The following is a 134934-nucleotide window of genomic DNA, read 5'->3' as shown; positions in this document are numbered from 1 at the left end:
CAAAAGTTATGCGAAAATACCATAAGGTGGAAGAGAACAAGGACGAACTTCAAAAACAACACTGGCTCCATAAACCAGACTGAAATTTACTAACCAGACCTGCCCTGACACAAGTAAAATCTCAATACTGAGGCTGGCTGCTCCCTCCAGCAAGAAGCATATTTAGACCAGTGCAAAAAGAACCAGGTTTATAGGAAGAAGCAATTATCTTTGAATTAACCATTGCTACAGAGCTAGAACAGGCAGACAAGCTTTTGTTCATTCAAGCACTTCTTGAGTACTTCAAGCTAATTAAACAGGCAAAAAGAATTAATCAAGAGAAATTAAAAACAAGAACAACCTCCAAACAACAAAGCAAGAACAACAACAACAACAAGCACACATTTGACATGAGGCAAATACTCCCTGTGGCCCAATTCTAAGACAATGCCTGAGGGCAGCATTCTCCAGAGAAACCTCTGCTTCCTGCCCAGGAAGGAGAAGTTGCTCACACACACTTCTGCATCATGCCAGGCCATGTGTTTTAGTGAGACAAGCCTGCAGCATCACAGATAGCAGAGCCCAGGTGCCACCTGCCCCCCATTCCTTGTGCTCACAGGACTCCTGCACAGCACAGTGAGCTGCTCACACCATGCCAAGGGAGAGCCTGAACCTTACCTGGTGGGACTGCAGGCCAATGATGGAGGAATACACCTGGATGGTGACAAAGATTTCTGGCTGGTAGATAATGTCTGAACCAGGGATACGAAAGGGTCTTAACAAGCCCACCAAGCATCGGGAAAGGGCATGAAACACTTCATCAAAAATTATCTCCCCCGTTGAGTCATCCTATAGAAACAGAGAAAGGGAACAGCTTTTTCATCTCCTAGGACCTTCAACCTCATTGCTGGTTGTCCCACTGCACAGAGCCAATATTCAGAAGCAAATATCCTACTGCAATGGCACCTGGATTAAAGTGACAACTCCTGTAAACAGAAATCACACATTAAGCATCCAATGCAGAACAGGATTTGCCATTAAGTTCCCAGACAGGGGCACAGCATGGCTCCCTCCCAGGAAAACCAAGAACATTTTGCAAAAGTTCAGACTGACACTGAGAGCAATAAACCTTCTCTCAGCAAACAGAAACATGTTTCTGTTTTAACGCAGAACCCCAGCGAGAGGCAGTTTCTGCTCTTACCACAATCCCCGTGGAAGGGCTCAGGTCAAGCTCAATCACAAATCGGTACTGCCGGGCCAGGAAGGTGACCCGTGTGGAGGGGACGAGGAGGTAGGGCCTGGGCTGGACCGGCTCGTCTGGCTGCCACCCATTAGGCAGGATGCTGAGAACATCAAGCTCATTTTCTGACTTTACCTGCCCGAACAAGCAAACGGCACATGAGAAAACACCAAGCCACACCAAAGGAAGGATCCAAGAAAGGAATGGGGCTCGGTGCTCCGCAGGGTGCAGGTGCTGCCGAGGGTGCAGCACCAGCCGCGGTGACACCATCCAGCCCTGAGCACCGACTCACCAGCTCGGGCTCGGGCACGGCCCGGATGACCTGGTGCAGGCGGCTGAGGACCCAGGCGAGCCGCACGTTGCGGGAGATGCGATAGTCCTTCTTCATGAGGAGGAACACGTGCCCCGCCTCCTCCACCTGCGGCGGGAGCACAGCGGCCCAGGTCACCCCGGAGCAGCCCCGGACAGCGCCCGCGCCGCCGCTCACCCCGGGCTGCTCCGGCCCCGCAATGCCGGCCCCACTGCTCCCCACGGCGGCCGCGTTCCCTGCGCCCGCCTCTCCCCCCGGCCCGGCTCAACCCCGCTCCCCCGGCCCGCTCCCACCTCCCCGTCGGGCCGCTCGGCCGCCGCCATGTCCGCGCGGCCCCGCCCCGGAAGTGCCGCTCTCCCGGGACAACGGGGCGGGGCCGCCGCCGCCATCGCCGCCGCCATCGCCGCCATGCAGGTGAGGGCCGGGGGCAGCGGGGCCGGGCGGCTCCGCGGGGCCCAGCGCGTCAGCGAGCAGCTCCTGGTTGGGGGGCACGGAGCACAACGATGCCCTGCTGTGCAGCAGCCCCGTGTTGAGGGGCACGGAGCACAGCGATGCTCTGCTGTGCAGCAGCCCCGTGTTGAGGGGCACGGAGCACAGCCATGCTCTGATGTTCAGCAGCCCCGTGTTGAGGGGCACGGAGCACAGCGATGCTCTGATGTTCAGCAGCCCCTTGCTGAGGGGCACGGAGCACAGCCATGCTCTGATGTGCAGCAGCCCCTTGTTGAAGGGTACAGAGCACAGCCATGCTCTGATGTTCAGCAGCCCCTTGCTGCTGCACCGCTGTGGGGTGAGTGTGTGTGCGGCTGAGAGCCCCAGTCCCACTTGAATGAAATGTCGTTAATGTGACAAGAACCTAATTACTTTATTAAGTGCTATGAATTTGTAGCATCTGTGGTGTCCAAAGAAAAGACCATTAATGACATCTGTAAAGATCCAGCTCCTTTGGTTTGTTTGAAAGCGCAGCCAGCTGGCCTCAGATCTCCTGGTTGTCCTGCTGGAAAAGAAAGTGAAAATGGATTGTCCTGCTATGCCTCATTTATAGGGTTTGTTTCATTGTCTCTCCTTGTTTCAGCCACTTACTCATACCAGTCTTTACTGTCACTGGGTTGTTTGGTTTTGTTGTTGTTGTTGTTGTTGTTGTTGTTTGTGGGGTTTTTTTGGAACTATGAATATTCTTCATCATCCTCGTTGCCTTTATTAGCACATATTCCTACTCTATCCCTTTTCAGTTAGGGGGACGAGAGTGACACATAATATTCAAGATGCAAAGGAGACATGCATTATGTGGTGACATAATGATGCTTCGTTTCTGCTGCTTTCCTAATTTATTTCCTTGACTGCTTTTCCAGCATTGGGCAGATGTTTTCACAGGTTATCCTCAGATAATCCTGAGATCTTGTTGTGAGTCACAACGTTATCGGTTCAGATACTGTCACTGTGTACAGAAAGTCATGAGGTCTTTTCCTCCTTTGTTTTGCCAGTCAGGATTTATTTTCCCCCTTTGTTTCATGGCCTGCATTTACCTACTCTGAATTTCTCCTTTACCTCTCAGTTGCTCTGTATCAGGAGGTCCTTCAGAACCGCTACCACAAGCCCTATCTTTACTCCCTCGGGCCAATTTAACATTGCTAACAAACTCCTCAGAGTGTCCTCTTGGAGAGGCACAGCATTCCTTGGAGTCACTGGTCCGTCCTATTGTATGCTTATTGCACTGCTTGCATCTGCTTCCAGCTCCTGATGGCTTTGGGAAGAGCCATGGGCAGGAGGGTTGGAGTGCACTGCTGCCATGAGAGTGCTCCTTGTGCAATGGGGTTTCATTCATTCTCTTGAAGGCTTGGATAAGCGTAGGCAGGGGGCCAGGGGAATTGCTGTGGGTGCATATGCCTGGCACCTCTGCACTAAAACACTGCCTACCAGCCCAGCTTGTAACACAGGCAGTCTTCCTTGCACAAACACAGTGCACACAAACTGTTGCAGGCACATTTCTTAATTGGACAGGAACTGACTAGTCCCATCACAAGATGAAGGAAAGTGCTTTTGTCTCTAGGTGGCACAGCCAGCAGCAATCTGTTCCATAAATCCACTCCATGGACTGGGGATCAAATTTTAATAAGGTTGACTCAGCTGTTTATTCTAAGGTGGTTAAATTGAAATGAAGTCCCATCAGTGATTACCAACTTGTCAGAGTACAAATAAAATAAAATAATGTTGTGTTCTCATGAACATGGAAGGTGCCTGATAATCTCACCATGAAGCTTACACTGGGCCAGTGTATTTGAACAGAGCAACAGCAAACCCAATAGCAAGCATGCCAACAGCATGAGTCACTCTATCTGCTTTCCCAATCGGTATTCCCTTTCTATTATTTGATTGCTTTGTCCCACCCTCCTCATGGATTATTATTGTACAGTTCTCAACTTACACGAGCAGTTCCTTAGGGCTGGGACTTTAATTACATTTTGTGCAATACTGTAGCATGAGTAAGTTGGAGTAGATAAGAGTTTAGAAGGTTTTTGCAAGAGTCAAGGACATGCCTTGATGTCTTTGGCAACACATCCCCAGTCCTTACACTTTGTCTGTCACCATCCTCCCTCACCCGGAAGGGGATGTCAGTGGGGAAGATTTCTCAAACAATGTAATCCCAGCAAAAGGCAGGAGGTGAGGTGTGTGTGTGGATAGGGCACCAGACTGTGTCAGGGCAGGGCCTCCTGCAGCCCATGGGGCACAAGACCAGAAGGAGCTGCCAGTTCCCTTGGCTTCTGGAAGTGTCACATGGGCAGAAAGAAAGTAAAGAATGAGGTGAAGGGCACCTGGACTCTTTATTCCTTGGTCCTGGTACTCATTTTGCAAAGACTTTTTTGGATGAAGACATCACAGCGCCCACAGCTGCAGTCAGAAAAGGCTGAGAGAATGCTAATCTTTCATCTGAGTTAGTTTAAGTAGCTTGCAAATGTGGTGTGAGCTAACTTTGGTGACTTTGCCAGATGTGGTAAAAGGCAGAGGTAAGTGATGATGTTTTCACTACACTCATCTAGATCTTTAACAGGACAACTGGCCAAGTTTGTCTCAGGCACAAGTCTCTTGCCTAAGTAGTCTGACCCAAGGGAAAGGGGTCAGTGTGACATAAAAGGATTTTTATCTCCAATGATTCTGCTTCCTCAGAAAAGGAGGCTGTTTGTAGGACAGATTGGATCATGGATGCATGGGTGTGGATTCACAACTTTTGTCTTCCTACCTTGTCTGTCTTGCCTTTTTTTAGAGAGAAGAGAAGCAGCTGGAGGTGACCCTGGAGGCACTCATCAGTCAGGTGGCTGACCTGAAGAACTCTTTGGTCAGTTTTATCTACAAGCTGGAGAACGAGTATGACCGGCTCACATGGTAAGGTACCTCGCTGTTGATCACTGCCAGAACTCTTCAGACTTGGTTCAAAGGATTAATTAAAAAACATTAGCTTCTTTCCAATAGGTTTAAATTTCTTTTTACATTTGTGCTGGAGGAACCACTACACATCTTTCACAAGATGAAATCCATTGGCTTCATGCTGTAGAGTAATAAGTCATGCTAACACCTTTTAACCCAGACATTTCATGGGAACTAGACTTGCATCTGCAGTAAGCAGAAGTTCTCCGATGAGAGATCTTAGAGACCTAAATACACTGTAAAATAAAGAATGGTTCTTTCTGTATTTCTTGACCTTTTCTGGCTTTTTATGGCTCTGATATAAACTGAGCTTTTGTGTTTTGCTGATTCTGCTTTACCACAAAGTTTGAGAGTCTTGCAAGATGGCATTCTCTCCCTGGAGAATATGGAGCATAAAGATGTTATAGCTGCAGCTTAATAAACTGTATGGTACCTTAGTGTCTGCCACTGCAGCAAGGCTTCACAGACAAGCTAACATTTGTAGTTAATGTTGCAGAAGGCAGGAGAGCTGATGAATCCCACACAGAAACCAAGCTGAAGAGGGCCTCCTTGAAAAGATTATCAGTTATTTAGCTTCATTGTTTCTTAGTCTGGATAACCAAGCTATTAATATTTTCTCTCCTGGCTGTACTGCTTTGGGATAAAATTATTTCTTAGACCTTGCTCCAGAGTTTCACTGGGAGAGGTAGTGACAAGGAAAGAAGTGCTTCTGTGTGTGTTACTGAAATCCCAAATAATTGCTATTTTCAGTGGTACTGCTTGTAATGTCCCTGAGATATTTGCTGCATTTAAGCCATTTCCAGTAAGGACTGGGATTTGTCCACACCTGCACATTCAGCCCTAGGTTTTACTACTTACTGTCTGGAGTAGACTGATTTGAAGACTGGTGGTGTTGTTTCCTCACTCATTAGTCATTCGAGTGAAGAAGAGAGAAAAGCTCTGTGTGGCATCCCCTTTTCATGTTCTCTCTTCTTTATTTGCTTTTCCAGGCCTTCAGTTCTGGACAGCTTTGCATTGCTGTCGGGGCAGCTGAACACCTTGAATAAAGTGCTAAAGCATGAGAAGACCCCGCTACTGCGGAACCAGGTGATCATCCCCCTAGTGCTGTCTCCAGACCGTGATGAGGAGATCATGGTAAGACATGTCCCTTGAGTGCCTGAGTATTTAGCTGGGCATTCCTCAGTTCTGGGTGTAAAGGAAGAAAGGGCAACAAGTACTTCTGTCTGGAAGCTGCTTTGCTGTGGGGTTTTCACCTACAAACATTTGCTCAGGATACACTTTACAGAAGGTGTTCCTGTTAATAAATATTTACTAAACAAGCACAGTGCAAATTTCTAGGCAAGTTGTTGAAACTTCCTAATGCTCCCCAGATCAAGTTTCCCCTGTAGCCTTATTCAGCACCATGGCCTGGTCTGGAGCTGCCAGAGTGCTGGAGGAAGAGGCTCTGAGGGAGGCTTGTGCCACTGTTGCAGCGGCAGACAGAGGGGCGTGTGCCAGTGTTCAGCCATGAAGTAGTGCCTGACCATCTTCGAACTAAGCCTGACCCTGAGGTGGAGGAGCAGGAGAAGCAGCTGATCACAGATGCAGCTCGAATTAGCCCTGATGCAGCACAGGTAGGTAAAGAAGAGTTTAATACTTCTGCCTCTTATCCCTAGGGCACAAGATGTTCTTTAACTGCTTCTTCCACCCCTCCATTTGACAGTTTTCTTTTTCTTCCTTGTCCTTTCCTGTCTGAGATTTCTCCAGCTGACCCTAGGTGAGGTTTCCTCCACAGTTTCACAAGAATATCCACTCTCTGACTGTTCACAGGGGTGCCATCCAACCAGTCAGAGGCAAAGGCTATCCCATGCCCATAGTCCCTCCTGCGTGCATTGGCACTGGACACCCTTGACTCAGCTACCAAAACACTTAAATTTGGTTATGCAGATCCTGGGAAGGGAAAAATTGTTCATTTATCTTGCTGATTTGTACTGAGATGTAAGTATCCTGGCAGTTTCTGACAGTTTTCATTTTGCAGAAACAGATTCAAAGTCTGAATAAAATGTGCTCAAATTTGCTGGAGAAAATCAATAAGGAGGAGCGTGAGTCTGAAAGTGGAGGTATGTCACTGAGGTGGAAGTGGGTACAGGGTTCAAGCAGCAGACTTGAAAGAGTACAGCCAAATAGGCATATTGGAGAGCCTGAAGTAGGGGAAACACAGTTGAGCAGAATAAATGAAAAAATTCCAGAAGATGGAAGATTTGCTATCCTGGAGCCCCCTAGTTTGAGAAAGGAGCCTGTGGGTGCAATGTATCTTTCTTGTGTGACCTGTGCATGGTGGGAAGGTCACTCCAACTCTTTGATATATCCGCCTTTGAGGAGGTGATAAGTATCTGCCAAGAAAACTTCCCAAACAACTTTAATTAATGAAAAAAGCTGTGAAAATGCAGCAGCAGTGAATGAGAAACCCTGAAAGAGTCTGCATGTTGGCAGGCTCTTGTGTGATCCTGTCTAGATTATGGGTGCTTCAGGCTTATGGCCAACGTTTTCTGGTTGTGATATTCACTATTCCTGGGAGTGCCACACACTACTCATAAAGGCAGTGGCATTGTTTTTGCTGTCATCTTTGACACAGGACCTGAGCACAGGTTCTGTCTAGTATCTGGGATTAACATAACTGGGCACATGTGTGGTAAAAAAACTTGCAGACACCATGTTGCTTATGAGCCTCCAAAAGAGGATGTTGCTATTGGTTGTCTAAATCACAGTGCTTGTTACCTGCCATAGGATACAGCATGTAATAGCCTTTAGTGGGAGCTTCTTATGGGTGTGGAGGAGTTACCTCATTCTATCCTCCTTCCATGAGCAGATCATGCCCTGCTCTCAGTGAAAAAGCTCTTGCATCACCAGTGTCCATTGATTTTGCAGCTTCTTTGACCTTGCTGAGCCTCTTGTAGGACAGCCTGTAAGAAACTCATCTCTATTGCATGCACTAAAGTAGCTGAAAAGTCAATTCAGGAGCAGCTATGCTACTTTTAGACCTGATTGCCAAGTCTAAAAATAGCTTCCAAAATAACTTCTTCTTTTTCAGGTTTACGACAGAACAAGCAAACCTTCAACCCTGCAGACACCAATGCACTGGTAGCAGCTGTGGCCTTTGGGAAAGGGCTCTCCAACCGGAGACCCCCAGGCTCTGGGGCATCTGTCCAGTCGGGCCAGCCAGGAGCTGGTGCCATCATTGCAGGTGCTTCAGGCATGCAGCAGGTTCCAATGACAGGTGCACCAGCTCAGCAGCAGCCAATGCTGGCAGGAGTGCAAATGGCACCAGCAGGACAGCCAGGTAAAGTTCCATATCTGAGGTCAATTGAAATCCAGAGACCAGGAAAGACAAATGCAGATGTAGAGATTCTTCCCCAGTCATCTTTTAGATGTAACTAAGTATGAGGTTCCTTTTTGGCCTTAATAACATGAGTCAGGTTATAATAGAGGAGTAATACCTGTTTGAAATTGGCTCAGAGGGTGAGGTGGATCCCAGCCAACCAGTTTCAACTTCTTAACTCCCACTGCAATACTATTTTGATAATAGACTTAGTGAACATAGGAATCAATATGGAGGGAGATCACAGTGTAGTTTTCAGGGATCTGTACTGGGGGTTTTCCTGTGAAATTTAAGTTGTGGAAAGTGGAAAAGTTTGATGATAATGAGTTATTTAAGGTAAGGGGAAAAAAAAAGCTTCCTGTAAAATGTTAGAGGGATTTCCTATACAAAATGACTTTGCTTAACAGCAGTAGATGACATTTATAAATAAGATGACATTTATTTATAAAGTATAGTATAGGCATAGAAAGTATATGAAGCATAGTATAATATAGCCATAGAAATTTGACTGTACACATCCAACACCTGGACTCTAATCTAGTTACTTGTATCTGGTAAAAACACCTATGATAGAAGAGTTCTGTAAAGACAATAATTGAGCGTTCAGTTGGGGCAGAAATGCAAACCAAATGCTAGGAATTTCTAGAAAAGGAACAGAGAAACAGAGAGTATCTTTAGGCCATTCTATAAATACATTGGGCACCCACACCTGCAATATTATGGGCGGTTCTGATATCTTCTCTGCTAGCGGACATAGCTTTGGGCTAGGGAGAAGAGACTGGAAGCCTATAAAATCCCAAATTATATACAACAGACAAATGAGGAATGATTGTTCATTGTCTCCCATGATACAGAAAGGTTGGTGAGAGTGCACCAATCAAAATGTGGGCTTGTAGATTTAGAACAAAAGGGAGATACTTTTCTGAATACTATATAATTACACTGTAGAGCACATTGCCTAGTGTCTGATAGGCAGATAATGTTTATATAAGATGGAAAAATAAGTAAGTACATAGACTTCTGGATGAAAAATCAGTAAACATCTAATCATGAGGATACCAGCTCTGATTCCATGACCCTGAGCCGCAGTATATTAGAAGCAGAATAGGTATTCTGCAGGGATATCACTACACTGTTCTGGTATTCCTCCTTCAAAATCCTCTGCTGTCAGGAATGGGTTTGGCCTGGGGGACCTGCAGGCTAGCCCTATATGGTCAGAATGTTTATGTTAATTGCAATTTAGGATATCCGATATCCTAATTGGTGTTTTCTTGCCTGTATATAATGACTGTTGTTCAGATGTGTACTTGAGCAACAGTATTGATCCTAAGGTAAATATGTATTTATGTAAGAGTTAGAAAGTAATTTCCACTGTAATTTGGTAACAAAGACGACCTCCTGTGATTCCTGGCTGAATACTCAGAGACACTGTATCCAGGGTGAGGAAACTTTTTTTAACTTTCAAAAGTTATCCTTTTTTTTTCCTGTTTCAATCTAAAGACACTGAAGGAGTGTTTTTTTTAATATCCCTCTGTGCTGCTCTTTAATCACTGCTTATTTTTCAGATCATCTTAGTTTTGTCTAGCACTCTACACTTGCTGTAAGCTGCTAGTAAGATGTCTTTGAACACAGTCCCATGTGAGATTGGTATCAGCAGAGAGTAATAATGCCCAAGAGGTGGATGTGGTTACAAGAAATTAAGAAATCTGAGAGAGGCTTAGTAATTTAAATATACACCCTGACTGTAAATAATGCTACAGCAAAGGGATACAGACTCTCTGAAATGGAAGTGGACACAGTCTGGGTTCTTCTGTGTGTGCTGCTGCCAGCAACTTCTGTGAGACTGACACTCCTATAGGAGCCTCCTGACAGAGAAAGGCTTGCTGAGGTTGAAAAAAGAATAGAGTTGAAGGGGATAGCAGGGACACAGGAATTGTCAAGGAGATTTGTCAGCAGAGAAAGATGCCAATTTGTGTAAGAGATTGATCATGTAGGTCAGAAGCTGGAAGGTGCTGTAGCAAATGAGCCTGGAATGGAACTGGAAAAGCCCAGACAGCGTTGCTGTGAGTCTTGCATGCTCCTGAGCAAATGTCCTCTCATGTTGCTGATTTTGCACTGCTTTTTCTTTTTTCTCTCACCAGGAAAAATGCCGAGTGGCATAAAAACAAATATAAAATCTGCCTCAATGCATCCTTATCAGAGATGAGCTGAGATGAACCAGACCTGGGGAACAGCAGCATTTGTACTGCTGCAGGCACTCCACCTGGATTCCTTCTAGGACTTCCAAGTCCCTTCACATACCCACACACCATATCCAGGAAGATAGGGTTTATAAGGCCCTTTTCTGGATTTTGTTTAGTGCTAGGTGGCTTGTGTGGAGCTGCTGCTGGCCCTGTCTCTTGGACAGAAATACTTCTTGTGTACTACTACAGCCAGAGCAGAGGACTTTGCTTCTGGTATTGATGCCATTTCTCCAGGCCTGCCTGGAGGATAACTACCCTTTGCTGATGCAGAACCTGGAGAGCTGCACAGAGCTCCTTGTTTGTGCTTGTTGACTTGGTATGTTATTTCTTTACTTCATCTTGTGTAATAAAGATCTTGTTATGATCACTGTGAGAAACTGGTGTCCATCTCTCAGGTCATAAGGACTCTTATTTTCCTTTGGGTAAGGTTACAGAGCAGCTCCAACCTAAACCACACTGGAAATGTTGGAGGCCAAGTGCTGGAGCTGCAAGTTTATGTGTAAAGGGGTGTAGTACAGTGAGTCATCAGGGTACAAACATAAGCAGCAAACATCTTGTGCATTAAAAACCAATTATGGCCATACCCCACAAAGCAAAATACTGGGAAGGACTATTTCAAGGCCCCCAGCAAGAAGGCAGCACTTGAGAAACAGAAGTACAGAGCTTTTGTATTCTGATGCTGCTGGGTCCCAGCTGGATCTGATTTCATCTCCATGCTTCTCTGCTTCTGTTTTCTGTAAAGTTTCTTAGCTGCTTCAGGATTAATTTATCACTTCAGAAAGGTATTTCAATGTGCCCAGGGCTGTGACCCTTGTGGATGGGCCAGATTGTGAAGTCTAGGCCGTTTCTCTTGGGAACTGGGCACTGTGAAGCTATCCCTGTTCCACTTTCTGCCCTTGAGCTGTAACATATAATCTGCCTAATGAGAGATTCCTGTGAGACAAAAGGGTGGGGGCACATGCCTATGGAGCTGTCAGTACATACAGCACTATCCTAAAGGACAAATGTCCTGCCTCTGGTTGCCCTTGCACGGACTTCATTTTGACTTGTGTTGAAAGCCAGCAGTGTGTTTTACTCAATAGCATCTGTCAGCAATCTTTGGGTGAGGAAATCTCCACTCAGCAGATACAGCCTGCAGCTGCTCCTGCACTGCTTGCCTCTGAGCTAATCAGATCCAGCTTATTTGGGAGGCTGTGAGCTGGTCTTCAAAAAAAGAAAAAGAAAAATCCACAAAGCTGTGACTAGGGCAGTTATTGACCCATTTTGACGTGCTGGCCCTTGCAAAGCACTGAGCTGGGAAGTAGAAAGTTGAGCTGGAAGCACAAACAGCTTACAGCAAAGCTGCTCCACTACAACTGAGTCCAGTGACGTGTCTGCAGTGGCACCATCCCAGCCAGACTGGTGCAATTGCTTTTTGCTCCTAATGAATGCAGAGGTCCTTCCTTCCTGGGATGCCACTGACTGCAGCAGGGAACTGGTGTGAAGGCAGTGGAGGCATGTTACTGGTTCCAGTGTGAGTGGTTTGTACAAAAACAAGCCAGGGAGTTAAAGCCTGCAGATTATTCCTGTGATGCACTGAGAGCCACGGGAATGGCTGTTCCCTGCTCTGTCTGACGTTCCTGCTTTGCTTGGAAAGGAAGGCAGAATACTGTATATGTCACATCCTTGGCACTCGTCATTCACGCAGCCTCAGCTCTCGGGTGCTGCCTCACTCCGTCCCCCCAGCCTGGCTTCCTTATAAAGCTAAAATGCCTCAGGGCCGGAGCTCGGGGCTGCAGCGATTCGGGCAGCCTGGGACACGGGCGGGGCACGGCTGCCTGCTACCCACGCTAACCTGAGTGAAACGCCTCCCAAAAACGCCTCCAGTGGGGCAGGCCAGACCTTTCACACACTTGGACTGGAAGAAGGGAAACACAGGCTGGGGTTTTTTTCCGTAGATTATTAAGCAGGGAGGCTGGCCAGGCTCACCAGCGTAACTTCCTGCATGACACAGGCTGCCGCGAATTAGTTCTTGTGTAAATTAGAGCACCGTTGTTAGGAAAACAGTTGATTTTAAACTGATGTGTCCCTGCTACAGTGGCTGGTAGGCTGTTACAGAAACTATTTTCCCTTGCTGCACCTTAGATTGAAGTTGCATTTATTTAATTCCCTTCAAGTCAGTGGATCTTAGGAGGGAACTGAGCCTCTGAGTTGTTATTACCGAAGGAGTCAGATATTATAATCAAGCTTTCCTGATCCTTTTTTATGACAGACTGAACTGATGAAAGTCCCTTTTGCTTTAAGGCATATTTTCCATTTCTTGACTCATATCCAAATCTCCTTATGCATCTGTGTCCTTTGGGACACTGGACCAGGACACACTATTCTAATTGTGAGAATGGGAATTCCAGATGCAGGACGACTTTAACCTCTTATCCGGTTGCTGCCAGTGCTTGAATGTTTAAACAGGGAATGGGAACAAGCCTTTTACCCATAAATTCACTGTGGAATTCATGGTCCACTGCTTGCCACTGTGATCTGCAAGTCCAACAGGGATTCACTATTCCTGGTGCACTGTGTCAGAATAAAAGTACTTTGCCCTGCTGGGTCTGGGCAAAGGCTCAGGCTGTGTCCTGCTTTGGCAGGGGCCAAGTGGGTGATTGGGAAGCACACTTCCTGTGAGCATAGGATGTGCTGCCATTCTGAGCCCTTGTGGTTTTTTCCCTGCCTTATCCAATCTCTTTTGAACTCATCTCTTCCAAGTAGGATAATTTTGGCTGGGAGAAGGCACAGCCCTGGCATGGCAGGTGCTGCTGGGCTGTCTGGGCTCCAGTTCAGGTGCAGGAGAGTGATGGAGAAGGGCACTGGTTTGTTCTGGCTCCCCACATCTCCCCTCAGTACGTGTCAGGCTCTGGTGCAGACAAAGGGATCTTTCATCGCATGGCCCAGGGATGCTGAGGGCTCCCAGGACAGCAGGCTGTGCCATCATTACTTTATGTTTTCCCAGGTAACCAGCTTTACACTATTTAGCACTATTTAGCACTATTTATTTATGCTGCAAATAAATACATGCTCAGAACCAGCTCCACAGGGAGCAGCTCCTCTCCTGCCTTGCACTTGGCCAGGCTGCCCATGAGCTCGTTCCTTGATCACACACGCTGCTGTACCAGCTCTCTGATAGATAGAAACATACAGTGCCAAAAAATTTATCATGGTAGTCTGACAGACTTATTGTCTGTAATCCTTGTTGATTGGTATTTATATTTCTCTGCTTTAAGTCTTTATCAGTATGATCACATATTTTTTGGTCATTATTTTGCATGTGATGTCTGTCGAATAGACACACCTGTTTACAAGGCCATCCTGTTTACTTTTTTAATATGTTGGCATAACATCAACTTGATTGCTCTCTGGAGCTTCTCCAGGTTTCCTTGTGTTGCTGGATCTCAGCATTAATAGTTTGGACTTTTAAAATGGTTAGTTATTTTTTTAGATGCAGGATACCCAGACTGTTCAGTTTTCAACATTTGCCTTATGCAACTGTGGTTTAACATCCTCCTGAGCTACTGTTAGAGGGGAAAGTGTTTCATCCTCGTGACAGGAATGCTTCATCTGGCTTCCTCCCAAATGCAGGAGAGAGATATTTATTGCCTTTCCTTCCTGCCCAGCTACCCACAGACCCACTGTTCCCAGTCTGTATCGCACATGCAGCCGTGCTGGGTCGTGCCCACAGCCTGTCCTGCTGCCGCCCTGGGCTACATCATCTCTGGGAGCCATGAAGCTCAGTGTGGTGCCACCACTTCACTGCTTCTCTCTGCATCCAGGGATCAGCATGACAAACACCTGCTGCTTGTTTGCTCTCTTGTCCCAGCCCCAAGCAGATATGTGCACACAGATGTCTGCTTTTGTTTAAACAAGAAAAACATAACACTTTTGTTTGTTTTTTTAACCTACAGGTCTTTAAGTGGGTGTCATGAAGCCTTTATAGTGGAAGTGAAGTACAAGAGGTGTGAGGGAAGAGGTGGCTGAAAAGACAGAGGACAGAAGAGTGAGGGGAATCTCTTCAGTTCTCCACACTCCACACCACAGGTAAGGCAGGGTTTCGGGGTGGGCTGTGGGGTTGGTTTCCATCCTCCTGCAAGGATAGGATCTTTCTGCCAGAAACATCTGGGACCAAAGGAGTAGTCTTGTGGTTGGGTTGAGAAAGCCAGAGCACTTTTTTATGCTAAGAAGCAAGATAATGGTGTGAGTGCTGCCAAAGGGTGTTCAGCCAAGTTTTTAATCTGCATTGTTTCCAAAGCAGCTTCACCTGCAGCTCACAGAGGAGAGACAAATACATGGAAACAGCAGCAAAAGGTGCATCTTAACTGACCTCTGAAAAGCTCAGAGAAGTCAAAGGCACAAAGGGTAAGTGGTCAAGTGGTGGAAGCAGCTCCCCAGACTGGGTCTGTGCTTTTCCCCAGGCTCCCTGCATGAGCTTGGTGGCCCCAGCAGAGGCAGAGCCTGTCTCTGTGACAGCTGGTGCCTACAAATGAATACACAGGTGGTTTCAAAAAAAATCCTATGGATCTCCTTCCACCCAAGTGCAATAAATCCTCAACTATCTTAGACATAAAATGTTACCACTTTATACCTCACAGAGAGGCTGTGGCGATAAAATGCTCAAGAAATGGGATGTTTGGATGTATTTGTAATACATGCCATAAAAATAGTTCAAGCTGATGTGATTGCACAGTTTATTTATTGTCTCTATGATACTACAGCTCTCTGGCTGGATCCAGAAACATTGCCTTGGTGGAAACCTGCATTTAGAAATTAATGCAAACCTTCTGCAATTTCCTTAGGGGTAACCCTGTACATGAGAGTAATGCAAAGTATGCTGTCTGGCTCCTCTGAAGGGAAAGACTTTATCCTTTTTTATTTTTTTGGTGTGTGTTTTTTAAAGAAAGGAAATTACTGCATGTATATTTCTGACTGAGATGCATATTTTCCAAAGCCAGAGGTTCGAAAGCTGTAGCTCCTGCAAGAGCTATCTTATCACTGCTGCTTAGATTCTGTCACTGATTTACCTGCTTGTTGCAAGGCTTCTCTCTTTGCTTCCATCATGTCCAAGCAGTTTCTGCACTGAAATAGCAGTGGGTGCTATGTCCTGCCTGGTGTGTCAGCTCCTTTCCTCTGAGTAAAGACTGTGCTGCAGAGTACTTTTGTGTTAAGTTTTTTATTTGCTGGCCATACATCGGAGTAAAGGCCATTCTTTGGGGCATTGCTGTCTATGGGTGTTATTTCAAACCTGCAGCATTTCCCAGGATGTTCCTCTTTTGAACACAAACCTCTCCCCTCTACACCTGTTGCAAGGTGGCTTTGGTGGGACATGTCTGTCTTCCACTGCCATGTGACAGTCTTGGGCTCTGCCCACCTTGGCATGCAGCACAGAGGTGTGCTGCTCCCATGGGAATTTCGCTTTGAAACGTGCAGCGGATGTTTACGTGGAGTTTATTTTTGGTACTGATGCAGTACTGAAGTCAGGATCCTGCTGTGTGATATGAGAGAGATGGCTCTTGTCTCCTGCTCTGCTGCAGCTTCAAAGCATTGCCCTAAGAGCTCAAGGCAGTAGCTAATACAGGAACAGTTTGCATCCCCCTGAGAACCATGTTCTGCGTAAGTGGGGCTGTGGAACAAATTTTGGCTGTCTTGCTTTTGTGTATTTAGGTTCTCATGGGCACCACAGCAGTAGAAACAGTGTCAATCATCATCATCGTCGTCGTCGACATCATGGCACAGCCTGTTTTGCTCCAGTCAGCAGAAAAATGCATCAGGTTGTGACTTGATTGCACATGGGACTGTGCAGGAGCTCCCACATGTGCAGAGCGCGGGCTGGGCAGGGAGCAGGGCAGAGCTGGACTGCGGGCAGGAGGAGCTGGGCAGTGCTGGGATACAGGCAGGAGGAGCAGGGCAGAGCTGGACTGCGGGCAGGAGGAGCTGGGCAGAGCTGGACTGCGGGCAGGAGGAGCTGGACAGAGCTAGGATACAGGCAGGAGGAGCTGGGCAGAGCTGGACTGTGGGCAGGAGGAGCTGGGCAGAGCTGGGATACAGGCAGGAGGAGCTGGGCAGAGCTAGGATACAGGCAGGAGGAGCTGGGCAGAGCTGAACTGCGGGCAGGGAGCTGGGTAGAGCTGGGCTGTGGGCAGGAGGAGCTGGGCAGAGCTGGGATACAGGCAGGAGGAGCTGGGCAGAGCTGGGGCTGTGGGCAGGGAGCTGGGCAGTGCTGGGATACAGGCAGGAGGAGCTGGGCAGTGCTGGGATACAGGCAGGAGGAGCTGGGCAGTGTTGGGATACAGGCAGGAGGAGCTGGGCAGTGTTGGGATTCGGGCAGGAGGAGCTGGGCAGAGCTGGGATACAGGCAGGAGGAGCTGGGCAGTGTTGGGATTCGGGCAGGAGGAGCTGGGCAGTGTTGGGATACAGGCAGGAGGAGCTGGGCAGAGCTGGGGCTGTGGGCAGGGAGCTGGGCAGTGCTGGGATACAGGCAGGAGGAGCTGGGCAGAGCTGGGGCTGTGGGCAGGGGGAGCTGGGCAACACTGGGCTGCGGGCAGGAGGAGAGACAGTGCAGCCCTTCACTGTGGATGCTGTTCCACTTCTGCTCTCCCCTTCCCCTGCACCCCTTGGACCTGCCAGGCAGGTGCAGAAGGCCATGGCAGACCTGCCACAAGCTTTCTTATCCCTCAATTTCCTTTTTCTCCCTACTCACCATGGGTCTCAGGGCACGTGCCTGTGCTGCTGACTGTGCCAGTGGACAACCTCAGAAGCAGAGAAGATGGCAGGCAGGCCAGGGAGGACAGTATCCCCTGCTAGCCTGCAGCTCAGACAGGCTGGCAAAGCCCAGCCCTGGCTGGAGCTAAACATGGCCTCGTTTCATGGCAAAACAATTCCTCTTTGTGCAGCCTGTTCTCCCAGAACAATCCTCTGCTCTGACAATATCCTTTCTATGGCTTAGTCCCTGTGGAGTGGCCAGCAGTGTGCTCAGCCTGATGCCTGGCAGCTCACACCCCACTGCCCAGTGGCCAAGGTGCAGCACCTGGACCCCTGCCCTGGGCAGCTTCTGCTGAGGACTCTGTGGCCACTTCAGGTCAAGGCAAAGTCTTCTCAGGAAAGTCCCCAGCACAGCCTGGAGCACTTAGGAGGTTTTTTTTCTACCTTTGCTCACTCCATGGAGCTGCATGGCAGCAGGAGGACAGCCCTGGAACACCGTTGTGGAGCCTGACCTATGGGTCTCAAGTCACCAATTCCGACTGTAATCCCAACTGTCTGAGTGAAGAAGTCACCCAGTGTTGCCAAGCTGCTCTCTTAGGCTCCAGGCAGTCCAAGACAGATTGCCAGAGATGGTTAACTTCTGTAGGCTTTACATCACAGAGGTAAAATGAAATTACTTTCTCATCACCTGCATTTTCTCTCTTCAGGAGCACATGCCCATGAGACAGCCTTGAAAGGTCCCTGAGAAGGGGCAGTTTTCAAGTCCCTACAAGAGACAGAGCTCCCAGAGCTTCTCTGTTCTTCTGCCAAGGTGTGCTGCATGTGGCCAATCACCAATACTTGTACAGTAACCAAGGACTCCTGTTGAGCTGCATGTGCTGAAACCTTCAGACCTCCTGACCCTTTCCAGCCTCCTGCCAGCCCATGCTAGACCTTGAGGTGGTCCTGCCATGCCTGCTGCCGTGCAGAGACACTGAATAATGGGCTTCTCTAGGCTTTTAGTATCCTCAGACACCTTGCTGTAGCTATGGGTCTGCTTCTCCCCCTCCCCCTGCCCCACGATTTGACAGATTTGAAATAAGCTCCATTATTCCATAAGACTCTCCTGTAGGCCACAGGAACAAATAAGGATGCTTCAACAGGTCCAGAGTGGGCTGAGACTTCTGGCACGTTCTGTGGAACCCCAGGGTGTCCTGTATTGCTGGGTTGATGGTGCCAGCCCATGGAGGTGTCAGGGCTCATGCTGGAGAGGCTGCTACGCAGCTGACAAAGAATGCTTGTCCCAGCAGGAAACAACAGTCATGTGTGCTGCCCACCCCGGCTGGTAGGCAAAGTCCAGCAATTAAACGCACCGGGGTGAAAGTCTGCCGTGCAAGCTGCAGTGCACCACCGCGGTGCCGGCGGGTGATGCTTCCAGCGCCCCTTTCATCTCAAGGAATGCCTTTTCGCAGGTGATGCTTCGATGGGAACTGCAGTGTCATGTTACAACAGGGCTGTCAGCGGGGTCGTTTCATGCCTGCTGGCCACAGAAATGTTGTGGGTTGTTTACTGGTAGCTTGAGGGACTTACAGGGACCTCAGATTCCAAGAATGAAAGCATTTCTTTTTGCTTAAGGGGAGAGGGCAACAGTGAAGGGGTAATTGGCCTTTACTGCCTCTACAATGTAATCAGCACAAATAACACACAAAATTTTGCACAAGGTGAGTCACTTAATCTTGATATCAGTCGTGGAAGGACGCATCACATCAGCCTGAACAACACACATGCCCAGGCATGGCCTTCCTGCCCACCTCCATTTATTGAAATTGCAGAGCTACATGATGGCATTTAAGGGTGCCTAGTAGTGTCATCTCTCACCATGAAAGCCTTTTCTGATTTTCTCAGTACAGACAGAGGTGTTGTAGGAGCATTTCTTGGATGTTTTGTGATTGTAAGCATCATCTATTTACATTTTTTTTTCCATGGAGCCACAGAGAAAGTGTGCAACAATAATTTGTGGTTGATAGTGCTTTAGAGTCCAACCTCAGGGAAAGGGAGAAGGCTAAAGCAACATTAGAGAGGCAATTTACATTCAGTGTTTTTATCTGGTCACATGCAAAATCTTTGGTTTTTCAGGATTAAATAGAAAAGGATGGAAGGATTTGTAAATTATCTTCTCACTCCCCAAGTGTAATAAAATGTGTAAATTTACTAACTATGTGTGTTAAATACATTACTGAAAAACTACAGGGCCAATTGTTCATGTGTTTAATTTCACTGGATTCCTTTGAAGATTTTATTTTATTTTAGATTTTTCAAGTTGAATAATGTTATTTTTTTTTCCAAATAAAATTCTCACCATTCGATTGATCAGTTTATTTAAAAAAATGAATTAGTAGTTATAAATTCATTGAATAAGAAAAAATAAATTTACTACATAAACCAGACATGGTCAAAAAGATATCTGAGTTTCCCAGGAAAACCAGGATTTTTAGAATTCCTAAATTCTCAGAAAACTGAGAAACTTAACACCTGAAGAGGCTGAAACCTCCCTTTTCCCCACCCAGCTGCATGGTGAGCCTAAGCCAGTCTTCAAGGCTGGCACCAGAAAAGGTGCAACACTGTACCAGCATCTCTCATTACATGCAGAAAAAATTATCATTACTAATCCCTGAGGTCATAACCTCTTAATGAACTTCATTCCTTTTCCATTGCTTAGTTCTTACAGACCTTCCCATCTGATAGTCTGGTAATTGTGTGCACTGAGGATGGCTTCAGTACTTGTGCCTCCAGCAAACACTGGCTCACGCCTGCTTTTTGCACCAGGGCAGAGCCATGAGGGGAAAGAGAGATGCACTTGGCTCTGCAAGGAGCAAGGAGAAAGCAGAAAACAAGGGCTGGTGGAGGGAACAGTGCAAAGGAAAAATGCAGAGGCTCCCACCCACCTCCATCTGACTGGATCCCCATTCTAAGAAGGACCCCCACTAAAGCTGAAGTGGAAATGGTGTGCTGTTCTCCAGCACAAGAAACAGGGGAAGGAGCTTCAGCTTTTCCAAACTGGAGCCTGGTGCAGCCCAGGCTGTTTCCTGAATTGCAGGTGAAGAGTTAATGACTTGTAGGGCTTTGCCAGCTGCAGGAGTGGCTAATGCAGGCAGGACTCCCTCGTGCATGCATGTGACAGGATCATCTCGGGTCTGGTGGTCCTGACTGAAGTCAGGGTGACACGCTTGGCTGGCTGTGAGCAGCTTCTCTCTCCCAAATTTCAGGTCAGATGGGCAGAATTCAAGATGGAAGCAGAAGGTTATCTGTCTATAAAAGATTCTGTCCCAAGACTCTTTGGGAAGATCAGGACCTGTGACAACAGGTCACATCACTTGTCTCCCCCACCTCCCTTATTTTTCAGGGATTTATTTGCTACGTGTTCTTGTGCTACCCTGCTTCCAAAGAGGCTGGAAGGCAGAAACCTAGACCCACAGCATGCAGAAAATTAGTCAAGTCCTTGCTGGAGGCCTATCCCCAAGGTTTAGGTGGGGACCCTGCATCACCCCTTTGGACAGCACAGCACCAAATTCATGTCCCTGCAGCCAGGCTGCTCCTGCAGAGCAGGGTCCTGGCCCCAGCTGGATCTCCTGCCCAGACTGCTGCAGCACTCTGAATATTGTGGGAAGGGTGAACACCAAAAAACCCAGATAATCACTGAGCACGAGAAGTAAAGGCAAACATGCAGACCAAAGGGAACCCATCAAAGCTAGTGAGTGTGAAAAGAAGAACAAACTGATGGAGGAGAAATAAAATGGTAATATCTGTTTGATGTGTTGGAGAATTAAGGAGAGAAGAAGTGGAAAGGAAAAACAAATTTAACAAATACCACACAGAAATAATGGTGGAGGTGGCAGACACAACAGGGAAATAGAGTCAGGACCAAGAGAGGAGAAATAAATTGCCTTCAGAGCAGAAGAAAAGAGAATGACCTGGAAATTAATTCCAATAGCAGGAAGAGGCTGGGCTGTGCAATTTGGGGCTCATTGTTAGGGCCTGACAAGCCTGCCAGCAAGGGTGGATGGAGAGAAGGAATGCTTGGAGAAAGCTATGAGATGCAGGATACCAGGTGGAAAAGAATGCAATGCTAGGGAGTGTGAAGACATCCACTGATCTCTAATTTCATGACAAACTACATAGCAAGGTTTCTACTGAATTGGGTCACAAATCAAATAAAAATAAAGAAACGTTGCAAAATAAAAGGAGGACAGAAAAAAAACCCCAAAAAACCAAGGCTCATGCCTATACTTAACAAAGGAGAGAAACTGATTCAGTCTGTTTGGGCTCTGCTAGTCTGGGGTTAACAGTATCCAGTTAAAGAGTAACACAGCAGACAGAGAGGAAGTGGAGGATAGAATACAGTTTATTATGTAGATTAACTTGATAGTTAAAAAAATCCCTTTCTATGAAGCTATAGGCCCTGTGTGGACTCCAGGGAAGCAGCTCTGAACCTTGGGACCAATTAGCACCTCTGGTAGATGTTGGGGAGAGACAAACAGGAATTCCACGTGCGAAGGAGTGGTTAAGGTCAAGATGAAGGCAAAGACTGAGGAAAGGGAGCATATCAGGACACACAGATTATTACTGAGGTACTTTGTGGATATTTTTATAAATTAATTTCCTTAAGGACTGGCAAAATTATTAGGTGTAATTTGATGAAATCAGAATGTTGTAGTGTGTTAAAAATGTAGAAGAAAGTAAAAGAACGCTATACCACTAAAAAAGGGCAAGAAAGTCACCAGAAGAGACACTGACCTGCCTGCCTCTGCAAATACAGCCCTGCCTGTATCCAGATGGGGAGTTCTCACTAGGTGAGCACAAGTCTGCAACTGCTCCTGGTCACCCATCTTCAGGAGAGGGAATGTGAGCAGCAGTACAGCAAGCAGAGCTACCATGGCATTAGGTGCAGGGACAGGCAGACTAGTAAGAAAATGCTGGAAAAACTTGTTTAGTCCTCCCTGTAATGGCTGAGAGGGAGATGATTGCAGTCTCCAAATACACTAGCATGAACAGGACGTGGGTGAGATAAATTACAACATTGGCACAGGAACAAATATTTATTAACCAGCCGTGCATCAAATTAAGCTGGAAATGAGAAGATGATTCCTAACAATTAGAATAGTGAGTTCTGAAAACGCCTTCAGACCAGGCAAGCACGAGTCAAATCCCGGCCACATTTTAGGATGCAGGCTGGCATGGCTGTGAAGGCGCCACAGGATGGAAACACTCTGGAAACTGCACGCGGTCAGAGTCGGCGTCTCTGGCTTCTGTCCGGTGTCTCCGAAAGTTCCCGGTGCCTGTTGCGCTGTCACGAGGAGGAAAAAAACCCGTGAGCTGCGGGTTTATGGACCTGTACGGGTCTCCCTCATGCAGCCACCACCACTCTCGAGCCAGCCCTCCTCACGGCACGGTGCCCCTGCCCAGCCCGCAACCTTTCCCAGCCATTTTCCCCTTCACGGCTCGGCCCCGCAGGCAGAGCCCGCCCGGCTCCCGCCGCAGCCCCGGCCCCTCAGGCCCCGCCGCCGGGGGCGTGGCCACGGAACGGGCGGGACGCGGCGGGCGCGCCGATTGGTCCCGGCTCCCCTGGAGGCGGAGCTCTGCGCTTTCTGCCAATCGGCAGCGGTGAAGGGGCGGGGCTTCCCGCTTTAATGGCTGGGGCGGCCGTGGCGGCGGTAGAACGGGGTGCGGCTGGCGGTGAGTGCGGGTGGCCGTGGGGTGGAGGGCCCGGGGCCCGTTCTTTTCTGGCGGGGGTGGGCTGGGGGTGTCTGGTCTGTTCCAATGGGTGTTTGCGAGTGGAGAGTTTGGGTGGAGGTGTCCGAAGTTAGTGGTGGGTCGAGGCTGGTTGTTGGGGTGTGCTGAGGGGGCTTCGGAAGGTGGTTGCAGAGCAGGAGGGTGCTGAGGAGGCCTTAGCAGGGTTCAGCTGCTTTGGGGGGGTTAAGCTTTGCTGCTAGGAATGCTGGGTCCTGCTCCGGGGAAGCCATGTGCTGTCTTGGCACCTGTTAATTACCCGGTCGGAGGCGGCTCGTGTGTGTATGTCCATGTTCCCGTCACCTGGGATGCTCGTGGCCATGGGAGGAGGTGTGTGGTGTCTCCTCACCACCGGGGTGGAGGGGCGCGTCGGGAGAGGCGGTGGCCTGATGGGTGGGATGAGTGTTGTGATACTGTGACGTGCCCTTGGCGGGTGATCACGCTGGGTGCGGCTGTAGAGGCTGTCACCCCCCCCCGGAAAGGGGGGTACCGCGTGGTAAGTTCATAGATGTGTAAAGCTGCCTCTGTCAGACACAAGTGGAGTCCGACTTAAGTTGTTGAAATGTTTTGGTTTTTTTTTCTCAAAAGCAGCGGGGTCCTGGCTGTGTGAAGTGCCTCTCTGCTCCTTGGCTCACAGCCTGGTGCCCCTGCTCCAGCGCACCCATGGTGCCAGGGAAGGGTGCAATTCCCTTCCTGCAGTCGGTTGCTCTCCTTCGGGGTAAAGCCGGCCTCTCTGTGCGAAGCTGGGATGCCTGGCCGGCCGGGGGGAAGGACTGTCCCTCCGTGGCACAAGCACCGGCCTTCCCCCGCGCAGGTCTCTGCCGGGGGCCGCGCTGGGTCCTGGCCGTGACGGGGCTGTCTCCCCATTTCTGGCCGGTGGCCTGAGCCCAAGGGTACGCCCGCTTCCCGGCCCAGGGACCGGTGGCTGCACAGCCTCGGGAGAGAGATCGGCATCGCCTTGTTTCCCTTTTTACGGGACTGTCCCACTCCGCAGGCAGCGGAGTAGCCCTGCGGGCTCGCTGAACGGTGGCCGAACCCGCACACATCGTGGCGGCGGCGCGGGGCCTCTCTGGGCCCGCTGCGGCCCTTCCCCGCCGCGCAGGCCCCGCTGGGCCTCGGCCCCGCTTCCGGGCCCGTCCGCGCCACACCCGGGCCGGGCCGGGAGCCGCCCGGGCGGGGGGACCCGCGGCTCCCTCCGGCGGCAGCGAGGCCGGGGCCTTTGCCAGAGGCCCTCGCAGGGGTGGCAGCAGGGCTGAGCGGGGCGCTGCCCGACTCCTGCCCTGAGCGCCGGGCTGAGGGCTGCAGGTACGCTGAGCTGCCGAGGGCTGTGGTCTCCTGCGGCTTCCCCGCAGCGGGGTGCGAGCAGCCCCCGGCGGCTGGGGAGCTTTCTTTTAACCAGCTCTCGGCATCAATGTAACCATTCAGATGGCTCTTCCCTCCTCCTCCGGGCAGGGTGGCAGTACCAGGCCTCCCCCGCTGCTGCGACACAATGTCAGCTTTGAGTGCCGGCTCGTGTAGGTGCTTGGCCTCCAGCTGGCCCTCGCTCTGGAACGCGGTGGCAGGAGGAGGAGGTCACTGTCACCCCCCTGGTGGCAGCAGTTGCCTGGCCTTGGGCTCACCTGGCACTGGTATGGTTGTGAGCAGGGGTCTGTGCTTCCTGGGCTACTGCGGGCTCAATAACCACTGGCAGTACAAGGGCTTGGACTGTAGCTCTCTCTAGGTGGGCCAGTTACTCTGTTGTAACCAACGGGAAGCTGGGAAAGCTACTTATTTTTTACGTTGTAACAGACTAAATGAGTCTGTATACATAGACACTGCAACAAGAGGCAAAGCTTTGGGGGTGGCCTTACGCCTCAGTGCCTGGGCTGCTGACTGCAGAGGGTCTGTCAGGTGCTTTCCATGTGACTGATCATATTGGTTCTGCAGACCTAAAGGTGGGGGGGGAGAAGAGGGGTGAATACCCCTTCCTATGCTCAGTAGGCAGCATGGAATAACACTGGGTGCTTTACCTGCTAGTGCATTTCTTCAGAGCATCTCTTCCCCTCTTGAAGGCCAGGATTGCCTGTGCAGCGGTGCATCAATCCTGCTGTGCTGTCCCAAACTGACCAATTTCTCTTCTATCAGAATGCAGTCAGGGCAGATTCCTAGCTGGATGGAGCTGACCTTCCCACCAGACCTGCTGGGCAGCTTCTTGAGGATAGTTTAGAGTCAAACAGCTGGCTGAGCCCTTGGGGCTTGGCTGAGACTGCTGTGCGTTATCTCCTTCCTAGGAAGCCCCTCTAGCTCATGGGTGTGAGCTGCTGCTAACAGCCTGTTCCTATGAGAAACAGCAAGATGCCAAATGTTGCAGCATCTACTTGCTGCATCTTGCTGTGGGGATTAAGCTATGCCACCCACACAGCCTGGGCCTCTATGGTCCTGCCTTATGTTGTATTATTTTTGTGTTCTGAAAGTCTGTTGGTGGGGGGGGGGATTATGTGGTCTTTCAGGGAAGAACTGTCATATGAGAGAAAGTACTGTTAAAACTGAGACTTGGGAGTAAAAGCTCACTCTGACCTAGAGGTGTCTCATACCATATGTTAGAGATTAAAAAAATAAGGGAACTTATTGAAGTTGCATTGTGTCTCCTTTCTGTCCTGGTGGAGAAAAGCTTTACATCCTGAGGAGCCTCTGAAGCTGGTGTCAGAAGCAGGTGCTTGGCTGGGCACTGTCCTTGAATGTTACAGGTGAATGCATTCTCCTTTTCTGCTGGGGGTTATGGCACAGTGAACACTCAGCCTGAGATGCTTACAAGGAACACTGGGAGGGGTGCCTGTGATGGCCTAAGAGATGCTCTGTGTTTCTGTGCTTTTTGTATTGGAGCTCTGGTAGTGTGTGCCTTACTGCTGTCAGATGGTGGGAGTACTTAGGCTGGAAAGTCTGGTTCTTGCCAGTCAAACAGGTGAGGCAGCTTGGGCTCTTACAGGGAAGAGACAGTCCCCAGGAGCCAGGACTCTTCCCTTCAGGAGTTGTGGGGCTGCTGTTGCTGAGATGACAAGTTACAGCTGCCACAGCCTATTCCCTACCATCAGGCTGTTGTCTGCATTCTGAGCCTTAAGTGGCTTGAGGATGGAGGAGGTGGTAGCTGGGTCTGATGTTTCTAGATTTCCCTTAGTGTGTCATAGGTTTGATTCTCCATTCTGGGATGGATTGGGATGGTCAGCCATCACTGGCAGCAAGTTCTCCAGCTTTCTTGCAAGGAATGCTCTTTCCTTGTGGATCAGATCAGCTAGCTTGCTCTGATGGTTTGATTTACTCCATACACACACACAGTGTTTATAACTCCTGCTGCTTTTATTTATCCTTAAGAGGCTTTCCCTGTCTGTACAGCAGTAGAAGCAAGTGTGCTGACTTTTAGTGGTCAATCTACACCTGTGTTGAGATAACCAGGCTTCATACTTCACTTGCTTTGTGCTTGGAAGGTTGTGAATCTGCTTGAACATGGTAACCATTAAGCTTCAGGCTTGTTGAATTCTAGGTACTTATACTGTGCTATAGGAGTATGACATCTGCATACTGTCACAGAACATCCTGCTTTCTTGTTAAGATATTGTGTGACTGCACTGCCTTCTTGGTGTGGAGGGTACAGGACCCAAAGCTGCTGTCACGGTAAGTTCCAGGCAGCGGCCCCTTGTCTTGTTGAGGGGTGACTCTGGGTTCACACCTGGGCTTCTTGAATAGTCCAAATAAAGCTGTCAGAGGAAATTTGAGTTTTTCCTTTCCGCATCTTGCTTTGTAGATTTTAATGTACATCTTGTCTTGATGTGCCTGTCTAATTAATGCACAGGCCTGAATTGGGCAGAGCACACTAATCATTACTGTGTCATGATTACAGCCAGGGCTGTGAGAACAGAGGTGAAGCCTTGTATTGAGGCATTTGCATAGTGATTAAAACCAGAGATGAATGCTGTGGTACAGCCTGTCCTGCCTCCAGATAGGGGTACTCTGCTTATTTGCTAGGTGGCTTTAGAAGGCTTGACCTGATTTTGGATGCAGATGTTAGAAGTTGGTCTTGCTCAATGTAGCCCTGCCTGCCCTCCTGTCACCTGCCTAGTTCTGTCCTTCCTGAGTGTGCTCTGTGCACTCTGGGGGGCTGCTGAGTGCCTTTACCTCATAGAGGGAGCTCAGCCGTCTCTACCTTCCCCCTTTACCTGGTGCTGTATGAGGGAGTGACACAGATCAATAGTTAGCTCAGAAAGGAAATACCTTATTTTCTACTTTTGTTCATATCTCACATTGTTTCTTTTCTTCCTTCACTTCTTTAGTCATTTGTTCCTTGCTATGTCAGATTTTCTGCTTAATGTTGTCTTTCTGGTTTTTTTTTTCTCTGACTGCTCTCATCTCTACTGGTATCAGTTCTCTGAATATGCAGCTACCAGCTTTGAATGTGATAAGGAGTAAACCTACTCTTAACAGCTTGAGGAGGTGCTGCCCCGAAAAAAAAGTAGCTATGTATATTAAACCTCTTACTGCAAGATATACTCTTGTGAGACCTTGAAATCTGATTATCTGCCTTGATTTTTGTACAAGGTTACCAGTATCCTATTGCAACTGGTGTCTTTCTTTCCCTGAAAGCTTGTGAGGTGCCACACTGACTGTCAGAGCTTCCCTGCTAATCTGGGAGTCTTCTCTTGCTTTCCCTGCTGCCAGTGAGCATGGGAAGCGGAGAGCTTAATCTGTTTGTAGGATGCTGTCCAAAGGCCTCAGGGTTTTACAGCCACTTCGTGAGAGAGTTGTAGGGTATTAACACATGCTTGGTGAAGATGAGGAAACTTCTCAACTTCAGGCAGGACACTTGCTGCCACTTGGATGCAGTGTGCCAGGAGCAGCAGCCAGCCAGCATGAGTCCTGCACCGGTTGCAATGGCAGCTCTTGCAAGAGTTGTTACATATCACGACTTTGAGAGTGTGCATCCCTTATGTGAACACACACCTCCTGTACTGGCTTCAGAATATGCTGGTGTAGAACATACGGTACCAGGTGTTGGCCATGTCCTTTGACATTCAGCATAAAGTAGGTGAGCCAGAGGAAGTGACCAATGGATAGGATTCAAATAGGAAAGCTTACCCAGTGGTGCTAGCATAAAGTTTCCTTGCAGTCTTTGTAGTTGTGTTGTGGACTGGGTTCTCAAACTCCAATCAGAGTTTGCCCTGAGTCCCCAGGGCTGAGGTGCCAGGTAGCAGGGCTCTTTACTGCTCTGCCCTAATCTGTTGGTATGGCTTTTCACACTTAAAACATAGAAGCTCTGGCAGTCCTGCCATACTTGTCTTCTATAGCTGGTGAGCTGGTGACAGGCATGTTTTTAGACTGATTTCTTTTGAGAAAAAACATGACTTTAGAAGCAGGTGGACAATGCTGTCTTGAGTTTTAAGTGAATGGCTGAAATTATTAGCAGGAATGCAAGTGGACTTGAATACAGACAGCTCTCCTGTTGAGTGGCCTCTGTGTGTGTTTGAGCTGGTGTTAGGAGATGCTGTGTGAAATAAGTGTGTACTGCCTGGTTGCAACCCTTTCACTAGGCACAGAGCAGCAAACAGAGGAGATCCAAATTCAGTTTTCTGTGCTTTGCTGCACATATCAGTCTGAGTGATCCCACTACAGAGCTGATAAAAATAGGGGTTTGGAGCTTATGGCTGGCTGGGCTCCTTCTCCCTCTTGTCTTGTTCTGACTGCCTTGCTGCCTGTGTGTTGTTTGGGGCAGATAAAGTTTCATGTTCCTCGTCTTGCTGGATTCAAGATGTGCATGAGCTCAGGAAAGCTTCTGGAGCTGTCCCTGTCAGATCTTGCTGGTGATGTTTTGTGGTGCTAGCCTCGTGTGTGCAGTACACACCCCTCTCTGTGCCTGGCCTGAGCCTGGCTTGATCAGTTCCACTCTTCTGCAGGGAAATAATCCATGGGCATGTGGGGCTGTGTGCAGGCCTTGCTGGACCCCACAGTGACTTTCTGGAGCTCCAGGCAACTGGGCAGGTGCTATGGTGGGGAGCCGGGGGAGGAAGATGCCAGGTCATGGATGTGAGTTAGTTTCACATCTAGCCAACTGATCATCTCCTGACCTCTGAGGGCTGCTACTCCCTGGGAACTCCACAGGGGCCAGGCCTGCTTTAGCCAGTTCAACAAGGGCCCTGTGCCAGCTCTCCCTGGGGTGACAGCTCTGTGGCCGCTACCAGATAGTTTTGGTGTTGCCTTTAATTAAACTAGTGCGGAGATGATGGTGTTTGCTTCTGCACTTATTACAGGACTGATTTCTGACCTGAATGCTGAGGAGTAGGAGTGTTCGATGTCTGGGGCAGAGTCTGTTGCTTGCAGATAGTTCTCGTGTGGGGAGATGTGTGCCCTGCAAAGCTACCTGGGTTGAGCTCTGGTCTCTGTCAGTGTCATACTTCTGACAGTGCTGTGGTCTGACTGGGGCTGGTCATAAAAGGCCTTGTTGTTGCTGAAGTTGCACTAATTAGCTGTATAGCTTGCTGGAAATATGCAGTGTGCACATTGCTTGGTGTAAGCAACTATTTAATCCTTGATGTTGGTTACTGGAGCAGATTGTGGTGTGATACTCTAGTTTGCAAATAGTGGGAACTTTTTCTCTGACATGGGGAAGTGACTCCCTGTTGCTGAGAGAGAGATGTGTTGCAATGTTTCTCTGTATCATGCAGGGTGTGTTTGGGCCCCTAGGGTTCCTGCTCATTTGGGATGCTTGGACCTATTTGCTTGGTTTCTCTTCAGGTGTTCAAGGCTCAGCTTTGCGTTCCTCATCTCCTCCCAACTCCTTGCCTGAGAAGGTTAGGATTTAGAAGAAGTCAGGGAAAGCAAGTGTCCTCCATGTGCAGAGAGGACAGATCCAACTACCGAGCTGTGAACATCTGCAGTGTGTGATGTGTGGTGTAGTGTGGAGTGCAGTAAGAGTAAGGGCAGGTGCCTGTCTGGATGGTGAAACCCTCTCAAAGTGCAGAGGGGTGTTGTGCACAGAGGAGAGTTCAGGTTCCTGGACAGTTGGTGCTCAGTGCTGGAAAACTCCTGCCTGCAGCAGAATGGCTGGCATGGAGCAGTCATGGTTTAGGCAGGCCAGTGCACTTCACATCCCCCTGCCTAGTGAAGGTAACTCTTGGGCCTGCCCTGCAACTCCCACTTTGCTGCTCAACTGTCAACACCCCAAGGCCAGTGGCTGCCCCTTGAGGGACAGAGGAGGGAAAGACAGACCTGCATCTGCTTACTGAGCAAGGCATACTTTTGCTTCTTTGATGCAGGATGATGTAGCATGCCATACATATTTATATATCCTGCTGACCTGTCTTGCAAAGACCTGAAGACTTCAGAAGTTTCCCTGGAGATGTGGTTGCTCTGTTAGTTTAGTTTGGCAGGATGTTGTTCTGCCTAGAGAAACTGAGAAAAACTTACAGGCCCTTTCCATAAGGGCCTGTAGCATAATTCTACTGCTTCTGCCGTGGTAGAAGTCTTGGTGTTTGCCCAGAGTCTGTGTTCAGGACAAGTCCAATGCCTCCCAACTTCCTGTGGCATGTGTGGTTGTAGGAGCATTGGATGTGTTTCAGAAAACAGCAATAAGAGAGAGACTTGTTACTCTTCATGCTGATGGGGACTTCTGTGCTAGTCCTGGTTTGAAATGGTCTTCTCCCACCACTTGTTTGGCACTGCCATAGTTGTCATGGACCCTGAATTGTTTTGAGCTGGGGTCCTAGTTGGCCAGTGGTACTGCAGGCTTTAGCCCAGTGAAGTGATCTATAGTGTCTGAGCTGAATTGTTTTGCTGCAGTGTGAGATGTAGCTTTGAGCTCAAAGACAGCTAACCACTCTCTCCTCATTCTAGCCTGCCCAAAATAGGCAAGTACTCGGCAGGATTTTTGTCTCGCCCTGGACCTGTAGTAAGGCTGACTCATTCACCTTGATAAGATAAACACAGACCTTGAATAGTCAGGTGCCTCTGCTGGGAGCTGACTCTTGAGGGCTCCTCAATCTAGCAAATAAAGGTGTAGCTGGATGTAGTGGTTGAAAGCTGAAACTAGACAGACAAGTTTGGAATTAGCTCTTAGCTATTAAAGCAACATAAAGCTCAGCAGCTTTCCAGACTTGCACTTACTCTATTTCCCACAGCTGAGTCTTGAGTGTCTCTTAAGGATGCAATAGTTCCTGCTACACTTTTATCTGGCCTTTGCTGCATGTGGAGAGTGGATTATATTGGCAGTGCCCAGAACCTTTAATATTTCTGGCATCACGGTGATACTACAAGTGAGTATTACTTGCTATTAAATCCTTTGGAACCTTGGGTTTGGAGGGTGAACATTATATTTTGCTGCTTAGGCCCCCTGATGTGTGGGGGGATAAGTCCTAAGTTGGCTTTGCCCTATTGCTCCATCCGCCTCCAAGGTGGCACAAGGAACCACCTTCTGTGCTTTCTGAAACACAGCAAAACTCCTTGGGCTCTGTCCTTGGGCTGCATGGCTGTGTGGGCTGCTCTTGAGCCTTGCTTTTGGTGGAATGAGTCTTTTGGAGGATTGAGGTGAAGGAGGAGACCTCTTCCTGCCTGCTGCCCTTGCAGAGAGGTTAGGTGGCACTCCCCAGTCTGGAGGAATGCAGAGGGTATGACTAGGCAGGCACAGAGCCAGCTCTGCTGCTGCACCAAACTGATTTGCAGGGAATGGTGAGGCAGAATGGTGTGTGCCAGGCCTCCCTGAAGATTACTGCTGGCAAAGCCTGCCATGGAGGTGCCTGGTAGCTCAGCACTGGAAGTGTCTGCTGCCATCCTGCCTACAGCAGAGATGACATTGAGTTCTTCCTCTTGCTGTAAAGCTGAAGGAGCAGTGCTGGTGTTGGCTGGTGAGTGCTTGAGGTGGCAGTGGCTGCTGAGTGCTCAGGGACCTTACTGGGAGGGACGGTACTTTGGCTTCAGCCTCCTGCTGGTCTGGAGGAGGCCATGTGCTTCCTGCTGGTGGCAGCAATATACCTCCTGGGGAGACTGGACTGGGGACCCATTTTCCCAGGCATGTGTGGGCAATGACTCCTGTGCACTGTCTTGGAGGGAAGGGATAGGTGGACTGTCTGGTAGCAGCTGTGGGGAAGGCCTCCCTCGCAGAGGATGAGTCAGGTGAGGCTGGGCCTATGCTCTACCTGCCTTCCTGCTGCCCTGGTATCCTGTGGGCTGGGGAGAGGCTGGGGAGCACAGGGGGATGGGTGAGGCTGTAAGAGCCTAGGCCCTTCCTGCTTTTCTGGAGAGTGTCTGTCCAGATCACTTTCCAGTGTGTGCTCACACTGAGGTTGAGCAAGTGTGGGGAGTGCCAGTCCTTGTCCCTTACATGCAGCCTTACATTGTATGGTTTTCTCTTGTCCTGAAGGGGAGTGGAAATGCCATTGCCAAGCAGAATGGACCTGGCCTGAGGTACTAGGTTATGTGGTAGTAGTTTCTTGTCTTGAGGGTTTTGTGCAAGGATGTGAAACCAGGAACTTCCACAACAGAAACTGATGTTTGTTTCTGAATCTATGGGTTTCCTTCCTCATGTAATGGGCTGACCAGTGATAGTGTGCTGCTTCTGTGGTGGGAATCAGTTGGCAGGAGCCCAAAGCTGATTTTAAAGGCACTGCGCTGTGGAGAGTGTGGGCCAGCCCTGCATCTCTGCACCTGGGTCAGAGCTGTGTGCCGAGTAGCTATGGCTGCCAATGCTGGTGGTGATGTCCTGGTGTTTGTGGATGGTAATACTTCAGTTTGTGCAGCAGGAGCAAGATTAAGGGGCTGGAGATACAGTACTGAGGTTGGAAGCTTTCCTAGCTGGCTTGAAATGTTGGGTTTTTTACTTGGAAGGACTGCTGGCATTGGATGATGGGGTTCCCAGCAGAGCTGGGGAAACAGGTCCAGGCTCTGTGAGAAGTGAGGTCTGTGGCTCAGCTGAAAAGTAGATGCTGGTGTGTGATCAGCTGAAAGCAACACTGGCCAGATACATGACTGTTTTTCTGAAACTGGACTTGGAGTTTACTGATCTGCAGGGCTATGCTCTGTAGGCTGCCCTCCTGAGAACACAGCTGCATAATCTTCCCTGCCTCTTTCCACAGGGATACTGCCATCACCATGGAGGGGATTGTGACTATGTATCAGGACTTCATGAAGAAAGCAGGTGAATGTTTGGCTTTGTCCAGCTATCAGACAGGTTGCACTCCAGGCTTTATTGCCAGAGGCACTGGAGGGTGGTCTGTCATCCCTGAAGCATCCCTGGTCTAATTGCATCCTGTCTTTGCCCTTACACAGATTCCCCTCTGGGGTTTTTGTGCTGCCTGTTATGCGGCTGTCTTGCCTCAATACCTGTGCAAATCATTTTGGGGCACTTGTGCTCTCCTGGGCAGATCTCCAGGCTGCCCTGCAGCATGGCTTCAGGCTATACAGTGCTGGGTCTGGCTGACTTCATCAGTCTCTGCTCCCAGACTGCTTCCCTACTTTCACTTGTCCTAGAACAGTATTGCCGTGCCCTTGCCTCCACTGTGGCAGTAGCACTGCTGGCAGCAGGCTGGGGTGGGGATGCTAACTGCTCTGCACTGTGCCTCTTTCTGCAGACCCCCGCATCGCTGATTATCCACTGATGCAGTCCCCATTCCTTGTGATGGGCATCCTTCTGGGATATGTCTACTTTGTCCTGTCCTTGGGTCCCCGGCTAATGGCCAACAGGAAGCCTTTAAACCTGAAGAAGTTCATGGTGCTATACAACTTCTTTCTGGTGGGACTCTCCCTTTACATAGTCTATGAGGTGAGTTGTCGGTAGCTTGGTCGGGCATGTGTAAGGCAGTGTGTGTGGGCTGTGTGGGTGATGGGGAGCCCTTTTTCTGGCTGTTCCCTGCCCTTCTGTGCAGAGCTTGATGTGCAGTGGGTGATGTGTTAGACCTCACCCTGATGATGCTCTTGTTGCAGTTCCTGATGGCAGGGTGGCTTACTGGGTACACCTGGCGATGTGACCCTGTGGACTTCTCACAGGACCCCAAGGCCCTCAGGGTGAGTTCTCATCCCTCTCTTGATAAGTGGGGATGGCCTTTAGAGCTTCTGTTTGGACAGCAGGGTCGCAACTCCTGCCTTTTCTGAAGCAGAGAATGTGCAGTCTCTGGGCCTTGGTTTCATGCCAGGGTAACTGTATGAAGCCCTTCAGTCACTGGGCTTCCTCAGGCTGAGGTGGGTCTCTAATGTTAACCTGCTCTGTTACAGATGGTCAGTGTTGCTTGGCTCTTTGTTTTCTCCAAGTTCATCGAACTGACAGACACGGTGAGTTACTAAGAAGGCCTTGTCACCACTTGCTGGGCAGGGAATTGAGGCACAGTGTATTTGGGGTAGGTGCTTTTGCTACTGCTCTGGAAGCTGTGGGGTGACCTAATGAGTGTAAAGGGAGGCATCTCTGAGATCAGATGCTGAATTAATGGCCCAGCCTCTTCTAGGTGCTCCCAGGGCTGCAGGTCCTTGATACAGTTGGCCTTTCATTGCAGGTCATCTTTGTCCTGCGGAAGAAGAACGAACAGGTCACATTCCTGCACCTTTTCCACCACTCTGTTCTGCCATGGAGCTGGTGGTGGGGAGCAAAGTTTGGTCCAGGTAAGATGGCAACTGTCTGGGTGCATGGATTGGGTAGGGTTACCAAAGTGTGCCGAGAAGGGGTTTTGGCTCTGCTGTGCTCTTAGCAGCTCTGTGTAGTGCTGGTTGCTGTGGAGTATTGACTTTCACTAACAAAAATCTATCTTAACAGGGGGAATGGGCTCATTCCATGCCATGATCAATTCCATGGTGCATGTTGTCATGTATTTCTACTATGGGCTCTCAGCAGCAGGACCTGCCTTTCAGAAGTACCTGTGGTGGAAGAAGCATATCACAGCCATTCAGCTGGTAAGTCTGTGTGAGCATGTGCCTGATGTGAAGGGCAGGCCAGCTTTTGTACCTTTTGAAAGCTGCAGTCTCCTCTGTAGCATATTGTACTGAGCTTTTAGCAGCTCTGCCCCACTGTGGGCCTCTGATAGCCTACCAGCCTGGTTTGGGGTGTGGGTGCTGTTCAGCTACTGGGCTGCAGCCATATTGGGAGGGTGAGAGGCATATGCAGCTCTGAGACTTGTGCCTGCCTCTTCCAGCTGCTGCTTTACCATAAGGACCTCTTGCTTCAGACTGGGAAGGGAGTCTAGGTGTTGCCTTTAAAAATAAGGTCTCTAGTGGGTTCCCTGATCCTGCTGCCATGAATAACTTGTTCTTACTCTGCCTTGCTCCCAGGCACAATTTGTGATTGTCTCCGTCCACATCTCCCAGTATTACTTCATGCCCAACTGCCAATACCAGTTCCCCATCTTCATTCACCTTATCTGGATTTATGGGACCATCTTCTTCATCCTCTTCTCCAACTTTTGGTACCAGTCCTACACCAAGGGCAAACGGTTGCCCAGGGTGGCTCAACAAGCAGCCCAGCACAATGGTAGCAGCATCCATGAAAATGGCACTGTCACCAATGGCAAGGTCAAAGCCAACTAGAGGGTAAAGTGCTCCCAGAGCCAATGAGAGCCCCGGGGCAGAGGCAGCTGGGACCTGTCCCTCTGCTCCTGGGTGCCACTAGCCAAGTCAAGTGCCTACAGACTGTTGTACCCCTGTGCCCAGTCCTGCTGTCCCCTGTCTGCATGCTCAGCCCCTCTGCTCTGAGCAGCCATGCACCACTACTCCTGGGAGGGCTTGTGCTGTTTCTCAGTGTTGCTGAGCAGAGAGGCAGCCGCCTGCATCACAGCTGTGGGGCTGCAGTCCCATTCCAGTGTTTCCAAAGGAACTTTCCCCAAGTGCCTACACCTGGCTCTTCTGCCTAGGGGCCATTTCCTTCTGAGTAGGACCAAAAGAAGAGACCGTTTCCTGTCCTGGTGCCCTCTCCTCTTCCCTGTCTCACAAGAGCTTGTGTGGATGAGCAGATTCGTCCCTGGCTGCTTGTTACTGCCAGCTCATGTGTGAGTGCTCCTGCTCTACGATGCCTTGTGCCACTTTGTTCCATGCCACAGTGCTGCATGCCCCTTCTGGTCCCTGTGTGCCCAGCTTGGGAGTCCTGCCCTGGCATATCTGTGCCCAGGTGTCTGTGGAGAACGTAGGGGCAGTACTTATGGGACTTAAGGGCCCAGACCTGCCCAGTACGGTACACATGCCCTGTGCCTAATACATTGCAGGGGCTGTGAAAGCCTGAAGGGCTTCCCCCACATGGTAAGCCCAGGCTGCCTTGCCATTCTTGTGCCTGGGCTGGGTGCTCTGTGTGTGCTTAAGCCACACTTACCTAATCCTCTATGGCAGCTGGTGGCTTGCTCCAGAGTGGGGGAGACAAAGCTCAGCCTAGTCTTGGACCACTTCCATTCCCGTAAATTCAAGACTTGAGCAATAAGTGCCCCTAAAATCAGCTCCTGGGCTCTCCTGCTTGGGACCAGTCCTGCTCTGGCCTAGCCTGAGCACAGTAGAGGGCGGTTTTAGCGTGCTCGGCTGTGGTGCAAGAATGAGCACCTGTTTTCTCTGTGGATCTGACTGGGCCTGTGTGAAGATGTGCTCTGCCCTTCAGCAGGGCAGTGCAGGAGCTCTCCTGGCCTGGTGCCTGTCACCTGCTCTGGCTGTAACCAAAACATGCCGATGGCCTCGAGGACGAGGTGAAGGAGCCAGGCCCTGTCAGATTGGGCTGCTCTTCTATTACAAATAAACCAACAGAAGGAGAAATGGCTCTGTCCTCTTGTTTTCTTGGCTCAATGTAAGCAGAAGCTGTTCCAGGTGCTTGGTCCTGCCCAGGGTGGTTGGAGGCAGGGCTGGGAGAAGCAGCTGGTGTAGCAGGTTTGTGCTGGGGGAAGAGGGTGATAGCTGTGTGCTGATGAAGCAGATGGCAGATTGTTTCCAAATGTTTTGGTAGAGCAGCGCTCAGGGCTGGACGTGTGTCAAGGCTTCTATTGTGAAAGTGACTCCACCCTGTCAAAAAATGGCTGGGGTGGAGTGTGGGTGTGGGCTGGGCCCTGGGCCACCTTGTCCAGGAAGACCTGCTGCTTTTCAGAAATCATGGGGATTTAAGTTATGGCAAAGCGGGGAATAGACTTTGGAAACTTGAGTGCTTGGGAAACAGCAGTTTGTTGCTTACTGCATCTGCTGAAGGCAAAAACTGCCATCTGTGAATCCCCCTGCAGCATGGATCTGTGCAGAATATATCTTAGCTTGGTTAGAAGAAGGTTTATGTTGCTGCCTTGCTTTTGCTGCAGAAGCGCACCTATGCCTGGCTGGGCTCTGTTATCTTTCCAACTATCTCATTCTGGTGTCCCTTCAGTGCTGTTGGGGTGGAGGGCTGCCTTCCCCATCACCCCATGACTACAGCTCTCGAACAGAGGCCAGCCTGCGTGCTGACTCAAGCCTGGGAAGAAGAGTGGGGAGGCAGCTGGGCAGCTTGTGGCTGGGAGGAATGTGTTAGAGCAGCAGCCTCCAGATGCTGAGTTTCACTGTAGGTTTGGTTGTGGGGTGGCAGGGCTTTGGTAGAGGTCCAGCCAAAGCCCTGGAGCAGAGCTTGATGTGAGAGGTCTGCTGATCTGACCTGGGCTGCTGTACACCTCAAGGCCATGCTCTGAAATGTAGGAAAGCATCTTCAAGTGACCTGAACTGCTGTGACTAATATGCCTAAACTGCACAAGGGCATCACCCTCTTCTATAGCCCTCAATATCTTTGTATTCAAGAAGTCAGGAAGTGGGATCTGGCTGCTGCGCTTTGCCATGTTCTTCCAGTTGTTGATGCTTCTCTGGCAGTAGACTTAGATGAGAATTTGTTCTCATCCATGCTGAAGTGGTGTGTAATGTTAGTTCAGTGCTCAGAAGTCACCCCTTCAGGAGGTGTAGGTGATGGTCCAAGCTGATAGGGACCTTTTCCTGTCAAACCTCCTCCTCCTTTCCAGCTAGCTCTTGGTAAAGACAAGACTCTCTTTGCCCAAAATAGTAACAATGCTTTAAACTACTTATGCTTGGTATTTTAGAATGGGCTGTTCCCTGCATGTGCTCTGTTCTCCCTTCCTCCAATTGTTCCTGTTAGCTGTGCTCTTCTATGGGTTGGCCATGGCACTTGGAAATTAATATGCTGTCATGCTGTGAACTGAATTCACACCTTATAGGGCTGCGTTTACTCGGCCTGCTGGATCAGTGCCCACTTCCTTCCTCTGCTCCTCCTCACTCAGGACTGTAAGGGACCAGTGTGGAGCCAAAGATCCTACAAATATCATTACCCTGTAGTAATGCCCAGAGGACCTTCAAGGGCTGTGTAATGCACAACATCTGCAGGTGGGGTACATGCTAAGGAGAAAGAGCCTGTCAGAGAAAGCCGAGTTGCTCTTACATAGGAGTGAAAAAATTATAACAGCTTTCAGGCATATAAAGCCTTTCTTCCAGGTCAGGGACCAGGGAAGTCCTTATGCCTGCTTCCCCATTAGAAGCAACTGTGGCCCTAGGATTTGTGTCTGAAGAGGGAGAATTCCTTCCCTTGGACCTCCTGTGATCTTTCCCAAGTGGCCAAATGGGGATGTACCAGCAGCACTGCTGGGAAGTTCCTGGATTCAGCTGCTGATTTTTTTGAGACTGTGCCCCCCATATCAGCTGTGTGTTTGGGGGAAGGTGGGGTTGCTCTGGTGGGTGTGGTTACACCCTCACTGACCCTGGCAGAGCACAAATTGGAACCTTAGAATGTTCCAGCTGATGTAAAGCTCAGGAGGCAGAGCTGGTGCTAGGTACAGTGTGGTACTGTGCTGAGGGGAAGGTGAAAACAGTTAATAATCTACCCTCAGCTTATCATTGAGGGCTGGTGGGAGGCACAGGCTTGGTGGAGCTGCTTTGTACAGGCCAAGGTGCTTATCAGCTGTGCAGTGTCCCCAGCAGCCCCTGGCAATGCTGGTGCAGCTGAAGGACAGGCTTGATGGGTCTGGTGCAGCCCCACAACCTCAGACACTGTGGCTCCACAATGCAGAGCAGCATGGCTGAGCCGGCTGTTGGTCAGGTAAGGGCTCAAATATGTTTCCTACAACTTGCTCCAGCACAGTTCAGCCTGGGAAAAAGGCAAATCTCAGCTGAGCCCTGGTGTCAGCTCCCCTGCATGAAACCTCAGTACGGCACCAGGGCTTCCTGTCAGCAGGAGGGGAAGACAGATGAGAGTTACTGGAAGAATAAGTGACTGTAGGCTGAGCACAGGGTTGGTGGTGCTTTGCATGGCTCTTGCATGACAGCCAAGCTGGCTGGGGTAGTGTAAACTAACCTTTTGTTTTGCATCAGGCTGGTGATTACAGCTCTTGCTGTATCTTTCCCCCCCCTTTTTTTTTTTTATTTTTTCCAATAGCAATTCAGTCTGCAACAGTAGCTATTCTACTCCAGCACCATAAGCAGGCAGTGATGGTTGAGGGTTGCCTGCAGAGCCACAGTAAAGCACCTGAGGTTGTGAGACAGGACAAAACAGAAATTGAGGCCACAGATATGCTGTGCTTTCAGTTGAGCCTGTGGTGGAGCTGCTGTGTCCGTAGTCAGCATCTAGATAGGGAAGGTGACATATTGATCATAGCTGGGACAGAAATGAAAGTACAACCATTGCACTTGCACAGGATCAGGGTGCCTGTAAACTGGCCCTAAAGAACTTAGGCTCCACCTGTTGCCCAGATCCCAAGCCTCAGAGAGAAGAACTTGGATCGGGAAGCCATGGCTTTTTCTTCCATTGATCTGCACTAAGAAAAAGTCAAATTAAGCAGTTTATTAACATTTAAAATACTGTACAGTGTGTAAACCAAATATCCCCCTCCCCACAACAACCCAGTGCTCTCAGCGGATACTCTGGTGAATAATACTGCTTTTGGCACTGTTTGCCTTCTCTTTCTCCTTCTTCTTTATGGGGTCCATCTCAAAACAGCGCCAGAGCCGCAGTGTTTCATCAGCAGCTGCTGAGGCCACTGTTGTACCATCAGGGCTCATGGTCAGGTTCAAGATTCTGGCAGTATGACCTGAGGAAGAGGAATGTGCAGTCAGAGCTGAGCTGATCAGCACATGCCCATTTACTTCTGTATGCTCCCATGAGCCCTGCCAGCTTGTACAGCTGTTCCCCCACTGGCTGTGGCAGTATGATTTCAGACCCCAAGCATACACTTGGAGCAATGGCATTTTTTCCACAGCCAATGGACATGCCTTACTCCTAGCAGCCTACCCCTGGGCCTCATCCTGTATCATTGATACTGAGGACTCAAACCAAGAAGTGCAGCTGCCTTCAACCTCTAACAGCTCCTCCTTGCCCAGGCCTTGTTTACCTACCTTGCAGCTCTGCAACCTTGGTCATTGTTGGATATTTCCATATAACCAGCTGATTCTGTGCAAAGCCATGGCCTGAAATGAACTCCTTGTAGTTTGTTGACCACAGGATAGAACAGACCTGAGAAGAGGCAGTAACACAGGTAAGACAAGCTGCTTGTGCTGATGCTCACCTCCCAGAGGTGCACATGGTTCCCTCCTTTCTCGTACCCCTGGGCCTGAGGAGCCAGTGGCTCTGTGTGTGTTGCCAGAATGTGTTTGGCTCCAAGATGATGTTCATGTCTCACCTGGGAATGGGCATCAACACTACTGAGGCAGGCGCCAGAACACACGTTCCAGATGCGGATATGTCTGTCACTAGTGCCACCTCCAGTGGCTAGAACATTCATCTGCCATGGGCACCATGCCACAGCCTGAGAGAGAAGAGTTCATTTTCAGACATGCAAGAGGCAACCTGCACCCAAGTCCGTGCTGCACGTAAGAGGCAACCTGCACCCAAGTCCGTGCTGCATGTATGCCTTGCAAACAGGTATCTGCCTGTGGCAGCCCTATGCTCACCTTAATAGCACCCTGGTGCTGAGTGAAGGTCTGTACAGGAGCAAAGTCACCACCCCCGCCTTGGGTGCATGGCCAGACGTTCACCAGATTGTCATTGCCACCACTGGCCAGGTAGCGGCCATCTAGAGACCATTTGAGTCCACACACCTCCTGTGTGTGGCCAGCAAGGGTGGCCACATGATGCTCAGCCACTCGGACATCATGGTGATGGATGTGGCCAGTTCGTGCCCCACTGCAGAGAGAAAAGAAGGCTTGCAGGGTGAGGCTGACACATTTTCACCCAAATCCAGTTTTATTGTTGCAAGACTGCTGTACCTGCCACTGGATTTCAACCAGTGTAACCAGCAACACTGGTCTGCTGGTGTGAGTGAAACATCCACACAAGCCCTTTACAACTTCAGTACAAAATGCAACACAGAAGAGAGGCCTTCTCCTCATAGTCCCAACAGATAAGGCTGAGTAAGAATCACAAACTAGAACAGAAACTTCTCCCACACCATGCATAGATTTGAGGGATAGGAATTTGCAACAACTGGACACTGCCCTTGACCCACTTTACCTGGAGAGGATGTAGCTATTCCAGCTGAGGGTTCCCACACGGGCACAATGGCTGGTCATGTTTCGGAGACGTTTCTGCTGCTGAATGTCCCATAGCTAGAGAGGCAAAGCAAAAAGTTCCCCAGAGGAAACACAGTCCTGTTGCTATGCCCTAGGAACCTCACTGCACAGGCTCTGGCATTCAGCCTTCTCAGTAAGGGAACAGAGAAAATGTGTAGCTTCTGACTATAGTGCGGAAGGTAACACCACTTAGCAGAAAATCCCCAAACCAAACCCTGCCTTGGACTCTGCACTTGGCTGGGACAGTTCCACCCCACACCAGGGAAGACAAATCAGGTACATGGCATCCTTCTTCTGCCAGCCAGGTTTTTTCCCCCACAGTTCTGTCAATCCCTAGAAAACACTTCTAGTTTTATTTCTGCATTCACCTGGACCTCAGCACTACTTGTGCCAACAGCAAGGTAGTTTCCTTCTTTAATCCATGACACAGAGGAAATGTAAACATCTGGTTGCTCCATCTGCAGCAGCTGGATAATCTCCCCAGAAGCGTGATTCCACAGATAAACAGAGTTGTCCAGAGCCACTGCTAGGAAATTCTGGGAGCTCCAGTCTATGAGATTCAGATCTACAATTTGAAAGAGCAATGCAGGTCACACAGCATGCTTACCTAGAGAGCCCTGCCCTTCACCCATGCTGATGCAGCAAGCATGTGTGCACATGTGCACGCACACACATACAAGTAAGGGACAGCCTTGTGGGTGTCACTATGCCCAGCTGGTGGGGTCAGGTACCCTGCTTCAAGTCTTCTACACAGTGCCCTAGACCACTGCTCCTGTAAGGCTACACAGGGACACTTGAGAAGTGGTCTGTGCTTGCCCAGGTGCACGCACAGTTACACTGTCCTAGGAACAGGACTCAGCCATGCAGCCTACTTACAGTAGTCGTTGCGGATCTCTGGTGCATCCAGGATCCGGTCTGGCATTGAGGGAATGTATCTGCTATTCTTCCTGCTAGATCCAGGCGTCATTTTCTGACTGTAGAGCACTTTCAGGTTGTTCTGATAGCCTGTGTGCAGAGGAACAGGTTTGTTAACCTGAGTTTGTTTCCTCCCAGCTGAGTGCTGCCCATCACACCAGGAATCCCTTGGAGTGAAAATAAAGTCCTAAGAGATACACTCCTAAGAGTGCAGTGTGCTAGCAACACTGGCAGTATGAACTGCTAAACCAGGGTGAGCTACAATTTCTTCATTCATGGAAACAAATACTTGGATTTTTGTATTCCGTTATCTTTAGTGACAGTTAAGCTAGAAAGCGCACAGCAGAGTTTGATGTTCTTACAGACCTCATGAAGGCTTGCAACCTGCAGTACAGGTGAGCAACTGGCAGTAATTGAAACTTTCCTAAATAAATTCACTATAACTGTTATGCCCTCCCTCAACCTCAGGAACCCTAAGAAAGGAGACTGCTGTGTATAGCTCTCAGAAACCAGTTGGTTTCTCCTGTGACCACACACAGAGCCTCTGTGTTGCTGTTCCCCTGACCAGATCTCCCCTTGCTGATTCAGTTCACGCAGACCCTGTATCATACCTTCTGGAGCGTTCTGTGGTTTTCCACTGAGGCGGAGGATCTTTGCCTCTTCTACATCAAAACCATTCAGATTCACTGCCCAGGCTTTCTGTTGCTCCTACAGAGACAAATCACTCTCAGTGCAATGCATTTAAAACAACTTCCACACTGCAGTTAAGACAGACACCTAAGCCCCCTTCTCTTAGAATCAGGAGGTGTTCAACTATGCATCAAAGGTCAGTCACAGACAAGCAAGTCAAAGCAGTTCTTCCTAAGACTTTCACATATTGTCCTGCTCACATTTTCATACAACGGGAAATTCAGTGTCATTGCCAATGGGAAAAGCCACAGCCACAAGAGACCAAACGCTTCATAAACAGATTTCAGAACACAGTGTAAAACATTCCAGAAGCATTCCCTGTGTAGACATTGTCCTAGAACAGCTACCACCAGCAGTTTCACTTTGCATAGGCTCACAGCTTTGTGTTTTTGTTGCCTGCTATATTTTAAAGCCTCACTAATCAAAAGCTAAATTTTGCTACCAGAAGCAGCATGGGCTAGAGTGCATGGCAGTCTCTACAGCTTCAATCTCATCCTAGGCTCCTGAAGCCCAGAGTTGCAAGTAGCGATGGCTGGGGTTTGTGAGTCCCATGTGTCAACTTGACCCTATAGTTTACTTCTCTGTAAAGGAGCAGGAAGGATTAGGTGTTTGATAGTGGTTGTTGTAGTAATTGTAACTTAGCTACATGCTCACCTTCTTGGTAGGGGATTCTTCAGCAGGGTCATTCTCTTTGGTTAGGAGGAAATTTGCCATGTCCATCTGCATAGTGCTGCGGTTGGGAATGTAGCGATCCCCCCCAGCCTTTGAGGGGGTGCTTTGAATTTTGGATCCAGATTTACCTGCATTCGCATATGAAAATATTGTCTTGCAGCTATTTAACAGTCTGTATTAGAGCTTCCACGAGAGCAAACCCAGCACTCTTCCGCATCTCACCCACCAGACAAGTTCTAGACAAGCAGGACTCTGAGATCTCATGCCACCCAGTCCCAACTATCTTATATTTCCCCCCGCTGCCACCAAGCTCCGAATAGGGACTGTCGGGAGACAACTCCTTGGGTGTCGTGCAACAATCCCAGTGCCCATAGATGAGGGGAGGATACAAAAACACTGTTACGGGATGTGAAGTGTCCGCTGACAGTCCCGCCCACACTTGTCCCAACATGCAGCTGGGCCAGCAAGGCTCAGCTGGGGGATCAGCAGTTCACCAGCTCCAGTGCTCAGAGCTCTGCCTCTCGTGCTGGGAAGGAGATGGACGATTGCCAGGAGCACAGCCCAGGCTCCTGCCTGCCCAGCAAGCCCATGGGGCAGCGAGGCCAGAGCCTCATGGCTACAGACAAGCAGCCTGGGTGAGGCTCCCGCACTCAACCTCAGCCGCTGGCGGCCGGCGCTCACCGGGTGTCTTGGACGGCGTCTTGCTGGAGCTGTGCGACCGATTAGCTGGCTTCATGGGCGACACACCGACGGGGCTGGGCCCGGGGCCGCTGTCCTTGGCCTTGCGCTGCCATCGCGCAGGCGGCGCGTTCGGGATCGGCGTGTCCAGCTTCAGCAGCCCGTGCAGGTCCGCCTCGAACAGGAACTGCGCCATGGTCCTGCGGGCGGGCGCCGTCAGCCGTGCCCACCGGCCGGGCCACAGCCTGCTCCGACGGGCCCCGCCGGCCTCCCACCACCGCACCTTCCAACCCTCCGGCCGTTCCTCGGGGCCCTCCCCGCCACCGGACACCCCCCGCTCTCCCAACCGCTCCTCGGGGCACGGTCCATCTGCCGAAACGCCCTCCCTCCGCTCATCGGGAGTCCTTTCTCTCACAGCCGACACCCCTTCCAGCCGCTCTTCGGGGCCCTCTCCGCTAAGCGGCATTCGCCCTTCCCCTCGTCCGCTTCACCGCAGCCTCCCCGCTCTTGACTGCGCCCCAAAGCTGCCTCCCCGACCACCCCGGCCCCACGGCTCTCTCACCTCCGCCGCGCCGCCGCCGCTCGCCCGCCCCGCCTGCGCCGCAGCATTTTAAACGGCGCGCGGACGGGGCCCCGGTTGGCCGCTTCAAACCCAACGGCCGCGCGCTGCCAGGCGACGGCCGCGCGCCGCAACGCGATTGGCTGAGCCGCGGGGCGGGGCGGGGCCTTCCCCGCGTGCGGCAGGGGGCGGGACAGGGGAGATCCGGACGGGGCGGGGCGATCCGGGCCGGGGGCGGGGCGATCCGGACCGGGGGCGGGGCGATCCGGGCCGGGGCGATCCGGGGAGGGGCGAGCAGAGGCGGGGCCGGGCGGCGAAGGAGGGCCCAGGCGGGTGCTTGAGTGGGGATGCGCGTTTATGGCGGGGTGGGGGCGGTCGCGGCTCCCCGCGGCTCCCAGCCGCTCATGAGCAGGTAGGACTGGTTGGCGATGTCGGTGCTGGACAGGCGGCCCGCAGCGCGCTCCGGCGGCGGGCCCGCCTCTCGCCGCGGGCCGGGCAGCACCTCCAGCAGGCAGGGCAGGACGGCCTCCTCCGGCGGCTGCTTGTCGAAGGCGCTGGCCTGGGGGACACGGGGTGGCGGCGGTAGGGGCTGCCCTTGGAGCTGCCCCGAGGGGGAGCCGAGCCCTGCCCCAGCCGCTCACCTGGCCGTGCTTGCCGCTCTCCTGGAGGAAGTTGCCCAGAGCACGGTGCAGGTCAGGAACAGGCGGCCAGAGTTTCTGCTTCACGTTGCTGAGTACGGGGGAAGGGGCATCGAAGGTACCCTCAGCCTTGGGGTGCCGTGATGCCCCGTGCAAGGTGCCAGGCTCGGTGCTGGACCCCCCAGCCTGCCCCCGGCACAGCCCTTTACCTGTAGAGGGAGGGGAAGGTGCACCGCAGCCCCAGGAGCACTGCTGAGAGGAGCAGCGGCACCACAGTAACACTGGGGACGAGCCAGCCTGCATCGGAGGAGGAACGCTGGAACTGTAGCCCTTCCCAGACCCACCGCCTCTGTCACCCTCTGCCCGGTGCTCCCAGCCCATTTCCAGCACTCTCCGTCTCCTGTGGTCAGCCGTGTGGCTCCTCTGGCCGCAGCCTCCAGCCCTGCCCTGTCCCTTACCCACATCAGCCACGGCATCAACCACAGCAGGTTTGGACCAGGCGCTCCAGCTGCCCTGGTACCACGGCCCGCTGGGCTGGGCCCGCACCTGGGCGTGGTAGCGGGTGCCTGGCCGCAGGTCCAGGACTTCTTTCCTAGCTGCTCGTGGAACCTGCAGGACCTGCGGGGCAGAGCCGAGCTGGAGCCGAGCTGTGGCGTGGCCAAGGCACCAAGGGCGAATCCCGGTGTGACTGACCCCGTGCCTGCCGTGTGTCAGCAGCGGAGGTGGGCAGGGCCGCTCAGGGTGTCCTGGCCAGGCCTTACCTTCCAGTCATGGCTGTTCTCCATGGCATAGCGGACCTGGTAGTGCAGCTGCTCTGCCAGCAGCTCCAGGGGCGGCAGCCACTGCAGGCTCAGCCGGCCCTGTGACACTGTCGCCTGCACGAGCTGTGGGGCATCTGTGAGCACTGTTGGTGTTGGGGACAGGCATGTGTCGCTCCTGTGAAACGGGACATGGGGCACTGTGTCCCCTGTGAGCCAGGTGGGGGCTGTGGTGGCACTGGGACTCACCAGCCTGGTGCAGCCAAAAGGGCTCCTTGAAGTAGCTGAGTGTGGGCAGCTTGTGGGTGCGGGTGACATTCACCAGGACAGAAATGGCACTGCCAGCCTGGGGCTGGAAGGTGCAGGCATGGGTGCCCTGTTGCCCCCTGCTCACCTCCTCGCACTGTTGCCATGCATTTTCCCTGTGGGAGGAGTGGGGAGCCAGTCAGTCCCACCAAAACATACGCACAGCCAGCATTCCTCCTGCACGTGCCCAGGAAAGCTACTGCCGCTTGTAGCTGGAGGTGCAATGTGGCCAGGAGAGGTGGTGAGGAGGTATGAGATTGGTGGTGGTAGGGCAGGGCACGGCATGGGCAAGGGGCCCAGTGTGGGATATTGGGACACAGCAGGACCAGTGGTCCCTGGGATGTGCCTGTCTGAGTGCCATATGCCTGCCATGCCCCTTACCTTGTGCCAGCCCCGCTCGGAGGTGGCCGGTAGAAGAGCTGGTGGGAGCTGTGGGGCTCTGCAGGGTCCCAGCTCCACTCGCAGCGCACGTGCCGCAGGTCAGGGGTACTGCAGCACAGCCCGATGTCTCCTGGGCAGGCGAGAGCCAGGGCAGGGAGGGGGCTGCTTCCTCTCGGCCCCCCAAAACTTGGGTGTTGCACCTCGCCTACAACAGGACCCCCACCCCCTGCAGCCCCAGGCGTGGGTGCCTCCCTGCTGCTCCTGCCAGCAGCCCTGCAGAGGGGATGGCTGCTCACCGGAGGAGTGGGGTGTCTCTGCAGCCACTGCCTGTGACCAGGGCCCCCAGACGCCGTCCATGGAGGTACCGTCGGGCTTGCTGCGCACCTGGATGTGGTACCTCACCCCTGGATGCAGGTCCCGGAGCACCACCCGGGTGTTGGCCTGGACCAGCCTCTGTAGTAGAGGGGCCAAGCTGAGGAGCAACTGCAGGCCCCAAAGCCCCCTGCTCATCCCTGACCCCTCTATGTACCTGCCCCATGGCTGGGGAGGGTGTCCCGGCCCTGGGTGTGTGGGTGCTGACAGTTGACTGGATGGAGGGGTCCCCAGGGTGCTGCCCACCAGGATTCGATGTGGTGCTGCAGGGCATCCCTGGGGAGCTGGCAGGGCAGCACTGCACCTCGTAGAGGAAGAAGTTCAGGAAGTCAGCGAGAGGTGGCTGCCACGACACGCAGAGCTGCCCAGCAGCCCCAGCCCAGCGGGCCGTGATGTTCGCTGGGGGAGCAATGAGACCTGCAAGGAACATGCCAGGGTGTATGCCCTCCTGCAGCAGCCCTGGTCTGAGCAATGCTCCTGCTGGGGGACACGTGGAAGTCGCCCCAAGGCTGCCTCTGTGCCCAGCATGCTCAGGCTCAGGGTGTTGCCAGACCCCATGGCGGGCAGAAGGTCAGGAGACCCGAATCTGGGGACTGTCCTGTTGTCACAGGGTATTGCCCAGTCAGAGGGACTCACCCACTGCATCCACACTGAGCTCCCTCCAATACTTTGTCTGGTTTGTGGTGGCATCCAGGACACGGAGGTGGAGCTGGGTGAAGAGCCGCACATCCTGGCTGGGGAAGACGCAGACATGTCGCTTCCCGCCAGCCCCATGGTGCCACGTGGAGACCATGCACACTCTGGGCACATCCCTGAGGAATGGAGAGCAGGGTGTTGCAGCACCTCACACCTCCTGCCTCAGGCCAAGCTTGACGAGAGGGAATGTGGGACACAGCACCGAGAACTCGGTGTCACCAGCTCCTTTCCTGTGCCACCATCCACTGCAGGGCACCGTCCCCATGGGACTGAGGGACAGCCAAGGCCCCAGCCCTGCTGCAGGGTGTGCAGTGGCTGCTGTGTAGCTTCTTTGGGCTCTCCATCTCTCCTTGTAGCTTGGAGCCCTTGGGATGGCCCAGACACCCTGAGCCTGCTGCTCTCTGTGCAGCAAGGAGGAGGCTGGGCTGTATCCCCACCATCTCCTACCTGCTGTACCAGTAGTAGAAGTGGCACGTCCCAGTTGTTGTCTCCTCCTCGTCCCAGAAGCAGGTGAGGTCCTCGAAGGAGCGGGAGAAACAGAGGATGTCCTCGGTCACGCCTGCTAGCAGTGCAGCATCTGGGAGGAGTGTGGGCATGAAGGAGCCCCTGGGCACAAATCTGTCCCCATCTCACCTGTTTCCACCTGCCCCACGCCCGCTGGCATGCGGGGCAGCCTGAGCATGGCTGTGGCACCGCTGCCCTGCACCAGCTTGGCACCCTGGGGAGGGACACGGCACCATGCTGGCTGCTGGCTTGCACCGGGGTCCTGGCTGGTGCAGGGCTCCCCCCGGCCCCACCACGCCCCCCTCCTCAGTACACGAGGTCCTTGAGGACAAACAAACATCCCGAAATAGCCCTGCGGTCAGGGGGAGCTCAGGGCCCAGCGATCAGGGGGAAGCACCCCTGCCCTGCTCATGCCGGAAGGTGCGCGGAAGTGAGATAAGGAGGAGCAGCACCCCAGGGAAAGGGAAAGGGCCTGGGGGCTGTGTGGGGGCATCTGAGCAGGGGGAGATGCCCAAACCCCTGCCCAGGAACTGTCCTGGGTACATGTCTGTCCCCTCAGTAAGCCGTGCTCCCTGTTGTTATGTGGACAAACAGGAGCATCAAACCCTGCAGGATCTCCATACTCTGCTGACATGGGTGCCTGCCCCTGTTGTCGTGGAAGAGGGGACAGCCCCAAGATGCAGATGTGTGATGCACAGGGGTGGTCTTGCTGCCCCCAGCACTGCTTCAGCAGTGCATTCTCCTTCACTCCCGCTGCCCTAGGACCTGCTCCAGCCTTCTTCCTCCTCTTCTTCCTACTGACATTTGCTGCCTTCCCCAGGGGCTGCCTGCCCTCAGCTTTGGGACTGCACGCTGCCAATGTTTGCTGCATTTGCTAAGTGTTTCCATTCTTTGCTACACACCCACTGCTCTGCCAAATGAGCCAACCCTGGGCAAAGAATAAGTCACAGTTCCCAAATGTTCTCACCACCTTCTTATTGTCCTTCTGCTCACTCTGTCCCTTCTCTTGGCCTGACCCCTCCCAGCCCTGTTCCTCATTTCCTAGCCCTGCGTTGCCTTCTTCCCCATGCCCATTGGCCATCTCTGCCACAGCCCCCCCAACCTGTTCTTCTCTTTTTGCTCCCCATTACCCCACCCCAGGCCTCATGCTGGCTCCATGACCTCACCCAGCTCTGAGCACCAGGAGATGAAGTGGCCAGGTCCCAGCAGCTCGGTGGCACAGGGACCCATGGCATCAGTGGGAGGCCACTCTGGTCCTGTGGGCTATCAGAGCGTCTTTGCTGAGCACAGCCCAATTCTTAGGAAGGGCAGCTGCCCAGCTCTGCAGCCCACACCAGCCATGCTTGGGCAGGGCTGCTGAGCCAGCGGAGGGCTCAAGGCACAATGATTTTGCAGAGGCTGTGGTCAGAGAGAGGATGAGTCCAACCCTGACCCTCGTCCCACTGCTCCTGTGGGGGTGACTCAAAATGTGCTCCTGAGTCTGTCCTGGCCAGAGACCTGGGGTGGGGCTGGAGAGATAAGCAGGAGATGAACAGAGTTTTATTCAGTTAATGCTTTTTATGGTGTTACAGAAAGTTTTAAAGGGGCTAAAGAGGTGCTCAAAGAATGCATGGGGAAGCCTGAAATGAGACAAAGTTGGGGAGTGGCTCTGGCAGGTGCAGTGAGCCAGACTGAGGCCAGCTATCTGCTAAGATGAGGGTGTCCAGCAGGACAGTAAGATCATGACAAGGCTGGTGCAGGTGCACTGGGGTTAGCTTGGAAGTGCCACTGCATTGCCCATGGTGCAAAGCTGTGCCATCAGATGTTGAGTCTTGCTAAACCCTCATCATGTCATAACTCTCAGAACTTCTGATGAGTGAGGAGCCCCTCTGCTACCTGAGCAGGACTGGGATCACCAGGCTGCCATCCTCAGGGACAACCCATGGGCAGCCAAGCTCTGCTTGCAGAGAGCATGGATGTTCCTTTACTCTAAGCATCTCAGGGTGTCCCACAGGTGAGAAGGCACTCCATTGCTCTCCCTGAACACCCCCTGCACACCCTTCTGGAATGCTCCCTTCCCAATCCTGTACATTTTGGCTGCTGTGGGGTGCTCACTGCCCATACCTGGCATTCTAGCTCCTCTCTGGCCCATCATTTGGAGGAGAAAATAGCCCCAAGGACCTACCTTGGGACGTCACTGGCTCGGGGGCTGACGGTGGGCTGCGGAGGCTGAGCAGGATGGCAGGGAGCAGAGAGAGCTGCCAGCCCTGGCACAGGCAGGCTGCCATCCTGCAACCTGTGTGCCGGAGCCACACGTGCTGCACTCGGCCCTTCCCAGTGTCCTGGGAGCTGCTGCGGCTCCTCCAGGCAATACCTTTATCTGGGAAGTGGTGGCTGTGCAGCTCAGGAAGCCTGACTGGGGGCTCCCCCTGCCCCATCACCAGCACTTCCCTGTGCCTGAAACCACAATGCCACAGCCCCTCTGCCGCCGGCCGCAGTGCCAAGAGAGACTGCTCCTATCAGATAGGCGGCATGTCCTGCCCTTGTGGCTACTGGCATGCTGGGAGGATAGGAAGAAAAACAACCCTCGAGAAACTAGGGAGGCCCCTGTGTGGGGCAGGGCAGGCTGTTGGGGCTGCTGCCACACGGGATATGGCACAGCTGACCTGCCTCCATCGTGTCCTGTGCCGCCTGGCACCGGTGTGCTCCAGGTGTGCTCTGCCAGCGCCACCGTCCCTGTGGCTGTGCTGGGAGCAGAGCTGCAGGCTCTGCAGGGCACAGAACCCACACAGGTGCTGGTGGTGGTGCAGGAGCAGGGCCATCACAGTGAGGTCCTACAATTATGCTCAACCTCATGCCAGCCCACTATTTCTGGCTGGAGGATCTCCCACCCTACCGGGGCACAGCACTGTTGCACAGCCTGGGGCCACCAGGGCACAAGGAGCCACTTGCACACGTGTCCCCTGTGTACCAAGGCCAGGTTTGCTTCTTCAAGCCCAGCAGCTGAGGACAGCACCAGAAGTACTGAGGGGAACAGGAGCAGCCAGCTCCAACTTGCCACAGACAAATAAAAAAGAAGCAGAAAGACCTAGGTGTGAGCAGGACTGGTGATGCTGCCAAAGACACTGTTCCCAGTTGGGAGCAGAGGGGGTGCAGAGGCAGTGGCACATGTGGCTCTGTTTGTGAGGGCCAGTTCTCATCACTTATTCACTGGGGACCTCAGGGATAGGGCAGAGAGGCTGCTCACTAACAGCTGCAGTTGACTCCAAAGAGCACTGGAGGCCAGAATGGAAAATCAGAATGGTATTGACAGGGTTCAGAGACCTTCTGGGGATAAAAGACTCTTGCCCAGGACAATGCAAATGCCCCTGTCTCCAGCAGGGATACCAGGCTCTGCAGGAGCCACTGTTGTTTCTCATGGGACTGCAGAAGACAGATGGACAGAGAGCTGGGTGGCATGTCCACGGCTGAGCAAGCTGAAGCCAGCAGAGATGAAGCCAAACCACTCTCAGGGTAACAAACAGCAGCAGTGCAGGTGAGGGACCAAAGCCTGGGACAGGAGCTCCTCCAGGAGGGTCAGTGCAGAGCCCAGGTGACCATGAAGGGATGTGAAGATCATCCTGGCAGCACACATCTGAGCAGGCTGGTCAAACACAGCCAGCACTTTGCCAGATGGGTGAAATTACCTGATGGCTCAGCACAGTGCTGGGAGGTGCCAAATGGCCAGGGTGGGAAGGGTGTGGAGTTGCTCAGCTCCACAGGACCCAGCTGGAGGAGCAGGGCCATCCCTTTAAAGAGCAGCCAGCTGAGGGGAAGCTGCAGGAACAATTTTCAAGCATGCAAGAGGCAGCTGTGCATAGGAAGGACATGGTCTGTTTTCCATATCCCTTTGGGGACATGACCAAGTCTTAAATTGTGTGTGGGAAAATATCCCAGTTGAATCCTAAGAAAACCCATCTCCATGGCATGATGAGACCCAGGACTTGTCTGGGAATACTGGGACATTTCTGGGGATTATCAGAGGACCCCAATGGGAACAGGATTCTGAGGAGTGCCCAGCACAGCAGAAGATCACTGGGGACCCACATCCTGTTCCTCAGTGCTGTCAGCAGGGCAGAGCTGGGTCCCCACCAACACTCCTCTGGACCCGGCTGTTGCATGATCTTTATTGTCCAAAAGGCAGAGCTGACACCTTTGAGGGGCCACTGCAGAGCTGGAGGCTGTGCACAGCCAACACTGTCCCTTTGCACCTGCCAGGGTGGCCCCATCCCATGTCAGCAGCACTGCTCACAGCCCACTTCAGGCCCAGAGCATGCTGAGAGCTGCAGGGCAGGCAGCTGCTGTGTTGCTGCTTCCTCCTCTCACCCCAAAGCTTGAGCATTTGTGTCCGTGGGCTTAGGCAGTACGCTGGCTCCTGAGGGAGGCCCTCTCTCCTGCCTGCTCTGCTGCCAGCACCCTGCTGCTGCTTGTCCTGGGGGGCCATCCCAGCGTGTCCCCAGCAGTGTGGGGCTGTTAGCGGCTGGCGCCATGCCGGGGAGGGATGGCACAGTCCTGCTGCAGGAGAGGCGCTGTTGGGAAGGGTCACTGCCATGCGGCTGGAGCGGGATGAGCAGCCCCGTCCCCACAGCACTGTTCCAGCAGGCTGGGGCCAGCACTGCCTCACGCCTCCTCGGCCGTGGCATCGATCCCCGCGTAGGTGAAGTTCTCGAACAGGGCCATGTTCACGTAGGCCTGTGGGGGAGCCCCAGTTAGGAGCCAGTTGTGGGCATGTCCACATCTACCTCCCAGCTCCACTAGCACGCTCGCAGGCACTGTGCCCTGTTGTCTCCCCGCACCCAAAAAGCGATGGTGGGGTTAACCCGCACACGTGGTTCTGCTGCTGGCTGTCCCGTCCTCGGGCCCAAGGGATGCTCCAGCAGGTGGAAAAGCTGCCCCGTGGGCATCCCTCCCACTGAGCCGCTACCACTCACCTTCCTGGCCTCCAGCATGCGGATGAGCTGCATGGAGATCTGCGCGAAGGGAGGGCGCTCGTAGGGGCGGTCGCGCCAGCACTGCCGCATCAGCTCGTACCTGGGGGCGGAGAGTCGGGGCGGCTCAGTGCGCACAGCGGGCCAGGGGACAGAAAAGCTTTGTGGGACATGGGGGAAGCGGGCGGGAAACTAAAGCCCAGGAAAGCTTTTTGGGTGTGGGATGCCAGCCCATCCCTCAGCCACAATGCAGAGGCAACCAGGCAGAAGCTGCTGAACGCTGGTGCGAGCCCCATGGGACACTGGGGTTACGAGGGTGCCACCATCAGCCGAGGCTCTGTCATTTACACCTCATCGTCGCAGTTGCGCGGCTTCTCCATGCGGTATCCCTGGGGAAGCTTCTCATAGAGCTCGGCACACGTCATCCCGCAGTACGGTGTCCCCCCTACAGCCAGAGACACGCAGGGGCTGAGGAGGGTGACAGTCCCTAGGGTGTTCCCCCTGGGGCTCCAGGATAACTAGATCTACAGGGACCTGAGTGAAGGCAGGGGACAGAGAAGAGCCTTACCCAAGCTGACAATCTCCCAGAGCAGGACACCGAATGACCACCTGAAACAGGAGGAGCAGAGGCTGTGACAGAGTGCCCAGCTGTGCCCTGACAATGGGCACAGGGCAAAGCCCAGGGTGGAACAGACAGCCAGGTCTAGGGCTGAGCCAGCAGCTCCTCTCTCCCTTGCAGCCCCCAGAGCAGTAGCATTGGCTCTCTGACTGTGCCAGAGAGGGGTGGAGGCAGCCACAGCCATGTCCCAGCCTGGTACCCCTGCCTGCAGCACTTACACATCGCTCTTGGTGGTGTACACACTGTAGTTGAGGGACTCGATGGCCATCCAGCGAACTGGCAAACGGCCCTGGGGAAAGAGAGAGCCATCATCAGGGCTAGGGGGTGCCCCCTGGGTGGAAGACAGCCAGTCCTGCCATGGTGGGTTGGTTACACTGATGGTGGGCATCCTGCCCATCACAATGGTGCAGGCCCCATGGAGATGTTCACTCGTGGCTCACCATTGTCTTCTTCACATAGACCTCCTCCCCTCTGGAGAGGCCAAAGTCAGCAATTTTGGAGGCCAGGTTTTCTCCCACCAGAATGTTTCTTGCTGCCAGGTCCCTGTGAATGAACTGAAAAGGAAGAGCAGTTAGCAGGAGATACATGCTCCCTCCGGCTGGCCCCAAGGACCTCATGCCTCCATGAGGAACCCCCAGGCCTCAGGGAAAGGGTGATCTGAGGGGATGTACCTGCTTCTCACTCAGGTACTGCATCCCCTTGGCCACGTCTGAAGCAAACTGGAGGAGCTGCTGGGATGTGAGGGTGGAGGCAGTGCCGTGCTCCTTGGCAAAGGCTGGGTCTGTCTCCAAGACTCGGCTTTTGCGGAGGAAGTCGAGGAGGTTTCCATATGGAGCATACTCAATGGCAATGTACAGGTAGCCTGGGGGACAGGAGGAGGTTGGATTACTGGGAGTCTCCCCAGCAAAAAGGAACAGACAGCTGGGCAGATATTGTGAGGCTGGCCCTCACCCTTGTTCTCACAGGCACCCAGCAAGTTGATGATGTTGGGGTGATGGCCCAGTTTGCACAGCACCTCCAGCTCCCCGGCAAAGTCCCGATGGTCGTTCTCTGAAGCAAACTCTGGAAGCAAAGAAGGGATGAACTCCTCAGGCCTACAACATGGCCTTTCCTCTGCTTTTCTGCAAATGACTCCTGATGCTCTCCAGCACAAGCATGGCTCAGGACACAGCTGCAGCACTCAGCCCACCCTGCCTACTTCCCCCAGAACTCACCTTTCAGCATCTTGATGGCTGCATTCATTTTGAGGCCGTCCTTTTTGATCATGGCCCTGATTACCTGCCCGAAGTTGCCCTCCCCGATCATGTCCTCAAACTTGATGTCTTCCCACTCCAGGATGGGGTAGCTGAGGGGCTCAGGCTGCGGCTTGGGCCGGCGAGTCAGAGTCAGGGTTCCCGAGTTGAACTGCAGGATGGTCTCTTCCCCCTGGCAGATGGAGGTGGGTGAGGTTAGAGGCACCGGGCACCTCTCTGCCCACGCGGCAGTCCCAGCAGGACAGGAGTCATGGGCAAGGTGGGCTCCGCACCCTCTCCGCGTGGAAGTGAGGTCTGGCTGCATCCGGACTGGAGGCTATGGAACGTGACCTGGATCGGGCTGGGACGTGGGGAGCAGGGGACACGGTCCTGGTGGGGCAGGCGGCACTCACCGAGCCAGACTGGTACGTAAAGGTGCGGCGCCGGTGGAAAAAATTCTTCTTGATGAGGAAAAGTGCCAGGAGAGCAAAGAGGATGGTGAAGCAAGTGACGGACACAGAGCCAACAATGGCCAAGAGCAGCTGCTGGTCTGTTCCTGCCTGCTCAGTGCTCTGGCTGCCCAGGCTGGGCGGCACGCTCAGCACTCCTGCCAAAAGGAGGGACGGAGGGTTGTGGTCCATGGTCGAGCCCTGCCTGGCCTGCACTAGTGGCCAACCACCATGACAGCAGCCCTCTCCCAGCACCCACGCCCCCAGTGAAGATACCATAACCACATCTTGAGCTCCTGGTTCCACAATGGCACAGAGGGGAAAGCGTCACAGCCCAGTTCCTGACACTGAACCACTGGTTTCTGGACCTCCAACCATGATCTCCTCCCATGATCTCTGCTCCCTTAGCCCCTTGATTCACATCCCCCTCTGCCCACTCTTTAGGTGCCATGCTGTCATCATGCCACCCCTGCCCCTGCAGGACTAGGAAGAAGCTGCAGCAGAGCTGTGAGCCCCCTGCCTGCTGGGACACCCCTCTCACCGTCCCCGAGGGTCTTGGCTTTCACGGGCTGGCTCCATTCCCCTGGAACATGGGAGTTGGCACGGACACGAAACTGGTAGCTGGTGCTGGCATTGAGGCCCCCAACGATCTTGGTGGTCTCGGCGCCGCTGTCGGTGTCAATCCACTGGGGTTCACTGGTGCCTCCCACCTGCTGCAGCTCCACGATGTACTTGGTGATGCCCCCATTGGGGTACTCAGGCACCTGCCAGGAGAGCCTGACAGCGGTGTCTGACACGGGCTCTGCTGAGAGCAGCTGCGGGGAGGAGGGCCCTGGGATCAAGAGAGGAGAGTGTCAGTCCCAGAACGGGGATCCTCATGCTGCTGGGCTCAATGCTGCTGTTAGCATTGGACCCTGTGGATGGCAATGGCAACCAAAGCCAGGCCAGCTTTGAGGGACCTTCAGGGACCCCTGGCCCTTGCTTGGAGGAGGTAGAGGTGCTCTCCATGTACCACAGTGAAGCAGGACTGTACCCTCAAATGTTCCAGCCACACAGACCATCTGAGGTCTAGATGCCCATGTATTGACTAGTTCTTGTGACATTTTATTTCTTCAGGCCTCCCTCACATAATGTGCTCCCACCACCTCCTCTGAGCCCTCTCCTGCCTGCCCACATCCCTAATCCCAAATTCCCAAATCACACAAAGCTCTCACAAGCAGAGAGCAAAGTAAACCTCTCATCCCTCAAGCCTGATGCCTACCAGTCCTCTCAATGTGTACCATATGGTGCCAAGCCTCCCCAAAGGCCTTGTGCATGCCTTTCCACTTTGTTGCCACAAAGCTTGGTCAGGCTGGTGCTCCATCTCCCCATGGTCTTCCACCTACTTGAGGGGCTGGGTGTGTGTGTGCCCACAAGTGGGACTGCAGGGCTCCCTGGGCCCTAGTGACCACCCTGCAAAACTACCTTGCAGCAGGGTTAAAGCAAACCAAAGGGAAATATTTTTTTCATGCAGAGTGTAATTATGTCAAGAAACTTGTGGCTACAGTGTATTGTAAAGGCTGCAAGTATAGACAGGTCCATTAGGGTTTGGGCAAGGGTGCAGAGAACAGATTTGTTTATGAGCGTCACTCATGATGGCCTGAATATCATGTTGAGCTTAGGATGTTTCTCAGCCCCTTGGTGCTGGAGGCTGCAGGGTCTAGTAAGGAAAGGAGGGACCATTTTCCCCAAACAGCTGTTCATGTCCTATCAGAGATGGGATAAGGAGCAGCCAGACCCAGGGATGGTTGCTGTTACAATTATAACGGATTTATCATTGTAATTCCCTGTTACAGTTCCCTGCATTCTGCTGGACCCACCTTTGCTGTTGATCATGACCTTATAGGGGTCAGAGGGCGGCCCCAGGCTGGTGCAGTGGTACACCAGCACCTCCAGCCTGTACTCCTTGTTAAACTCCAAGTCCCCGATGCGGGCAGAGAGCACAGAGATGGATGTGATGTTTTTCTCAGAGACCAACCGCCTTGCAGAGTCAAAGAGGTGAACAATGAACCCATGTGCTGGCTCATGGTTGTTTGGCAGCTTCCAATTGACATGAAGCATGTTTTTCTCTTCTATGGACCAGCCTTCGATCACAGGCTTGACTGTGGGCTCTGCAAACAAAAAGGCAGGAAAACCTCACAGTGCATCATCTGTGAGACTTTGCAGATTCTGTGCTGTGCAGGGTCAGGGTCAGGGTCAGGGTCAGGGTCAGGGTCAGGGTCAGGGTCATGGAGGCTCACCGAGGCAGTCAGTCACCATGATGGCTTCAGGACCCTTGCTGCCCTCCCCACCAGCCCCTGGCCGGCTCAGCTGCACCTTGACAATGTAGGCAGTCACTGGCCGGAGGTTCATGAGCGTGATGTTCTCGCTATTGTCCACTGTTGGCCAAGAGGACATGTCAAAACCATGCCCATTACCCACAGTCTGCCCTGCCACTACCATCCTCTTCAGCATCACCATGAGGGTCCTGCTATGGAGACATCTCCCCACTCCAGATCTCATCCTCCCGCACAGGTTCTATCTGTGTCCCAGCCCTGCAGACACATACCCACAATGGATGACCACGCTGAATTGTCATCCTTGGGCTTGTAGAAGAGCTTGATGGAGGTGATGGGTCCGTCACCAGAGAAGCTGTCCACAGGTGACACCACAAGCTGGCGACTCTGCTTGGCCAACAGCCGGGGGGCACTCAAGGGCACTGGTGGCACTTTGGGGGAAGAAGGGAATAACACTGGTGGGACTGGGAGCAACAAGGAGCAGAGCATGGATACACATGCCACCTCTTGGTTCCTTTCAGCTTTGTCAGCAAAGTGTTTTATAATCACCCAAACCTGTCTGCTGGCACTGCAGCCCACAATGGGAGGCACCCAGTCTGGTGCAGGGCTGGTATTGCCACACCATGCTGGCAGCCTCCCCCAGCAACCCTGGCTCATGCCACCACACTTTCCTCACCTCGGATATTGACCTTGACTTTCCGGCTGTCCTGGCCCCCGGTGGTGGAGACCCGGCACTCCCAGAGCCCCGTGTCTGCCTTGCTCAGGTGCCGCACCTCAAACTCGCAGGTGATCTGCTTCGGCTCGATGATGGTTTTGATGACCTGTGGCACAGAGGGTGCTGTCAGCCCCTTCACTCAGCCCCTGGCTCAGCCCCCCATCGGTCTGACACTGCCCAGAAGGCCCAGGTACTCCTGAGGGAGCTGTCAACATGGAGATGGTGGTGGGGCAAGGGCATGGGGCAGTACCTTGAGCACAGTGCCGTCAGCCTTGCGCAGCTCCACGCTGTCCCTGGTGGGCAGTGGGTTGCCAATGGCTACACAGCTGATGATGGGCTCTGAGCCCAGATTAAACTCCAGTTCCGAGGCCAATTGGATGATCTGGGGGAACCGGTCTGGTACACAGAAATCAACATTAGAGCTGGCTCTGCTCCTTCACAGGCACAAGAAAGACCGGGACATTTTCTTGGACCCAGATGTGGCCAGATTGTGGTGCCAAGGGATGCTGTGGTCCAGCCCTGATCCCTACCCCACATGCTGGGCTCAGCAACCCTCTCAGCACAGATAATGCTGGGATGCCAGACCAGATGTTGCCCTTGCAACGTCCTGGTTTCCACACACTAGGAGGTTATTTCTGCAGGCAAGGGGTCCTGCCGAACTAACTGGCGAGACCAATAGCCAATGGCCCTCCCAGTCGCTGGTGAGGAAGGAGCCAGCACACACTTGAGGGTAGGGGATGGAAACCCACCACAGCCCTGTGCCAGTCTCACCTGACTTCTCACAGTGCTGCCCATGCCAGCCTGGGGGGCAGACGCAGCCACTGAAGCGGTTACAGCTGCCTCCGTTTTGGCAGGTGCACTCCAGGGCACAGTCAGGGCCGTAGAATCCTGAGGGACAAGCTGTGGGAAAAGGAGAGCTCACTGGCCCTGGCACAGGACCACAGAGACAGCAAACAGCTGATGCAGGCAGCAGTACTGCTCAGCCTATGCTGACCCTCAGATGTGAAAAGGTTTGCAGAGGTGCTGCTGGAGAGCAGCCAGGCCCTGGAGGAAGCCCAGGGTGGGTGGGAGAGCTGGTGGACACTCATGTCCCTGTACCTTGGTCGCAGCGGGAGCCACTCCAGCCTGAGGCGCAGGAGCAGCCATAGGGGTCGAGCAGACAGAAGCTCAGCCCCCGGCAGCCCTGGGCTCTCTGACACGTCTCCTGGCAGTTGCGGCCAAACTGGCCTTCCTGGCAGGCTGGAAAAAGAAGCATGGTCTGCCTTCACCCACCATTCATCCATGCACTTACAGCTTGCGCATGGCACAGAGCTGGCTCGGGTGCCCCAAACCCTGTATCACCACCTCAAGGAAACATAGAACCCATGTGGGTGGTCCAGTCCTGGCCTAGAAACAGAGGGCACTGAGGGTAGGGAGGCACTGGAGATGAACACAGCATTTCCAGAAACAGTGCTCAGATCTAGGGGTGCAAGAGAGCCCCCACAGATTCCCTGGGCACAGCACCCAGTGCTGGGCAGCTGAAACCCACCTCTCTCACAGCGGGTGCCCATGAACCCTGGAGGGCAGATGCATTCACCAACGTGGTCGTGGCAGATGCCGCCGTTCAGACAGTCAGGACAGTCCTTCTCGCAGGATGGTCCCCACTTCTTTGCAGGGCAGGCTGCAGAGAGAGCAGAGGGGGCCAAAGTGCCACCTGCCACAGGGCAGGGTACGGCTGTCCCCATTGCCCAGGCAGCCAGGGCAGCTCACCTCTCACGATGAGGCGGTAGAAGGCACTCCACAGAGGGCTGTCCCCCATGAATGCGGCACTGTAGACACCATTTTCACTGACATTGACACTGGGGAGTGTCAGGACGACATGGTCATCCTGCACCTCGCCCCGGTCTGTGGTCTGGTAGTAGGTGCCTGCAAGGGGACAGAGGAGATCTGTGATCTCCTGTGCCTCCTGGGCCAGCACCAGGCACTGGCTGGGAACAGCTCCAGCCCTGTGTCTGCTCCTGGAACTACTTGCCATTTCTTTTCCACATAACATCTGTCTCCTTCCTCTTGAGGATCCTGGCGGAGAAGGTGGCAGCCTCGGCAACATTCACGGACTGTGTGGCCTTCACCGGGAAGAGGTGGGCTGCAGAGGAGGAGGAGGCACAGGCTGCACAGCAGTCACCCCCAAGGGCAATGCTGACACCTTCAGACCAGTCACACCAGGACACACCCTGGCACAGCCCCCACCCACCACGTTTCTGCTGGAATGTCATGACATCACCCTGTCTGCTCCATGTTGGACCCAGGACCCCCCAGGCCTCTGCAGGGACAGGGCTCCCTTCCTGGTCCCTTCAGGCAGACACCAAGGAATGGGATTTGGCACCCTGCCCTCTGACTAGCCTACCATCTGCACAGCATGCTAGTGGCAGCAATCTGGGCAGGTGACATGTGGAAGAAGTGTGCATGGTGCACCCTGCCTGCTGGTGAGGTGTGGAGTGCTGCTGGCAGGGAAAGCAGGGCAGGTGAGGGGAATTAAGTGGGCAGGAGGCTGCACTCCAGCCCCCAGGACCAGCATGGTCACAGCTGTTTTCCTGATTCCCCAGGTGCTGGGGCGTGAAGCAGCAATGAGCTCCCAGAGTTTTAATGTGAATCAGCCAGACCCCAGCCTGAGCACAAACAAGGCTATAAATACCTTAAGGCCTGGGAAACCAAGCCCTGGGTGTGCCAGGACAGACACAAAGGAGGACACAGGCGGCTGCTGGCTTTTGCAGCCTGGCAGTTCTCCAGCTCACACACTAAAAGGAGCCACGCCGGGTTGGAGCTAAAACACATCCAGCCCTGTGTCCTGCCCCTCTGAGGCCAAGGACCAGGAGGAAGCAGCACACGCCGCAGACGCCCAGGGAAGGGCACCGCAGGTCACACTTGGCAGTAATTTCCCAGAATCGCCTCCCCACCTATCCCTCTACTTGGGATCTTTCTTCCCTGGACTTTGAAGCCCACAGTGATGGGCTCACAGATATGGCCCTCACTCTGTTTCACTCCATCTCAATCCTTGGTATGAAAGGCGACAATTCCCTGGAGACGCCCAAACACAAAGCTTTGCATTTGCCACACCGATTTGCCTGTCACCCCAACACTGCAGCCCTCCCAGGCTGCATCTCTTCCCTGTCTCTCTGTCACTCCATAGTGCATTCATCATCTCCCCAGGCAGCTCGGGGATGGCACGGCTGCTTCTTCAGCTCTTTGTACCCACAGTTGGTGACACAGGTCCATGTAAAGACCTTGTGCCATGCCAGTGGGAACTCCCTCTATGACAAGGACTGTTCCTATTCCTACTCTCCCTTCTTTTAGTCAGCTGTTTACCCATGCAAAGATCTCTCCTGCCACCCCCTGGGTGCAAAGTTTCTCTCAAAGAACCTTTGAAAGGGAGTTTTCCCAGTTTTCCCCAGGAATCTGAGCAGACAGTATCAATTTGGTCTTCCAGCATCCTCACTGCTGCTGCCCCAGAGACCTTACCATTGCAAACTCAGCTGCCTCTTTCTCAGGGGCCACAAAACCACATAATCTGCTCTTCATTACAGCTTCTGCTAATTTGCAGAACTTTAGTTTTCAGTCCTGTAATTCCCTGCCCAGATGTTTTAGGAAGGTCTGGTTTCCCAAGGGCAGAAACACTGCCTTGCTCACTGCACTCAGCCTAGTGATGTCGTGCTGCTCTGCTCTGCTATTTATCACCTGTCTCCTGCTATCAACATTGGCATTTTAGACAGATCCCCCAGCAAATTTTTCTGTTGTGCCCACAGATATAAACGATTAAAAATTGTTGGTTTCCTTAGTTGTTTTTCTGGCTATATTTCTGCTCTGGATAGTGTAAAAGATAGTTTATTGAAAGACTTAAACACTTCTGAAATTGCTTCTCAGTATCTCTTTGGTTTGCTTTACTTTGTTTTTTTAGCAATGCTTTCAAAATTCATCAAACTTCCTAAGTTCTTCTCCATGCTTGACCTTTTGGGAGCTGCCAGCTTTCCCCTAAGAGCATTCCCCACCCACTGTTTCATCACCCTGGCCTGCTTTGGTGTGCTCTCAGGCTAAACAGGAGAGTTGACACATACCAAGCCCCTTCAGTGGGTTCTGTATCCAGCCCTCCTGCAAACATGTACATTTTTTGTTAACTAATTCCTTTAGTTTTTTAACTTCTCCTCTAAACAGAGCAATAGCAGCTTTTTTGGAACTTGTGAAAGAGAAACCTTTTGGCACTTGTAACTGCCACAGGGGCTTGAACCCAGGCACTGACCAGCTCCTCCAAAGCACTATTTTGGCCCGGCTAAGTGGACCCAGGAATGCGGGCTGACTGAAAGCACCCCACCATGGGAAACACTGTCCCAAGGATGGAGCCCCAGAGCCATCACCTCCATCCATGATTTATAAACAAGGACATCTGAAGGTGCAGAAATCTGTGTTCCTCACACCCCGCTGCTGCTCGTGCCTCTCACACGGTCTCCATTCGCCTCTGCTCTTTTCCTCAGTGCTGCCCTGCTTGCTCAGACCATCTGGCTCTGTTTTCAATAGACCACTGCCATTTTACAGCTTGAGCCTCTTTACAAGGACAAAAGCTGAGCCCTGCTCCTTGGGGGATGCTTGGGCCCCACCAGCAGCCTCTGGGCCCCAGCTTGGAGACACTCAATCTCCTTGCTGTGTCTTAACACAGGCAGGGAAATTTGTATCCCCTCCTCTTATTCTCAGCAAAAGGTCAACTGTTTTAGCTAGACTTTCTAAGCAAGAGCTAGAAAGAATCCTGAGGCAAACATCACAAGAAATTCCAGTCCTAATAGTTTTGCAAAATTTCAAGCACAGGGAGGGGAGATCTGAGGGGCGTGTGGGATAGTGTTGTCCCAGGTGGAATCACTACTGCTGGTCAGCCTAGGGAGGCCCTTTTGATTCTTATGGCCCAAAACAGGAATGGGAGATGAGCCCAGCACTGCTCTTGCCTACAGTGCAGTCTGGCAGTGCCTCTCAGCAAGCCCCACTGCTGGAGTGGCAACATGCTGCCCTGGGATGGTATTTGTCCAGCACCTGGGGAGGTTGCCAAAGATCTGCACCAGTACTACCTCCTCCCCTTGAGCCTGTGGTGGGGGCTTGGTCTGGCACAGCTCCCAAGGGCTGCCCCTGCTCTGGTTAATGATTTCCAGATCCCACAACCTCCTCCAAGGACACTCAGCTTCCTCTTGGACCTTGCCCTTCTCCCAAGCACCATTACAAATTTAGACGGCTCTTCCGTGGAGCTGGGCCATGGTCCTCCAGCAGAGCATCCCTTCCATCTCCCTTCCATCTCCTTTCCATCTGCCTTCCATCTCCACCTCACCAGTGCTGGTGGACTCCAAACCTAGCTTATGGGTCACCACTGTCTCCCCACCACCCTGGCTCATGCTGGGATTGTGAAGCACAGGACAGGCAGGTTCCCTGTGCACTTGACTGGCAGGCAGGGGCCTCCTGCAGCCCCCAAAAGCCACTCACCGTTGTGGCTGTTGTGCACATAGACCACCTGGGCCTGCTCGGTTGGGGTGCGCCCCAGGCAGTAGAGGATCCCCACCAGGTCGTTCTTGGAGAAGCCCCTGGCCTGGACTAGGTTGCTGCGGTTGCGGTAGTTCTGGAAGGCCATTTTGGGGTGCGTCATCACGATCTTGTTGTCCCGCTCGATCTGCAGGTGGCTCACATCGCGCTCCCCCACGACACAGGAGAGGAAGAAGTCGGAGTGGGACAGGCTCTGCACGTTGGCGATCAGGGTGATGTCCAGGATGGCCCCTGGGGTGAGGGAGCACAAGGGCGTGTCACAGCTGGGCACATGGCCACACCAGCCCTGCCTCAGGGCCGGATCCTGTCACCCAGATGTCTCCCACTTTTCAGGACATTTTTGCCACCCCCAACCCAGAAGGCACAGCTGGGGCAAAGCAAGGTGTGTTGCAGACGCGTTGGGATTACACCATGTGCATTTCTGCTCTCCTTTTGGAGACCCCAGCTGGATCAGCTCCCCAACATGAGCAAGCACGCATCAGAACAGGGGTCTTGGGATGCCTCTCCTCCCTTGTCAGAGAGAGGGAGCCAGGGGCCTCTGAGGGCTCCAAATGGCTGATCACAAAGGGATATTTCCTCCCTCCCAACCCTGCTCCGATGGCGCCACTGAGCTTCCACAGCTGCCTCATCCCACCAAGCCACTCTGAGGCAGGGGCTGCTCACTTGGGGCAGGTGAAAAGGGACAATTTACCTGCGAGATGTGAGAAGAGAAGTAGAAGATAAATGTGGAGTCCCATATCCTTGGAGCTTGTTCCAAATCTGGCAGAGGTCAGAAAATCCCCAGCATTTCCTGGCTATGGGGGACAGAGCTGGAGGCTGTGGCTGCCTAGGAGCTCCACGTGAGTGGCAGCTCAGGACAGCTGCTCCCTGCCCGTGTCCCCCATCTCTTCTCCATGCTGTTGCTTGACTTCCAGGGCAGCTGGGACCACCTCCTGTGGTGCATAGCCTGGGCACGGACAGTGAGATTCCCCCGTTCTGCTGGCTCAGTGGCCAGCCAGCCGCTCAGGAGCAGGGTGTGCTGGCCAAGGGACCGCTGGGGTCCCGTGCCTGGTGGCAGCTCTTCCAGGGAAAGGCACCCGCCTACCCCTCCAGGGCTAGGGCTGCGTGCTCAGGGCGCCCTGAGCCATGCTGAGCCCCTAGCCCGGGCAGGAGGTGTCCTGAGCCCGCTTTTCGTCCAAGGTTCAGAGTGCCTCAAGCCCCAGCCCGCCCAGCCGGCAGCATCCCCATCCCCTCGGTGCAGCCCCGTGGCTGATGGCTGTGGGAAGGGCTCTCTGGAGCAGGGAAAGGAAAGGGGCCAAGGGGCCGTGGCTGGCGGCGGCGGCGGAGCCAAATCCTGTTTCCCATGCGGCGTTTCCTGCTCTCCACCCATTGTTTGGAGACGGCCCTGACTCCAGGAGCCGTCGGGAGCAGCCCTGCACAGGCTGTCCCCTGGGGAGCGGCGTGCGGCGAGTCTGAGGCCGCGCACACCTCGGGACACTGTGGGCCTGCCGCCGCCACGAGCCGGGGTGCGAGGCAAGGCCCACCCGGGTTCTGGGGCATGGCCCACTTGGGTTTTTGGCATGGCCCCCCTGGGCTTTAGGCCATGGCCCACCCAGGCTTTGGGGGATGGCCCACCCAGGTTTTGGGGCAAGGCCTACCTGGGCTTTGGGGCATGGCCCGCCTGGGTTCTGGGGCATGGCCTGCCCAGGTTCTGGGGCATGGCCCACCCGGGCTTTGGGGCATGTGCCCAGCCCTGATTCATCCTGCAGTGTGGGGACACTGCCCAGATTGAAAGGGGCTGAGTGGGAGCACAGGCAGGGTGCCAACAAGCTGCCCAGCTCACACAGGAGGGTGGCCACTGCCAGGGGAGAAAACCCTCTGTGATGTGGTAAACATGTCTGGGGGGATGTGGAAGCAGGAAAAAGCTCCTGGCTTTCCCTGAGCACTTTCCCATGCACTGTGCTGGCATGGGCACAGCATGGCATGGCCTTGCTACAACCCAGCCACCAGCAGGCTCCAGGCTCTTTGCCTGGCAAACAAAAAGCGTTCCCCAGGAAATCACCATAAGCTTCACGCACCAAACTTGACACTGCTTCACAAATCTAACTGTTCCCATGCGAAAGCCAGGGCTGCCAGGGAGTGAGTCTCATGTTTTGATGTGTCCTGAGCCCATGCTGTATCCGGCCAAAAATCTAAAGCACACATGGACAGGAAAGGGAAATCCATTCATCGTTTCCGACTATTTACAGAGTGCTCTGGGGCCGCGCGGTGCCCATGGCATGCAGAGGGAGGGATGGCAGTGAGCAGGGGCACCCACAGTGCAGCTGCCTGGCCACCCCATGGCAGGAGGGGTGAAGGGCATCTGAAAAAGGTGGTAGACCTGCCCTCATTTGCCTGGAAAATGAAGCTGGCTGTAGAGGCCAGTCAGACTCTGTGTGCTTACATGTGCAACTCATTCTGTACTTCACTGGCAGCTGTGGGGGACCGCTTCATACAGAGCCTGAGTTACAGTGCACTCTGTGAAATGTCCTTTTTCAGGAGGATCCATTTGAGGATGGGATTATTTACACAGAATTTTTGTGGAATGGGAGCCATATGGGGTCATTCTCTGCACCAGACCATACCCAGGAGATCTCAGGGATCCACTGAGGAATCTGACCCAACGTGATTTGTCTGCTTGTATTTTTTTCTTGGAGCACCTGGATAAGAGCTGTGCTGTCTGTGCAGATTCCTTCAGCTGGAGGTAAGGTAGGAAACCTTTCTGGGGAGTTTTGTGGGGATGCCCAGCCAGGACCTTACAGATCCAGTTTATCTGTCTCCAGAGAAGGCACCAGAGAGGTAGGCACAGCTGACTACAGCCAAAGGACCTCTCCACACTTGCTCTCCTGCAACATGGAAAGCTCCAGTTGCCCAATCCACAGGACACTGCAAGAACCTGAATGTCTGCTGATTTCATGGACCTCAGCTTTTTTGCTGAATCACAACAGACTGAAAAAAAAACCCCAAAGACTGACAAAAATACTACTTTTTGTTATCATTTGCACGTTCTAATGCACAGCACCACATTCCAGGAACCATAATGCACAGATACATTTCCTGATAGGAAATGCAACCACCCTGCACATCCACCAATGGACAGGGCTGCCTCAGCAACATTTTCTAACCCTGCTTCTCTGGATGCTTGTTTTGTTTTACCTGCTCAGTGGGTCCTGGAGAGACCCTACAAGGCTGGGCTAAGGATTGCAGCCACCAGGCATAGGAACATCCTGGAAGCAGGGTAGTTGAGCATTCCCAGCCCACCTGGGCAGCTGGGAAGCAGAAGCTGCCTGGTGCATTGGCATCCAGCACATGCCCACATGATGAAGGACAGGCTGCTGGGACATCCTTAGGAAAGGGTGGGACATGCAGCTGTGGAGAAGCCCTTTGGCAGCTGGGGGAAGAGGGGCCGTCTTGTCCACATTGCAGACAGCTCCAAAGTGCTCTTGCTGGCAATCAGCTTCCTGTTGTTTGAGCAGGCATGGGACCAGGGAATGGGGAGCAGGGAAGAGAGCTTGGGGCTCCCTCTTGCTGCAGGTGCAGCCAGCACTTTCTCTGCCTGGCCTGTGGCTCTGCCAGCCTTGCCAAGTCACCCACCCCATGACCTGTAAGCACAGGAGCAGGTCTCGTGTGCCAGCAAACACCCGTGAGATGCTGCTTTGGCATGATTTCTCAGACTTTCACTGACCCCATGGCAGGACTGGCAGGGAGAACTACTGTTAAGTGGCAGATCTGACACTTAATGGGGGTGCTGAAGGTGGTGGCGCTTTCCCATCCTCTGGGACTCTGGTGGACAAGTGCTGCTCACTGAGCTGCTGCTGCTGCTGGGCCCAGAGAGCTGTCAGTTTGCTGCGTGCTTTAAACACCTTTCTGCTGGAATCCCAGCAAGACTTTTATTTTCCTGTAGGACACTTTCGTGCTGCCTCAGTCTCAGCTTCTCCATCCGAGGCTGGCTGTGTGCCCCTGTCCCAGGTGTGCGGACTGACACCTGCACCAGGCTGAGGCTGCTCTCCTCCAGCACAGGGCAGCTGAACACCTCAGGGTGTCTCAGGGCAGATGCCACAGTGGTGCCCCCTCCTTCCTCCGGCAGCCCCTGGGGCAGCCCCACGGCACCCGGAGCGCAGCAGGCCGTCCGGGCAGCGATCACGGGCGGTCACAGCCACACGGGTGGGAGGCGATGGGGCGCGGCTGTTAATGTGTAACCGGCACCGCCACCTTTCACCAGCCCGGGAGCAGCGGGCCGGGCGGCAGCGGGCCGGGCGGGAGCCAGGCCGGGTCCCGGGCGCTGCTGGCTGCGGGGCCGGCTCTGGGGACTCGGGGCGGCCTGAGCCGTGCGGCCGCGGCCACACCTCGCCCGGCACGGCCGGCTCTACCGGTTCCCAGCTTTCCCCGAGACTTGTTTTTCTGGCCGGAAGTTTCCTGGAGCCAAATGGCTCCTACCTGCCTGCTCTGCTGGGTCTGCAGCCTGCTCTGCGCCTGGCCGGTGGTGATGGGACACCCCTGCAGCCTTGACCACCAGGTAGGGGGCCGTGAGGGCTGCGGTGCGGGCAGGGCTGGGTGGGCAGGGCCCCCACTCCTGTCCTGCCAGCGCAGCTGGGCTGCCAGGGCAGCAGGGCCTGCAGGCAGCCCCTGCTCTGCATTGCTCAAGAGAAGATGAGCAATGAAAACCCATGGGAGTTAACTGGGAGATGTGCTGTGCCAGTGGCCACTAGCCACAGGGGTGGTTTGCTCATGCCCAAAGCCTGGTTGTCCTGCTCCCAGCCTTAGGCTGAACATGTCATGTTGTCCAGCCTGTTCACCAGAGCACGTCCTGGCAAAGTATTGTCTAGTCAATTTCTGACTGTGGGGGTCTCTTGGCTGCAGGTGTAACACAGCTGCTGATAAAAGGTGCATGGCATGCAGCCATGAGACACATCCCCGAGGAGATCCCAACCCCTCACTCCCTTCCCCAGTGCATTGTGATGCAGTGACTGGAGCCAGGGTGATGGCAAGCATGAGGCCAGGATCCCTGAGCACTGGCAAGGAGCAGGAAACACAACTAACCCTCTGGGACAAGCACTGCAGCCAGCAGTTTGGCTGATCAGGCAGGAGCTGAGAGAATGAAGGAAAGTGGCTGTCATGGGCCTCTGACCTTTCCACTCAGCTCTCAGTTATTCCACCCAAAGGTTTGCACTGTTTTCCAAAGCCTCCCTGAGCCCAGCTGTGTTTGAGCTGAAAACAGGATCCATGTGGCCCAATTATAACCCAGTCCTCAGCACCCCAGGTTTTTAAGGGCATATCTGTTCCTCTACCAAATAGGAAGAGCAGGGCCTGATAGGAGATTTAGGTGGACAGGAGGATGAAAGGAGAGGTGAACACAGAAACCCAGGACTATGGACCACAGCAAACTTAAAGCACAGCATCTCTGCTTGCAAGGTCTAAACACAGCACTTAGCAGGAGTTTGTGCCTGCCCAACCAAACTTAAATTGCTGACCTGCTCTCTGGTAGCTTCAGTTTGGACGTTTGCCCCCTCCCATTAAAGAACAGCCCGCCCATATGGGGGACTGCTTCCCACAACTACTGAGTTGAGGCACTCTGTTTACCGGTTAAAAAAAAAAAAAAAATCCATCTGTGGGTTTACTGATCCTTCCATCCTGTTCTGCCGATCTTTTGATCCTTGGTCTGTTTTACTTCCTGATACTGACATGGCCAGCCTGCATTGGTGCACTGTCCTGCACAGTGCCAGGGAGCTGCTCCTGGCACGGCTGACTGGTACAGGTGCCTATAGCTCTGCAGCTATAGATTGCAGCTTCCTGCCTGCCCTTGCGACAGGCAAGGCTTGCCTGCTTCCCTGATCCAGCTGGGAGGATGCCCCAGTGTCACACAAGAGCTCCCTGGGGACTGGAGGTGGGGATCAAGGGGAGGAAAAGGAAGGCCCTCTGCAAACTGACCCTGTATGACAAGGGCAGGGGGCTGACAACCTGCTGCCTTCACACTCATCCATTTGGGTTTTCCCCCAGCCCTGCATGCTTCTCCTTTACTGTTTCAGTCAGCTGCTCTCAGTTCTGGCCTGTCCTGCTCATCTTTCTCCATTTATCCAGCCCACTCCAATCTGGCAGCTCATGTGTTTTTCAAACGTATGTGTGTTTTTTCTTTTTAAAACTCTGCAAGGGTGAATAAGACATTTGAATCCTTGGGGAGTCTCTCTCATGACTCCCCTTTGTGGATAGTCCATCTCAGACAGTAGCTCTTTTCCCAGGGATGGGCCGACTGCAGTGGAAAGAGCCTTCAGCATGCTCCAAGTTCCCTTCCAAGAAACATTACCAGTTTGGACCTCTCCTTCAACTCCTTGGTCATGCCCCATCACAGGACTCTCCTGAACCATTTCCCTTCCCTGCACTCTCTCAACCTCTCCAGCAATGCCAAGCTCACACTGAGCCCAGCAATCTTCTCCAACCTCGGGGCGCTGCGTCTGCTGGACCTGAGCAGCTGCGGCATCATCTTCATCCACATGGACACTTTCAAAGGCCTGGGAAACTTGCACACACTGCTCCTAAGAAACAACAGCTTGCAGGAGCTTGATGTCCCTTTCCTTTTGCCACTGAAGGCTCTTTTCCACCTGGACCTGCGGCACAATGCGCTGGTCTCTGTGGACAGCTGGAGCCTGCAGCTGATGGAGTCAGTCCCGCAGGTCCGTCTGGAAGGGAACCCCTGGGTGTGCGACTGCCGCGCGCACGCTCTGCAGCAGTGGCTGCAGCGCAGGCGAGGTGAGCCGAGGGGGTGGGTGCCAGGGGATGTGTCGGGCAGGCGGGACCCCGAGTGCAGGAGTCTTGCTTGATCCATTTGCTCTGATCCCTGGGCAAGGTCTGAGATGGCTCTCTGTCCTACCTTGTTGAGGGACAGCCAACCAAAAGGTGATGTGTCTGTTCCCTGCTTGCAGTTATGCCAAGGATTTCTAAGAATGTCAGCAGGATAATTTGGCCACTCTTCTGGGAAATGGGTTGCGTGTACATTTGGTCCTCTAAATCCTTCTGTATGTGTCTTTGTGGAGTGACCACATTTTCAATGTTGAGGGCTTGGCAGCTCCCTCTCTGGAGCCAGGTCGGGCTCCAACCATCTGAGCTCAGCTCCAGGTAAGAGCAGTGGGGTTTCTGTGGGTATCCATGAATTTGTCTGTACCCAGTTTAAAGGAGCTGCTAATTAGAGTGACACATAGTTCCTTCGTCAGGGGATTTTCCCTTTGGTTGTTCCCTACAATATGCTGAGGGTCAGTGAGTTTATAAGGCAGAGCCAGGAGCACCTTGCAATGAATCCCATCAACCCAGGAGCAAGCGGGAATCGTCTTCTCTGAACTGGAGAGGGGATGGCCACAGACCCCCATCCCACCATAGCCCATTTGTCTCCCAGCTGTGCAGGTGACCTGCGTGTCGCCCTCGGGGCTGAGGGGCCAGGAGATTGCAGCTCTGGATTCTCAGGACCTGGGCTGCCAGATTAAGCAGCGTTTTGCTCGTGAGCTCAACACAACACAGCAGATCACAGTGACTGAGAACAACAGTAAGTTGTGCAGATTCAGAGGTGTCCATAAGGTCTAGCACCTTCCTGTCCTCTATCACACTGGATGGGGCTGCAGGTGGGGACCCCCTGCTCTGACCCACAGTCCCAGAGGCTCAGGCTGCTGGGCCATGCTGGTGCAGTGGCTTGATGAGAGGGTGGCCAACACCTGGAGGTTTTTGCTTGCTTTGTGACAGGAAAGCCAACAGGTGCCACCTGTTAGAGCACAGACTCCACAGTGATGGGCAGCAGTACCAGCCAGCTGTCAGGCAGTTTTGCCCCCAGTGCTCACACCCCCTTGGTAGCTGGGTCTTGGTGAAGAGCATCTGTATTGCTTCTAATGAAAGTGATCTAGTGCTGGCTTCACACTGCAGGGCTGGAGAATGGGGAGCACTGGGTTTGCCACAGGCTGACCATGTCCCTTTCCTGTGTCACAGCCACTGCACTTCCTGCTGTGAAGGGAGGAAGGAGCTGGCCATACCTGGTGGGATTCATAGTGACAGCAATTGGCATCTCCATCCTGATCGCACTGGTTGCCAAGTGCAAGCTTGCCCACAAGAACTTCGCCAGCTACCGCCACCGGCCACTGCCTGAAATCAGCTCCATCGGAGGCAGCCCCATGGAGGATACCAGCAGCTGGGACAGGGGCTCCATACCTGATGCTGACCTGCAAGCTGAGGATGATGATGGCTTCATCGAGGACAACTACATCCAGCCCAGTGAGCAGCTGCCAACTAAAGAGGAGCGGGAGTTGCATCACTCTGTCTGAGCTTACAGCTTACAACTCAGCTGCCACTGCTGTGGCCTTTTGCTGTCTCCCTAGCTCCACCCCTTTCCCACCTGCCCTTGGCTTTGGGCCATACATGTTTAAAGCAGGAGGAAAGGAGCAGAGAGGAGGGGAGACAGGGATGGGCTAGGAATGTGATGGAGGCTGAAGGCAGCCAATCCCAGAGTGTCCCAGCATGACACCAGTAGGCTGCACTGTCACAGGGATGCCAAACCAGCTGCGGCTTTCCCAGCCTTACCTGGGTGCTGAGGATGAAGGAGGTGGTGCCTATCGTGCCCAGGAAGCTGGGTGCAGTGGGAAGAGGAGCCTGCCCTGGTGCTGCCACAGGGTCTTGGGCACTGGCCGCACTGCCCCATGGCACCAGACCCAGCCCTGCTCTGTCCCTCAATGCGTTGTCACTCTCAGGTGTGATTAAAGCATGATTTAGCCCTGCCTCTGCCTGCACTGGTTTGTTGGGACTCTCCCAGTGGCATGAGAGACCCCCAGCCCCACAGCTGGGGTGCAGGTTTTCTTGCATGTGCTTTCAAGGGCCATAAATACATTCCTCTAACTGTGGCAGTGAGAGACCACATCTGTGGCACAATGAGTGCTCTTATCCAAACAAATATTTCACCTTCTGTGGTGCAGGCAGCCCTGGTGCATCATCACAGGGTTTCTGTGCATGTCTCTCCTGCCACGGCCCTTCTTTATTTTCTCTCTTTTCTCTCCAGGAAGATAAGCTACAAGACACCTTTCCTCTGTCAGCTCTGCAGAGCTGAGCAAATTCATCAGTGCAAGGAACATGTGCTGGGGCGAGACAACCCTCTCCCCCCGCACCCATTACAGAGTTCCACGTGTCTCTGTAACTGTGGAATTGTATGAATGCGATAATTTTTACATTCCTGTCGTCTTTGTGGTACGATGAACAGCACATGAGACACAGGTAACTGCAAGTTATTTCTGCTGGAGTCACTTTTGCCTTCATGGGTTATGCTGGAGTTAAAAGCAGGGAGCAGCTGTGGCATTCACCTTTGGTAAGTGATTCATAAGGCTGGTACCAACTGGTTGGGAAGATTTCCCAGGGCACAGCCCAGTCATTACCATCCCTGATAGCTCAGGAGTCTCTTCGTCATGCTCCAGAGTGTGAGGTATCAACACAGGACAGCATTTCTCAAAGCTCTGCCACACAGCTGATTCCCCCACTTCCTTGAAATCTCCATTTCACTGCTAACTGCATTTCTATTTCTCCACTCATTAAAACATTTAGAGTATATGAAAAACGTAAATAATACACCTCAAAGAATGTCAAGCAAAGTAGACAAATGGGTCAGGCGTTGGATGGATCATACAGGCCAGAGAGCAGATGTGCTGCTTGAAGCTATGAGCAGGAGGAAAACCTGCTGGCTTCTTTCAGTGGTCAGCCTGCTTATGCTCTCAAATGCCATATTTCTAAAGTGAGCTTTACTTTTTCAGTTACTGGCTCATTGTTTGCCTTCTGGGCTCATCAGCTACCCATGGAAATATACTATATATTGGAAATTTTTGATATCTTTTGGGTAAGAGATTTATATCTGAGGGCTGGGAAAAAGCATTTCAGTTATCTTTTGGAGGGTATTTTTTGGGCTTTTCATCATGCTTTTCAATCACATGAATTCATGCTAGATGCACTCTTTTCTTTTTAGTCTCAGTAATGTCTTAAAAGAAGTTAAAAATACAAGTGCCCAGGCTTATTTGTCCAGGATCTCACTCACCAGTCCCTCAGCACTGAGTGGTTGGATGGCTTGTCTACTTTGACCCTGCTAATAGACCTATTTATTTTTTATCCAAGCAGACATGGCAGGTTTTCTTGTGTTTTTGCATGTGTGTGTGCCTTTTTTGCCCCCTCTCTCAGGCAGCTGCAGTGCAAATGGGCAGAAACCTGACAACTCATGTTTGGGGGAAATACATGTGGCATGCAGGGCTGGGAATACAAGGGGTCAGAGCATGAAAAGGAGGATCCTTCTCCAGGGGTCCACCCAGGAAGTTGCTGTGAGGCCTGGCTGAGGCTGGCGGGGAGCAGGAGCAGGTATGCAGGCAGACTGGTTCCAGGCTTGTGTCAGGCAGCAGCTGCTGCCTCGAGGCTCAGCCCTGCCACAGGGTGAAACAGCTTCTCTGTAAACAAACTAGACAGCACTGACATATTCAGGAGGCTTTGTGTGCTCCATGTGAGCATCTTTCAGGGGCATGGCTAGGTCTCAGGTTCACAGAGCAGTGGTAAGGGGATCTGGATATGTCCGAGTTCTTAAGCAGAGAGAGATTAATATGCATCTGGAGGGGGGAATTGTATATCAGGAAAGAAGTACATGTGTTTTTGGGTCTTTGGTGGCATTGCCACTCTGGCTGGTGATCCAAAACCACAGCCACATGAGGACCTCTGGGTTGTTGTGATTACTGCCCTGGGCTGAGGCCAGCCCTGAAAAGCCCTTACACCTCCTGCTCTGCAAAGAAGCCTGCATTCAAGTATCAGCCTTCAACACAATGAACTTCTCTAACACTTTATTATGTATTTATCCACATACAACACAGGAACCAGGAAACAAACCAGCACCTGTGCTGCAGAGCAGAGTCAGTGATTGGGCAGCAGTCCCTCTGGGCAGCTGGACACCCAACCACCATCTTCAGGCACAGCCTGTTCTCAGCCATTATCTCCTTGAGTTGCTGTCATGGCCCACAGTCAATCAGCCTTTTTTGGCAGAATTCACAGGCACTTGGGGCACATTTTGAAGGGGCTGTGGAGGGGACAGGATTCACTTGGACATGTAGGCAGCACAGAGCGGTGAGCTGGGCAGAGTCATGCCTCTTCACAGAAATGCCAAGATGTGCAAACCAGTTTGTGTGCAGGCAGCTGTGGCCTGTCAGCACGTGCAGGCTGGTGGAGCTGGCAGTCACTGGTGGACCACTGGTGCTGGCAGAGGGGGTGCAGCCTGGCACATGCACTGGCACAGATGTGCAGAGCAGCAGCAATGTGATGGTGCAAAACCATTCAGCTCTGGCCTGTCCCCTCCCTGTGTAGGCACAGGGGTTCCTGGTGGACCTGGGCCCAAACAGCCCAGAGGTGAAGTGCAACTCAGCTTTGAAGTGATTTAGCACAGGAGGATCTGAACTCACCACCATCTTCTGAGCTCTTGGGCAGATTAAGGGAGGAGATGCAGAGAGAAGAGGAAACATCAGTTTAATAAGTAACTACAGATGATAGAAAGTGGCAGAGGAAAATGTAGACATAATAGAGATACAGAGAGAAAAGCCCAAACGATGTACTTGTACACTGGGGAAAACAATCCAAGGCTTCAGGCAAAGTCAGCAGGAGCAGGGCAAGAGTAGGTGAATACAGAAGTGGTCTCATGAGATCTCACTGCATTGGGGATGGTTGGTCTGGAGCTGTAAAAGGGCAAAACCCTCACTGACCAGCTGGTGGTGAACTCTGACACTGCCTCCAGGTGTAACATGGCCAGTGATTTGTGCCATTACTAACAGAATCAGCTACCATCCTCTTCCACATGAATTTGCTATCAGGCACCAAAATTAATAGCTCAATCTTGTTCCACTGTGGAGGAAACCTGGCAAATAATGAGCAAAACCAACACCTGAGAGCATCTCAGGTGAAGGAAAGATGGGAACAGACAAGAAGATGAAGAATCACAGAACAGTCTGAGCTGGAAGGGGCCCAGAAGGATCATTGAGTCCAGCTCTTAGGGAATGACCCACATGGAATTCAAACCTGTGACCTTGGTGTTATTAGTCCCATGCTCTGACCAACTGGCTAAGAGGAAGAGAAGGTCATGCAGGAGCATCTTCAGCAGGAGGCTGCGATCTAGGTCTATGGAAAGGGCAGTGAAAGGGTTAGTGGGCCTATGAGGGAAATGAGGATTTTGACTGGTAAATTAGACTTAAGTCACAGGAAAAGTTCCTGGGATGAATTGTTAGTCTGCCTCTTCGAGAGACACCTTGGTAATACAACACCTTGTAGAGATAGATAAAACACCAAAAAAAGCTCCAGGTAAGGCCCAAGTGAAAGTAGAACTTTTCTGCCCTGCAGTACCTACAGCACTTGGGAATCAGAAACAGCATGGAAACAAGCAGAGACTGGGATGAGCTGCAGGGCTCCTGGCAGCAGAGGTGCCTCTGCCTGGGAAACTCCTGTGGGAGGGCACAGCACTCTCCCCCTGCACAGTTTATGCAGAGACAACCCCAGCCCCAGGATTCAGGCATCTCATCACCATCCCCCAGCAACTGCACCTTGCTGTTTGTGGATCATGTAGCTGGAGCACCCCAGCATGAAAACACAGCCCCAACACTCAGTCCAGTACACATAATCCATCAGGGCTTTGACACCAACACCCCTTGATCACCCCTTTGATAAACCACAGGTGATGGCAGGCTGCAGAAATGTAACATTGGAACAGATCCTGGCATTGCAAACACAAACAGCATTTCATGTGAGGTCCAGCTGTGCTGTGGCTCTGGCAACACACAATCCTATGCAAATCTCACACTCACTCCCACAGACACCGGTGATTTCTTGGGAGCAGCTCCTGCAGCCATACCTCCCACCAGGCTCCCTCGTGCCTGCTGACATGCAGAGTATCTCCTGCCATTCACCAGCTGCTAGAGGCTCTACTTCACTCAGGAGCTGGAGGCTCTGCACAGAGCACAGGTTGGTTTTATATGACCCACAATGACAGCCTCTCCTGCCAGGAGAACATATGACAGTTCCAGGAACTGCAGGAACCAAGCAAGTACTGGGGTCCCCAGGGGTATGGGACAGGCTCACCTTCACTCTGTAACATGGGTCACAGCCAGGCAGGCAGCAGCTGCCACAGGAGGCTTTGTGGAGATAAAATGCCAGCCAGGTCAGAGCCTGTCCAGGCACCCCGAGTCTGAGCTGTGCCACCAACCTGGGGCAAAGCAAATGCCAGTCATCTCCAACAGAAACAAGGCACGCTGCAGCTCTCCTTCCTTGGGGAAGGCCATCGCTGACAGGCTGTATCTGCTAAGGCTCACGCAGAGGTGTCCTGGGTCAGATCAGGTTGGCCATGCTGGAGGTGGGAGGAAGCCGCCTGTTGCCAGCGAGGCGGCCGGAGATGGTGAAGACGCGGATCTCGCCGGTCTCCAGGCTCCGAGGAGCTGCCCGGCGGCAGGAGGTGCACAGCAGGTACAGCAGCAGGCACAGGAGGATGGCGCTGCCAGCAGTCAGGAGGATGACCCCGCTGGTGAACATGCTGGCCAGCGGCCGCGCGGGGCTGAGCTGCATGGTGGTGGTGGAGAGGATGGTGAGCACCAGCCCGCACACCAGCAGCACCAGGGCGCTCAGCAGCAGCACCAGGCAGTCCGAGAAGCCTCCGCTCTTCAGGAGCTCGATCTGATCCCGGCTGCGGATGCAATTCATGTCCTGGATTGCAGAGCTCAGCAGCTGTTTCAGCAGCACGAGCAGGGCCAGCAGGCAGAGTGTGGTGCCCACGGCGAGCCGCCACTCTCCGGACCGGCTGCTAGTGCTGTACAGCAGGATGATGCCCCCAATCCCGCAGGCCAGGATCAGCACCACGGCCATCCCATAGCACAGAATGGACTTTTTGGGGTCCTGGAACCACCAGAGCTCCACATGCTCTTCCAAGATATTCCTCTGGATGTGGTCTGCATCTGCAGGGGTGCGGGGGCTGCTCAGCTCTGCCAGCTCTGGCATGGTGGGCAGCTGGGTGAGGAGGGCACAGAGGTGGCACAGATGAATTTGCAGCCTTACAGCAAATGGAGGGTCAATGCAGCAGCAGTGGTGAAGGCAGCTGCATTTCTCCAGCAGTGATGTCTTGGTGTCATTCTTTGGATCCTGATGGAATTTCCTTTTGCAGTGGTGCCATCTGGAGAGTTATGGTCCATGTGCTGGGGTTGAGCCCACCACCAAGGCAGGGCTGTGAAACATGATGGAGCATTCCCAGAGCAGCACCATAGGGGAACAGCCAGGGCTGTCTCCTTCCTTTTTTGTGTCTTTCATCTGCAAAAGTCAAGAAGAGAAGATATCATTAAACACCCTACTCCCCTGTACCAAATAATCCTGTGCTGAACCCTGGGCCTTGGTTGCTCCAGGCTGGCCTGCAGACCTTACTGTGCTTCCCTCACAGAGGCCCTGTGTGCTGGAGAACAGATCAGCTGCATGTCTTCCCGGGAGACCTCCATGTGCTGTGAGGGAGCCTCGGCGTGTGCCCTGCTCAGAGGCTGCTGGCACATTGCTGCCCAAAGAACTCTGCCTGCAGCTGGAGCTGGCAGCAGGGCAGGGACAGAGCAGAGGCAGGTCCCTCTTGGGATAAAGCCCCATTCACAGCTCCGGCTTCACATGCTCCCTCATCAGCATCAGCCTCTTGTCACCAACTGGCTCTGCTGCCCAGAATGGGAGGTGGGGGTCAGGACTAGTGCTTAACCCTTCCATTCCAGTGGCTAGAAGAGTGAGAGCTGCCACAGTTGTATGTTCTCAGCCCTATCCCCATCCCTTCACTGCCAGCAATTTCCTCTCAGAAGTTCCCTACATAAATATGGTACATACATCTCCAGTGATCTCAGCATTTCGCTGGAAAGAGCTCTTAGCTGTGGCCTGTCACCCTGAGATTTTGCTGTCCTTGCTGCTGGTCTGTGAAGCACTTTGCCACTGGAGGGGAGCAGAGGAAGGGCAGTACTGGCTCTGAGGTGCTGTGCTTAGCTGGGCTCCCCTGGGCACAGCACCTTGTCTCAGCCCACCACGCATGGTTCCCAGGCTTATGTCCCTACTATCCTGGCCCTCCTCAATACTTCTTTGGGTACAGCTTTACACCAAGAGTGTAAACCACTCGCATTTCTCTAACATAATGTTCCTCCCTGGCATGTGAGTGCTCCCTCTGATCCCGCAGCACTAGAGGGACCCTCTAGAACAGTTAGTACCCCAAAACACGGGGAGGTGCTGGAGAGGACAGCACAGGAGCATGTCAGGAGTGGCTAAGCCTGGGAGACACAGTGCAAACCCTGGAGACCCAAGAACAGCCTCCTTGGTCACCTCCTAGACAGGATAATGCACCCTTGACCACCACAGACACACATGAACTGCTCTGAGTCCTGCAGGAGCCCATGGCAGCAACAGGAGCTGACTCAGATCCCTTGTGTCAGAGCAGTGTCACTTCCCCTGGGCGGGGGGACAGCCACCCTGCCTGCTAGAAATGGCTCTCAGGAGCCCATCAGCCCATGTCAAACACGCTCTGTTTGTACCCTGCTCTGCCCAGCACTGGGGCTCAAGGCTCACTGCATGCAGGCAGGGACAATTTATGACCTCCACACATGGCAGCTCTGTACACACCAGGAATCTTTCCTCCTGTCGCCCTCCCTGTCTCTGTTCTCCACAGACTGCACCTCCTTATGGCAAGGTTTGCTGCCAGCAAACCCCTCAAACCCCCTCCATGGGGGCCCAGCCAGCCTGGGCGGGGGGACAGGGAGCACAATTGTGTGGGGAGTGCTCGAACCAGACACCGCCTGACAGTGTCAGGCCAAGCTCCTCCTGAGTCACTCCCCGGCTGTGATGGAGCATGAGGTCACTCTGGACGTGGCTCAGGGCCTGCTGCCAGCGGCAGCCCGTGCCTGTGAGCAGAAAGTGTGTGAGCACGGCGGGATTGCAGGCCGGCAGCCAGCGGCCCTGGGAGTCAGTGGTCCTGGGAGTCAGTGGTCCTGGAGCCCACACAGCTGCTCTGGGAGCCCACAGGGCTGCTCTGGGAGCCAGCTGCACTGGGAGCAGGCTGCTCTGGGAGCCCACAGGGCTGCTCGTCACAGAGCAGCTCCTGGCTGCAGTCAGAACAACCAGAAGGTATTGTTTAGGGAGAGAAAAGAGCTGTGCTTGAGCGTGTTGGTTTGTGCCTGCTGGGGTGCACTTGGATTTTGCGTGAGACAACAGATGCCTTGTGCTGTTGTGCCCAGGACACAAGTCCCCAGGAAGGTGAGGATGTCATGGAGCACTGTTAAAGTGAGAAGATGCAAGGAGACATTGAGTCTGGAGTTGTTTCTTCAGCCTATGCATAACAGCTTGCTGCTAAACATTGTTCCCTCCTGCCTTTCCTTCTCCAAGCACAGAGGTGTCTTATCTTCTCCTTACCAGTGAATGGGTGAGCCTAGTAGATAGCAAGTTTGTAGATTAGGTTGAGATTTTGGACTAAGAGAGCATAAAGCTTGGAGAAGTGCAAAGTCTGTGTCCTCCTGCTGCTTGACCCAAGTTACATGAGTCAAACAGTAAACAAAAATACCACAACAGCATAAACCACAATGAGGGGAAAACGTGATCAAAAATCAAGGTACAGAGCTGCATTCTCTTGTTACTTTTTAAAATTTAACCATTTAAGTTTTTTATTTGCTCAGAAGAAGGACAAGGGAACAAAATAAAACCATAGGAGGATCTGGCTGAGGGACGAAATTAGGTATCACCTCTACAAGCACGTATTTCCCAGTGTTATATTAACCTCTATTTAAAAAATGATTTGGAGAGCTTCCCAGTGCTACTTTAACCCCTATTAAACAAATTATTTGGAGAGGCAAAGGCTTCCACTGACTTCATGTTTCCTTATGTCTGTTTGAAAATGTTCTGGGAATATAATCTTTTGCTCTAAAACCATCCACACTTGTTTCTCTAGACCTTGAGGGTTTGTGCTGCTAATAACAGTATTTTTACTCCTAGAATCACAGAATAATTAAGGTGGGATGGGACCTTGTGAAGTCACCTGCTTAAAGCATAGTTCACCTAAAGTCAGACTGAGCAGTTCAGGGCCCGATTCATTTAGGTGCCAAGGATGGAGGATCTAAAGCCCCTCAGGGATCATTCCAGAGTTAAATCACCCTCACCATTAGAACATTCCTCCTTAAATCTCACTATAGTTTCTCATTCCTCAGGCTGGGTGCATTGCCTCCCACCCTCTTGAGAAAAGTCTCTTTAAATGTTTAGCCAAAGCAGCCCTATCCTGCTTGAAGAGGGGATGGACGTAGATCTCACAGCAACTTTGCTGATCTGATTTCTTGGCATTGTGCAGCACATCACTGCCCAGATCAGACAGAGAGAAAGAAAGGAATATAGATGCCTGCTCTGCCATGAGGGAGGACAGCCATCCAAAACTGTTGCCCCTTATTTTGGTGTTCTTTGGGCTACTGGGTCTTGCTGGTCTGGGACAGACCATAACAAGCCAGTTGGCCTATCCAGATCGTTGTATTTGATAGTGTGGATCACAGGTCATTAAACTCTACCTTTAATCACTACTCAAGCCAGCACCTTCTGTACTCCCATCTCTGTATGCAAAAGAAAAAGGAGGAGAGAACCAGCCCAGCCACAAAATGCTGTAAGTCCAAAGAGCACATTTCAGGAAAAAAGTGACATGCTGTCCTTCCCCAGTGCTGGCTGGCAGCTGTGGAGGGAGAACAGGAAAAAACTCGGAATGCAGGAAAGCAAAAATATTCATGTTTTTCCTTTTTCATTGTGCTGGTTGTTTTTTTCTTTTCCTACCCTGACAACGTTTAACTGGAAATTGAGGGTCATCATCAATGTGCTCCTGGCCACTCCTGGCTGCAGGTGTGGGAGATGTACACCGGCTGAACACCTCGGAATGATACATGCATATACTGGCTGTGAGAAGGGAAGCTTAGTTTAAAATTTACTTATAAAATTTTGGTGCTTGACAGACTGATATCTGACAGGCCATGGACTGTATATTAATTAACACTTCCATTTCAGAGCTACATACAATTCAGCTCTTGAAATATTCCTCACTTCCCTCCTCTCCTCGAACCCAGGGTACCCCTTGAAACAATGCTTACCCACAGGGTTCAGGAGGGGAAGTCTGGGGATGAGACAGGCTCCTGCAGTACTTCCTTGTACTTCCAGCCTTGGAAGGGTTTTATGCAGCTTTTATGTGGACTTCATGAGCATCATGGGGACTGGGAGAGTCCAACAAGATTTGCTATAAAATAACAATATGTAAAATGATTTACATGGGCAGTGTGGATCAGAGCCAACAGAGCTTCACAATCTCAAGCAATTCCAAGCCATCTCAGCCCTCTGCTTTCCCAGTCCACCACAACTTATTTGCTTCTTTGCCTGGTCGGTCTGTTTGAGCCTGTTTGAGATGGTCTTGCCCCCACTCTGTGTCTCACAAAAATCGTTAGTCAAGAATAGACATAAACATTTCCCCATAATTTCATGAATTTTTTTTCAATTTCCAATGCTTTAGGAAGCACTTCTTTACCAAGAGAGTCAGACCTGAATTGTTGTATGTGCTTTCCAACTGAAACAGTACATTCTATTCTGTCTATTGTATTCTAGTTTATATATTCTAGCCTATTGTATTGTCTATTCTATTGTATTTCAGTGGAAAAGGACCTAAAATGATAATCTGGTCCAACTGCCTGACCAATTCAGGGCTGACCAAATTCAAGAATGTTTTTAGGGTATTGCCCAGAAGCCTCTTTAATACTGACAGGCTTGAGGTATCAACTAATTATCTAGGAAGTGTGTTCCAGTGTTTCACCACCTTTTCAGTAAAGAAATGCTTTCTAAGCATATTTGATTCTAACTCCCTATAGGCTCAAAGAGAATGAAGCTCACGTATCTTGTTTTAGGACTGAATTACTGCCAATGCACAAAGCAGAAGCTCTGAGTGTCATGGTGCTTAAGACCTGTCTGTGCACCTGGGAGTATATGAGAAGGTTGCCTCTCTGAGAACTCAGGACTAGATAGAGGAACCTGCAAGGAATTGGAGTAATAGGGCTTTTATGTGGCATCTATCTATCTGGCCCAAAATTCAAGCAGGATATCCACACTCATTTGCCTGCTACACCAACCACAAATTCCCAATGTTCCCCCTTTTCCTGGGCTGCTTAAAATCCATACAAACCTGTGCAGTTTGATCTGCACCTCTGGGGAGAGCCCACCCTCTCTCCCCTGACAGATGGACAATGTTTTCCCAGAAGTGAGCATCTGTCCCACCAGTGCTCCTGCCATGAGACTCCATTTGGGAAGCCCCAGGGAAGCCCTGGGTGATGGTGGACTGTCCCTTCCTTTCCTCCAGCCGAGGGGCTCTGGGCTTGAGGATGGTGGAGGGCTTGTTGTAACAGGGTCAATGCATGGCTGCCTTTTACACAGATCTAGACTGTTTTGGCACACTTCATTGTAAAATGTCATGTTCCCCTTCCTCTCTGTGTGCTCAACAGGCATCCATTATCCTGACCCCACAGAGCCTGTCCTGATGCAGCTCTGCCAAGGGTGGCCTGGGATTCTCAACAAACTCACAAGCCCTACGTCCTGAGAGGAAATGATGGCACAAGGAAAAAATGGATTGGAGGCAAGAAGCAGGGTCTCTTAAGACATAAGTCTGAAGCAGCCTCAAGCCTGCCAGCAGCAGCTGAAGCTCCTTCCTGCACAGCTCCCAGCGAGGAAGGGATCACTCACCTGCGGCAGACACTGCCCACACGCGACAACCCAGCACACTTCCCTGCTCCAGGCTGGCAGCAGTGGTTTTTCCTGGTTTTCCTTCCACTGGATCCAGCTAACCAGGGAGCCCACGGGGAAAATCTCTTCGCTTCCTCTTGCAAGTGCCTGCCAAGAGACAGGTGAGGCTCCCGTGCTGGTGCGGCGGCACGGCGAGGTCCGGCTGCAGCCCTCACCTCCTGCCCGGGCAGGTGCATTCCCCAGCTGGGTGGCGTCTGAGCAAACCTGCTGCTGCTCTTGGAGACGCTCCAGAGCCGCGCCGGTGTGCAGGTGCTACCCCTCCCTCCCTCCCCGGGCAGGATCTGGCCTCTGGCCGCACACCGATCCTGGAAGGTGGCTCATTTCCTCCCAGATGGAGGTGAAGGGGTGCAGGAGCCAGGGAGCAGCTCCCAGGCAGCAAGCTGAGAAGAAGCCTGCAGCCAGGCTGGCAGTGCTAGGGGACATTTGACACATTCAGCAAGTATTTGGTATTAAATAAAGTAGCTCCTGCTCTGCTCTATAGGTTAGGGCCATCCAGTCCTATCAGGGCTGGATCTATCTACGGCAGAAGTTCAGGCAGGCACTCAAGTCAAGCAAGATGTCACTGTGGTGCCATCTTCCCACCAAAAGGCAGCTGCAGAACTCCCTCCCTGGAAGACAGCAGCACTAGCAGAGTTTATACCATGCTGCAGAAGAGCTGATTTCCTGCTAATCCAGTGGGGGAAAAAAAAGGCTAGCTATTTTGTGAGGCATCAGGAAAAAAAAAAAAGGGATTCATTTAAGAGCTGAATAATAAAAATAGGACTAGCAGGAATGCTGAAGTCAGTAGGGGAATGGGATTGCTAGACTGATCAATGTTCTCTCCTTCCTGGCCAGATTTCATGGCAGCAGAAGGGATCATTACCGTTAGTCTGAGCAGCTGGAAAATCTCCAGGGAAATGCAGGAAGAGGAGAACAGGACTGAACAACAGCTCTTGCCTGGCTAATGGAAAGGGAGGCTCAGTAAATCACGTGCTACTTTTTTATCAGGCTGTGAGAAGGGAAGCTTAGGATATGCTAATCAAATAGAAACCAAGTATTTGGTATCTATTTTCAGGTTCCTGAACCTGTCAGGTTCAGGAATTTGTCTGAGAAAAATCTGCTAGGTCTTTGGAGACTTGTGGAATATTATCAGCACAGAGGATGTTGCCTTACACATAAAAAACCCAAATCGTATGTGATAGGTTTTCCTACACAAACACCTTTGAACAATGAGCTTGACACTATACAGAAAAACCTGGATTTTTAGTTGGCCCAGTTAGCAAAGAAGTAATCTAAGGGGAAACCTTATTCAGATAGCCATATAGCCATTTTAAAAAAGGGGCTGTAGTTTTATTAGAGCATGAAATGCTTACCAGCTCCTTTAGGGATGTACCAAAAGGAGAAACAGAACAATGCAGGTCCAGAGAGGATGAAAGCAGAAAATGTTTTGCACCTTGAGAGAATTCAGAAGACCATTGGCACACAAAACCATAATCCAGTTACAACTTAATTCTAAAACATTTATAGAATGGATGTGTGGGAGTTTGACCTTGGTCTGCTTTTCCCAGTATAGAAGGAGCTTGTACATCTATTTTGCTTCAGCTTTCCTGCTGAAATTTAGTTGTAACACTCTGCTGTGCCTGATGTTTAATGTTCCCCTATACAAGCAATGTTTTAGCTGCTCCTTAACCACTAAGATCAAGTTCAGTATCCTCTTCAGCCTAATCTGGCTGAAGAGACTACCTAGGCTTCGTCTGACAGGCTGTGTATTGCCTTTAAAATTTCCTAACACAGTGACATAGGGGCATATCAGTCACCATTTAGAAATAATTTGCTATCTATATAGGCATATTAGGAAAAGATTCTTCTTTTTCAGTTTATTGCACTTCTCCAAACCACAACTATTAAAGCAGTGTGTTGTATGATTCTAGCACTCAATTTGTCCTGACAGAGAGAGGGGAAAATTATACCACACAAGAGCCTAGCAAATTAAATGGGTGTGTCCTGAAAATTTTAGAGGGAACTGGTTTCTAAAATATTTACTAATTACATTAATTACATCCTCTTTCTGTGCAGGAAGCATCAAGATGATTATATGGGGAGGGTAGGAGGAAGAAAGAATGTTAAGCTAGCCTATTAATAGACCATTAACTTCTTCCTTTTGCTCCTGTGAAACCTATGCTGCATACAGATTAAAGATGCAAAATATAGACTGAAGAAATTTAATTCCACATTCATGGACAAAGCGCTCAGCTGAAGCCTCCAGAATCATTAAAGCTCATGGAACCATCTATTTTTCCATGGTATTGCCCTGGCAATGAGTCTAGTATTCCTGATGGTAATGCAACTTACCTGTTACCCAGCCCTGGCACCACCTTCTTCTGTATAATATTATTAGGAGTATATAAAAGCACTCATCACTTTTCCAGAACTCAGGATAGGAAATGAAAGAGTAACATACTGGCTGTTGTAATAAAAAATAGTTCCATGTTCAACCAGTAGCTCAGTCTTCTGAAATACTCCTCAGTGGGACAGCTTGTCATGCACTGACAACAAAAGATGAAAAATTTAGGGTTTTCCCTCCCCCATTATTAAAGAAATTACTCCCTGCCTTTTTCTGTGTATGAGTACTTTGCAGAGTGACTTATTAGGAAAATTTCACTGAAAAACTGAACTAACAGAATTGTGGATGTTGAAAAAAACAAAACAAAACAAACAAAAATCAATTTATCAAAGTAATAGGAGTTATGATTATGACATGATTATGAACTTTATTCCAGATTTTGGGAATTTGAAACTGGGTTGCCTTTTTTGTCCTGCTGAAATTATTGTAGCAGATGAGGCAACACATCTCTAGACAGGAGGCAGAGGCTTTACCAAGGGCTCTAGCTTGGGTGTGCTTGAGTCAAAGGTTGCCCTCAAAAGATAATTGATTGTTAATCTGTGACTAGATATCTGCTTGGAATAACAATGACATTGGTCTTAAGAGCAGCAATCCTTTGTATGGGTATAGGCAATTTAATACTGGAAAATAAAAGGCTGATATTGAATTTTGCAGCACAGTGACACCAAATTAGAATTTTAGCAGAAAAGGCTTACAGTTTGACCAGTCTTCTGAAATATGACACATTAGTTTTCAAGAGAAAGATGAATACCTAGCATGAAGGCACAAAGATTAGTCTTACATTAACACAAATTTATTTTTGTTTCTTTTGACTCCTAAGTCTCATAAAAAGGGCAGATTTCAGGAAAATAGAAGTGTTCACACCACTAATTGTTTCATAAATGTTTCTAGTGGAAGAGTATAGGATCATGTAAGTCTACTCTATGCTGTGGCATTTCTGATCTTGCCAGGAGGATCTAATAGCATAAGGCATCCTTGAACCACGTCAGTGTTGCTTTGTCATGTGGCTTCTTTCCAGATTTGGCTCAGGAAGATTTCTGACCGAAAGAGACTGAACCTGGACTGTTTAGGGCTTGCTCCTTCTCCTGGATTTGGTCTCTCAGATATTGAATTTCTAGCTGCTGCATTTCTATGATTTTTTCATTTTCCATCTCTGGATTCAACCTCAGGACATCTGGGCTGGACAGAAGTTCACTGGAGGGAGCTAGAAGATAAAATAGGACATAATACGGTAACAAAGGTCCAGCTCATACAGTTCTTTGGCATGAGCAAGGGAAAGCATCCTTCAGGGCTGAAGGAGTAGATCTAAATAGTAAGAATCTGCAAGATTTAGCAGCTTCTACAATTAACATTAAAATGTAACAGGTATCACTAGGCAGACAAGCTAGAATGAAACACAGACAGTAATAGAATTGTTCACCAAGGACAAACAAGGCTTCTACCCTGAGTACTAACAATGGAAAATATACAAGAGTTATTCACCTGTGTCTTGAATTGCCTGTTTGCTCTTGTTTAACCTCAGTGCTGACTGCAGGCTGTGCACCTGCGCGTTGGCCACCCTCAGTTCTTGCCGTAAGTCATTAATTTCCTTAATCAGACTCACATTTTCCTGCAAACACAACATGATCTGTAAGAAAAAGCACAAGTACTATCTGGCTGGGCAATATGTATCTTCATGTCTTTGAGAGAGACACTGGACAGTACAGAATCAGTATCCCAAGCAGAAGGTGCCGGGCAATCAGGAGAGTACACAACATTTCAGGTAAGACCACAGTAGATGTGACACAGAACATGACAGTGTTCAAACCATGTTAGCTCAAGAAACTAATATTTGTTTTGCTTTTCTGACTGCAGCTGCACTCCAAGGTATCATCTTCCTTGCCAATTCCAAAGGGAAGCTCAGGGCCTTCTAAATTGATCCAATTAATTCCGAATTAATGTGAAGAACTCCCATCTCTCCGGCCAGTGTGAATTATTTTGCTTTTCATTTGTCACTGTGTATTTGTTCACTTACATTATCTTTATCTCCTTGAAATTATTCAAAGCCCTCTTCATTGGTTGATAGAGAGAATTATGTTGCCACAAAATATTGTGCAAGCATACAACTCAGTTCCTTCAAGTATACTTATAAAAGTGTTGGCACCACACAGCTGCAGGCTGGTCAGTAGTGAAGTACAAAGCTCACTGCACCTCTCAGTATGTGGCTGCACTCAAGGAGTTCAGGTTGGCAGCAACTCAGGGCACATGTGTGGTAAGATTATCAAGACTTCACACTAAGGCAAGTACAGCAGCTGTGCTTTAGTTTCTACTCAGCTGAAAATCACTGATTGGAGGAAGAGTGTGAGACTCATTAAGATCTGAACTTGCTGGGCAAGAAGAGTCACTCTTGCAGTGGTTATATTGGACTATGCAGCAGGAGTTGGTGTGTTCAGGCAGCTCTGGAACTGTAATATTTGGTGAGTCCAGCTTGTCTAATTTAAGCCTTTAAATATGATGAAATTTGACACTATGCATTTATTCCAGAGCTTGATCCTGAAAGAACCCATAAAGAGGGTAACTTCCAATAATCAGTCAAAGTAATTTTCTTTTGACCAGCTTTCAGGGTTGGGTCATAGCATTTCTCTTTAGGTGTACTTTAGTCATGAGCACCTTAATACATTCAGTCCAAATGATTACCTGCCGCTGTCAAATGAAGATCTTGCTTTTGGTCTATCAGAAAACATAATATAGAGTATTTTGTATGAAGCAATCTGGGCTATGTAGAAATGTCTTGTTTGGTTTGCTTGGTACTAAAAGGCTGTTGGTTGACACTGATAATATTTTCCTGAAGAAGCCTTCTCTCCAGAGAGATTAGCCTTTAATTCAATATTTGCATTCTGGCAGAATGTTTGCACTGCAATGCAGCGTCGCAGAATGGATTAAAAGAAATGTTCATGGGAAAACTCATTGTCACAGGATGTTGTGGCAAAGAACCAAATGTTTCAGAAAAGGGACTGATCAAATGCATGGATTGATGAGGCCATCAGGTACAATGACACATTATATGGATGCAATCTACAGTGCTGACAGTCAGAGACAAATAGGACACATAGAAAATTTCATCCTACATGGGCTCCAGTTTAAGCAGCACTACTTCAGGGTTATTCAGTGTCTCTGTTTTTATGTATCCAAAGAAGCCATTACAAATACAGAAGGCTGGTGGAAAAACTAATAGTTGAATAACAGGCAACTTGTCAACTGGTAAGAATAATTAAATTATCTTGACAGGTCTAATCATCTGTTGCAGCAGTCACTCATGGAGTGTACCTATGAATAATCTCTCAAAGAGGAGGGCATAGCTCTGAAAATGTAAAGGCAACTGAGGAATAACAGAAATACAGAGCTAGAAGACTGTTAAGATGTCATTTGCTTTTTCAAAGCAAATCCTCACAGAAGTTTGTCTAAACTAGTCTTAAAAGCCCCTGTGAAAGACTGGAAGGCCATGATAATTCCTGCTGGCTGTAAAATCTCATTAATCTACTGGACTTCAGAGAATTGCTTTTTCTTTGAAGAAACCAGGCTGGTTAGAATCTTTGATATCTTCATCTTCCAGATGTTTTATTAATTTGGTTTTAATCATCATTTCATGTTAGGCTTACTGATCCAAGACATCAAGTATTATCATTATGAACACCATCTGTCACCCTATTCCAGTAAGGAAATTCTTCAGGTTATTTTCTGAACCCATCTCCTTTTGTGCCAAAGGAAACATCTAACTCACAGAAAGAGTAAAAAAAAAAAAAATTAAAATAGCGGCAGGGAAGAAGATTGTTGCTGTCTAGCCCTGAAGAAGCAAATTATGAATAAATAGCAAACAACAGATGACTTAGGAGGGAACTGAGATTTAATGATCCTGAGGAAGCATAATAAAGTAACAATGCAGAAAGGGCTACTGAGGGGAAAAGGAAATGCTGACTGAGCAGAAGGAGATCATGTTAAGGAGACACTAGGAAAGCTGTTCTCCTAGGATGTCTGGTGTGGGGCTCTAGGTCCTCCCACTCCAGATGAAAACAAATTGAATCTTTGACCCCAGCAGTCACGAGTTTACTTTGCTTTGTAAGAAACAAGGATTCTGAGCAAGAGATCTTGGTACAAATAGACATATTCCCCCCATATTTCTAAAACTTCCTTGAAAATTTTGGATGTGAAAAGCAGAAAATTTTTCTGAATTCGCATCAGTAGGCCTGGGATTATGTGGACAAAGAAAGGGTTTTATTTATTTTCTTCCTCCAAAATTACTTCCTAAACTATATTACTTAGCAGATACAGCTTGACACCCAAACAAGGGCAAATTGACTATGATGGCAATTATAAATACTGCTTGAAACAAAAAAATAAGTACATTAATTTCCTTAAAAACATCCATGCAACAGAAGTTCCCTATCTCCCTTTAGGGAGTGAGTGATAAACAAAAGCATCCACAAAACAGCAGCCATTTCTGACTTCAGAGATCTTGCTCTTTTTGTTCAGAAAAGTTAAGAGAAGTGCTTGAAAAATTTAGGAATTTCTGGCAAGAAAGCCAACCAAAACTATTTCAAAGTCCTAGGAAACCATAGCAGTAAGGTTACTTAAGTGTCTTTTGTGCAGCCACTTCCTTTGTTCCCCCTCCATAGCACAAGGAAAAGGCTTATTACCTGTATGATGCGCATGTAAGCAGCCTGCTGCATTTCCTTATCCTTCGTCACCTTCTTCCTTAAAACTGTCAAATTCCTCTCGTTATGCTCTTGCTGTTTCTTTAACTGCTGCTGCAAATCTGCATCTTCTGCTTGAGCCCCCACCTGAGAAGGCACAGCATGTTGCCTCAGTAACTACACTACCAGACAAAGTCATGGGCAAGGAGAAGGCAAAGGTCCCGACTCACCATGTCTGATTGACGCACATACTTGGTGTAGAGTTCACAGATACTCTCTTTCATTTTTCTAGGATGGTGAATGTAGCTCACACAATTATGAAGATCTGCTTTAAATCGTTTGATGAGGGTTTCCATATCTTGCTTCTGCAAGAATGATGTAGTCACATTCTTATTTGGTTCATCAGAACTCCATCATGCAATTTTCTACAAAGTCTAGTAGAACTGGTGAAAACTCTCATATACTTTCTTCCACTTAATTAAAAAAAAATTAATTAAAATCTCACAGGGAATGTGAGCACTATGTGTTGAACAGCAGTGCAATATTTTAGGACTAGTAATAAGCCAAGATACTTTTATTAGGTTATATCAGTGCCAGCCTCCCAAGATGTCATCTGAAAAACAGACCTGGAGGAGACCCACCAGGATAATGAAGTACAAGCCCTGCACAGGATATCCCCAGGAGCCACATAATGTGTCTGAGAGCATTGTCCAAATGCTGTCCTACCTTCTTATTTAGAAACAACACAGCAACAGCTGAGAAGACAAGGCAAGGGACAAAACGTATCAGACACCTGCACAGCTTGCTGATTTCACATCAGGATTGCCTTCTCATTCTCTCTTGGCTTTTGCCAGGCCTCTCTACCTGCTTCCTCACTGCACTGCCTGCTAAGCTCCTCCACCTTCACCTGCAGTCCATTTTCCTCCCTCATGTCTGATATGTTGTCAGACAAGGGGTCCTTGACTCCTCCATTAATGAGACCTTCCTTTATGTCATCCTACTAGTGCCTGAGTGGTGTCCTTCATGCTGCTCCTGTTTAGGCCAAGTGTCCCCAGATTTCAGGCTTGGGCAGGAACAAGTAGTTCAGCATTCGCCTCACTGTTCTGCCAAACTCAGGACAGTATGTGTTGATGCATAAATAACTGGATTTTTTTTTTTTTTTTAATATGAATGCTCTAAGCTGGTTGCAGGCTTGGAAGTTTTGTGTCTTTGTCCCCACTGACCAAAGACTCTCTTGGTCTTTGGACACAGAACCCTTGAAGTAACTATTTGCTCAGATTAATGCTTCACCAGTGTTTTCTGTCCCCACCAACATCATTCCGTGTGACCTGCTTGGTGGGGGTACCCCATACCTTTTCCATCTCTCTGTGCACCTCACGAGCAGTTGCCTTCTGTTTCTGTTGCAGCTGTGTGATGTTCAGCTTCAGCTCTATGCTCTCCTTGCGGAATTGGTCCAGCTCCTCCTCCATCTGAAAGGAAGCAGGAGGAGGAAATCAGGGCTGCAAGGAGACGTGAAAAAGCAACACATAACAGGAAAACCAGAGACTGGAAATACAGAATTGAGGGAATAGGTCCCCCTTCAGGTTGAATGACAACGTGAGAAACATCAATTTTGTAACAACACTGCCCTCTGTCAGAATATACAGAAATCACAGAAACGAATGCTCAACTGTTGAGTCACATTAATTTAAATTATGTGATACCCCTTAAATTCCTTGAGCTGAATGGGAGCTCTGCCATTCCATCTGAATAAAAATGGATGAGGTGGAAATGTACAGTCAATATTGGAAAGAGTAAGGGCAACAATAACTAGAACCTGATACTGAAAAGAAACAAATTAATTGAAAAATGTGGGTACATATGCAGAACACACAGGAAAAACCAATAAGGGTACTACAGCATTTACTTATGGCATGAGATGGTGACCAGCAAAGACCACAGGGATCTTGCTAGTCTGAAGTACATACAAATTGTTCATTAGTTTGCATTTTATTTAAAAGACTATGTCACCATAGTCCTAGTTTGGCTGAGCTAAGGATACATCTATGCAGAGATCATAGTAACTTTCTATCATAAGTTCCCTCAATGAAATTGCTACATACTAAGTATGAATACCTTCAAATTTCCCATCAACTGATGAATACCATTTGTCCACATACCTAATCCCTAGCAGAGTTATGTTTGCATAAATCTGCAACATTTCTGAGAGAAGAAATTTACTCTCTTCCACCAGATCAGTAAAAGGAGTGTCTTGCAAATGCTTTTGGGTACCAGTAGGGCAACCACATAAAGATAAGATCTACTTTGAAGCAAAATCTAGAATTATATACAGAAACTTAAATAACTATGTTGATCACTGGTAGCCTGTGATAGAAAATTAAATAGCTATTGTGTACAGCTATTTTTATTAGCTGCATGGATATTGAAAAGTGCTGTATATCCTTGAAAGAATTCAAGGAACAACCAGGGTGGAATCTTTCATGGACTTGTTGGGTCATCTTTGTATTTAGACAATAGGCTTAGTAGCAGAGGCCAAATGAGAGTGTTACTCACCTCACTAATCTGTTTCTTCATTGTCTCAATATCATTTTCACGTGACTCTATTTGCTTCTTAAACTCCTCTATTCTGTAACTCAGTACAAACTTGAAATTTTGCAGTTCCTGATTTTTCCTTTTTAGATCATTTATATGCTTCTCCTGGAAGAAATTGGCACAGACATCTGAATCAGACCAACACTCTCAAACAGATCCCTAGGACAAGGAACAAATATGGAAGAGGCAAAACCAGCAGTCATAGATCTTGTGGAAGATTAAACTCCAGTTGCAAATCTACAGGTTAGATGAGAGGGGGCAAATAATGCTGAGCCATGTACAGATCCTAGAACAGGGGATCAGAAAGTCAACATCCTGAACTTGAGCTCCCCAAGAAAAGCTTAGAATGCCAACTAAAAACCAAAATCCCAAACTGGAGGTCACAAATTCCTAAAGTTGAAACCAAGTTTCCAGTCATGTGATACTATCACAAAAAATACTATTAAAATAAATATCTCTACTAAATTAACGGATGTGATTTTGACCTCATCTACTTGTCCACTTTCTCACCTTCTCTAGGATAGTTTCAGTTCTCTCTTTAATATCTGTCTTTAGTGCCAAGATGTCCTTTTGTAGAGATTTAATGATGTCTTGCAGCTTCTGCTGTTCCAGTCTCATTTCCTCAATATCCCTGTTTCGGTCCTTGAGCTCTTTCTGTAGGCTGTTCAACTAGAGAGGCAAACTAGTAAGAATTTAACAGCCTCCAAAAGCTGTGCACAACTTGGTCCTCCTATTCTATAGGATACCTTGTAGACAGTGTGGGATAAAGGATATCAAATTAAGATACGATGAAGGAGCAGCACATCACTTAAATGCCTGTTACTCAAAAGGGGGTTGAGTATCTTTTTTTTTTTTTTTTTTTTTAATGTATATTCTGACAAGAATACCTACTGCACAAGAAGAAAGGAAGGAAATTGCATCTAGCAGCTAGAAGGGTATGGATATTATACCTAAGCATCAGCTACAGATAACATTCAATCCATGGAATATTCTTATAAGGTGAAGGCAATACATCTCTAAAGATGGAAGACTGGAAGGGTGCCCAGTTCATAGCTTTTGTGTACCCTCAAAATCCCTGCCTCAGAACTAAGATCTGTAAAGCCAAGAAAGTTGGAACCAATGAATGGTGCTGAACAAACTGTGAGGACACATGAAGAAATCCCTGAGCTTTAAAAGACAAAGAAACTAAAGACAGTACCATGATATCAGAGGGTATGAAAAGAACCTCTTTGTCTCCAGATGGATACTGGAGAAAATGAAAAAGAAAAAATGTCCCTCTAACACCCTTAGGCAAATGTAATACCTAGACAACAAAAGAGGTAAAATATTTTATGCCTCCTTTAAAATCCTGGTAAACCATATAAAAATTGATGATGCAAACAAAACAGAGAGATTATTGCATTGAATGAAGCAGAAGTATTTTACTAATAAAGCAAAGTATTCGATGTTAGAAAAATTAGAAGTTCATTTCTTTCCTGTCATATTATTTATAGTTTGAAACTGCATAGATTAGAGAAAGTGTACTGATAAAAACATTCCTCCTCTATCTTAATTATATCAGCAATACAATCAGCAGGGAGCTTCTCCTTCTGCCCAAATACTCTAAACATTCAAACTAACCTAAGAACAGGCTACTATTCTCATATGAAATGCCACATATTTACAGACTAGATTAATGGACTAAATTGACATGCCACTAATCACATTCAATCCTCAGTTATAGGTTTTCTTGTGCAGGTCTGATACTAGCACAGAATAAAAGATACCCTTTTATTCATGACTCCCATTTCTCCCTTCAGTTGCACGTTGGACTCCTTTTCTTCCACAAGCTGTCTCTCATACTTGTCTTTGAGTTCCAAGATTTCTTTGTCTCCCTCTTCATAAATTAGTTTCTCCATTTCTTCATGTATTTCAATCTGCTTCCTCATATTCTCCTTTGCCTGCAGTTAAGGAAAACAAACATTAGAGAAGGCAAGAGTAAGAGACCAACAAAGGAGAGATATAAAATGTTATTTGTAACTGTGTTTCTCCTGGGAGAATCTATGTTTAGTGGAATATTCAATTGCAGCAATATCATCTCAGATAACTTTTTGGTGGATTAAAGTAACTTTAGAAACTGATAATATACACATTGAGCTCTTCTCTCCTCTTCTCTTCTCTTCTCTTCTCTTCTCTTCTCTTCTCTTCTCTTCTCTTCTCTTCTCTTCTCTTCTCTTCTCTTCTCTTCTCTTCTCTTCTCTCTTCTCTTCTCTTCTCTTCTCTTCTCTTCTCTTCTCTTCTCTTCTCTTCTCTTCTCTTCTCTTCTCTTCTCTTCTCTTCTCTTCTCTTCTCTTCTCTTCTCTTCTCTTCTCTTCTCTTCTCTTCTCTTCTCTTCTCTTCTCTTCTCTTCTCTTCTCTTCTCTTCTCTTCTCGAAAGCTTCAAGTTAGGAATCTGGCCCAAATGCTAATATCAGCAAACTTGTTCTGGCTGCAGAAATCATAAACCAGTATCACTTAGGATCTTTTAAAATTGCTGTTTCTGATGCATTAGGCCCATTGAGTTCTCAGGTTTGCCTCAGTCTCTGTTTGCCTCTCTTCCTATATTCTTTTGAAATTGGTTTGCAACACATGACTGCAAATGGTAATGGTGATTGGATTTTATGACTCCAAATATATAAGTATCAGTTATCTGGCTGTCAACCCAAGTCTTTGACCTCAATGTGCAGGTGTTTTTTAATCATTCAGGATATTTATCTTTGTTTCTTGAATTATACAGGTAAGAACCTCAAGGACTCAAGAATGTAATTCACCATTTTCAAAATGTTATCTCTTCACTAGAACAACGTGATTGAATCTTTCTTTCTTCAGTTAATCTAAATGTATCATCTAAGTCACATTAATAAACAGGAATTCTAGGAGAAATGGAGATGAAACTAGAAAGCCCAAGGATATTAATCCTAGCAAGCTACTCAAGGTATGAAACCCTGAAAAGTTGGTAACCCAGCTGGGTCTTCCTTATCACTATTCTACCTCTCAAAATATTTTCCCATGGTTACAGGCAGATTAGGATTTTCATGGAAGATGCCAACCTGTCCTGTCCTAGGGAACATTTTATCACAGTTGAAGATAAACTTGGTCAAAAAATCAAACTGCAAATGGATCTTCCTACCTCTTCCAGCAGAACAGATTTTTCTTTAAGTTTTCTCTCATAATGTTCTTTTAGCTCTGCCACAGCCATGGTTTTGCTTTCCTCCAAATTGTGCAATTGTTTCTCATATTCCTCCTCCATCTTCTGGGATTTCACCTGAAGCTCCTGGTATTTCTCATTTTCCGTTGAGAGTTTCTGACTACTCTCAGATTCTTTTAACAGAAAACATATGGAATGGATAAAACTAATAGAAAAAGGAGTGAATCCCATCCCTCTACAGCTATCACTTCCTTATTATTTACTGTCTTTTTGGCAGCTGGTTGCAATAAATTACAAGTAGAAGTATGTCATCACGTTCTTCATCAGGTTTACAGAGCTTTAGACTCTGTAGCCATGCAAAACTGACAACTAATTTAGGCATTTCCTTTTGATGACAACCATGGCAGAGCTGTATAAGCTCAACGACTACAAAGTATGAATAGGCAATGGACTCATTTATGGGGGGATTATTCGGTACTAATTTGCAGTATTTTTATCTTGATTACAAATCTGGAATCCAGGTATTTCCAGGCTGTGTGCACCTCCTTGCTGAATTGAATGACTGCACTGTTCTTGCACAGTGAGCTGTGCATAAATAAATAAATAAAGAAATTACTAATCTCAAGAACTAAACATCTAAGATACAGGGCCCATGTGCACATTCTCATCATGGGCACGTTTATGGTGCAGTTTAGACAAACATTTGGTCTGCACCAAATACCTACATGACATACATCCGTTTTTCTTTATACCTCTACTCTAGTAATCCCTCCCTGTCACATCATTTGCTATCAATAAAGCATTTCCCTCAGTTTCTAATTACAAACACTTTTTATAGTCTCACCTAGGTGTTGCACCTCCCTGGCCTGTTTATCCATCAGCTCAGACAGTTGAACCTGATGTTGTAGCTCCTGTTTTTCTTTCTCTTCCTGTAAAATCTGTGATAAAAAATAAGAAAAAAAAATCAATTTGAAACTAGCAAACAATGTCCAGATTGTTTGCACTCTTGCCCCTGGTAAGGAATATATACACAACAGAAATATGTCTGAAATCTCTCACCAAAATTGAGATGCCATGTGTTACTAAAACAAGTTTTCCCACATATTAGTTTGTTTTGACAAGTTAAGCTAAGGAAAGCTAAGGAAAAGCAGCAAACAGGGTTCATATAATACAAGGTACTGATCCTAATCTAAAAAAAATCTAAAATCTAAAAAAATTTGTGAGCTACAAAAAGTCTCCACTCCTTTATGTATGCCTGCCTGAGGAGAATTTGCAGTTCTATAAATTATTGTCCACATATTAAAGTTCAAGCTTCCTGTCTCACTTGAAGCAACTTTGAGGTGCTAAAATGCTGACATTTGCATAGTATGACATAAACCTAAGCAAGAGTGATTTTTAGATACCACTCGCTTGAAATGTCAGCCTGCCACTACAAATTATTTAATCTTCTAAAAAAGCACAAAGAACTGGAGCAAGAAAACAGCTGAGAAATTTCCCAGAGATGATAGGAATTGTACCATAGTTACAATATTTTCATTTTCTGCTCACAACAACTGCATAGATCTTGCATAAGCAGAAATATTCCATTTGTCTGATGGATACAATAAGAAAGATTCGTCCCAAGACTAAGGCTGTAATTCAGTTTAATCTTAACATGCACTGACACTTGAACAGGAAGTACAACTTTCCTGTGTAGAAAACTTTTATTCACCTTCAAAGGCATTTGTTTGCAAGCTTATAATCAACAATTTTCAGTGTAGTTGAGCTTACTATAACTTTATAGCCAAGCACTACTTATCAAAAGATCTGAAGAACCAGAGAAAAAAACCCAGCAGAGATAAAAAAGAGGTAAAGGAATCCACAAGAATTTAAATGGCTTTCTTGTACAAGGTTAGGTTCTACAAAAGAGAGGAAAAATAGAAAGGTTTAAACTCAGATTATTTAGACAAAAAATAAAAAAAAAAAGACCACAATGAGACAAGCCAAAGAGTCTGAAAAAATACTTAAAGAAAACATTAAAATGAATAATTAAACCTCCTCAAAAAATTAATATAAAAAACCTACTAGAAAAATTATAGGGCCAAAAGACATGAGAAGTATAAAAAGAGCACTTGAAAATTACAAACCTGTAAAATACTACAATTAATAAGTAACTTGGCAAGCTTTCATACTGAACGCCTTTATGTGGAGTCAAACAGAAATACTGCTTGAAGGGACTATGCACAGCTCAACAAAATAAGCAGTAACAAATCACCAGAACATGACAATATTCACCCAAAAGCTCAAAAAGAACATGAAGTTGACAGGATTTAATCATGTGATATATAATCCCTTACTCTGAGTTTTTTTACTTGAAGTAAGAAATTAAGAAGAGAAATTACTACTGGATCCCTTGTCCTCTATATCTAGAAGAAGTCCAGAAATACAACAAATTACAGGTCAGAAATCCAGTGTGTGCACCAGATAGATGGACAGAATAGTGTTATCAGACTCAGATAAATAAGACACAGGGAAGAATTATCATAGTCTTTGCTTTTCAGGGGAGTGCTGCTTCATGACCACAAAGAAACCAATAAGCACATGAACAGAAGAACCTCTAGGGAATATATCTTCCTTTTAATTTCAAAAACATACAAGAAACCTCAGCAGATGTTTTTAAAATCTAAGCAGATTTTTAAGGACATAAAGAAGGCTGCATTAAGGATAATAATTGTTAGATCCTGCAGCAGCTGCAGCCTTACATGGAAAGGAACTTTGAAAGCACAGTGCCATTTCTACTACTGATCCTCAGTCTCAGGCAGTATTTATTGTGCTGGTTTTATGTGAAGATTCTTACAGAGTACCTGGAAGAACTCTTGCATTCCCTTGTACCTCTAAGATACTTGACTCAAAGGTAGTTTAATGCTTTATAAATACCAAGAACATCTTAAACTGGAAAGGAATGATTTCAGATGCTGTATGGCATTTCTACATATGTAATGGAAGCTTGAATTCAATTCTTCAGTGAAAGATTTCTTAGTATTTGGTTCTGCAACATGAATCATACCTGGTATTTAGTTTTAAGGGAGTCTATTTCCAGAGTGAAATTCTCTTCCAATGCTTTTATTTTTCCTTCACAGTACAAGTCCTTGAGACGTAGCTCGTATTCACCTTCTGTCTGTAGATCTTTCACACAAATCTGCAGATCCAGTATTGCCTGCCTCTGTTAGGACATGGATGAGAAAACAGTTTTAAGAGAGAGAATATCTCTCTATTAGCAACAGCTTATTAAGGATATTTTATTTACTTGCACATGCTTATGAACAATGGTCTTTACAGAGAATCTTCAAACAGACAAGCAAGAAGTTCTAGAAGTAAAGTTCCTTTGCTATCTTACAGGATGGTTTATAGAAATGCATCTTTTGACTTCTCTACTCCATTAAAAGTGTTTTCAAGAGACTGGGGAAAGTATTAGAGAAAAATCTAATCCACACTCGCTCTTCGTACAATGCTGTTTGCACATTGACAAGCCACTGCAGCAACTGGCTGTAACCTCTTTGACCAAAGCCATGAAAGCCATATAGGACTGGCTGCTAACATGCATTATGCAAATGCAATTCACAGAAATCCTATGATTTATGTTCACAACTTGATCCTCCTACCTTCTCATCTATATCTGATCTCATGATCAACACTTCCTCAGCATACTTAAGTTCCTGTTCTCCTTTCACTCCCCCACCTTCTTTATCATGCACTTTCCAGATAAACACACAGCCATCTTCTGAGGCAGTGAGTAGAAACTGGTCATCACTTGTTACTGTCATCTTAGAAGGAAGGGACAACAAAATAATAGATGAGACATGGAAGAATGAAGACAGTTTTATTTTACACCACATATTTCTCCCCACCCACATACTCTCTTCATCTCTACCCCAGAAAGTCAACTGTGAAAATAATAACACAGTCCCACTACCAACATTTTGATTATGTCTCCTATTCCTGTTCCACCCCAGTTGAAACAACAAAGGGAAGGGAAAGAATATGTGTAGACACTGGATCTGCTTTTGGTCTCAGTGCCATAGGAAGATTTTTTAAAACCTGAAACAGAAAAGACCTCCTAGACAATTATAGCACAGACAGGCAATATATATAACAATTCCAAAGGTCTCCAGTGTTTTTCTTTGAGAAGTTGCATGAGTGACAGATGGCTAAATGTTTTCTTTTGAAACTACAACTAAGCTCACCAAGAACTATGTAGTAGTAACTGCTGTCACCACCTCCAGACCTCCTGCAGCTGTCTAATCTGGCATGGAGTACCATGAGCAAGCGGACACAGCTTGCAACTGAGGTGAAAAGTAGAGTTACAGTAACTGAAGTTCATATTCTAATGTTGGACTGTGCAAGGACAAGTCAAGGTGCTGTAGTTGACAGTGATACTTAAAATACAAAAATTATGACCACTTTTAACAACACAGAACATGTGGCTTCCTGGAAAATGGGACCTACCAAAGCACACTGAGGGAGCTGGCAGAAGTGCTCACTGAGACCTTTCAGTCATGTGGCAGCAGCACTGGCTCACTAGAGAAGTCTCAGCTGTCTGGAAATGGGCAAATATAATGCCCCTCTACAAGTGAAAGTAGTGCAGTCACCATCCCTGGAGATATTTAAGAGATGTGTAAATGTGGGGCTTGAGGACATGGTTTACTGTGGACTTGGCAGTGCTGGGTTAACAGTTGCACTTGATGACCTAAAAACCCTTTTCCAAGCTAAACAATTCCATGACAAAATTACCTTCCTCTTTCCAGAAGGAGCTGTATCAAAGTTCTCCATCCAATATGCCATGTTTTGTGATCTGTTGCAAGCCATTTTTTAGCCAGCAGCTTATTCCCTGACATATCTAGAGACAGGACTCCTATGAATGCTGCAATATTCATTCTCCATGTGCAAACTCAGCCTTAATTTTAACATATTATGCTATGAATTGAGAAGGACAATCAGTCTTAAAGGAGCTATGTGCAGCTTGCACTCAGGGAGAAGAAAGAGCTCTGTGCTACCTTTGTAACAGGCCCTGCATGGGCCTGGTACTCGCTGAAATCCTTCTTCAGAGTTAATGGGTACTTCATGGCTCGAATTGTCCCCAGGGATGTGCCAACAAATATGGTGCGCCCGGAACGAGAGACTGCGACAGTCGTGTAAACAACGTCAAAGGCAGGCACCTCGTGCTGGATCTAACACAGACACAACAGCACAAACCACACACAAAGCATGAATACTACATTAACTATTTGATTACCTATTGCATGAGCAATTGTTATACCTCTGCCTGGGGTAGCACACAATGCAGTCAAAAGAATCTATATGCCTATGGAAGTATAGCCTGAATAGTAATCAGTATTAAGTTGTATACATTTTTTAAAAAAATATTTTATATTTAAAAGAAATATTTGGATATAAAATCTATATTTGTTATAATTACCAGTATTAAAATTTCAAGCCAAGCTAATGTGTATCTAAAAGATGTAATGGTTATCACATACAATTTACTACTTTTCTGGAAAAAAAAAAAGTAGATTTATCATGTATCTACAGCACTATGCACCATGTAGATACAGTGGTAGATGAGATACACTTATATTTCAGCAGAACACTTGATACAATATTGCCTAGTTAGTTTGTTAGCTGGATTAGAAGACTTCTAGGTAAATCCAAGTAAAATTACAAAAATATAAAACTACAACAAAATCTCAGGTTTCATTGTATAGGACATAAGAACACAAAAGTGTCAGTAAATATCAGAGCTTTCAAAACCAGACCAATTCCTATTTACCAAATGGATGCTAAGGAAAGCAAAGCACCAGTACCCTCCCCAGAGAAAGTAGCAAAATTCTGGAGTGTTTGTTAGCTCACCGAAGATTTTGAAATTTCTTTGAGAGTTTGGTCAGATCCAACAGCAAAGATAATGTTGCCATCATAAGTCAGGGAAATGCTGCTGTAGACGCAGGTCTTGAGCACACACTCTGACTCCTTTTTGCCTGTCAACAAATTCCACTCATACACAGCACCATGTGTGTCACAGGAGACAAATTTAGTGTCATCTGTACTCCATTTAATTGCATGTACCTGGCAAAAGCAAAGCACACCAAGGAGCTTGATGTGTAGATTACGGACATACAGCATAAGGTTATTGTACTGGTAAAGCCACAACACCTTCACAATCATACTTCAAAGCCTTTCTGGAAAACCTCTGGGTTTCTCAACCAATTCTATTTTAGCATTAGAAAATACCAAAAGCAGTAAGAACTACTTTATGAACACAGTATCAGGAAAAAGTTCATTTCAATACAGAGTAGTAGATTTTATTTTTATAATATATTACTGAGATATTTTATTTTGTTCAGCCCGTTGCCAATGGTTCACCTCCAATTTAAGGACAGACTTTTCAGATATATCTCGTGCATGAACATTTTGCCTTCTGACCAAAAAGGCAAAAACCTGAGTTTTCTATTTCTGTTTTTACATTTTGAGGCCATCTCAAGATCCAAAATTGTAATTTACCTCTTCAAAATGCATCAACTAGTTAATACATTAATAAGTTGTACTGTATAAGATTTGTTTACTAACCTTCCCAGTATGTCCTTTCAGATTAGTGACATTCTCAAAGGTGATGCTGGAATAAATTTGAATCACATTTCCATTAACTACAGCAAAAAGATGGCCTCCGTTACTGAATGAGCACTACAAAAAGAGCATAACCACCCATTACTGTAGACGGAATAGACATTCATGCATTGAAATTCAATTACATCCTTTAATATGAAATTGTTGCATGAAAAGAAAACTCCATGACATAATTAGTCACTTTATAGTTTTCTTAATCAACACTTTCCCTTGTAAAATTCAGTTCAGGAGTATTTTTGAGCAAATTATCCCTTCTGCTGCTTCCCAGGTTCACACTTACACAGCAGCCTCTGGGCCTGTTCTCCAACAGTGTGAATCAATTTCTCCAAGCTTTGATATAGGACATCCTATATCCTACTAGGATGTATTGCAGAAGTTTTTATTTTCTGTCATGTTCTTCACCACTCTGCTCCCTATAACTCCCCAATTTCATTTTTGTACCACTCCTTACCTCTCTACACTTAACAGCAAACTCCTTGAAAACATGCATGTCCTCATATAGCAGACTTATAAATCGTAGTTTGTCAGAAAACCCAACCAAACAGAAAAGGCCAGTGGGATGAAGCGATACTGTGTATGCTTCCTCCTGATATTCCTTACACAGCTCCAAAGTGCTGAAAGAGAAAACCATTGAGCAGTATGGAATAGGAACAAACTCCCCACTGCACACTTGACAGGATATTATCTGGCCCAGCAAGGACACCTGCAGCTAAAATCTGACTTTGCCTTGTCCTTGAGGAAGTGTGTTGTTATTTAGTTAAGTAATCATCACCGAGATGTTACAGGAAACAAAAGCAAATTTGACTTTCTGGTTCACAGAGAAGGTGGGGAAGGTGCAAGAGCAAATCCTTGTGTACTGGAATATAATGAAGAGGGTAAATGAATTGCTGATTGCAATCCTACACAAGCATCTCTTGAGATTTTTTTTTTTCCCTCCAGGGAACCTCAAGAGCTGGAGTAATTTTGCTTAAGAACTATGCCTAAGAAGCAGGATATGGGACAACAGTATCTTAAGACAAGGCTGAATGAAAGAGTTTTTTCCAAAACACAAGAAGTCTGACACAATAATAGCTTAATAGAAAAGGCTTTGTATTCTTTTGGCACCAGTTTTAAAGTCACTGCATATTCACACTCCCCAAATCATGTCAGTAATACCATTTACATCCCACACTACACAAGAATTTTACCAGAACAACACTCATTCATATGTGTTTGCTGCTGCTGCCTCCTAAATACAATATACAAAAAAGCAAGAGGTGAAAACAAATACAAGCAACTCTTTACTTTGTCTTGTAATTCCAGATGCGGACAGATCTATCCAGGGAACACGTAGCAAGAATGGGTTTCCAAGTACACATGTCCAGACCAGTGATTGAATTAGAATGCAATGGGAAATTCATATATACAAAATAAGATGTCTTCTCCTGAGAAGAAATGAGAACATTAAGAAATCACAAATATTTCATTGCAGACAGTAAGTCAGATTAAAAAAAATCTATCATGGGTCCTTGAAAACAGTTGTAGAATAGGCTTGAGGGAAGTACTTAATCCTTTCACTGCATTGGTCTGAATATAATGTTAAAAACCTAACAATGTTGATTTTAAGTTTATAATTAATAATCAAGAAAAGTGATGCAGGGCAGAGCAGTGAGAGTAGAACATAACTGTAGGTATATTAAAAAAGGCAAGTTTAGATAAATAAATAATCTGGACCTGCGAGAATTCAGTTAATACCTTCTGGTCATGAAGATATTTTAAAAAAAAGTCAAGTGCTGAGTGATAGAAATGTTCAGCTACCACATGCTGGAAGTGAAGCACTAGTAGGATTTTAGGCTGCATGTGGAAATAGGACCCCTAACTATAACCCCACCTCCGGTAAAGATCTTTCCATGTGCCTGTACACACGTTAGATACTCAATTCCATATAAGTCTATTTCATGATAATACATTTTTCACTTGTCTTTGTATTAATAATTCCTCCAAAATTAAAGAATTATATTTAATTATATTTTTATTTCACAAAGAGGTTTCACTTCTAGCTAGGACTTCAACTATGGTTTTAGAATCAAATGAGATTCCCGTGGCTGTTCCAGCTTTATCATTGCAATAAAGTTTCTGCATATTACAGTGGAGCAAGGACCACCCAGTTACATTGAGGATATTCAGTTAAAGCCTTAGTAAAGTGGTTCAGCAGTAATAGGCATCCTTAAACGGTCTTAAGTGTTCTCTATCATTCTACTGAATAGCTTTGGATATTCACAGGGAGGCATGCTTGAGCAAGGTGCTACAGAAATACTGCCCTCAGAGAAGCACACCCAGCACTTCATAGCTTGAGCTTTAAGGGTTCATTTGAAGGATTTAATGAGAATTCATCACAGAAAAGAACACTGACTAGCCTGTATCAGTATAATGTTGGACACGGAAGCTGTGGAATGTGACTGAAGTGCACTTACCCTTATAAGTTTGGTGGAGAACATAGTAAACATGTAGAGCTGATTTTTATTTGTGCTAACTACCATCGTTTCCTCAGAGGGGCTGAAGCATATACTTGTAATGTCCTGTATGCTTGACTTTTTTGGCTCAGTGCTGAACAGGTCCTGAGGAAGCTGCACAAGAAAGGCATCATGTGGATTGTACCAGGTTTCCATGTTTTGATAGCATGCATGCAAACTTTTGTTGTAATGCTCCTCTAATAAGCACATACATAGTATCAGCAAGACAATTTGGATATTTAATAGCACATAACTATTAGCACATAACTAGCACTGCAAGACAGAGAGTAGAGGACAGGAGGACAACCTAAAGGTATCTATAACTTTACAGCTGAAATAAAGTGTCAGGGGACATTTCAGCAGTAATGTGAAGTACTGCCCTAAACAAGAATTAAAATGGTAGTAGAAAATGTCAAGAAAAAAAATAGTGAGTGTCAGAATGAGAACTGCCTAAAAATTGTGATTTCAGAAAAACAGTTCTTTATAATGTATCATTAAGGTAGATAAGTCTCATTATAGCATCTCATGCATAGGGAAGATGTGACCTTTTAGAATGAGAGTATGAAGTCTTGACCAGCTCATTAAATGTTCTTATCCAGATATTTCAGTAGGTCAATGCATACAGTTTGCTATAGAACAGTTAGACGGATTATTTAAGAGTGCACAGGTCTCATGACAACTCTAATAAATACTTGAGGGGAGAAAAGCTTCTTGGAAAAAAGCAAGCAGACAAGTTCTTCAAAACTGCTATAAACTATCTTTTAGTCCCAAAAGTCTCCACAAGTTTTTAAAAGCTTTCCTGAATTTTAGCATCCTCAAAGCACATTTTATATGTGGGAAGGGAACATACAGAACTACCTTGCAAAAGGTAGTCATCAGGCACTGACTTTCAGTGTGACCTTTGGCAACTCCTTTCATCATCACCAGGACAGTTAGCTAATCCTTACAATGCAATTTAGCAGTGTGCTAAAAGTTATTATTAATAACTGAATCAGAAACACAGTTCTCTAAACAGGACTTGCTGCATAATTGCTTATAAAAGTTTTTTTCCTCCTTACCCAGACTTCTTGACTCTCCTTGTAGACCTCCTTTTCGTTGGTCTTCTCAAACAGAAGAACAACTCCTGGGCTAGGTGAACATGCAAAGCCTTTGGAATATGCTGCAACTGCAGATATTTGAGGCAAAGGATGCTGTTGTAAACCATTATCTTCAGAGGCCTGTCCACTAGAAGCACCAGAAATGCAATTAGGAAATGCATAAAGACTTAAAGATAAAGAAGCACAAATCAAAACACTGGACAACAAGGAATAACTAATCTGCAGGAAAAAGCATGGAACTATTACTAACCTTATTTAACAGATTTACCTTTCATATTCTTCTGTTGTTGTATCTTCATTTAGTTCCCTGGGTGGTTTTCTGTACTCCAAACTTGTCTCCCAGTGCAGCTGTCCAGTTTCAAACAAGCTGAGTTTGCCTGTGTCAGTGCCACATATAACTTCCTCCTCGGACAGCCAGGCATGGCACAAGAAGTTTTCTGGTTCTCCCCTTTGCAAATTCATCTGCTTTAAATGTCCTTCACTGTACTTGAAAAGTTTAAAAAATCCATTTCCAGTGATACAAACCTGTGTATTGTCTTGAGGATTAAAGCTCACCTATGGAACAAAAAAAAAGGATTTTTTTTTTTCAACTATGTTCACAAATAAGCAAATATTATACATGTTCTGAAGATTTTCTATACCAGGTACAGGAAAACAAACAAGGGAGGATGTTTCATAGAAACATACAGGAATACCAAAGAGAATAAGAATTAGCCACCATAACTACAAACTGAGGTTTTCCCCCTTTCAAAAGTGTGTCTATCAAAATTAAATTACAAAAGTAAGACAAAAATATCTCTTTACTACTGATTAACAAATTTTTCCAGTAGGAAGCTTCCTGAAAATGGGACCATTTGCTCTCAAAAGGCCAGGAATAAGTTCTATATTCCTGTATTTCAGGCTAACAGTATGCACATGAATTCATGTAATTAGGTGTTTATTTGTGAAAATGATGGAATAACCATCTCAATACTCAAGCTGAAGGATAGGAGGGGTAGTTTGAAGTAATTATTGTGTTTAATGGGACTTTAGACAGCCAGGGTCTTTACATTCCCCTCTCTTTAGGAACTGAATTCATGAATTCAGTAGTTCAACCAACCTCTGCTTGTAGCTGTACACCAGAAAAAATGGAAGCTGGAGTTCAACCAACACAGGTACTGAAAGTATCTGACCTCTCTACATGAAAGAATCTAAAAAGGAGCACCCAAAGCTGGATGAAGAAATAATTTGTGTGTCATCAGTCTGCTCCTAGCCACTTTCCTACTCTGACCTGAACACAGAAGACTGCAGGGAGGAAAAGGTGCACTGAGAGCTTCCAAGAAGTGTGTTACAACTGCTGAGCACAGCCAATATACTTAAGAGTGTGCTTTTGCAGGGACACAAGGGACACATTGCACACTCACTGCCTGTTGTACTGGCGCGGTAACATAGAGCTCATGTGATACAACAGATACGTGAGAATGTCCATTATGGGTCAATGCAAAACTTTATTTAGCCTAGTGTCCTGTTACTGAGGGAGGCCTAAAACAGATGTCAAGAAAGGTCAGAGAAACCGTATGAAATCTACAGTGTGGAGCCCTCTCCTCTTGCCGTGGATCAAAGCCACAGGAAAAACGCACTGCGCACATGTCCTGCAGAATGAACGTGTTTCCAACCTGTGCCGGCTACTTATTGAACTAAAGTTTGATCGTTTTATCCACCTTTTCCAAAAGTGAAGTATGCTCCCGAAGAAGCAGTCAGCTGCCAAGGGGAGTGTTAATAACGAGCCGCAGGGATGCTGGCCCAGCTCGGGCTCGGAAGTTTGGGAAGCAGGCGGGCTGGAGCGTTACCTGGCAGGGGCCGTCGCCCAGGGCCTGGACACGGACGGACGCCACCAGCTGCTGCTTCTCCCAGAGCCAGCAGGCGAGGTGCCCCGCGGGGGGGGCCGTGGCGGCCGCCAGGAGCCGGCTGTCGGGGGAGAAGGCGAGGGACACGGTCTGCCGCGCCGGCAGCTCGCCGGCAGCCAGCACCTTCCGCAGCCGCGCCCGCTCGGCCGTCAGCTCATAGACCAGCACCGGCTGCTCCCCCGCCGCCTCCGACACCGCCAGGAACCGCCGGTCGGGGCTGACGGCCAGAGCCTGCACGCCCCGGCTCTTCTCCGTGCCTGCGGGGAGCACAGCGGTCAGGGCGGGCGGGAGTCGGGACCGGGACCGGGGTTGGGTCGGGACTGGGGTTAGGGTCGGGACCGGGGTCGGTGCCACCTGGGATGAAGTTGTGCCACTTGTGCTCGAGGTGCAGCCGCAGGCAGCCCGCCCCCGCGGCGTGCAGCACCACCTGCTCCTCCAGGAAGCAAACACCGCCGGCCACCCCCGGCCGGCAGCCGAACACGGCCACGGGCAGCACGGCCGCCATGCTGCCGCTAACGCTGCCTCTGTCGCCGTGGTAACCGCGGCCCCGGCGGGCCCGGAAGCGGCGCGCACGCGGCCGGAAGCGGCCGTGGCGGCAGCGATGGCGGCGGCGGTGGCGCGGCGTGGGTCCTTCTCGGACTCCGGCTCGGACTCGGAGGATTCCTCGCTCTCGGACTCGGAGGTGAGCCCGTGGCCGCGGTGGCCAGGCCGCTGGGGAAGGGCCGCCCGGCGCGGACTGACCGAACTCTCTCACAGCTCCAGGAGGCCTTCGCGAAGGGCGCGCTGAAGCCGGGGCTCAACGTGGTGCTGGAGGAGCGGCCGAAGCGGCGCAATGACACGGTGAGCCGGGGCTGCGGGGGCAGGAAAACCGGGCCGGGCGGGCTCCGGTGCTCTGCACAGCGCGGGGGGGTTCGGGTGTGTCCCGGCGGCCCCGAGGAGCTGCCCGCGGTGTGACTCGGACCCCGAGCGGGCCAGCCTGCGGCTCGGGCCGGGCTGAGCTGTGCTGAGCTGTGCTGAGCTGTGCTGAGCTGTGCTGAGCGGGCCAGCCTGCGGCTCGGGCCGGGCTGAGCTGTGCTGAGCTGTGCTGAGCTGTGCTGAGCGGGCCAGCCTGCGGCTCGGGCCGGGCGGTGCTGTGCTGAGCTGTGCTTTTTCCACAGGATGGCCTGAAGCAGTGCCTGGCCGAATTCAGGCAGCAGCTCACGTGGGTGGAAAGGCTGGACGTGACTCTGGGCCCGGTCGCTGACCCCGTTTCTCAGAGTGATTCTACGTCTGATGCCATTGACACTGAGAATGATTTCCAGAGAGAGATGAGTTTGTAAGTGTCAAAAGAGATTTCGTGTGTGTTGCGTTTTTGGAGTTATGTTTCATCAGTGTACTGCAGGCTGCTACACTGGCTGTCACTGTGGTACTTTTGGCCATGTTATTGTACATTCTATGACTCTGAATGTTTTCCAGAATAACTACAAATTAGTGCTAGTATATTTAACTGCTGTGTGACTGAAAAGAAATAATTTCCCTCTTCATAGTAGACTTCATCCTTTGCTAAGAAGTTTATTTTAAAAGTTCCTTGATAGCAGCTTTTAAACACAAGATACGAATTTTTCTTTGTGTGTTTGTTTTGGGGCTCTTACAGTTCTGTTGTTTTGCTTTGCCTTTTATATTCCAACATAAAAAAGAAACTATAACTGGCAATAAGATAAATGTGTATGTGCAAGTTATAAATATGCTAATATTGTACTGGCATTTAAACTGCTTTCAGCAGCAGTGGATGTGCACAGAATGTTGATATAAATCCAGAGTGACGCTTGCTAGATCCCAGTATCAGCCTTGTGTGAACAGTTTGTGTTAGCACTGTGAGCTGCCTGACGTGCGGTGACAGGGGAGGTGTGGTGACAGTTCTGGTGTGCTGTGTGGTGACAGGGGAGGTGCAGTGACAGTTCTGGTGTGCTGTGAGCTGACAGGGGAGGTGCAGTGACAGTTTTGGTGTGGTGTGCGGTGACAGGACCGGTGCAGTGGCAGTTCTGGTGTGCTGTGAGCTGACAGGGGAGGTGCAGTGACAATTCTGGTGTGGTGTGTGCTGACAGGGGAGGTGCAGTGACAGTTCTGGTGTGATGTGAGCTGACAGGGGAGGTGCAGTGATAGTTTTGGTATGGTGTGTGGTGACAGGGGAGGTGCAGTGACAGTTTTGGTGTGGTGTGAGCTGACAGGGGAGGTGCAGTGACAGTTTTGGTGTGGTGTGCGGTGACAGGACCGGTGCAGTGACAGTTCTGGTGTGGTGTGTGGTGACAGGGGAGGTGCAGTGATAGTTTTGGTGTGGTGTGTGGTGACAGGACCAGTGCAGTGACAGTTCTGGTGTGCTGTGAGCTGACAGGGGAGGTGCAGTGACAGTTCTGGTGTGGTGTGTGGTGACAGGGGAGGTGCAGTGATAGTTTTGGTGTGGTGTGAGCTGACAGGGAGGTGCAGTGACAGTTCTGGTGTGGTGTGAGCTGACAGGGAGGTGCAGTGACAGTTCTGGTATGGTGTGTGGTGACAGGGGAGGTGCAGTGATAGTTTTGGTATGGTGTGTGGTGACAGGACCGGTGCAGTGACAGTTCTGGTGTGGTGTGTGGTGACAGGACCAGTGCAGTGACAGTTCTGGTGTGCTGTGAGCTGACAGCTGGTGCTGTGCTCTCTCCAGCTACCGGCAGGCGCAGGCGGCTGTGCTGGATGCCCTCCCCAGGCTGCGTAAGCTCCAGGTTCCCACCAGGCGGCCGGACGATTACTTTGCAGAGATGGCCAAGTCAGACCAGCAGATGCAGAAGGTACGTGTAATGAGTGTCTTTCTTGCCTGTGTAATGTGTGTTTTAGCCTGAGGTAGGGATTAAATTTAAGGTGTGATATGTGGGTGCTAACCTTCATCTCTTTTCCAATTCCCGTGGCAATGACTGGGTTTGAAACTTTGTGACAGGAGATTTCTTTTTGTTTAGGTATTTCGGTGCAATGTGGGGATTTTTATAACAGGTTGGATGATAAAGTAGAAAAGCATAATTTATACTTTGTCCTGAATGTGTTTAATATTAAAAAGGGAGATTTTTTTCTTAGCATGTGTAACAGTGGATATAAAATTGCCTATATTTCTGCTCTTTATCATAAAACTTGCAATTGACTGTGGCTTTAAAGCAATCCTATTTTTCCTATTTAAGTATCACCTTTTGTTTATTGTCAGTGTGTTCTGGTTTTCTGTGATTTTAAACCGTATGTTATTGAATGAATCTGTTTTGCATAGAAAATTAGATTGGTGTAAGAAATAAGACTCACACATTTCCCCTCTTGGCTGTAGTCTTTGTTCAAAATGGGACTCTCCTTTCTCGTTTAGATTTGGAAAAAAGACTACAAATTAAACAAACACGAGCTGGAGTCTAGTTTGAAGGTTCATGTATCATTGAATCACTGTTTTGCTTTCTGATGGAACCTCTCTAGATAAGATGAAGAACAATAATTGGCTTGTACTTTACTTCTAAAAATGACAAGAAAGAAATTATTAACTCTTCTTTATATGCCCAAATAGACTGACAAGATATTCTCAGTTCCATTAGAGCCCATTATAAGGCTTTGTCTTCTCCATTGTTTGGGTTTTGTCTTCTTAGCCAGATTTTGGCTATAGATAACTTCAGGAATTTCTGTAATAACTATTCCTTGAGCTGAAAGGAAGGTATGTCTTATAGGATTATCTGATTGAGAGATGGTTTTTTTTTTTACACTCATAGGTGGTTCACAAATACTGACTTCAGGACTGTACAGAAATTCTCTTTTTTCTTTTGTATTACTGATAAATTTTGTTTTTTCTATTCCCCAATTAGATTCGACAGAAACTTAAGAGTAAACAGGAAGCAATGGAAAGGTCTGAGAAAGCAAAACAACTCCGTGCAATGAGAAAATATGGCAAGAAGGTGAGGAGCTACAAAAGGGACATGTGCAAAAGGATCTGTGACAAGAATTTAGAGCCTGAGTGGGGAGCTGGAAACGTGGGACCATGAGGCTGGCTGAAACACACAAAATCTGTCTAGTCTTCTGTCTAGGTGCTCTGAAGGAAAACAGAACACAAGATAGGATACCTTAAAAAAAAGTATGTGGCACTGCAAGGAACAACACTAACATTCTGCTTCTGATCTCAGGTGCAAGTTGAGATTCTGCAGAGGAGACAAAAGGAGAAGAAAAATATGTTGAATGCAGTCAAGAAATACCAGAAAGGTAACGTCAACTTGTCGGAGAGAGCAAATGTGTCAGGGCAGTAGTGGTGTGTGAGCAGTATAGGGCAGTGTGATGTGGTCACTGTGCCTGTAGGTCTGGGCCTTGAGGTTGGAAAGCTGCTGCTGTGGAGAATTGTGTGCCAGTGGCAGTGGAAAACCTCCTAAGCAGCTGTCCTTCAGTGAGGGTGACCTGTTGCTATTACTTGCTTAGGCTGAAAATTTCTATTTTCTGAGGTGTAGCTGTGATGTCTTCATTCTTGCAGGTCTCTCTGACAAGCTGGACTTTCTAGATGAAGATCAGACGTCATCTCAAGGGAATAAAAAAGGCAATGCAAGTCAACGGACTAAGAAGGGGTGAGACCAGAAATGAAAGCTAGTTAAGCACAGAATGTCTGATTTTTTCAGTCTTTTTAGAGGGTAGTTTTGGGAAACAAGAAAACTGTTCTGTATACTGTTAAAATAAGTCCAAGGTGGCTTTATGTCCCTGAAGAAAACTATGGCCGAAATTGAACAGAGATTGAAATGTGCTAATTTCTGCATCTTTGTTAAGAGGGGAAAGGTTTATGATGGTTGATAGGAGACCATGAATATATATGTGTGTGTCTTGAGAGCTTTCTGAAACAAGGAATGTTGGCAGTGATGCTGGTTGGTTGTTTTTCAGACCAAATGCCAAAAGACGATATAAAAATCAGAAGTTTGGTTTTGGTGGGAAGAAGAAGGGCTCAAAGTGGAACACAAAAGAGAGTTTTAATGACGTATCCAGCTTCCAGTCAAAAGTGGCTCACAACAAAGGTCCAGGAAAAGGAGGAAGAGGAGGAAAAGGAGGGAAAAAAGCCCTTAACGTAAGTAAAATGCTGCATGAAAATGGTCCTGGTTGGCTAGGAAGTCAGGTCATGTCTGGCAGGGAGAGACGAGTGCATGATGGGTGCCTCCAGCATCTGGAAGTGATGTCTTTTGGGCTAAGCATAATTCAGTTACTAACAGAGTTGGGGACAGTGGTTTGCTATCAGCAGGAGAACAAGAAGGGGAGTAAAAAGTGCTGTTTGCTACCTGTGTGCCAACACCTCCCTTTCCAGATGTTCTGACATAAATACCCTCTCCTTGGTATGCTCCCCAAGGTGTAGAGCTAGAACCAAGATGGAGAACATGAAAATAAAGATCTGAATATGTCTTTTTTCTTTACAGAAGAGACCTGGAAAGAGAGCAAGACAGAAAATGAAGAACCGAGCCCGCTAAGAGAACTGTGCTCCCCAGTGGGGTTCCTGTGTTTGTGTTGCAAGATGTGTTTCTGCTGTCATCAAGCAGCTAACTGTGGAGCAGGCTGGATGCTTTGCAGTGGCAGGAAAACAAGTCAGTGGAAACCAGTGCCTTATCACTAATTTCATCTTATTGTCTGTTTTGTTGAAGGATTGTTTTCTACTTAAACTTTTGGTGTGTGAACACATTAAATGGTTTGCACAGAAGTATGTGTAACTCATGTTCAATGAATGGTAGCTGGAACCTGCCCTTTGTTCCCTTCATTCTGACAGCTTTTTCACCACTACTCTTAAGTTGGTGACCTTGAGTTCTGGGTCATGTTGCCAATGTCAAAATAAGAAGTCTGAAGCTTTTTGAGATGTTAGTGTGTTTTTTTAGACTATTTGTGTAGATGGGTATAGAAACAGCAGTGAGACAAATACAGAACCATACAGATAGGTTTGTTTGTGCCACTGTTTTTTAAGTTTTGTTTTTTCTATTGTCTCTCACTAGAAATCAGCCAGACTTGCTAGATAACGAGCAGGGCCTAACACATTAGATGTCTTTAACATTCTATCCGTGCTTTTCTCCCTGTACTATTCTTTAGGTTTCTCTCCCCGTGGTGCAGGGTAGCCATGGGCGGTAATCTCAGTTTTCCAGCGTGGGAAGTAGAATCTGGTATCACTGTAGTTGAAGGGAACCTGGGAAACAAAAATGACAGTCATTTGCTTATACTAAAATTAGCAGTAGTAGTAGTAGTCCCTCCTGGGGAGAGTGATGCATGATGTTCTGCTGCTGAGAAATGTCCAAATGACAGGAAGAGCAGGGCACCACTGTACTGTTCACTCTTTGTCATGGTCAAACCTGCCGAATAACGAAAACGTAACAAATTGAACAGCATCATGAATTCTGACTCTAAAAATTGAACTTGTTTCCCTACACACGTTTAGGTCCCTCTACCCTGCCAGACTAATCCTACCAGCAGTTCCTTAATACCATTGAGCCCAGCTGGGATGTCTGTCTCTACCCTTGTCATGAGTAACTGATTTATTTGATGTATAATATGAAAAGTCAATGAAGACTGTCTTATTTTCTTATTTATCTTAGTTTTCTTTATAACAGGCCAAAATTTGCCTTTCCCAAAAGACTAATCTGCAGAGTCACTCATCGTTTGTCAGATATGATTGATGTCTCAGCTTGTTAATCATATTTCTTTTCCTTCTGTTTATTTACATTTCCCCAGATGAATCCTCACTGGTGTATCTGCTTTGGGTATACTTACATGATCATTAATTTTATGGTTCTGCTTGCAATTTATTTGAAAGATGCTGTTCAGCAGCACATTTCTTTGCACAGTACTTCTGTCACTTCACATTGCTCACTACACCATTTCTCATGGCTGAATGCTTTAATAAACAGCCCTGAGTACACTTGTGGCATTTGGCAGCATGCTGTCACTGTCACTGTAGATGTTTTGCAGTCAGGTTTCTCAAGGGAATTGTATTGCTTCTCTGTTCACAAGTCTGTACCAGTGTGAAGAGTCCTCTTAGGTGTAAATTTTAAAAACTTTAAAAACTGTTCTGTGAACAGCTGTGGTCATTCCCTGTAATTCTTGTTTTCCTTGTTTGTCACAAATTGTTTTCAGTGTGGCAGACTTAACACCTCTGAATCCTGTAAAGAGCTGAGTCTTTAAGCATCCTACTCACCAAGGGTGTTGTATGCCAGCCAATTTCTTGGCTTTCAGTTTGTGGCATTGAATATTTCCTTCTTGGCACATCTGCTGCACGGTGAAGAAAATTCAGGAATTCATCTGTTGTTTTAAGAGACACAAATACAAATGAAAATGTGTTTAAAAATCACTGTCAAAAGTCACCTGTGGATATGTGTTAGAACGAGACATCTTAACACTATCCAAGCAACAGCAAGAGCACCAAGGGTAGAGGCAGCCTCTGTGTTTCTGTGAATGATATTGTCAGAATGCACAGTGGAGTTTCTACTAGAATATTTCCTGAGGAAGTTTCAAGATTTGCCTGACAATACTGTCCTGTTAATTCCCTATGTACTGTACTGCAGCATCTTACTTTTCCTACATCGAGTCCACATTGAGTCCAAACCAGTGCTCTATGACAGCTTTTTTCAGCTGCCTGAGACCTGCAGCCTTTCCCTGGTTTGGTTTTCTACCCTCCCCAGTCCTTGAATAGAGCAGGCCAACATTATCTGACCCATTAAGGTTTTTAGACAAAATTAGCATGTTACAAATAAGGGAGCAGCTGCCATAAGGGCTCTTGTTACCAGTGCTCTAAAGTAAGACTTGGCAGTCATTTCAGCAGTTTAACCTGTGTGGTGGTTAGGTAGAATCTGCAATGGTAGGCAACATGTACATATAAAACATGCTTCTAGATATTTTTGTTTTCCCCTGAGAGGTTTAGATTCTCAACGAAAATTTTATAATATGAATATAAGGAATTTTATATATTTTATAGTTTATACATATTTTAATAAAAAAGAGCATAATTGCATGGATGCAAACTTGCTGAAAATGGTAAGTAATGGGAAAGGGCCTTAAAGTGGAAAAAAACCTGCTCTACAAACAAAAATCATAAGTGAGTTTAATTTATATGGTCACAGAGGTGTTTCCACATACATATGTTAGACTGATTACAATTATTAAATCTTATGTGTTAATAATTTTCTTATGTAGTTATCACAAGCTTTTCAGAAACTTCTTACCATCTACTGGCACTTGTATGTTCTCATGCCAAGACATTGGCTTCCTGGCAATCATGCAAACTGGAAAGAAATGAGACAGGTGAATGACTTCAATCACAGCCAGGTATAGAATATGTACTATTGAACTGCATGTGCACAGAAGAAAATGAGTTAGAGGTACTGATTAATGGCAAGTTCTAGGAAGGGAAGGGCATTAGGTGTGCTAAAGGCCTTTCAACAGGTGAGCCTGTGCTCACCATATCAGAGTCCCACCCCACCCAAGGCCTGCAGAGTGCCAAGTCTCAGGAAATTGTATTCCTTTGTTGTTTCATTGCAAAACCTAGACCTGAAAGAATCTACTCCCATCACCTGTCTGTGCTAGCACAGAGCATGAATTGGCAGGTAGAAAGCAGATCAGGACCTGAAGGAACATGGTATAGTGTCGGGGCCCTGTACCCCATCTTGGCTCTGTATTTACATAGAATTTGTAAGTTCCACATCCTAAATAGTTGCCTTACTTCTACGTGGTTACTAAAGGCAAAAATTGCCCACTATCTCGGCAAGTGGGTCACTGTGCAGACCGGTTCCTCAGGCAGAAGGAAAGCGCACCAGTTGCCATTTCCAGCTTTACCCCTCTCGCTGGCCACGCTGCCGCGCTTGGGCGCAGCTGCTTGAGCTGCTCGTCCCTGAGCGCTGCGCGGCTGCCGCCGGCCCCCCCCCAGTCCCCTCACGGCTCGTCTTGCCCCCGGGGCTTTATGCCAGTTCCCTGTGGCCACAAGACCTCACTGGGGTGGTACGGGTTGACGGTGTACTTCGTGAAGAGCAGCCGCCACTGGCGCTCCTTCTTGGCCCGCTCGGCGTGGATGCGGTTCTGCAGCGCGTCCGGCGGGTCTCTCTCGCCGCGCTCCGCGCTCATGGCGGCGCCGGCTCCGCGCGTTCCTGCGCGGCCTTGGCAACGCCCGCCCGCGGCCGCTGATTGGCCCGCCCGGCGCTCCGCCCCGCGCCCCGCCCTTCCCGCCTGCTATTGGCCGCCGAGTTAAAGCCCCCGGCGCTGATTGGCGGCGGCGCACGCGGCGCGTTTGAACGGCCGGCGGGGCGATGGAGGCGGCGGAGCTGCGCTGCACGGCGGCCGTGGAGCAGCCGCTGCCGGGGGGGCTCGCCCCGCGCCGCCGCGTGATGCGGGACGCGACCGTGCTGCTGGGCCGCAACGAGCTGCGGCAGCCCGTGCTGCGGGTGGCCGGCGGCAGCGGCGCGGCGGCGGCGGTGCTGAGCTTCGTGCTGGCCGGTGACGCCGTGAGGCTCTTCACGCGGTTCGCGGGCGAGGGGCGGGCGGCGGTGCGGGTGGGGCCGGACGGCGCCCAGGTGCTGCTGTCCGACTGCCCCCCGGACGCGCTGCGCCGCTTCCTCCGCCTCCTGCGGCTCAAGGTGGCGGCCGGGCCGCGGGACGCGCCGCGCCCCCCGCGCCTGCTGGAGCGGCCGCCGCCGTCCTTCTCGGTCATCAGCCCGCTGCAGGAGCGGGACGTGCTGTGCGGGCCCGGCCGCCGCCGCGCCGGCTCGGAGCGCGGGGAGAGCCCGGCCCAGGTGAGTCCCGGGGCGGGGGGCGGCCCCGGGGAGCGGCCCTGCCCTGACAGCGCCGCCCCGCTGTCCCGCAGGTGCCCCGAGCGGAGAGGGAGAGGCGGCCCCCGGCGAGGCTCTCGGCGGAGCAGGAGGCGGTGCTGGGCGCCGTGCGGAGCGGGAAGAGCATCTTCTTCACCGGCTCTGCAGGTGAGGAGCCCCGGCCACTCTCATCGGCTCCCCGCGGAAAGCCCTGGCCACTAACCTGTTGCTTCTTCCTCGAAGGGACTGGGAAGTCGTTCCTGCTGAAGAGGATCGTGGGCTCCCTCCCTCCGAACATCACCTACGCTACGGCCAGCACGGGCGTGGCGGCTTGTCACATCGGTGGCACTACTCTCCATGCCTTTGCAGGTGATGGCCTGCCCGACAGCGAGGGGCTCGGAGGTCTTACTCCCTTCCCTAAGAATCCGGAGCATCCTAAAGCACTGCTGTTTTTGTCCTGTGGCAGGGATCGGCTCTGGGAAGGCACCGCTGGAGCAGTGCATTCAGCTGGCAGAGCGGCCGGGGGTGCGCCAGCATTGGCTGGCCTGCCAGCACTTAATTATTGATGAGATCTCAATGGTGGATGGCAAGTTCTTTGACAAGCTGGAGGCAGTGGCAAGGTGAGCAGTTGTCAGGTCAAATTAGCAGAAATTAACTTCCCTAAACTTCCGGTCTGCTTCCTTTCCTTAGTTTTGTGAATAGATACAAGGCAGCTGCTGGTACAGCACTATAAAAAAGTATGAAATCATAGAATCTAAGACAATCTTTATAATGAGACAGGTTTTGATCATGTCTGCTCCCCAGTCACAGCTATGGCTGTTTGGGTTGTTCTTTCCATGTCCTAAGCTAAGTGCTGTCTATCGAGATGAGTCTAGATTATACAGCTGTGCCCAAAAGGTCTCTCTTGGCTGAGAGAAGTAGCTGTAGTATAGGAGCCACTAAAGAACCAAGACTGGTAATGACCTCTGGGGTAGGTAAGAAAAGCAAATTTAATGTCTTGTATTAGCATTGCTTAATTATTGGAGCTCTTCTGAGGCAGCTGGGGATAAATATCTTTCACTGCAGGTTGTCTGGATTTGAATATACTGACAGATTTTTAGGCAACTTCTGGGACTTGACTATGTCCAGATTCTGGAGGACCTTCAAAATTTCTTTTCCATCCCTTTCAGGGCAGTCAGAAAACGGGATGAGCCTTTTGGAGGAATTCAGCTAATTATCTGTGGGGATTTCTTACAGCTACCCCCAGTCTGCAAGGCTAATGAAGAAACCAAGTTCTGCTTCCAGGTACAAAACTGTTCCTAAACTCATTCTCATACTTCAAGTCTGCCTCTTTCTTAACAAGAGAATGATTTTTCCAGGCAAAAAGCTGGAGAAAATGCATCCACATAAACATGGAGCTGACTGAAGTGCGGAGACAGACTGACAAGACCTTTGTCTCACTCCTCAGTGCAATCCGTTTAGGCAGGTGAGGAGAAACTCATCTCTCTTTGTGATCCCTGGAGCAGAGGAAAGTGCAGTTTGTCACTTTTCCATCCTCTGTCAGGAATGTGTAGCTGTGGGCAAAGCTATAAATACCTTAGTTAATGTAGACAGGTGTCATATATGCTGCTCTGGTAAGCAAGGACAGTTCCTAGGGTCCCTCTGCAATTTCTGTGAATTAATTCAAAGAATCCTGAGCTGGCAGTGGCCATGGTAGGGCTGGGGCTCACACTGGCTCTGCTCTGACTTTATCAGGTATCTTTCTCTGTCCTCTCTGGGGGCTGTACCTTGCACAGACTGATCTAGCTGTGTGAAGGTTACTGCTGCTCATACCTGCTCCTGATCCCTTTAAAGAAGAATTTCCTTTTCCTGGCTACCAGGTGCACAGAGGAAGTTACCAGACTGCTGATGCAGACGGCTGCTCACAGGTCTGAGCGTGATGGGATCCTGGCTACGAGGCTCTGCACCCATAAAGATGATGTAGAAATAACCAATGAGAGACGCTTGCAACAGCTGCCAGGTGAACTTGGTGGAGGAAACTGCTGGCTTTGGGGCTGTCAGGTGGAACTAGGGTTCTGTCATGCACAGCAGCACCAGTTCAAGCTCTGTGTGTTGAAGTGTCTAGGAAAAAAATTCACAGTGTTTTTTTGTGTAAAAATCCACAATATCACTACTTGGTTTGTAAGAGACAGCAAGCTCATTGCTTTCTGTGAGGTAGAGTAGGTAAGATATTGCCTTCACACCTCTCCTTTTTTTTTTTCTTAGGCCATGCTCTACCCAGGCTATTTAATTTTTTGCCTCCCTTGCTGGTCCTTGGATTCTTCCTTAGTCTCTTTTGGACATCTGGTGTTGGTGAAACTGCTCAAAATGCTGTCTGCTCAGTTCTTATTTACTGCTGACCTTTCATTTCTGTGCCTTTTCTTGCTCTGAACCTTATATAGGGAAGAGAGGCAATAGTGAGCTCTCTGCTGAGCAGAGCAGAATGGATATTAGAAGAGGAATTAAAATAAATAAATGCTGAATCTCCTGTAATGATGTGTAGAATGTGTTCAACAGTTTTAAGTCCTGTCTTTCTCCCTTTAACAGGAGAAGTGCACGTGTTTGAGGCTTTGGACAGTGACCCAATGCTAGTGAAGTTAATTGATGCTCAGTGTCCTGTGGGTGGTAGAGTTGAGCTAAAGCTCGGAGCTCAGGTAAGTGTGTACATACATGTGTGATAGACCAGATCAAATGGCATAAGAAAAATGCAGGAACATCAGAGAAATGTACAGAGTAGATTAATATATAGGATATATAGAATGCAAATTCAGTCTAGAATGGCTATGCCAGGGCAACAGAAGACTCTATCCCAATCTCTGTATATTTTTCTGCTTAGAATCTTATCCAGACAGAGGATGAGTTCAGGCTCATGTCTTGTGGACACTGATGGTTACTTGATTTTGACAGACATGTCCAATCAAATTTAGAAGCTTTCCAGTAGCAGAAAGCACAAGCAGTCCTTGCCTGCAGTCTCACTTCCAGGTACAGCAGCCCTCCCCACCTGTAAAATATAGCACAGCTTGCCATGTTTGCTGGACTGGGCATCTAGCTCTGAGCTAGGGCTGTCAGAGTGGAAAGGATGTAGGATTGTACTTAGTAGTAGCACTATTTGCTTTGAAAACTTGTTCTTTAGCTGCTCCCAGAATCTGTATGTGCATAGGCTGGTGATGCCTGGCAAAGGGAAAACTGCTCCCTGGATCTGAACTCACAGCTGTGGACAGAAATAACTCAAGTAAAGTGTTCAGTGCTGTAAAATCATGTAGTTAGGAATCCTAGGAAGGAAAGGCTGTGTAATAATTCCAATGAAATGGGAGATGGTGCTGCAATAGGCAGGATAGGATGATCTGGCCAAATCAGCCTGATGTGCTCATGCATCCTGGCAAGAAGTTTAGCTGCAGGTAGCTGAAAGGACTGTAGAAGCAGTTTAAAAATCCACAATGAATTTTTAAACCCATTTTATTTTTCTCTGTAGGTGATGTTAGCAAAGAATCTGGATGTGTCTCAGGGGCTGGTGAATGGAGCACGAGGTGTTGTTGTAGGGTTTGAAAGTGAACAGAAGGGTAAGTGAGGCCTTTGATCTTTTGTTGAAGGAAGTGGGAAAATAACAAAACAGTTTGTTGTTGGTGGGTGATGACTTCTTAATTTTGTTTACAGCTTGGTGATAATTTGAGGGAAAGCAGAGAGATCTCTGCAAGCTTGGGGCTCTCATGAGCTGTGATGTCATGCACTGCATCAGCTATAGCTATCTGTAGGCCTCTTGTGTTCTGTATTCTGTATGCAAATGTGTATGCTCACTTGAATTTCCTGTTTGTTCTGTTGAAGCAAGTTTTGATGGATTTTTTGTTTGTTTTTCTCAAAGAATAATGCTCTGCTACCTGCAAAATGTATTTTTTTTTTCTGCATCTCAACTGGTAAAATACCTGCCTTTTATTCTTCTGCTTAAGTAGGTGTCAAACATAATTTCAGGACATGCTATTAACTGTCTGTGGATTTAGATTTGGTTTAAGCAGAAAAAAGATGCTCTCAAGCTGCTGACATCCTGGCTGTCAAGTGTCAGGAATACATCCCTGTTTCTTTCCTGTTCCCATTCCTACAGGACTGCCTAAGGTGAGGTTTCTCTGTGGGGTCACACAGCTCATAAAAATGGAAAAATGGATCATCAAAGGACCATCAGGAATTCACCTGAGTCGTCAGCAATTACCTTTAAAATTGGCATGGGCCATTTCCATTCACAAGAGTCAGGTGGGTGCTCTTGTACAGAGGCTTTTACACTATTATAAACCTTATTTCCTGGGTGAGCTTGCATTGCTGGTGAAACAGGAGGGAAAGCTGGAAGGCTCTTTTTGTGGAGGGGGAAACTCCAGCATGTGTCTAGCTGCAGAGAGATTTCTTTTGCTTGTGGGGCTGTCAGTACTACTGGGGTTTCCTTAAGGGCACTGCCATCTGCAGAGTTGGCATTGGGCTATAAAGCAGCTTTATTTACCACTGTGGGCTGATGAGGGTAGTGCTCCCCTGAGAGCATTAGAAACCCTGAGCTGTACAGTGTAAATGAGAAAGCTGCTGCAGCCACAGCTGTGCTCTTTGGGCTGGACTTGCCCTTTGATGCTGTGCAATGGGGATTTTTTAAACATAACTTTCAATGCAACAGTGTAATATTTAAAAGGTTCCTTCCTTTCCAGTAGACTTCACACTTGATAAGTACTGGTCTGGGAGACCTGTGGATTTGTTCCCAGGCCACAGTTTAAACTAAGCCATGCTGAAAATTCTGCTGCACCTGGAACAGCCCATGAGACAAGGCTGGCCAGGTCTTACCCAAATTCTCTCTCAGGCCTGCCAGAGGACTGCTTGAGAATGGTGCCTACAAAACTTAACTACTAAAATTGAAACCAGCAGGATTTCCTTCCCTGCTGTGTTGATTAGATGGGATTTATGGAGTTTTGGACAACAAGAGCCTCACTGGAATTAGTTAGTGGATCCTACTATCTACTATAAGTTTCCTGACAGTGGAAAAAATGCCTTTGCTTTCCACTGATTCCTTTTTTTCAAATCAAAACCTTTTAGCAAAAATGGTACCTTGGGCAGACTCGCAGGCCAGGTTAGTGTTGATAAACCACAATGCTATTGTTTGTTTGCTCTGTAACAGAGTTCTCTGCCTTTGATAGGGCATGTCTTTGGACTGTGTGGAGATCTCCCTGTCTCGTGTCTTTGAGAGTGGGCAGGCTTACGTAGCCCTGTCCCGAGCCCGGAGCCTCGCAGGGCTCCGTGTTCTGGACTTTGACCCAAAAGTAGTGAGAGCTGATCCTGCTGTGCTGCAGTTCTACAGACAGCTGAGACGCCATCAGCTTCCAAGACAGGTAAAGAAAAATCTGCTAGCAAAGCCTGCCTTGTGCAACCAGGATGAGAGATACGGGCACTAAGATGTGTCTTTGTCTTCCTAAGCAGGATCAACACTTGTAGTGGCAGGAGAGATGAAACTGCAGAGAGGGTAGCAGGGCAGCTCTTGGGGACAACATATCCACTGTAGTGTTGGGGCTGTGTAACACTACCTGGTCCTCTGGGTGAAAGGGTGGGTTGGGATTTTTTGATCCTCCTCTTGCAGTAAGGAATGAAGAAGTGGGCACAAAATAAATTTCTGGTAATTTTCTTTTTCTTTCTCCTCAAAGGATTCACTACACACCCATTCAGATGTTGATGAGAAGGAGAACTGGAAATGCAACTGAGAATGGTCTTCTGGTTTCTGTGAGGTGTCAGCATAGACTGCTGAGATGCAGCCACCTTGTTGTGTATATTTGATAACATAGACAAGGTCATTGGAGATTTTTTAGATCTTTGCTTCATTCAGCTGACTCTGGATATGTAGAACTATCTCTACCTCACATTCCTGGAATTTGGAAGGCTTCTGCAGACCCCTTCTGAGCCCCCAGCCTTGAGTACTCCTGTGTCACAAAGGCAACTCTAGCAAACAAAATGACTGAGCAAGGATGTGCCTGAGGGATGTTTCTACAGTTTTATCTTGTGTCTGAGGGACCTTCCTACCATTCTCTCCTGCCTGCTACTTCTATTTTATTTTTTGCACATACAGACTGAAACCTGTGTGCCTTTCTTCAAGTATACCACTGCTGAGAGATGGAAAGTGTGTGTCCTCTTTGCTTAGATGGATTGTTCACAGGAGCTGCTGACACAAGGGAAAGCAGTGCTAAATATCTGGAATACTTGATTTGCCTGCAAGAGCAGAGCTGTTCCTGCTGCCTGACACCAGGAGGCTTTGCCTAACTTCTTCCACAAGCAGAATTGTCAGAGTTGCACATTGCCTGTTATGCTGATACAAACACTTTTATTAGTCTGTTGCATACAATGAGGTGATTCTTTTTCAACCTTTTGAGATGAGCTGGCACTATTTAAAAATAGGAGGAAGCCCTACATCTTATACTCATAATTATGGAATGTAAGAACTGTGAAGTTTCATTACCCCATGAGCAAGAAGGGGGTGAGGAGATGGGTGCTGGTGGGACCCTCTCTTGTTTAAACACGAGGCTCCCATTCAGATGAGAGTTTTCCAGGAAAAAGTATTTTTGAATAATAAGGTGGAAGTTGAGTGTGCAATAGAGTAATGGCTGAGGACATGTGAAGAGCTGTAACTTCACTTTTTTGGGAAAAGCAGAGACAAGCAGGACTAATGTATTGTCTTAATAAAGGAGAAGCTTTGGTCTTTGTATTTTAGCACTTTGCTTAAAGCTAAAGTAACTTGTATATTTCAAAATGTTTTACATATGGGAATAATATGAAATAACATCCATCTGGAATTTATCTCTTGCAGGGGAATTCTCTAAAAAAGCCTTTGCAGTGTAAGCAAGTTGAAGGCCATTTCTTGGCAGCTGCTTTCCTTAAAGTCAGGAAAGGATGTTGGCAAGACAGTGGTTAACATAACAGAAAACAGACTTTGATAGGATTTAAAAATGTATTTTAAAGTGTTTTTTTTGTTTGTTTGTTTTGGGTTTCTTTGTTTGTTTGTTTTTTTCTAGGCTTGAGAAGGTAGAGTCTTGGAGGAAGCAATAGTATAAGACAGAAGTGGGGCTGTTATTCAGAGAGTTTTTAATGTATCAGCTCATTGTTTCTTCAGAGGAATTTGAAGGGGAGGGGGTGGAAGTACCTGGAGGTGGAGCTGGAGCCTATGGAAGGCAAATCCCAAACCCTTGCTTGGCCATTGGGCTGCTTTCACTTAGCACTCTTGTGGGTTTTTAATGATGGGATGCTGCAGTATAATGAGGGCTTTGTGTTGCATTGGACTTTAACATTCTAGGCATTTCAGATCCCACACTTTTAAAGTGAGTTTTACTGTTGGGGTAGACAGCTGTGAAGAATATGCCAGGCAAGTCCAGTCATTGGCAATAAATTGATTTATTGACTGATTATGCAAGAGTGATGAGATAATGCAGGTTCAAATCCTTTAATACTTCTTAAAAAGTTCCTGTAACCCTGTAAGTGCAACATAATTTACAGTGTAACAGTGGTGATCATGTACACTGCATATAAAATTCTAATTACCTGTTCTTGTGAAGTAATTTATTTAACTGTAGCTTTCATGAATTTAGGGACTGAAGCCTTTCCAGTTGTATAGGGGGAGGTGGGTTGATGCCAATTTGACATAAAATGCTAAACAGAACCTCAAGATGAAAAGGTTAATCAATATTTCATTTAGTATTAAATCTATGAGAAATATTGTGGGAGGCATTCTCAGTGATGGAACTGGGAAAGCAGAATCTCTGTGGCTTTTGAAGGTCTGGCAGCTGTTCTGAGGCCAAAATGTGTCCATCTGAGTAAGTTTTGCATGTTCTGTCTTCCAGCTAAAGCAGACATAGGGATGGGTGCTGAGTTTGAAGGCTGCTATTTAAATCCTAAAAGAAGCAGTCAGGGAAAATCTGAGTTGTCAGGCTCTGTCATGGCTCCACTTTGGTCAGGATTATAATGAGACTTTTTAAAATGGAATAATGCTTCCCTATATATGAACTAAAAAATCTTGTACTACAATAAATATCCCTTCTTCCACATGTTAGTTTTTCTTACAGAGGTACTATCTAGAGTTAGAACTCAATACATCACCATGGGATTTAAAAAAACCAACACAAATTTTTATTGTGGTGATTGTACTGGAAGAAGAGAGATATGACAAGAGGACTTAGTCAAATGAGAAAGGATCTGAAGACTGAGCAGCTTTTTAGGGGAGGGTGCCCCAGGCCAGCCTCAGCATCTCTGATGCTGAGGTGAGGTGGGCTCAGTGGGCTGCTATGGGAAGATGGGCTCTAAGGACAGTGCAGAAGGAAATCTTTATCAAAGAATTCCAGCTGTACTGACTGCTGAGGAGTGGAAGCAGCCTTGCAGTGCTGCAGGGGGTCTGGGGGCTCCAGTGAGGGGACAGGGACAGGCAGGAGCTGGCCCCAGTGACAGCACAGGCTCCACAGGGACACTCAGCTGTGCAATGATGGCTGGGTCCTGTCCCTGTGGAAAAGGCTTCCATGACTGCACTCCCATAAATACAGGGAATGAATATTGTCTCTTCACAAACTGAAGAGAAAGCATTTAAGCATTTAAACATCTGCCTTACTCTAGCTATTGTTAAGTGAATTAAACTAAGAGTTTGATTCATAATTGGTATTTCTATTACTACAAAGTACAGCTATTCCCATTCCAAATACATTAAAGCATAAGAAACTGCTTTATACCAGCTAAAGCTCCATAATATATTTATGTGTTATTGGAAGCATAATTCACAAACAGAGTGTTATTAAAACCTTACCAGCTTCCAGTTTAAATCATTGTATAGTGATTTAGTACCCTTCTCGTTCTTTATGTGGCATTTTCATTATAATTAAACATGAATGTGCCCTCACAGTCTGTGCCCACAGGTCCTGTGAGCACAGGAAAGGCAGCAATATTCCTGTTGATCCCTGATGCTGTAATAAGATTGTGTCCAGGAATTAAACCTTCATATCCAGAATTGCTCTGAATGGAAAAAAAAAAAAATGCTACTCTTAAGTAATGGAAATACAGTACATTATTGGTTGTGCTATGAATGCTAATAATGCCATTTTTCTTGTAGATCTTACGAGTTTCTCATTTTATATTAGGCCACTCCGTGACATGTAATTGTCTTCTGCTGTTAAATCTAAGCAGTTCTATTACTAGCATGAGAAAAGACCTGAATTGCTAGAGATTGCATTTAAATGTGTAAAATTTCCATTTTACTGTTTCCTATATGACTATTTTATGCTTGTTTCTATTACAAATCATAAAATGTTGTATGAAATATTTTAGCTGAGCTACTGACTAGTATATAATTTATGAAATCTGGTTATAGAAGCAAAATAAGTTGATAATAAATCTAAGAGTAGTTTTTCACTTATTATTGAATACTGCACTATTTGATTTTTCTTTTTTTATTTTAAATTTGTTATGGTGTTGGCACAGGTTTGATATGGTGTTGCTATGTCAGATGTGACAAAGAATGTATGAGAACCCTTCTGGGGTGGCAGCTGCATAGGCACCAACAGCTTCCAAACTGGTACCAGACGTGGGCAACTGGGTTCTGAGGTAACACATGTTTTTACTAAATTAGTAATTACAATATTTTGGCAATGAGAGCTATGATAAAAAAGCCTCTGACAGAAATGTAGGATTTTTCATTAAGTTTTTTATTGTTATTATTATTATTATATGGACTTCATAAGTGTTTTTCCCCTCTTAGTCCTCAAAATGTTTTTTGTCTACAGGTAGGTGAATGTGTACAGGAACCACACCTTCCATCCACTGCTTCTTAAGCCACTGGCTATCAAATTTCTGTAGGACACATAATTTTTTTTTTTTTAAATGACTATAAACATCCTGAGAATTATAGGGGGATTATACAGACTTTCAGTTGGAACTTAGGAGCTGGTCCAAGTCTTTAGATTTTGGATTCTGTTTTGTTTATTGAAAGATCTGTGATTCCCTCTAATCAAGTATCAGGTTAGAAAGGGTATAACCTATTTGAAGATAATGCTAGACATTAAACCAGAAACATTAGTAAAATTTCTCAAGATTAATCATAGTAACTAATAATTCACAAAAACCAAGGCATCACATATCTTTTAGTATTTGCAAGTGAAGGCTGAACAAATTTACAGAATGTAACAAATCTAGTATGAAAAACACTGATGTGAATTCATGAGAATAACTTGGATTAAGAAATAAAATATTTGGCCATAGTAACACCAGGTGCTTTCAACTGACACTTGGAAATACAAAGTAAATTTTAAAAAAAGATCTTGAATCTTGAGCAATGTGCAAATAATTAATTGCCAGAATGTCAATGCATAATGCAGAGGGATGTTACCAGATCTAATTTAATTTTAAAGAAGGAAACTTTGAAATTGTTTGGGTTTTACCTGGTTCCTCTCAAGATGAGAGAGACTTTGCAATAACTTTTGCCCTTTTACTTGTGATGGCAGCAAGCTATGGCTATTTTAACATAAAAACATCACTGAAAATAGAACACATCAGATGATTCAGTTAGGTCAAAATGACAAACTTTCATGAAATGTTGCCCCTTTGTCTTCATTAGCCATAATTGCTGTCATTTAGACTTTGGGACAAATCCTACATGTCTTCCTTTTGTTTTGAAAATAAAGGATAAAAATGGCTCTGTAGAAACAATTTTAAGTTCATGTTCAAGAGACAGTAATATTTTTGACAGATTGCTGTGAAGCCTTGTGCGCTCTCAGATCTCAAAAAGTACAAGGTCAAAAATATTGTTTGTGATGCCCTATATATTTTAACAGAAATATTGTCAAAAGAAATTATAATCAGGTTTTGACACTTGTCCTGAAAGTGTCAAGGCCTCCATAAAATAGCTTCAGGCAAAAAGTCATAAGTGTAATATTCATTTAATAACTCTGTAAGGTATAGATCATCTTGCAGTGCTCAGTTTTGAGGTCAGGACACTAATATGTGAAAGAGGTATCAGCCCTTTAACAACCTTTGCTATGGATTTCATGAGATGCTCTAAAAAAAGGGGGGGAAACCCCCCAAACAAACAGAAAAACCCAACCCTCCAAAAAACCATATTCAGCACTGCACCAAGATCTCACAGCTCCTGCAGCAGGGCACTGGGAGTGGGACATCAAGCTGAGGTGAAAGCTATGTCAAAAACTGAAGGTGAAGAGGGCACATAGCATCTGAAGAATTCTGTTTAGAGCCAGAGAAATGGAATAATTTGGAATATGTCCAGCTCAAGACATGCAGGTGAAGTAAACTTAGAATAGTTACCAAGTATTTTTCCATATTCAATAGTGCCTATGGGCCTTTGGGATAGTTAAGAGATCCAGTACAGTCCAAAAGTGTCAGAAAGAGCACAGGGAGCACAAGATCATCCTTTAGCACCTTTGGTGTCACTGTGAATGGCAGCAGTATAAAAATAGAGGTGATGATGCTGAGGAAGGAGGGATAGGAGCAGCTCTTGCAGTGCTGGGCACAGGGACATCAGCTCAGATTCCAAAGGAGCTGCTGGCTGTGTTCTGTGCTGCAGTTTGTCAGTTCAGCTTGGGGCAGCCTGTTCAGAAGCCATTAGCAAGCATTATGGTGAAGCTGGTGCTGGGGGCAGACAAGGGACTACAGCCCTTGTCAGATGCATCCCAGTCCAATGAGGAGAGGGTAAGAGACTCTGAAAAGAAGTTGTGGCAAGGGGCAGAGACACTGCACATGTAGACAAGTTTTTGGAACAGAAGAAAACCTAGCAATGTGTTTCAGTATATCTTTTTTTGACTCACATGAAGTATGTTTTGCTATGATGGACTCTTTGAAGAGGGGGAGGTGGGTGGAGAAGGCATTTCTAGGACATTTTAGAGATGACAAAAAATATGTGCTACATGTAAGTATATAAAATACATGGGATGATATGTCCACAGGCAGGTTATATACAAATAGATTTCACCCCAAACAAGTGGGAAAAGATACAAAACCCCCTGTAAAACCTACCAAAAGGGAAGATATTTTATTTCCAGAGCTCAGTTGGTGAAGCATATTTTGTCTTTACCTCTCAGTTCATAAAGACCTCATCTTGCTCTCATTGAAAACATTTTCTAGAAATCACAGGTGATTCTCTGCTTAACCTGCTGACAGGAGAAAACTGCTTTATATGTCCTTTTTCCCCATTCTTCTAGACTTTGGCTGGGGGTTTCTTATTTCAAAGGGAATTTAGTTGTGCTAAACCCCTAAATGTGTATGTTTTCTATAGTGAAATGAAAACTACATTTTTTCCTAGTATTTGTTTTGCATACTTTCCAAAACTGAGGGGAAGAATGCTACCTAACACATATTTGAATAGAAAATGCTGCTCAGGAAATAGACTAAAACCCAGCTCTTTGTTGGAAGCTGGTCTGATGTAACTAAACACTCCAAAGCAAACAGCTCCTATTCAGTTTACTTTTTCAGAAGTGTGGTGGGATTGTTTTCAGCCCCTAAAACATAGAGTTTCATTAAAGAGAAGATAATTGACAATAAAAGGAGGGGAAGAGTGTGCATTCTGATCTTAAATGGTACACAAGTGATATAACATCAGAAGAAAACTGCACTGCCTACTCAGCAGATTGGAAGCTGCTCTTATTTTCTATCTAACAAGATTGTAAAAAAATCACTTTACAGCTTAGAAGCAGTATGCAGGCTTAATTATTTCCTTATGCTCCATTCTGCAAATATACTGAACAATATCAATCAATTAGCTATCCATGTGCCAGACTGTTTCTTAATGTGAAATGCCTGCTGTGTCTTAATTTTTGCCCTGAACAGGTATTTTCACAGAGCTAATTCATAATACCTTACAATCTCAATATAATCCCAACTAAACGTTTTGATACTTAGTCCCATGACTGTCCCTTGGAGTTCTTGTACCAAGGGGTTCCTCCACAACCTCTCAGGGAATATGACAATGCACCTGGACATGTGCAGATGCCAGTGTGAGACAAGTCATGTGGAATGCCTGAAGGATGTAATAAATATTTCATGCAATGCAAATTCTGTTGTCAGAGGTATCCCAGGGAGGGTGAAATTCTTATCTGGCTGTTTGGAGGACTTTGTATGGAAATGAACCACTGGTAGTGCTCTAGGAGTTGCCATATTCCATCAGAACATTGAGTTTGATTTCTTGCCCTCAGCAATGCCTACTCTTTTATAATCTGGTTATTCAGAGAATGAAGGGCTGCCCTTCTACAAATATGCCAATCTAAGTCACTCAGAATGCAGTTATACTTGTTCAGGGATGAGGGGTAGACTCCTTGTTGATTTTTTTTTCCTTTGCAAGCCCTGATCTTCTTCCCTGAAAGATGAGAGTATCCTCAAAACACATACACACTGACACATCTACAACAGGTCTAATTACTGCACTTTAAAACAAATAATTTCTGCAAATATTTTGTGTTCAGTTTCTTTTAACTGCAATTGGTAGAATTTTTACCTGATCCATCTTATCTGGCATTTTCCCTGTACATCAGCTGAGGCAAAGCACAAATTCCTCACATTTCAAGTGCATCAGTTAAAACCCTTTCCTTAAGTTGCTTACTGTGACTGGTGTTTGGAAACACATACATTTTGAGTTTGCTGTTCAGTTTCAGCTGCAGTCCCACTGGGCAAGGTGGATCAGGCACAGAATAAACTGTTACCTTCATTCTGGTCAGACACAACCAGTATTTAGACATTTACTGTGGATATTTCAAACTAGGCAAGTGTAATTGCAGTGTACTTTATCAATGTCCTGATTAGGTCCTCTGTAAAGTGTAGCTGTTATGAGAAAATGACATTAAACCTCCCCTGTAGGCCTCAATGGCAGCTTTGCACAAGGTTTGCCCACAGATTTATGATCCACTGTAAACATGAACCACATGCAAATTTTAATGGCACTGTTACATTCTCCTCTATCCTAAAGAAACCTGTTCATTCTAAGCATCTTATGTTTATTTTCTAGTTATTCCTCTTTCTTCAATTTCTTACAAGGAACATTGAGGACATGTAGGACCTATAGTCCATTTTATCCAAATTTGTGTCAAAGAATATGACAAGCTATATATAGATTTGTGTATATATATATTTAAGAGACTATCAGAATATATGTTTTTCTCTTGCAGTTTTCACTAACAGCTGTTGGAAAACAGTTATAGCCACAGAAAATATGGAAAGATATGAAACTTAGGGCACATTAAATGCAATGCTGATTAAATTCACAGCAAGATCATTTCCTGTTCAGCAAAGCTTGCTCAGCCAGCCAAGAAAAAACAAGAAGACAGATTTCCAACCTGCCTTTATTTTCAGTGCTCAAATTCTGTGCATCTCATCCTCGAGGTTTAACAGTGTGTTTACACTAAAGCTTTAGTTGGATCTTTATTATTGAAAGCCTGTCCTGGAGAAAAGCTCACAACACATTACCACAGAAATCACCCCTGGCAGTGGAAACCTAAATGCTGCTTAATTGCATAAATATAGGCAAAACTCAAGGCATCTACAGGCTGCAGCAGGGGTGGCTTAAAATAACATGTTCACAAATTGCTCAGCTCTGGTAACAACTGATAACAAGAATTAATGCATAACACAGCAAAGAAATTATATACATTTATATCTATTTCCTCTCTACAAAGAGCCATAAATGTTGTTCTTTCAAAATGTGTCACTGCAATGTGTGAGACTTGACTTGACATTGGTGTGACGAGATAAACTGTTTAATTGGGTTTTAGCATACCAGCAGTGTACTTATCACACTATTTGCCATTCAGTGACTAGGGAGCCATGAAAGATTATCTTTCCTGAGGAACTAGAAAATGGCATCTCCTTTTCACTTGCTGTCCTCTAAGCCACTTCTGAATATCCTATTTACCTCTTGGAATCACCTTGTTTTATCTGTGTCCAGTTCCCAAGGGGAAGCTTATCTTGGAGTTGTTCTCCCAGGTTAAATACTTTGTCTCCATCTATTTCTCTAGCCAGATGAAAGCCTCTACTCATCTAAAGGTGTTTCAGCTGTATTAACTTGTGCTTTTTCTCCCTCTGCAGTACACTGCAGCTGCCTTCTGAATGCAGGCAATCAGGGTGGCTTTGGGAGTTTACTGCTTGAAAGATTTATGGTGTGGATCACACTGAAAGAAAAGGGAAAAAATAAAAGAGAAAAGTTTCATGTGGATGTCCAGTGATTCTCCCGGGTTCTGGGAGCATCCTACTTTCCAGATATATATATATATATATATATATATATATATATATATATGCACTTCAAATTTTGTTATTATGTGACAGGACAGGTGGAGACACTTTTATCTTAAAAATACTGGATGAGCTACAAAGTAGCTCTCTCTCCTAGTTTTATGTTTTACATCCAGCAGAATGAGGCTTTTTTTTTTTTTTTTTTTTTTTTTTTTTTTTTTTTTTTTTTTTTACTGCTACATACTGTTGTGGTCCAGTTTACTCAGGCTCTCTCTGCATTTCCAGAGGCAGAAAAAATTGATCAAAACCAGTTGGGATATAGCAGCAGGACACAGGTGAAGGCATTATCTACTGTTACCTAGTTTTGAGGATGAGGAAGGGTAAAGGAAAAGTTAAAAAGAAGGTCAGCATTGAATCTTTACAGCCTGACAAAACAGTCTGAAATACTTTGCTTAATTTTCACATTTGTGGACATCATTGATCCAATCCAGAGCCTGCAGTTTGGTACAAGTGGGAATGGGCTAATTTACAAACTCAAAGCACTTTTAACATGTTGCTGGTGTTTAATATACACATACTCAATTCCTCCTCTGTGGTTACCAAAACCACAAAGCTTTAGTCACAT

General features: G+C 48.5%; 12 protein-coding genes and 1 long non-coding RNA gene across 28 annotated transcripts in view; 6 read left to right on the top strand and 7 right to left on the bottom strand.

Moving 5' to 3' along the window:
* SZT2 (SZT2 subunit of KICSTOR complex) overlaps nucleotides 1-1866 on the bottom strand; it is a 53526-nt gene extending 51660 nt beyond the window's left edge. Inside the window, 4 exon segments of the mRNA XM_056497290.1 lie at nucleotides 658-828; nucleotides 1181-1354; nucleotides 1512-1637; nucleotides 1823-1866. Coding sequence (XP_056353265.1) covers nucleotides 658-828; nucleotides 1181-1354; nucleotides 1512-1637; nucleotides 1823-1852 — 501 coding nt within the window. The 5' untranslated portion in view covers nucleotides 1853-1866.
* A 6-nt stretch (nucleotides 1867-1872) lies between these two features.
* MED8 (mediator complex subunit 8) lies at nucleotides 1873-10927 on the top strand. Of its 2 annotated transcripts, none has more exons than XM_056497292.1 (7): nucleotides 1873-1943; nucleotides 4789-4907; nucleotides 5939-6083; nucleotides 6422-6562; nucleotides 6967-7048; nucleotides 8020-8268; nucleotides 10449-10927. In XM_056497292.1, exons 1-7 carry the CDS (start codon nucleotides 1938-1940, stop codon nucleotides 10511-10513), a joined length of 807 nt encoding a protein of 268 aa, XP_056353267.1. In that variant the 5' UTR covers nucleotides 1873-1937; the 3' UTR covers nucleotides 10514-10927. The 2 variants fall into 2 exon arrangements, with proteins under 2 accessions (XP_056353267.1, XP_056353268.1); XM_056497293.1 differs by lacking the exon at nucleotides 1873-1943 and adding an exon at nucleotides 4435-4531.
* A 3202-nt stretch (nucleotides 10928-14129) lies between these two features.
* LOC130256432 (uncharacterized) lies at nucleotides 14130-19567 on the top strand. Of its 3 annotated transcripts, none has more exons than XR_008841109.1 (3): nucleotides 14130-14618; nucleotides 14830-14936; nucleotides 15374-15789. It is a non-coding gene; the product is annotated as an uncharacterized LOC130256432 (long non-coding RNA). The 3 variants fall into 3 exon arrangements; XR_008841107.1 differs by lacking the exon at nucleotides 15374-15789 and adding an exon at nucleotides 17984-19567 and having other exon boundaries at nucleotides 14132-14618; XR_008841108.1 differs by lacking the exon at nucleotides 15374-15789 and adding an exon at nucleotides 17984-19567 and having other exon boundaries at nucleotides 14135-14618; nucleotides 14833-14936.
* Nucleotides 19568-22932: 3365 nt separating this feature from the next.
* ELOVL1 (ELOVL fatty acid elongase 1) lies at nucleotides 22933-36770 on the top strand. 5 transcript variants are annotated; one of them, XM_056497033.1, is made up of 8 exons: nucleotides 22933-22988; nucleotides 33134-33195; nucleotides 33629-33819; nucleotides 33981-34061; nucleotides 34269-34325; nucleotides 34544-34649; nucleotides 34801-34937; nucleotides 35313-36770. In XM_056497033.1, the coding sequence occupies exons 2-8, from the start codon at nucleotides 33150-33152 to the stop codon at nucleotides 35565-35567; spliced, it is 873 nt and encodes a 290-aa protein (XP_056353008.1). In that variant the 5' UTR covers nucleotides 22933-22988; nucleotides 33134-33149; the 3' UTR covers nucleotides 35568-36770. The 5 variants fall into 5 exon arrangements, with proteins under 5 accessions (XP_056353008.1, XP_056353006.1, XP_056353007.1 ...); XM_056497031.1 differs by lacking the exon at nucleotides 22933-22988 and adding an exon at nucleotides 24203-24347; XM_056497032.1 differs by lacking the exon at nucleotides 22933-22988 and adding an exon at nucleotides 25693-25768.
* A 3022-nt stretch (nucleotides 36771-39792) lies between these two features.
* CDC20 (cell division cycle 20) lies at nucleotides 39793-45180 on the bottom strand. Its single transcript, XM_056497029.1, has 11 exons — nucleotides 45049-45180; nucleotides 44490-44686; nucleotides 43791-43936; nucleotides 43058-43154; nucleotides 42408-42536; nucleotides 41900-42096; nucleotides 41473-41567; nucleotides 40914-41145; nucleotides 40643-40768; nucleotides 40359-40476; nucleotides 39793-40054 (listed from the first exon to the last, which is right to left on the bottom strand). The coding sequence occupies exons 1-11, from the start codon at nucleotides 45093-45095 to the stop codon at nucleotides 39876-39878; spliced, it is 1563 nt and encodes a 520-aa protein (XP_056353004.1). The 5' UTR covers nucleotides 45096-45180; the 3' UTR covers nucleotides 39793-39875.
* A 138-nt stretch (nucleotides 45181-45318) lies between these two features.
* MPL (MPL proto-oncogene, thrombopoietin receptor) lies at nucleotides 45319-51845 on the bottom strand. Of its 2 annotated transcripts, XM_056497606.1 has the most exons (12): nucleotides 50865-51845; nucleotides 48644-48773; nucleotides 48137-48312; nucleotides 47658-47917; nucleotides 47425-47581; nucleotides 47129-47258; nucleotides 46691-46863; nucleotides 46445-46587; nucleotides 46142-46301; nucleotides 45893-45980; nucleotides 45687-45774; nucleotides 45319-45604 (listed from the first exon to the last, which is right to left on the bottom strand). In XM_056497606.1, the coding sequence occupies exons 1-12, from the start codon at nucleotides 51115-51117 to the stop codon at nucleotides 45401-45403; spliced, it is 1962 nt and encodes a 653-aa protein (XP_056353581.1). In that variant the 5' UTR covers nucleotides 51118-51845; the 3' UTR covers nucleotides 45319-45400. The 2 variants fall into 2 exon arrangements, with proteins under 2 accessions (XP_056353581.1, XP_056353580.1); XM_056497605.1 differs by having other exon boundaries at nucleotides 45687-46301.
* Nucleotides 51846-52831: 986 nt separating this feature from the next.
* TIE1 (tyrosine kinase with immunoglobulin like and EGF like domains 1) lies at nucleotides 52832-65837 on the bottom strand. Of its 4 annotated transcripts, none has more exons than XM_056497603.1 (23): nucleotides 65215-65837; nucleotides 64467-64754; nucleotides 60988-61098; nucleotides 60726-60881; nucleotides 60505-60636; nucleotides 60075-60215; nucleotides 59748-59876; nucleotides 59227-59372; nucleotides 58938-59082; nucleotides 58534-58692; nucleotides 58226-58363; nucleotides 57806-58096; nucleotides 56488-56778; nucleotides 55911-56104; nucleotides 55480-55690; nucleotides 55217-55327; nucleotides 54937-55127; nucleotides 54706-54819; nucleotides 54484-54554; nucleotides 54215-54255; nucleotides 53995-54091; nucleotides 53650-53749; nucleotides 52832-53410 (listed from the first exon to the last, which is right to left on the bottom strand). In XM_056497603.1, exons 1-23 carry the CDS (start codon nucleotides 65258-65260, stop codon nucleotides 53339-53341), a joined length of 3375 nt encoding a protein of 1124 aa, XP_056353578.1. In that variant the 5' UTR covers nucleotides 65261-65837; the 3' UTR covers nucleotides 52832-53338. The 4 variants fall into 4 exon arrangements, with proteins under 4 accessions (XP_056353578.1, XP_056353575.1, XP_056353576.1 ...); XM_056497600.1 differs by having other exon boundaries at nucleotides 55791-56104; nucleotides 60988-61122; nucleotides 65215-65807; XM_056497601.1 differs by having other exon boundaries at nucleotides 55791-56104; nucleotides 65215-65807.
* A 2924-nt stretch (nucleotides 65838-68761) lies between these two features.
* Nucleotides 68762-73732, top strand: C8H1orf210 (chromosome 8 C1orf210 homolog). 2 transcript variants are annotated; one of them, XM_056498020.1, is made up of 5 exons: nucleotides 68784-69057; nucleotides 70778-71285; nucleotides 71926-72072; nucleotides 72507-72788; nucleotides 73567-73732. In XM_056498020.1, exons 1-5 carry the CDS (start codon nucleotides 68968-68970, stop codon nucleotides 73572-73574), a joined length of 1035 nt encoding a protein of 344 aa, XP_056353995.1. In that variant the 5' UTR covers nucleotides 68784-68967; the 3' UTR covers nucleotides 73575-73732. The 2 variants fall into 2 exon arrangements, with proteins under 2 accessions (XP_056353994.1, XP_056353995.1); XM_056498019.1 differs by lacking the exon at nucleotides 73567-73732 and having other exon boundaries at nucleotides 68762-69057; nucleotides 72507-73290.
* Nucleotides 73733-75355: 1623 nt separating this feature from the next.
* Nucleotides 75356-84828, bottom strand: TMEM125 (transmembrane protein 125). 3 transcript variants are annotated; one of them, XM_056497464.1, is made up of 3 exons: nucleotides 84306-84828; nucleotides 82676-82818; nucleotides 77507-78860 (listed from the first exon to the last, which is right to left on the bottom strand). In XM_056497464.1, exon 3 carries the CDS (start codon nucleotides 78552-78554, stop codon nucleotides 77892-77894), a length of 663 nt encoding a protein of 220 aa, XP_056353439.1. In that variant the 5' UTR covers nucleotides 78555-78860; nucleotides 82676-82818; nucleotides 84306-84828; the 3' UTR covers nucleotides 77507-77891. The 3 variants fall into 3 exon arrangements, with proteins under 3 accessions (XP_056353441.1, XP_056353439.1, XP_056353440.1); XM_056497466.1 differs by lacking the exons at nucleotides 82676-82818; nucleotides 84306-84828 and adding an exon at nucleotides 78967-79144 and having other exon boundaries at nucleotides 75356-78860; XM_056497465.1 differs by lacking the exon at nucleotides 82676-82818.
* A 2225-nt stretch (nucleotides 84829-87053) lies between these two features.
* On the bottom strand, nucleotides 87054-109869 carry CFAP57 (cilia and flagella associated protein 57). The gene is made up of 22 exons (XM_056497619.1): nucleotides 109663-109869; nucleotides 109252-109565; nucleotides 107691-107977; nucleotides 107384-107549; nucleotides 106287-106439; nucleotides 105118-105257; nucleotides 104285-104447; nucleotides 103777-103890; nucleotides 103063-103275; nucleotides 102210-102383; nucleotides 100818-100979; nucleotides 100223-100378; nucleotides 98021-98114; nucleotides 97159-97349; nucleotides 95777-95950; nucleotides 94521-94679; nucleotides 93972-94115; nucleotides 92771-92887; nucleotides 91649-91783; nucleotides 91422-91565; nucleotides 88231-88357; nucleotides 87054-87952 (listed from the first exon to the last, which is right to left on the bottom strand). The coding sequence occupies exons 1-22, from the start codon at nucleotides 109811-109813 to the stop codon at nucleotides 87774-87776; spliced, it is 3657 nt and encodes a 1218-aa protein (XP_056353594.1). The 5' UTR covers nucleotides 109814-109869; the 3' UTR covers nucleotides 87054-87773.
* On the top strand, nucleotides 109790-115025 carry EBNA1BP2 (EBNA1 binding protein 2). Its single transcript, XM_056497620.1, has 9 exons — nucleotides 109790-109990; nucleotides 110065-110148; nucleotides 110466-110623; nucleotides 111986-112109; nucleotides 113148-113237; nucleotides 113463-113538; nucleotides 113801-113891; nucleotides 114199-114379; nucleotides 114723-115025. The coding sequence occupies exons 1-9, from the start codon at nucleotides 109910-109912 to the stop codon at nucleotides 114771-114773; spliced, it is 936 nt and encodes a 311-aa protein (XP_056353595.1). The 5' UTR covers nucleotides 109790-109909; the 3' UTR covers nucleotides 114774-115025.
* Nucleotides 115026-115213: 188 nt separating this feature from the next.
* CFAP144 (cilia and flagella associated protein 144) lies at nucleotides 115214-118442 on the bottom strand. Its single transcript, XM_056497621.1, has 4 exons — nucleotides 118269-118442; nucleotides 117504-117563; nucleotides 116480-116583; nucleotides 115214-115474 (listed from the first exon to the last, which is right to left on the bottom strand). Exons 1-4 carry the CDS (start codon nucleotides 118396-118398, stop codon nucleotides 115370-115372), a joined length of 399 nt encoding a protein of 132 aa, XP_056353596.1. The 5' UTR covers nucleotides 118399-118442; the 3' UTR covers nucleotides 115214-115369.
* A 138-nt stretch (nucleotides 118443-118580) lies between these two features.
* Nucleotides 118581-126552, top strand: PIF1 (PIF1 5'-to-3' DNA helicase). 2 transcript variants are annotated; one of them, XM_056497486.1, is made up of 12 exons: nucleotides 118581-119063; nucleotides 119135-119246; nucleotides 119322-119447; nucleotides 119545-119698; nucleotides 120248-120362; nucleotides 120437-120543; nucleotides 120938-121077; nucleotides 121644-121750; nucleotides 122569-122656; nucleotides 123193-123338; nucleotides 124259-124450; nucleotides 124760-126552. In XM_056497486.1, the coding sequence occupies exons 1-12, from the start codon at nucleotides 118581-118583 to the stop codon at nucleotides 124814-124816; spliced, it is 1827 nt and encodes a 608-aa protein (XP_056353461.1). In that variant the 3' UTR covers nucleotides 124817-126552. The 2 variants fall into 2 exon arrangements, with proteins under 2 accessions (XP_056353461.1, XP_056353460.1); XM_056497485.1 differs by having other exon boundaries at nucleotides 119135-119447.
* The last annotated feature ends 8382 nt before the right edge of the window (nucleotides 126553-134934 follow it).

The sequence above is a fragment of the Oenanthe melanoleuca genome, chromosome 8 (genome assembly GCF_029582105.1).
Source record: "Oenanthe melanoleuca isolate GR-GAL-2019-014 chromosome 8, OMel1.0, whole genome shotgun sequence".
Taxonomy (NCBI): domain Eukaryota; kingdom Metazoa; phylum Chordata; class Aves; order Passeriformes; family Muscicapidae; genus Oenanthe; species Oenanthe melanoleuca.
The sequence above is the reverse complement of the archived record's forward strand: the minus strand, read 5'-3'. Positions and strand labels throughout refer to the sequence as shown.

Bases quoted from the DNA above. Each gene is read 5' to 3' on its own strand.
- CFAP144 (XM_056497621.1), bottom strand. From the start codon at position 118,398: ATGAGCGCGGAGCGCGGCGAGAGAGACCCGCCGGACGCGCTGCAGAAC. The intron at 116,584-117,503 runs GTAAGAAGTTTC...TTAAAACAACAG, and splicing joins CATACAAGTGCCAGTAGATG to ATGAATTCCTGAATTTTCTT. The intron at 115,475-116,479 runs GTGAGTAGGATG...TTTGTTTCCCAG, and splicing joins GCTGGCATACAACACCCTTG to GTTCCCTTCAACTACAGTGA.
- TMEM125 (XM_056497464.1), bottom strand. From the start codon at position 78,554: ATGCCAGAGCTGGCAGAGCTGAGCAGCCCCCGCACCCCTGCAGATGCA.
- ELOVL1 (XM_056497030.1), top strand. From the start codon at position 26,584: ATGACATCTGCATACTGTCACAGAACATCCTGCTTTCTTGTTAAGATA. The intron at 26,691-33,133 runs GTAAGTTCCAGG...CTCTTTCCACAG, and splicing joins GACCCAAAGCTGCTGTCACG to GGATACTGCCATCACCATGG. The intron at 34,062-34,268 runs GTGAGTTCTCAT...GCTCTGTTACAG, and splicing joins AGGACCCCAAGGCCCTCAGG to ATGGTCAGTGTTGCTTGGCT.
- C8H1orf210 (XM_056498019.1), top strand. From the start codon at position 68,968: ATGGCTCCTACCTGCCTGCTCTGCTGGGTCTGCAGCCTGCTCTGCGCC. The intron at 69,058-70,777 runs GTAGGGGGCCGT...CTCTTTTCCCAG, and splicing joins CCTGCAGCCTTGACCACCAG to GGATGGGCCGACTGCAGTGG. The intron at 72,073-72,506 runs GTAAGTTGTGCA...CCTGTGTCACAG, and splicing joins CACAGTGACTGAGAACAACA to CCACTGCACTTCCTGCTGTG.
- MED8 (XM_056497292.1), top strand. The intron at 4,908-5,938 runs GTAAGGTACCTC...TTGCTTTTCCAG, and splicing joins GAGTATGACCGGCTCACATG to GCCTTCAGTTCTGGACAGCT. The intron at 7,049-8,019 runs GTATGTCACTGA...CTTCTTTTTCAG, and splicing joins GCGTGAGTCTGAAAGTGGAG to GTTTACGACAGAACAAGCAA.
- MPL (XM_056497605.1), bottom strand. From the start codon at position 51,117: ATGGGGCAGGGGGAGCCCCCAGTCAGGCTTCCTGAGCTGCACAGCCAC. The intron at 48,774-50,864 runs GTAGGTCCTTGG...CACTCCTCCCAG, and splicing joins CGAGCCAGTGACGTCCCAAG to ATGCTGCACTGCTAGCAGGC. The intron at 47,582-47,657 runs GTACATAGAGGG...CCTCTACTACAG, and splicing joins CCTCCCCAGCCATGGGGCAG to AGGCTGGTCCAGGCCAACAC.
- PIF1 (XM_056497485.1), top strand. From the start codon at position 118,581: ATGGAGGCGGCGGAGCTGCGCTGCACGGCGGCCGTGGAGCAGCCGCTG. The intron at 119,064-119,134 runs GTGAGTCCCGGG...GCTGTCCCGCAG, and splicing joins GCGGGGAGAGCCCGGCCCAG to GTGCCCCGAGCGGAGAGGGA. The intron at 121,751-122,568 runs GTAAGTGTGTAC...TTTTCTCTGTAG, and splicing joins AGCTAAAGCTCGGAGCTCAG to GTGATGTTAGCAAAGAATCT.
- CFAP57 (XM_056497619.1), bottom strand. From the start codon at position 109,813: ATGGCGGCCGTGCTGCCCGTGGCCGTGTTCGGCTGCCGGCCGGGGGTG. The intron at 107,978-109,251 runs GTAACGCTCCAG...TTTGTTCCATAG, and splicing joins TGGGCGACGGCCCCTGCCAG to GTGAGCTTTAATCCTCAAGA. The intron at 107,550-107,690 runs GTAAATCTGTTA...TGGTGCTTCTAG, and splicing joins ACAACAGAAGAATATGAAAG to TGGACAGGCCTCTGAAGATA.
- TIE1 (XM_056497600.1), bottom strand. From the start codon at position 65,260: ATGGGACTCCACATTTATCTTCTACTTCTCTTCTCACATCTCGCAG. The intron at 60,637-60,725 runs GTGAGCTGCCCT...CTCTCTCTGCAG, and splicing joins CTACCGCCTCATCGTGAGAG to CCTGCCCTGCAAAGAAGTGG. The intron at 56,779-57,805 runs GTGGGTCCAGCA...TCTTGATCCCAG, and splicing joins GGTCATGATCAACAGCAAAG to GGCCCTCCTCCCCGCAGCTG.
- EBNA1BP2 (XM_056497620.1), top strand. From the start codon at position 109,910: ATGGCGGCGGCGGTGGCGCGGCGTGGGTCCTTCTCGGACTCCGGCTCG. The intron at 113,238-113,462 runs GTGAGGAGCTAC...TTCTGATCTCAG, and splicing joins TGAGAAAATATGGCAAGAAG to GTGCAAGTTGAGATTCTGCA. The intron at 114,380-114,722 runs GTAAGTAAAATG...TTTTCTTTACAG, and splicing joins GAGGGAAAAAAGCCCTTAAC to AAGAGACCTGGAAAGAGAGC.
- CDC20 (XM_056497029.1), bottom strand. From the start codon at position 45,095: ATGCTGCGGCGCAGGCGGGGCGGGCGAGCGGCGGCGGCGCGGCGGAG. The intron at 44,687-45,048 runs GTGAGAGAGCCG...GCCCGCCCGCAG, and splicing joins GCGGCGGCGGCGCGGCGGAG to GACCATGGCGCAGTTCCTGT. The intron at 40,769-40,913 runs GTGAGCATAGGG...CTTCTCTCTCAG, and splicing joins AGCACCAGGGTGCTATTAAG to GCTGTGGCATGGTGCCCATG.